The sequence below is a fragment of the Clarias gariepinus genome, chromosome 26 (genome assembly GCF_024256425.1).
Source record: "Clarias gariepinus isolate MV-2021 ecotype Netherlands chromosome 26, CGAR_prim_01v2, whole genome shotgun sequence".
NCBI lineage: Eukaryota > Metazoa > Chordata > Actinopteri > Siluriformes > Clariidae > Clarias > Clarias gariepinus.
This window is the reverse complement of record NC_071125.1, coordinates 3,119,758-3,236,158: the sequence shown is the minus strand read 5'-3', so window position 1 is coordinate 3,236,158 and position 116,401 is coordinate 3,119,758. Positions and strand designations below refer to the sequence as shown.

General features: G+C 37.9%; 2 protein-coding genes and 1 long non-coding RNA gene across 3 annotated transcripts; all 3 read left to right on the top strand.

The window, feature by feature from the left end:
- Nucleotides 1-9,800: 9,800 nt before the first annotated feature.
- rad21a (RAD21 cohesin complex component a) lies at nucleotides 9,801-20,981 on the top strand. Its single transcript, XM_053488280.1, has 14 exons — nucleotides 9,801-9,958; nucleotides 10,781-10,967; nucleotides 13,325-13,454; nucleotides 13,603-13,702; nucleotides 16,145-16,251; nucleotides 16,459-16,659; nucleotides 16,746-16,871; nucleotides 16,966-17,097; nucleotides 17,425-17,648; nucleotides 18,332-18,485; nucleotides 19,096-19,238; nucleotides 19,345-19,527; nucleotides 19,684-19,767; nucleotides 20,343-20,981. Exons 2-14 carry the CDS (start codon nucleotides 10,824-10,826, stop codon nucleotides 20,532-20,534), a joined length of 1,920 nt encoding a protein of 639 aa, XP_053344255.1. The 5' UTR covers nucleotides 9,801-9,958; nucleotides 10,781-10,823; the 3' UTR covers nucleotides 20,535-20,981.
- Nucleotides 20,982-26,302: 5,321 nt separating this feature from the next.
- LOC128514496 (uncharacterized) lies at nucleotides 26,303-29,796 on the top strand. Its single transcript, XR_008356463.1, has 5 exons — nucleotides 26,303-26,371; nucleotides 27,790-27,892; nucleotides 28,477-28,528; nucleotides 29,039-29,145; nucleotides 29,288-29,796. It is a non-coding gene; the product is annotated as an uncharacterized LOC128514496 (long non-coding RNA).
- Nucleotides 29,797-39,758: 9,962 nt separating this feature from the next.
- Nucleotides 39,759-77,026, top strand: eif3ha (eukaryotic translation initiation factor 3, subunit H, a). Its single transcript, XM_053488027.1, is given in 9 exon segments — nucleotides 39,759-39,897; nucleotides 60,256-60,423; nucleotides 65,420-65,519; nucleotides 68,263-68,289; nucleotides 68,291-68,401; nucleotides 72,188-72,308; nucleotides 74,723-74,750; nucleotides 75,809-75,913; nucleotides 76,929-77,026. Coding segments are annotated over 8 exon segments (747 nt in total). The 5' UTR covers nucleotides 39,759-39,897; nucleotides 60,256-60,266.
- Nucleotides 77,027-116,401: the final 39,375 nt, after the last annotated feature.

Here is a 116,401-nt window from a genome sequence, read left to right as displayed (position 1 = left end):
AATTAGTTAGCGTCTCCAATATTGAACCTTTTTACAATATTCGAATTTTTTGAGAAACTGAATTTGGGGTTTTCATTAGATCTAAGCACTTAAAATATATCAGTCTGTGTGTAATAAATCTATATAATACATGATTTTTTTTACGAATTGAATTACTGAAATGAATAAACCTTTTCAATGATATTCTGATTTATTGAGGTGCACCTGTATAACATGGGGTACAGTATGACCTGATAAAACAGTGTATAACCTATTAATAGCTTAATTAATAGCCATAACCTGATTATAGAGCACATAACCTAAAGAAATTGTTCTGTATATTCTCAAGTATAACTAATAATAATATGACCCAATCAACAGCATTAAATTTTAACTATTATACAATGAGATGCATTTAGTGAGTGTGATCAAGAGCATAACATTACTGGGACGTTTAACTATAGGTACAGTATAACTCCATGTCACAGTTGTTATAACATCAGTTTAAAAAAAAAATGTTGGTCGCAGCATGGGTGAAAATAGGTCAGTACGGTCCGCAGTACTGAGGAGAGAGCAGCCGCCTGCCAAAACCCGAATTCATAACCAGTCTCAGAAGCACTTTCAGCAGGAACACAAATCCTTAGTAACTGCTTCTAAGTTGATCTGAATCACATCTGAGCCATCTGTGTTGTTCTGATCACAGCTAACGTGAGCTGCAAAGCTAACTAGTTAGGCCGAATCCCAAATCTATATCTAACCCCTGATCGAAGGCACTACTTGGTACAGTAAGTGGAACAAGGGATTGTACACCCTATATATTTAAATCTGTTTGGAACTGTTACCTGGAGTGGAATAAGTGGAAATATAAGGAGGAACTTAAGAGGTTTGTAGGATTGTCCACCACCTCCATGGTTTATTCTCCTCATCTTTTGGCTACATAATACTGTGAAGAATTTAAAGCTACTTTCATCCCTGTTACTTACACTAACTGTTGCCAACTCCACCAGTCATGGGCAGATATGTCTTGGCCGAGCTAAATAACTTGTTAAACAAAAAATCATAAATCATAATTTGTTGGTAATAAATGGTGTTTGTGGATCTGTTGACTAAAAGCAATATCACACTCAAGATCGTGCTGTTGTGCTGAATATCAGCATGTTTGTGATGCATGTGTAAGCATTTGGGTGTAACCCAAGAATACATCCTGTATCAATAATATAGCAATTTCAACTCGATGCTAATTAGTATGAGGGTGACACTTTGTTCGTCTGTCAACAAACTTTCATATTCCCTGATTAAAACAAATGTTTCAGGCTGAGCTGCGAACCATGGATGCACCACTGTCTTCATCAGAAGTGAATGTTCCAATACCGGCCCTTGAGAATCCTGTAAGCATTTATGAATTTTCCAGCTGATGGTCCGTGTCTCGTCACCAGTCATGACTCTCTTTAAGGATGAAAAGTGCTGATATGAAAGTGCAGCCAACAGAAGTTAATATAACCGGAGTGCGGATCATTTTTGACTCACCCTTTATCCGACTGTTTTACGTTATCTTGGCATTTTTAGCAAGACTGGACAAAGGAGCACAATACTGGATTGTCAAAAGTGAAGGAACCAGTCTTGAGTCCTGCTGTGTTGAATAAGACTGGCTAACTGTGCCGAAGAAACCAATACCATCTCATGGGGGCAAAGAGGTTCCAGTGGACAGCTAGACGGAAAACTGTCCTGGCTGGATAGAAAACGTTTGTAATTGAAAATTTTGTTTGCCTCCAATTTCGCATGTGAAACAACATCACGTGTTGTCCGCCGTTCTATCATAAACAAGATGGCGGAACAATCAAAGTCAATGGGGTGGTGCGTGAGTCCAGGAAAAGGTCTAACATCGATTTCTATGGATTACTGTGTATAATACGGACTGGGGATGTGAAGTAGGTCTGCGGGATTTGTGTCAAAAAGGAAGTACCTCATCAAATAGATCCCTGGTCAAATAAACCTGACAGGGAATCATTAGCATAGCCTTGAGGCAGAAAGAGTTTCAGCCAAGGGCAAGTCAACAAGATTATGTGGTAAAAAAAAAAAAAAGAACGAAAGAATATATACACAGAGACCGGCTTTTCATTGCGTCATGTAAAGCCGAACTAATTCATATCCCTGCACGTCCACAATGACCCCAATCTCATGCAAATCTCCCAGCAATTGGTTTACACGCACAAGCTGTCCATAAATAAGTAAATCATGGCTGGCTGGCCGCTCTGCAGCGTTTGAACATGACAGCTGAGGCGTAATGTAATCTCGCTGGGAATCACAGGGTTTCACTTGTTTCAGGGTTTATTTTGTTGTTGGTGTTTGTTTTTTAATGAAAAAGTCCCGATGCTGTTGAGTTTGGAGATGGTGACAACAAAAGAGTGGTTCGCAGTTCGGCACAAAATAACACAACAGGAATCCTTATTAAATCTATTCTGACTAAATGTATCAGTCGAGTGTTGTAAAAGTTAGTAAAATGAGAGTACTATATCATGTACTTGTTAATCTTATACGGCGCCTTGCAAAAGCATTTACCCCCTTGGCATTTTCATGTTTTGTTACATTATAACTTTTAAATTAAATGATTTTTTAATTCATTTGAAATTAGAAAAAAAATATATAAAAGATACACAGTGGAACTTTCGATTACGAGCATAATTCGTTTTGGAAGTGGGCTTGTATTCCAAAAACACTTGTAAACCAAATTTCATTTTCCCATAAGGAATAATGGAAACTCAAATTATTCGTTCTACAGCCCCCAAAAATAATTACATAAAAAAGTAATTAATACAAAATATAAAGTAAAAATAAAACAAATTAACCTGCACCACACCTGCTCTCAAAACAAGAAGCGCATGCGTGATACATGATACTTCAAGACAATGCTCGTTTTTCAAGTCAAAATTTATTACAAATCTTTGCTCGTCTTGCAGAACACTCTTAAACCGTATTACTCGTAATCCAAGGTTCCACTGTATATGCTAATTTTATAAATTTAAAATATGTGCATATGTTTTCCCCCCCTTTTGCTATGAAGCCCCATAAAAGTTCTAATGTAACCACTTACCTTCAGAAGTCACATAATTACTGAAATAAAGTCACATGATTTGTCAGTATAAACACCATTTTTGAATGGCCCCAGAGGCATCACACCATGAAGGATCTGGAGCTGTTTTGCCTTGAGGAATGAACTAAGATCCCAGTGGCAAGATGTGAAAAGCTCATAGAAACTTATCTAAAGTGACTTGTAGGTGGAATTGCCTGAATGGTGGCTCTACAAAGTACAGTTGAACCTCGGATTGCAAATAACGCGGTTTGCGAGTGTTCCGCAAGACGAGCAAAGATTTGTTTTTATAAATTTTGACTTGAAAAACGAGCAGTTTACGAGTGCTAAGTATCATGTATCACGCATGCGCTTCTTGTTTTAACGACGAATGTCACGTGATTACAACTGAGCCGATGTTTTTTCTTTCTCTCTTGCGCTGCAGAATCCCCTGCTGGGTCTTAGTGCGCATCTTACTGGTATAATCAACATCCGTGCGCGCGTGTACTGTTTACTTTATCACTGTGACCACGTGTGTGTGTAAAACATATTTTATTTCGTGTTTGTAAGTGCATGTGTACAGCACGCATGTACTGTTTCTTATAACACACATGTGTACAGCGAGCGTGTTAAGCCAAAGAAAGTCTCGTTAGAGAGGTTAAAGATCCATTTTCTTCCTCTTTGTCGTTATGTGTGTGCGCACGTAATTTGACACTGTGCCCCTTCACACACACACACACACACTCTCTGTTTGCTTTACAATGAAAAAGAAATCACATCTTTACAAGTTGTAGGCTGCCAGAAAGGTTGCCAGCTAAATGCCCAATTGTATCCGAACACATTAGGGTGAAGGACCTTGCTCAAGAATCCAACAGTGGCAGCCCAGCAGCATTGGGCACGTTCTGATCAGCAGTTCAACACCTTAACCACCGAGCTACCCCTGCCCCATGGTAGCAAGTACAAGATAGTGTATTTTACTATTTGGTCTTGCTTTCCTGGGAAGGTCTTCATAAGAGACATGGAGTTTGATAGGTTTTGCAAATGCACTTGACAGTAATTGTTCATGCAAGAGCTGTTCCAGAAAAGCTGACAACTTTAAGACAACTGCATGTCTTAAAAGAACAACTGCCTGTCATTGATGTTGTTGTTGCTTAATTACCTAATGACATATGTGTTATTTCATAGTTTTAAATTTTCAATATTGTTCTAAAATATTGGAAAACAATCAGCCAAAGACATTGTGAATCAGGAGGTGTGTCCAAACTTTTGACTGGTAACCAAATAAAGCCAATTTCTAAAAAAAACAAGAAACCAGACATTAACACTAACATTCTTTTCTGTTCATTCTTTTCATTTTCATTTGCATAATGCTAATTTCTCACAGATTAGCTTTCATCCAGCTTGGCTGCGTAATACTGAGCCAGAGAAGCTGAAGGACAAGTCGCGGGACCAAAGCGATGCCAACTCGAGTCATGATTCATTCTGGGAAACTGTGAAATCTAACCGCAAAATCTCAGCATGATTTATGGAGCTGTGATCAAAGAATCATGCCGGGATGCGAAAAAGCGAAAACCGATCCAAGATTATCACTCAACCTCAAAGACGTTTTTTTATACAGTACCACCACCCCCACCTCCGCAGTCCTTTCTTTAGCACGTATTAACTGATTGTAAGATTTGTAGAGCTGGGAGCTTGAGCTGATCCTATTCTTCCTCTCCCTTCCCTGCCTCCCCCTTTTTTCCCTTAAGACTGCAATCTTTAGTTGGAAATTTGAGATGGATTGAGCTGACAAAGAGATTTGTATAACATTTCCTAAGAAGCTGACGAACATAAATCATCGGAATCGTGCCGAGGATTCGTGGTAATTTAATATTTGGGCTGGTATCAACATGCATACAGTAAATTGATCTGAAATTGTTTAAGCTTTAATGCTGGATGTATATTTACTTGATATGGTGGATTTTTTATATTTTGGAAGGAGTCTCCAGTATCAGTGTTTTAAATCAATGTGCCAATCCATCACAGGGCACACACACTTATTCACACACCACGGGCAATTTAGGAACAGCCTAATCTGCATGTCTTTGGACTGTGGGAGGAAACAGGAGTACCCAGAGGAAACCCACCAAGCATGGGGAGAACATGCAAACTCCATGCACACAGACCCCAAGGTGGGAATTACTGTGGTTGAAAGGAATCAAACACCTAAGCATGCATTGTTATAGGAAAATAATCACCCACCATGTAGAATCAGTAACTCCGCTTCATCGCACCAGCCTGTTTTTAATTATTTTCCCAACATGCCCTGTCATGTTTTATTGTTTACTCATAAAAATGCTTATTAAAAAGGTAATTGCTACCAGTTTACAAAGAATTATAGCTGCAATTAGAATAATATAAGAATATGGCTTCATAAGTGTCTCAAAAAATTTCCCTCAAGTATTGCAACAACAACAAGCTACTGTATATTTCTTGTTTAGATTTTTTTTTAAGGTAGTAATCTTGGATCGGCTTCGGCTTGTTTTTCACATCGCAACACAAACCTTTTGAACACAGCTCCATAAATCATGCTGGGATTTTTGTGGTTAGATTTCACAGTTTCGCGGAATAAATCATGACGCAAATTGCCGTGGCTTTTGTCCTGGGTCTTTAGGACGGTTTCTTTGTGTATTTTTCAGTAATGGTGGATGAAAGCTAATCGCTGATAATTATCCTTCAGAAAAAGAGATCAAGCTGGTCTCTGTTGAGACAGAGCTTACTGTATAGCGGGAGACACCTGTACTTTTCATTCCATATTTAGGAATTCGCACTACCGTTTAAAGGTGACGAGTGTTCACGGGTTTTCTCAAATTCATAGAAGTAAAATGCTCTTTTGGATTAAAATTAGAAAGTCAGAACACCTATTTTATTTTCATCATAGACTCACTCTATTTTTAAATGCAGCAGAAATGTTCATTTGGTTGAACTGCCTTAAATATTTCATGCTATCATGTTTTTTTTTACATTAAAACAATTATATCGTATTAGACTATTAATTCAATTAAAATAAATGGTTGTGCGGGACAGGACGGTGGTGTGTTGGTTACTACTGTGGCCTCGCACCTCAATAGGGTCGACGGTTCGAATCACAGGGTCTGTGTGTATAAACTTTTGCATGTTCTCCCCGTGCTTGGTGGGTTTCTTCACACAGTCCAAAAACATACAGATGAGGCTCATTGGCGTTTCCAAAATGCCTGTAGTTTGGGTGAGTGCATGCTTGTGCCCTGTGTAGAACCTTCCAGGGTGTACCCCGCAGAGTGCCTCAAGTCCCCAGGGATAAACTCCAGGCTTGCTGTGATAAGCGGTATAAAAAAATAAGTGAACGGGTAATTGGGTTTAGGATCCATTCAAATAAAGGAAAACAAGGACTGAATTTTTTTAGGACATTCCTCAATATTAAATAGATAAACAGCGGTGTTGTTTCAGAGCTACTGTCAAGCTGATGCGGTATAAGAGGAATAAAACACTTTGCAACTTTACAGGAAAAAGTTCAACCTCGGAGTGGCTCAGTGAATGGGGTTTGAATAAGTGTAGCCTTGGAAGCCACCACCTTCTCATCATATCACCTCTAACAAGAACAAGTCCTTGTAACTGCAGTATGCATGAAAGATCCGTCTTTGTTTTTTACACTTTATGATCAAACCCCGAAGTGAGAACGGCTCAGACGCTTGATTCTTTCAGTGTCATTTTGAACAACGGCGTGTGAGATCCATGCTTTACCTCCTCCACAAAACCTCATAAGAAGGCAGAACAGAAATATATGATTGATGACAATAAGGGTTTAAATATGTGCAAATGGGCTGGCAGTGCGGTTGACTGCTACAGTAGTGCCGTTGTCCTCTTGAGCAATGCATGTCACCATGATGGATCAGCTGCTACATGGTTTTATTTAAGAAATGTGAACAAAGAAATACATATACACAAATGAAAAAATAAATAGAATTGAACTGTAAAATGTTGCAGTCAAGTATATTAAATGTTCTTATTTCCAGTTAGTAGGATCCACAAGGGTGATGGGATCCAGGGGTGTCATGGTAGAAGGAGAACCCTCGTATGTACGGGAATCCATCACAGTTTGGTGATTTCCCCTGATAAATTATTTGTGTTTGAGCAAAAAATCTCTAAGCTGCACTAATCAGATTTTGGCTCTTCTCTAGAACTGTGCATGAGAGTTTCTGCTTAAATCCCACGTCCGCCCGCCCGCTCCTGCAGCTATTTCTGTTGCTGCCAACCCACAGTGTTTTCCAGTAAAATCAGTTGGTGCATTTGGCCAGAATCTTACAAAATAGATCATTGTAGGATGATTAACTGTTTTAATTAACAGAAGTAACTGTAACACTATAAGAAGACTCAAGAACCTTATAACACAGCTGTGTTGACTTTATGACCAGCTTATATTATTTTTTCCTATTAACTTAAAGACAAAGGAACAGAGAAACAAATAAATGAACAATCGTTGTTATACACAATATGGCCTAACATGGACCGATCACACCCATGTGTGCCTTTTGATTATTCCCTTCCAGGATTAATCTCCGCTTTGCTCTTGTAATAAATTCTACTCACCTAGAAGTTCCTGTGTTCAGTCTTTATGAATCTGACATTGTGCAAACAGGCATTGTTATGATGAAACTGGTTTTTGGATCAGCCGTTTAGCTCCCATGAAAGAGAAATTTTCTTTTTACAGTATACAAAGACATTCTAGACAGCCATGTGCTTCCAACCACATAGGGGTGTTTATGGGCAGGTGTCCATATAAGCTATGGAGGTGTCTAGACGACATCACATTGTAAGCGTTAGAGGGCTAACACCAAAGGAAAGTTTTGTGCTTACTTATGGGAATATCTTTGCAAAAATGTTAACTTACCAAATGCTTATATTATTATTATTATTATTATTAATATTATTAATTTTGGTCATAAAAACAACTCGAAAACAACCATAAAAAACATGATCAGATGCTTCTGTGCTATTTCTTTGTCTGTGTGAAAGATTTCTTTTTCTCGGTCATGCTTATATATTTGGAATAACTAAAATAAAATTCAGTTCATTATATATATTTGTTAACACATAATACTGCAAAAATGGCTAAAAATGCTCTGGAATTTAAGGCCTGCTAATAACAAGTGTTTTATTCTCCTTGCACCTCCAGGGTCCAGGTTTAATTCCTGTCTCAGGAGTTTGCATGTTCTCCCCGTGCTTGTTTGATTTCCTCAGGGTACCCCGGTTTCCTCCCACAGTCCGAAGACATCAGGTTATGTAAACTGGCATTCTCAAATTGCCCGAAGTGTGTGTGCCATGCAATGTATTGGCACCCTGTCCAGGGTGAACCCTGCCTCGTGCCCTAAGTCTCCTGGGATAGGCTCCAGGCCCTTTGTTTTATTTAGCATACATTCAATTATTATAGATTTTATAGTAATACTAAAGGGTACCTGTGGCTTCGCCGCATGCAGATCCTGACGCCTGCGTGCTACCATTATCTGCAGGAGAGTGTGCGATCTAATGATCCAGTGTTTCAGCAGCTGTTGTGTGTGCAAACATGCAAACAGCCTTCTAAAGTCAGTGGTAGCTTAAATGGTTGAGGCTGTTGGCTCCTGGGTTTCTGATTGAAAGATCGAGGGTCGTGCCCCAGCACCGCCAAGTAGTTGAGGACAATTATTTTTCTTTTTTTTTTTACATACCCACTCACTATACTGCTTTATCCTGTATTTAGGATCACAAGGTGCCTGGAGTCTATCCCAGGAGACTTGGGGCACGAGGCAGGGTACACCCTGGACAAGATGCCAATCACATCACACACACACTCATTACGGGTAATTTGGAAACACCAATTAACCTAATCTGCAGTCTTTGGACTGTGTAAGGAAACTGGAGTACCCGAGGAAAATCCACCGAGCACAGGCAGAACATGCAAACTCCATGCACACAGAGACAGGAATTGAACCTGGCCAGGAATCGAACCCGATTTAATTATTTATTAATGAAAATGAAAAAGTGAAAATGATGGAGGCGGATGATTCGCTGTGGCGAAGCTTAAAAAGGACCCACCGGAAAGACAAAGAAGAAGAAGAAAAAGTGAAAATTCAGGTCTGCGTGCATAGAGTTTGTATGTTCTCCCCGTGCTTGATGGGTTTCCTCAGGGTACTTCCCCACCAGACCAAAGACATGCAGATTAGGCTAATTGCCGTTCTCAAATTACCTGTAGTGTTTGAATGGATGTGTGAATGTTCTTATTACAGTTGTAAAATGGGAATAAATGCAATAGTAATCACCCCTGGCGTCCACAGACCCTAGATTACCCTACATATACAGTATCTATAGATATCTATTTAGATCTATATAGACCCCCCCCCCCCAAAAAAAAAAAAAAAAAAACAATATCATAGTCTTACAAACATTATTAATGCCTAACAAGACATAAACGACATACTTTTTAACAAGAAATAAACGACAACGAGATGTGATTTTTTTTAGTGGTTTTAATTTGTAAGACAACACTGCCATCTTGCCTCAACACTTCTCTGGAGTTTAAAACAAAAATGGCGGCCGTACAGTTCACAAGGAGGGGGGGGCGGGAAAACAGTCAATCATCCGTTGCCCTCAGCCAATCATCACACGGCGCTCGAGTGCCAATCGGGCGCAGTGCTGTCAGTCAAGGCACGTTAGTCCCGCCCACGGGCGAATTTTGACCGTAAACATCCCGCTGATTTTGAAAGCGTCGCTGAAGCGGGAGGAAGAAAAGCGGCCGCCATTTTGGTTCGTTTCAATGAGAGGGACGAGGAAGGAGGGAAACAAGTTGTAAACTTCTCTTTGGGCTGGGAAGGGAGAGCTTCTCCCACTCCGGACTGGAACGGGAAAAAATATTATTTGATGGTGAGTCTGATTTCGCGTTAATATCAACAATAAGATTAATAATAACGCGAATAATATCGGAGCCGTTTTTTTTCTGCAACCACTTGCTAGTTGTACAGCAGCTTACGCGGCTAATATCTTCGCTAGCTAGCAGCTAACCGCTTGTTTGTTTGTTTTACGTTAACCTAGTTTGATGTTTTGTTAATAAAGAAGCGAATGTATTATATCTCTAGCATGTATAGGATTAGTAAAACATTTTAGCGTGTTTGTTTAAAAAAAAAAAAATAAGAAGAAATACGTGAATATTAACGAATGTTATTGGATGCTAAGCTAGCTAGTTAGCTAGCTAATATGCTAAACCTGTCGATTTGTTAATCTAGCTGGTTTTATTGACTTGTTGTTCCTGGTGGGCTGTTTTTGAAGGATTATTTTAAAAGCTAGTTAGTTTTCAGAAGAAAATAATCTGGTTTGAGTTGTTTTTAGGGCGATTTGTGTTTAACTTGGGTTGCCAGATATTTTGCCTGCAGTAACGTTATTTTGCATATCGAGCTCAGTTGAGTTAAGCTGTTGTTAGCTCTAGTTTCTTTTTTTTTTTTTATTATTGTTATTATTAACTTTGTTTTTAGTATGTATTATATCTTTATTAGTTATAGTTATTTATTTTTTATTATATGTATTTAAAAAAAATATAAAAATCTGTTATGTATTTGTGTAAATTCTATAAATGGTTCATAATACACTTCTCAGCCTAAATGATTATTCTTTTTATGTTGAAGAGAAAAAAAAATAGGGGAGTCACATTGTTATGATCATGATTTGAGCGGTGTGTTCTAATCCCCCTAGGTTTAGCAGACCCTTACATTTTTTTTGAGTGAACTCCGGGGCAATGTTTTACGCCCACTTCGTCCTCAGCAAGCGAGGGCCGCTGGCCAAGATCTGGCTGGCGGCCCATTGGGACAAGAAGCTGACCAAAGCCCACGTCTTCGAGTGCAACCTGGAGAGCAGTGTGGAGAGCATCATTTCACCCAAGGTAAACTATTATCACTGCTTTTATCGAACAAGTTCAGTAGATGTGTGCGAGACTGTCAGTTAAAAAACAACTCAGGGTTGTTTACTTTATTTATTTTAGTAGATATTTTTTTCTCACAAGATAGTACCCCCCCCTCCCCCCCGTTAAAAAAAAACGAAGAGTCTAGAGTTTACAAGTTGATTTTGAGGTTCACTGACCGAAATACCTCCGCCCCCCCCCCCCAAAAAAAATAACGTCCAGTTTGTGTGTTAAGATGACGTGCGTAAAGGACAACCAGATGAACTGTTTCTTAATAAAATGCCATCGATTCAATTCATTTCTATTTATATACAATGGAACCTCGGCATACAAATTTTATCTGTTCAAGAGGCGAGTTCTTAATGCGATATCTCGTATATCAGAACACATTGCGTTATAGGAAATAATATAAACGCATATAATCCGTTTCAGCCACCCTAAAAATATTACCAATATTATCAATTTCCAACACTATAAGAATTTTTTTGCATATAAAAACAATCAAAACATTTAGAAAAATGTAAATGAAATAAAATAGAAATAAATAGACTTTAAACTCTCCTTAAACTTAATTTATGATTTCTCCTGTCACTGGCCCCTTTAAAAACTAAACTAAAAGTGGCTCCATTTACTTCTTCCTACCGTCCTTGCTAACATTCTTGGGACCCATGGGGCTATGCCTTCACTAAATATTGCACAAAATGCAAAAAAAACACACAAAAAAAATTCATTTGGCTTTCCACTGGCGCAAACAGGTTTTGAACGGCTCCTGGGCGTACGCACAACATTAAAGCAACAGTGCTTTTAATAATGGTCACTGTTGCAAAACAACTTTACAGACTCTTAAAGAAAATTATGAAAATGAGTATGAAATGTGTGAGAAAATGTGTGTAAATCAAAACAATCACATCGTCCCTGGTGAGCAAGCAGTAGGCGACAGTGACGAGGGGAAAAACTTCCTGAGATGGCAATAGGAAGAAACCTTGAGAGGAACCAGACTCAACTGGGAACGTTAAAGTTAATTTGGAGTGCACTTGCATTATTGGAGACTTGGGTACAAAATTTTTGTGAAAATTTCATTCCTGAACTATAGAGCGACTGCAGTCACAAGTTAAGTCTGGTTCCATCCCCGGTCTCTCACACCCCATACAGACCACACAGGGCCTCCATGGGATGAGATCTTCAACTCAGTCGATGCGCGTGCTCTTAAAAATAAAAGCTAATAATTCAGTTTATACAGTACCCATCAAAAGTTTGGACATACCTTATTTCATACGTTCTATAACAAAACTGCGAAACTTTGAAATAACGCATGGATTTAGATAATTAAGTAAAAACAATACAGCAACAGTCGGTGTTTATTTTAAGACGTGAAGGTCAGCTGTTCTGAAACAGTTTTTGCAAGTACAGTATTGTCAACTGCATTTGCAAAACCCATCAAGCACCATGATAAAACTGGTTCTCATTAAGACCTTCCTGGGAAAGCAAGACCAAACTTTAAGGAGAAGTTAATTTAGTTACCAGCCTCAGAGATCCCTAATTCACAAACAGCACATCAGATTAGAGCCGTATAAAGGCTTTAAAGAGCGTAAGTAGCAGGCAGTTGATCTCAGTGTCAACTCTTCAAAGAAGATTATTGTGTATTTTGGACGCCATCAGGATTCTTTGACAGTGTAGAAAGAAATAAAAATCGGGAAAGACCTTGAAATTAAAAGGCTGCGTCCAAACTTTCGACTGGTAGTGTAAATAGTTTAATGTTTTAATTTTATAATCGCTGAGGTCTCTCACAGCAAAGTATAATAGCTTAAAAACTGTAAACAAGCATTACTGATTGCAAATAAAGTTTAAAATGTGTCAAATTACCTGATTTCAGTTGCCTGTGTGTACTTTTAACAGAATGAATAATTTATCTATTTTTAAATAACGGTTCTGTTTCTTTGTGTAGTTTGAATAAAAGTCACATTTGGAGAAACCTATTTCAGGCTTGTTTATGGTGGTGGTTAGTAGTTTGGGTTGCTTACTCTGTCTAAAGAATTGTGGAATTTATTGACTTAATAAGCCACACAAGCTGTTGGTGCAGGTCAAAGGGGGGAAAAATTGATTTTTTTTAGTCTTAACCAAAGGAAGCAAAAAGAATGAATCCTCTAATTATTGTTTGTTCCTAGAGTTATTTCCAGGACTCAATTTTCTATTAAGCGACGATCTGATATTGTTAGTTTTGCCTTTGTCAAAGTTACAAATTGTCAGGATAGTGTAATGTCCAGTAGGAATAATCCTTGCACATTGCATGTTGAATTATAAAGAAAGTCTCTAATCGGGCCCCCCCCCCTCCTTTTCAGGTGAAAATGGCTCTTCGTACATCTGGTCACCTGCTCCTGGGGGTGGTGAGGATCTACCACAGGAAGGCCAAGTATCTGCTTGCCGACTGTAACGAGGCGTTTATAAAAATCAAAATGGCCTTCCGACCAGGTAACACATGCAGCTTGCTCACGCAGCATTCGAAATTCTGTGACATCTATTCAAAGCATAGTCTGAGCTTGTGTATATTAAAATTTAAATGAATATGATGCGCTGAAAAGCCCGCATTTAAATCAATTACGAAATGTGTGTGCCTCAGGGGTCGTGGATCTGCCTGAAGATAATCGCGAGGCTGCCTACAACGCCATCACCCTGCCCGAGGAATTTCACGACTTTGATCAGCCGCTTCCTGATCTCGAGTAAGTTTGAGTTGTTGTTGCTGTTTTTTTCCACCATAGGTTGCTTTAAAAAAAAAAAACAAAGCACACAGACAAGGCATGATGGAGAAGTTAAACAGGAATCTCCTTTGGGTAGTAGTAATCTTCACCATAAAAATTTTCAAAGTGAGCCAACAGAGGGTTTTTTCTCCCCCTTTCTTTTTCCCCAACTTTCCTTTCTATTTGTAGTTGTCTTCTCTCATCACGTACAATGCGCTGGTAGGAACATGCGGTTCTGTGATGAACAAAATACAGCAACCAGCTCAACAGATCTGCTGAACTAAACAGTTGGGCTGATGGGAGGTGTTTCCTAGATGTCTCCTGTGTTTAGTTAAATGATTAACTAATGTAGGTTAATACCGTATTAGTGATCACACTGTTGACGGATTAGTGTTGTGTGGAAAAATCGTGAAAAAGGTGGAGCAATTTTTTTTTTTTTTTTTTTTTATTATAATTTTTTTTTTATTGGTATAATGAATATTTGTCATTTTGGTCACTAAGCATAACTTTCTCAGTTTCTTTGGAGAGCCGTGTTCACATTGGGTCAATTTTGAATTTATTTTAGTGCTGCACAATTAAGCACATAAAATTCTGATTGCATAATTGGTTCACGAACAGATTGGTTAAGGGGGAAAAAAAAATCACCTAAAATTTGCCAGTGTTATTATGGAAGGGACCTCTCCTTCCAAACACCAACCTCCTTCCCACCCATCTTCTCCTCCTCCATTCCTTAACATAACCAAGTCTCCCTAGGAAGGGTGCGTTAACAATACGTGTAAAAATTAAGTGTTGTGAAGTTTTTTTTTTGTTTTTTTATTTATATATTTTGTGAGGGTGCAACAAATCGCAGTTTATCTGTGATCTGTGCGGATCACGACCCACGGTACGGCATGCAGGTTAGTCTTACATTTTTAAAGATTGCAGAGTGATTCCGCCGATATTGCTTTTTAAGTAATGAATTGGATGGAGCAGAATAACCCGACAAGCCTCCCGTGTCATTCATATTGCATGCATGGGAGCGTTTTAGCTTCCCTGTAAAATATAATGTTAACGGAGGAAGGCGTGATGGACAAAACAGTTACTGCGGTACGAGAAAGCGAGCAATACATGGCCACGCTGAAGTGCAGTCACATCACCCTGGTGTGCCGTCAGGGTGCAAACCGCAACAGCCTCAGCAAGCTTACCGCTGCATTTAAGCAGCCCTTTGCACCGTAATCGGAGTGGCTAAAGCGATTCCCAAATCTATCAGGATGTTTATCGCAGCAGACATGAGGCCGTACTCCGTTGTGGAAAACAAAGGGATTTAAAAACATATTGAATGTGCTCGAGCCACGCTACTAAATACCCACTTCAACGTGAACTTTACTAACAGGATAAAAACAAAATCCTTGCGGACTTATCAGATGCATCCTCTTTTGTGATCGAGTGGACATCAAGGTCTACGGAAAGCTTTGTAACTGTGACTGCTCACTATATCGCAGTGGAGTGGGAGATGCACTACAGACAGGTGTCCTCCCCCCCCCCCCCCAAATCTAACACAAGTGGAAGTTAAAGGGGCCTAATGCATGTATCAATAGTCCAGTCACCACAGATAAAGACAGACACCAAGTAAATGCAGTAACAGAAGCTGGACTGGGGCCACAGATATCTTGCTTTGCACATTTGCTAAATTTAGCATGCCAGTGTAAATACCCTCACATTGCAAAGATGGCAAGACTCCACTTTGTTGTGCCTGCCACTTCAGTTCCTAGTGACTGCTAAGAGGTACACTCTTTCCCCAGAGATTGTAAACATCCTCTCTTTAAAAAAAGAAGAAAAAAAATATTATATTTTGTCGGTTTTTAGGTCTCTCTCTCTTTTTTTTTTTTTTTTTTTTTTTTTTTTACATGCTGCAATTTAACAACTGAGTATTACATATTTTATTTATTCAGCTGGTTGTTTCTTGACTTTATCTTTGTGAAAACCAAAAGTTGCTTGCCTTTTTTTTTTTTTTTTTTTTTTTTCCGATCCAAAAAATGTTCTGAACTCTGATTTTTGTGATCAGTTGCGCCAGTTATATTTAGTACTGTTATTTTGTTCATAATTAAGTTTTTTTTACTTTGTTTAATTTAATTTGTTTATATCTTCAAATATAAAAGTTAAATATAGTTCATAGTGATGAGAAATAGATTAATTCTGTTTACACGTATTCATATGGAGGGGAAAAAAAATAAATTAGCCTACAAACAAATCGGGTCACGAACATAGGAAGGAATTGCGCTTGTAAACTTGACCTTCCACTGTGTTTATTATATATTTAATATATTTTATGTTAATATGGTGATTTTTTTTTTCCCCCTCTTTTATTTAGATTATCCCTAATTTCTTTAAAATGTTCTGTGAAGTAACTTGACTTTTTTTTCCCCTTCTTTTTTCTTCCTCTAGCGATATAGACGTAGCACAGCAGTTCACACTGAACCAGAGCCGAGTGGAGGAGATCACGATGAGGGAGGAAGTGGGTAACATAAGCCTCATGAACGACGACCACTTTGGTGAGAATATGAATTTCAGCAAAAAGTTAAAACCCATTATACTTTTTTTTTAATAAAAATAAATAATAAATCAGTTTAGCAGCACTTTAAGCGTTGTTTTTCCTGACAGATGTATATGATGGATATATAATGTATACATTTTTAGATTATTTTAAAGTCACCCTGTTAAGTGATGATTATATGTTTTCCCCTTTCCTCGTCCTGCAGGTGATTTTGGCATTGAGGACCGGGAGATCCTTAGGGAGGAGGCCCCCTTTGATGAGACCGCCTTCATTCATGGATCCTCTGCCTCCAACCTCCTGCTGGAGGCGGAGCCCGGCCCCGCCCACATCCCCGACAAATCCGCCAACCTCGAGTACGACGACTTTGGTGATAACAACCTGGAGAACAGCGACGGTGGGATTCTTGGTAAGGACGGGCGGAGAAGACGTTGCCGATATCCGAACACGTTTTAATCTCGAGTACTTACATTTATTTTCCTGCCAATTTATTAGTGGATAAGCTCTTGAGTGGCGATGACGGCGGCGGGATATTCGACGATCCTCCGGTCATCACAGACAGCGTCATGATGCCTCCAGACCACGGAGATGACGACGATGACGACTACGACCACCTTTCACGTGAGCTAATTAATTTGAGCAATTTCTACATAGAACAATCGCTGTGTATCCTATTCAATCTCTCTAATCCTGCTGTGTGTAATGTTTCCATCAGCGGCCGGAGCTCCAGACAGCCCCGATTCAGGTCCAGTTGAAGCTCTACCCAACACTACAGATCAGACGGAGCAGACCACGCTCGTGCCCAACGAGGAAGAGGCCTTCGCTCTCGAGCCCATCGACATCACAGGTAAAGGAACAAACTAAACAAACAGAAGTTCAACATATCTAATACCAACCTCCTGCTTATGGCAAGTGATTTCATAGAAAGTGAAGAAAAAAAAAACGTGGTTTGGGAAATATTTTGTTAGTGACAGTTTCTGAGAATGCTGTTAAACTGGTAATATTTTCCCCTAAAATATTTCTCTTACCATATTTAAAACTATACTTACTAATTAGAAGCGATTAATTATAAGATCATTTGTGCACTTAAGCTAGACTGGAGTGAAATGAGATGGAAATAGTAATAAAGATAAAATAAAATGTTCCATAAATCGTAAGTAATTTCTGTCCTTAGTGAAAGAGACAAAGGCGAAGAGGAAGAGGAAGCTGATTGTGGACAGCCTGAAAGAGCTCGACAGCAAGACCATCCGTGCTCAGCTGAGCGACTACTCCGACATCGTGACTACACTGGATCTGGCCCCACCCACCAAGAAGCTGATGATGTGGAAGGAGACTGGAGGTGTGGAGAAGCTCTTCTCTCTGCCTGCGCAGCCACTCTGGAACAGCAGGCTGCTCAAGGTATGACGCTAACAGGGGATTAGGGTATAAATGACACCTCTAACGTTATCGGGTCAGGAGAGACACGTGACTGAAATAGGTTTTGGGGCATTTTACTTCTCTTATTAAATTATCACTAAAAATAGTGTGTTAAATGTATAAATGTTGTAAAGACTCAATGATTCAGTCTTCCCAACATTTTTGCAGATTTATAAAAAGCCCTATCCTCTTGTAGGCCAACAGGGTGCCAGTCTTTGAATAAATAAGGTCTGAACACAGCGTCCCACACTCTCGTTACATGTAACTTTCCATCTGTTTGATTTAGTAATTTTTTTGAGGGGTCCTATTTGATCTTTTTTTCCACCAATCCGAAACCTTAAATATGTGTGAGATTAACTGGTTGTAAAATGATACAAGTCATCAGGTAAACATTACCCCGAGCTTCCTGTACAAGATGATTTTATCGGCTGTTCTACAAAGCCAAAAAACTGCAAAACAGACGGGATGGGAGATTCTGTTCTCTGCATATCGATAGCCCGTGTTTGAAACAAATCATGGTAGAATGTGATTGTCTGTTGAATGTCTGTCTTTGTCAAAGTTTTATTAAAAGTCACACAGGCATAAATCAGTATCAGTCATGTACGAGTACTGTGTTAGAGGCGAAATGGTAAAAAAAAAAAAAAAAATAACTGCTTGTGTTGTAGATGTTCACACGCTGCCTGACCCCATTGGTGCCAGACGAGCTGAGGAAGAGAAGGAAGGGTGGTGAGGCTGATAGCCTGGAGGAGTTCCTGAAGGAGCTCGAGAACCCAGAGGTTCCCCGTGAGGAACAGCTTGGCCTCAGGCCTGACATTATCGGTAAGGAGGAAAAAAACGGAAGCTTTATTAAAAAAAAAAAAAAAAAGCTTTAATCTTGTGTCCTAAATTGTTTGTTTTTGTCCACTGAATATTGTACATTAATGCTCAGAACATTTCCGTTAGTGTTGCGTTGCAGATCGAAAGGTAAAGCAGGTAGAAAAGTCACATTTCACTGGTGCAACAAATCATTTGACACAAAGTGAAAGCTTTGAAAAATGTAAACAGCAAAGGTTTTTTTTGGCTTCAGGCTTTTGGTTTGAGCTTTTCCTTTTAAACATGGGTTTGCTTCGTAACCACTGCAGAGTCCAGCATGTAGATTTTTAAATCCTGGCATGTTATGAAAAGGAGTTTCTAAAATCTGTTTATACTGTAAATGGGTTCTAATATTATTATACCAAGGATAAAATGAAGCTTTCTAAATAAACATTGCCATGAGGACTTTTATCATGAGGCAGGGTTACTTCAATGTTTTTCAGCATTTAACACAACATTTTTATTCTAAAGTTTATTTTCTTGGTCACCTTTTGTTTGTTTCTGAGACTGTGTGGATGTTTAAGTATAAGTGTTAGTGCAGTGGTTAATTTAAGTGATATTTTTTTTCTTTGTGTAGATCAAACCATCGTGGAGGAGCCCAGCATGCTGCAGACGACTATGGAGGGCAGCAGAACCGCACTGGACGAGACCCTGATGCCTCCACCTTCACGGCAGCGTGGAGTCAAACGCAAGTCCCAGGAGCCCGAGGCTGCTCTGCCTGTGAGTCTCGAGCATGGCTAGACCTTTTTTTAAATTTATTTTTTTATCACTTATCATCATGATTGTTCTTCACGAGCAGAAAGTGAAAATTACGTTTATCTTTTAGACGATGAGCATACTGGATCAGTCCGTGCCCCCGCCCATCGAGCCGTCGGTGTTGTCCCAGCAGCTGGACATGCCGCAGGTTGACCTTCCTCCAGAGGAGAGCGCCAACCTGTCGCGAATCGTGCCAGAGCTCGACCTGCTGGGAGAGAAGAGCAAGGACAAGGAGGACAGCGAGGAGGAGGAGGTGAGCGCCGCATTTCTAGTTCTAACACTAGGATTCGGCTATAAGATCATGGCTTTATTTAGTAGAATTGATGATTCAGAAATGGCCACAAGATGGAGCACTTGCTTTACCTGAGATGCAGTGATGATTTGAAATGTAATGATTTGATTCGTACAGGAGGGCGAAGGACAAGGTGGAGACCAGGATCAAGAGGAGAGACGGTGGAACAAGAGAACCCAGCAGATGCTGCATGGACTTCAGGTATTAATTTGAACACTTAAAGTGCTGCTAAACTGAGATTGAGGAACAGTTCATCTGGTTCTAGTTTTGCCTTGCAATTCCAGTGCATTCATTATTTAATAGCAGTAAATTATCTTAAAATAATTAATAATCATAAAAATAAAATTGTGTAAAACATAGGCATTTTGCAGAGATATACTGTTTGCATTTCTTCATTTATTTTCCTGAAGCCTTTTGCAGAAAGTAATTTTTTTTTCCATACAAAGATTTCGGTCCGACCTTCACCATTAGCCTTTCTAGCAGCTACACTGAACGTTCCATAGTCGTTTTAATTTTATATTTAAAAAATATATATATAAAAAAAGAGAAGTTCATCTCAATTAAAAGGACCAAAACAAGTGATGACGATTAGCCTCGTGGAAGCAGCAATTCTTCCAAAGCTGGACGAGCCTGAATGAGGAATCTTCTGTGCAGACGTGTTAGAGTCTACTGAGGCTTTTTCAGCCAAATGTTTTCCAATAGCTGAGAAATTTTACTCAAATCAAAACTTTGTTCATCTGTGTGTCTGATGGGAAATACTTTGTTTTGTTTTCCAGCGTGTGGTGGCTAAGACCGGAATCCAGTCCATCAGCCTGCTGGAGCTTTGCAGAAACAACAACAGAAAACAAGCAGCCGCCAAGTTCTACAGCTTCCTCGTCCTGAAGAAACAGCAAGCCGTGGATCTGTCCCAAACCGAGCCTTACAGCGACATCATCGCCACGCCAGGACCGCGATTTCACATTGTATAGATGCATGTTCTTTTGTTTTTAGCTTGTATTTAACACTTTTTACTGTTTCTCAGTCTTTTGTACCTATATCTCGGGCTTGTTCTGGACCAATTTTGTATTTTTGTTTTAATTTTATTTTTTTTCTCCTCCATTCTGAGCAGTTGATTGATCATGTTCACATTTTACTTCACGCACAGTTTGCATGTCAGTTCCTTTTATACTTCCCATAACTCAGTACCAGTTCTGTTTTGTTTTCTTGTCAAATTGTTTTATCCGTATGCTTTTACCTGACTAGGTTTTACATCAAGATACTTCGTAGAGTAGCTGTATACATTTTTACCGTATTGGTAAGATCATATTCGAGAGACAGGTTTATTTTTGGAAGTCTGGTGTATTTGTTGAATAATGGAAAAGCTCAGCATTTTGTATCTCTTTTAATTATGGTTATTAAAGGTTTATTAAAACAGATATTGGTGCCAATTTTTTTTATGGATCTTCCTTTTTTATTCTAACTGCTGTATAGTGAAAGCTTACTGGTGTTATGTCCACGCCCCCTAAAGTGTGACAAGCACGTCTATAGTTCAGGACAATTTCACACATCATTACAAAAAAACAATACAGGATTGTAGTTCTGTCACTACTACTACACAAGATGACAATACAGTTAAGCTTTTTTTTCCGTCCAGCTTGTTTTTTAATCAGTTCCTCCGTTATTGTCTTTTTTTTTTTTTCATGAATACGTTTCTTGACAATATTTTTAACACAATTCATTGCATCTGTAGTGGCCATTTTGGTATTTATAAATCCATATAAAGCTTGTATTGTGACAGCTTCATGTATCATGATGTGCCATGTTTATCCCTCAGTTCGGAGTGTGTGATTTATGATCTGGCCTTCCTGATAATCCTGTATAAATCCAAACGCGTCCTCACACATCAGCTAGCATAAAGATAAACAGTGGAGCTTCTCAGCTTAAATCAGTGGTTCTCAAACTGTGTGGCGCGCCCCCCTAGTGGGGAATACAGATATGACAGGTGGGGGGCAATGAACGGGAGAGAATTAGTGGAAAATAATAGGAAAGTACCTATTCTAATTCATGCTTTTCTTAATTGATTTATTTAATCTTTATTTTCTTTATCGGACACTCGAAACTAAATAATGACACCCATAATGAACTTTTCATTATGCAACAAAGTTGCTTTTTGATCCTTCAGGTGCTGAACAGAAGGGAAGATCAAGATCGTTCTACGCTTTTTGTTGGTGTGCGGCTTTTTGCGATGATCCCTAAATCATTCGTTGCGTCGTAGAGAATAATGGTGTTTATGCTTTTTAACATGTATAATTTAAGGCGAATGTAGCTTAAAGACAGTGTAGAAAGGAAATATATATATATATATGTGGGTATCTTATTTGCGGGTTTATTTACGCAGCTATTGAATTCGGAGATGTGAATATCAAACTAACTTTACCGCGGACACAAACACGTGTTATGCGCTAAAATGCCCCCCTGCCACGGATTGCCCCCCTACATAATCTCTATCAATTATTATATTAGGACATGCATTCAAAGGTTTATTATTATCAAATATATTATTACTATTATAATTAACCCTCAGGCACGTGACACTCATCGAGACGATTAATACAAATCCCCAAAAATGATTATTTTATGGCACATTTATTTTGCAGGGGTTTGTCAATGTACAAATAACAAATTATTTATCACAAATAACACTAAATAAATATTGTTTGTGGTGAAAAATTACAGGAAATGATTTTTATTATAAAATAAGCAATATAAAAATATACATGTGGTATATGGAAAAATATATAATTTATATATTTTCCCCGTATACAACCTTTTTTTTTATATTGCTCACGTTATAATTTAATTCATTTGTTATAATTTGTAATTTGTAAACCATAAACCTATGAATTTAGGTGGGCAATCCGTGGCCTAGGTCGGGGGCATTTTAGACCATAACACAGTAGCGTACTGTATGTAGTGAGCATAATAACATCAATGGATACATTTGTTACATGGACCACAAAAAAGCAGTTGATTCAGCATCATCAGCCTAATCAACCAAAAATCCAGCCGAAAGGAAAACATGATGAAGCCTATGTTGCGCTTGGATTCATGGTGGGGATGTGAGGGCAGAGGAGAGACCTCTGTGTGTTTTGTGTCTTAAACCGCTGGCAGCAGACAGCACGAGACAAAGTAGGAAGACACTTATCGACAACACACCCCAGTCACGTTAATAAGCCACTTAACTTTTTTGAAAGAAAGCTCTAAATAAGTGACAAAGTAAGACTGTTATAACAATTGCACGTGTATTTTATCTGTTTTGAACTTGGTGTTATTTGATCTTACTGGTTTAGAAATTTATTTTTCAATAAATAGTACACTTGGCCGTTTTCGTTATCATTTTGTTGACAAGTGGGGCTAGAAAATTCGCCCACCCCCTTAAGTGGGGAATGACAGAAAATGTTTGAGAACCACTGGCTTAAATGATGTAGACATAAATAATCAGATTAATGTTTTGCTTCCATCTGATACCACAGACATCTTAAACACTGACTATGCAGCTGCATAAACAAGTCAACAGCAGTTGTTTTTATTAAATTAAATGTATATACTACTATTTGCTTTTATCTACACTGCATGTTCATATGAAGTTCGTTTAATTGTAACATTTTACAGTAATATAATTATAATATATGTATTCATATATAATTATATTACTGTAAAATGTTACAATTAGGTGAACTTTTCATTTTGCTTGTCACAATTAAACCTAAATATTCTAATGGAATGTATTAATTAAATAAGGACAATTATGCTATTTTTTTTTTTTTAGAATATAAAAAAAATATATAGTTCATTAGGCTACATTTTGCCCATGGTTACAAAAAAATTAACATGTATTTTAAGTCCGGATGTAAAAATTATTTCTGCTGGTAAAGAGACCTTAATGCTAAATAATAGCAGTCCAACATCAGTAACCAGATTAGTAATTGTTTTTGGGAGAAATTATATTTCTTCATGGTAGTGAAGGAAAAGAAAACCAACAACCCAACAGTCATGATTGGATACACTTGATTCTGTGAAATGTAATCATTAATTGAAAAGGGGCGTGTTCCAAATAATAGCAGTGTGGAGTTCAATTAGAAAGGTAAATTTTTCTGTGAAAAACAGGTGTCAAACAAGTTCCCCTTATTTAAGGATAAATGCAGAAAAGGTTGTCCTGTGCATTACTCTCAGAGTAAAACGAGTCGTTTCAGACATTGTTCAGAACAACAGCGTACTTTTTGCTTCAAAAGTTGATTAGAGATGGAAAAAAACATACAAAGAAGTGCAGAAAATGATGGGCTGCTCTGCTAAAATTATATCAAATGCTTTAAAATGGAGATCAAAACCAGAAAGAGGTGGAAGAAAACAGAAAACTACCATTTGAATAGATCGAAGAATAACAAAATTGCCAAAGACTTCGCCAATGATCAAAAGAACTAATCTAAAGTTACCTGTGAGTGCTGTTACTATTAGAAGACGGCTATGTGAAGCCAAGCTAGCAGCAAGAAGTCCCTGCAAAGTCCCATTGTTGGAAAAAAGACAGAGGTTACAGTTCCCCAATGAACACATTGACTGGCCTAAAGAGAAATGGCGCAATATTTTGTGGACTGATGAAAGCAAGATTGTTCTTTTTGGGTCTAGAGGCCGCAGACAGTTTGTCAGGCCCCCAAACACTGAATGTAAGCCACAGTACACTGTGAAGACAGTGAAGCATGGAGGCATCGTGATATGGGGAAGCTTTTCGTACTGTGGTGTTGGGCCTATTTATCACATTTTAGGGATCATAGATCAATTTGAGTCCATCAGAATACTTAAAGAGGTCATGTTGTCTTATGCCCTTGAAATGGGTGTTTTAACAAGAGAACGACCCCGAACACACCAGTAAGCGAGCAGCATCTTGGTTCCAGACCAACAAGATTGACGTTATGAAGTGGCAGCCCAATCCCCAGACAAAACCAAGAAATGTGGAATTGTGGCGTGTAGTACAATTGTCACAGATATGAAGCAGTTCTTAGTAAGCATGGTTATACAACTAAATATTAGTTCAAAGATGCACAAGAAAGATTAAACTTTAAGCATTTTTGTTTAAACGGTAAATTCATCACTTTGTAAAGATGTCCGATGCATTTGTGTGATTTAAATTAAAAGTTATTATATGGATATGAAGCTTTACTCGCTTTTTCCAACAGGCTATTATTTTGAACACAACTGTATAATATATATATATATATATATATATATATATATATATATATATATATATATATATATATATATATATACTATACAAATGCAGAATTTAAACTAAAAATAATTACAGTAACTTTATTTTCAGAAATATATATTTTTTACATGACCAACTAGCAAAACAAAAATGCTAACTCTTATCCGAGGTGCTGTTTGTTAATTGGTGATTTCTGAGGCTGGTGACTCTTAATGAACGTCTCCTCTGCAGCAGAGAGAACGTTTTGGGTCTGCTTTCCAGGGAAGGTCTTTATGAGAGAAAAAAAAAATCCAGAAATGCAGAAAAAAAATCTAAACTTTTGACGGTAATATAGTCATGGATGGAGATGGTCAATCACACAGTACAGTACATGTAATTATCAGTTTGGTTTTCTTTAACATGAAAAATGAAAAAGAACTTAATTTAGTTCATGTCAAAAATACCATAAATACCAAAAAATACCAATACCACATACCATGACAAAAAATATCACCCTGACAGTACAATCCACAGTTTGTGGAGGCCAATATATTATGTTTCCAATTTGCTCATGAATTTTAATGATCAATCCCCAACCACCATCTCCCCCTTGCATAGAAGGTATCAAATAGTTACGAGACTAGTTTTGTAGTACAAGGCTGTACACACAGACACAGGTGCTTTTCCGACCATGTGTGTTACCACGTCTGCTATTTCATTATGGACAGCAAGTTAGAACATGACATTTTGCTTGAAACCCTGCAAATCTGCCACAGAGACATTCGACATGACTCAGCAGGTTTACGGCGGCGCTGCAGCGAGGCGTTCGAGGTGTTTTGAGCGGCACACCCCCTTCAAGAGCAGAAGAACATCACTGGAAGACGATGAGAGATCAGAAAAACCTTCATAAAGCTCAAAACGTGGTATATAGGCGATGAGTGAGTGAGAGAACTTCCTAAATATTGTATTTTTCAACTGTACAGTTGCAGTGACTGTACATTAAAGATATTTGTGAAAAAATTATTTGGGGGGACGTACTAGAACACATCGAGATGGTTTTTGGTTTTGGTCTGTTTGTTTGTGCACACATCACGTAAAAACTACTGAACTAATTTTAATGGGGTTTTTACAGGTGTATTTGGCTGAACTTCTGGTAACATATAGGCTTTTATCACAATAGGTCATGGGAAGAGAAGATATGCTACTTTGAAATTTAATTGAAAAAATCGACCATGAAAAAATCACTAGTTCATCTAAAAATTCAACAGATGGCGCTGTACATTAAAAAAAAAAGTCGTCATATTTAAATTTAAACACTATCACTCACTCACTCATCTTCAACCGCTACACTACCTTGCCGCCAAATTTAAACCCATCATTTAAATAAAAAAAAAAATTGCCCAACGACTGTCTCAGTAAAACAGAAACAGCAGCCGATTGGTTCATTTTCTAGTCTGACAGTCAGATGGACCAATCACATCTTTACTCGCAACAACCCCCCCCCCCCCCCCCGCCCGTTATTTCTTTATCACCTGAAACACAGAAACCTCCTGACAGATCCAACTGAGTGAGCAGAAGGAGGTAAGAAGCTAGGTAGTGTTTGTGTGTGTCTTTTATAATAAGATAGCGTAATTCTTATAAAGTGAGAGCATCAGTCAGTCAGTATGAACTATTTAGCATTGATATTGTAGTTAGCATAGCTCGCCAAAGCAGTTTGCTAACTGTTGCTAGCTAATGATATTTTAGTTAACGGAAATTAACGGCATGGCGCTGCTATGAGTGACCTCGGTCCATAAAATATCATCATTAAATTATTATTAAAATGATTTGACTTAGCATTCTCTTGATATGTATGCATAAATAAAAGCAGTATAATGTATAATATTTGCAGGGTTATAACATCTCTACCATGCAAACATGCCAAATCATGCTTATGTATTAGCCTACAGGGAAAATATTTGTCCTGTCTTTCAAAACCAAATTTTAATATATACTTGACCTATTTTTTGTGGGGTTTTTTTGTTCGTTTTGTTTTAATATTTTATAGATTTTTATTTATTTTCTTAAATAGTATTTTCGCGCACGTGCTCATTTCCCCCCCTCGACGCTAGCTTCAATTAACTTGTTGCAGCATTCCAACTATACCCTAATACCAGCCAATCAGAGACTGCGGCAGAGACCAAACCAACCAATCAGAGACTGGAGGCGGGTACTATCCGGCTGTCTTTGCCCTGATAGTTTTGGCTCGTTTTTTTGCGCGGGTTCCTTTTCTGCGCGCATGCGCAAAAGCATTTGCAGCGTTCGGCGGAATGTGTATATGTCGTCATCGCGCGTTTATAGTGTTCTTTTTTCTTTTTTATTTTTTTGTTCAGCATAAGCCCAGCAAATACACAGTATGGGGGTGGGTTTATTTGTTGTGGTGCAGCATGGGCAGGGCAACTCAGGGTTGTTAAATTTGAAAAATGTAAATATAGGCCAGGGAAAAATTGAAGCATGAAGGTTGAATGGAAGGGAATCGGACTATCTCCATCTTACTCACTCACTCATCTTTTATACCGCTTTATCCTGTTTTCCGTGTCGCGGGGATCTAGAATCTATCCCAGGCGGGGTACACCCTGGACAGGGTGCCAATCCATCACAGAGCACACACACACACACAAGGGGGAATATTTAGTTAAGTGGATTGGTATGCTTTACATTGTATATTTGTGTCAAAGGCGTGTAAGACTCACTTTGTCGGACTTGAGAACAAATCAGATTTACGAACGTGCTACCGGAACACAGTCGGGGACTACCTGTTTATTGATCAACTGCTAAGATTTTAAATAATCTTCGAGTATTAATTTTTTCACCTGTACAATTATGTATAAAAGGAGGAGGATTTGTCAACATCACATCAACCAATAATAGACACCAGAGTTGATGTTCCAGGTTAATTTTGTACACAATAAATAAAGATTTCAGCTAAATCACAACCATTTTGATCTTCTGTTCCACAGAGGGCTGGGACCCATACCATTTAAATAAAGATTTCAGCTAAATCACATTAATTTGATCAACTCTTCTAAAGTCTCCGGGACCACGACCTGACTCGCTGAGGAGGTAATCACGAAACAGCGAGACAACAAGCATCACTTCAACCAGTAAAGATTGTCTCGTCTGTGTTTCCATAATTTTTCTGTTCCTAATGTTGGCATGTTGTTTTAGAGAACCAATATTTTACCCATATGTGGTATTGTGGCTGGTAAATTATTAATTCATAAATATCATATTGATCAACTGCTTAGCGTCCACGCCACCTGAATTAGTTTTTCTAAATTTCAGCACGGCTCTATGTTTTACCTGAAATGTTTAGTGCACTTGTAACATATGCAAGTCAGGCGCTGTATCCTAGCAACACTTTAAAGTGTGTGAGGTAACTATGTAAATATTTATATAGAGATATTACTGAGCGAATAGGACATGGCTTCATTATTTAGCTAGAACTCATTTTTTATCTCCACACACACTTACCAGTATTATCCTGATTTTTTTTTTTGTCAATAACTTGTAATATTACTGATTTTTTGTTAGCTAAGTTTGATCAAATTTTCAGTTCCATAGTTTTCAACTGGATGTCATTTACAGAAATACCTAGTTTATTTACATTTTCCATTATTAAGTTGTGTCTAATTTCTTCTTACCAGCTTTTCATCACATGGGAGTCGGCTCGTCCCGGGGCACCGGTCATCTATAAAGGTACTTTGTGAACCTTGTGGTCTTGTGCTTATCTTATCTGCTGTTGTGTTTACCTTACCTGCATTTGTTCCTGTAGTTCAGTATGATACTCCTACCTTGTGATGAGGGTTTAAATCACAAAGTACACACAAATGTGTCACAAATGCATCACAAATGCGGCGAAGATGGTGGAATTCACCAGGAGTTTTATTATCCTTGAGCGAGTTTGGATGGAAACTGTCTAATAATAATAATAGTAAAACCATAAAATTTTAAGATGTTAATCTGCACATTTCTGTTCTTTACATGACAAAAAACTTTAATATGTTGATTGATAAGATTTTAAATAATCTGGAAGAATTCCCTTTTACACCTCGAATCGTTATATCCATTTACACTTTCACACCAATAATAAAGTCATTAGAGTTGATTGTGCAGGTGACTTTTTTTCTTCTTTCTTTCTTTCTTACTTTCTTACATTAAATAAAGATTTCAGCTAAATCACAACCATTTCGATCCTTTCTTCCACAGAGGGCCGGGACCCCTGCCAGTTAAATAATGATTTCAGCTAAATCACTTTAGTTTGATCGACTGTTCCACAGAGGGTCAAGATCACGACCAGACTCGCTGAGGAGGAGGTAATCATGAAGCGGGCAAATTAAAAATCGTCCTATTTGTCTCTTATACATCATGATAAAGTCAACAAAGTTGATGTTTTAGATTAAATTTACTGTACACAAAGATTTCAGCTCAATCAACTGATTTGATCCTCTTCCACAGATGAGGAGGTTTTGAGTTCTGGCCCCAGGGAAGTGGATGGTAATTCTGAAACAGCAGAACACCTAACACTTCACCTCATCATGCACAGGGTCATCATGCAACAGGGGGCCTTTGGAATGACCCAGCTGGATTAATGTTGTTGTTGTTGTTGTTATTATTATTATTATTATTATTATTTTGCAGTTATCTTTTACTATAATTACAAGTTTTTTTTCTATAATTAAAAAAGTGTTATTTTAATTATTTATAATTTTTATATCATTTAATATGTTCATATTGTTCTTTTTCTGTATACAGTAAATTGTTCTTTTTGTTCTTATCATTTTTTTCCTTTTATTATAAGTTGTTCTTTTAAGGGCACAAGCACTATAGGGTGTGCAGGACCCTCTTGTTTCATTTTGTTCTTATTATTAATAATTTTATAGTTATAAATTAGTTAATAAAAAACATTTATAAACACTTTATTCCTGTTAGTGTTGTACTTGTATTTGGTGTCCTTTTTACCAGTTTGTTTTCCAGTTGTAAAAAACGAAGAGAAAAGTTTTACTTTCTTATCTTTCAATAAAAAAAAGGAAAACACATTGTATATTCTACATTCATTACACAACTTGAATATTTCAAGGTCTTTTTTTGTTTTACCTTTAATTATTACAGCTTTCGGCTTATGAAAATCAAAACTCTGGTGTCTCAAAATACAATTTAAAATATTATCCATTTTGAACATTTATGCATTCTATGCTTGGTTTGTGCTCTTCTGCTATGAAATGAGGCATCAATGCAGCATCGCTAAGGCGTTTCTAAAGACCAAGTGGCTTTAAAAGCAGCCTACAAATTATCTGTATTTCTTCTCATCTTTCTTAAAAATAGACCACATATCCTCTATGGGGTTTGAGGTCAGGTGAGTTGGCTGGCCAATCAAGCACAGTTATGTCGGGGTCAGCAAACCAGTTATCGGTAGAGTGGGCAGGAGCCAAGTCTGGCAAAAAAAAAAAAAAAGGATATCCATAAATCTCGTCAGCAGACAGAAGCATGAAGTGCTCTAAAGTCTTCTGCATGCAGTTGTTAACGTACTTGCTCTTTCCTGAAAGGTTAATCTGCCATAAAATAGTGTCTATTTCATCCTTGCTTTAGTGCATGGCCTTGGGATGATATCAATATTTGTGATAAATTAGGACACGTTTACCTTTTTTTTAAATATCATAAATATTTACATTCATTTCAGGTAAATAAAAAAATATTAAATGTCCAAAATAATTACAAAATGACTAAAAGCAGCTTTTTTTTCCCTACATATAAAAATGATACTAATGTATGTTTGTAGGGATAAGTCTCCACTGCAGTGCTGGTTTCCTGCCATTTTGATTGCAAATCTATGAATAGTAATGCGTATGCCTCGCACCTCCAGGATTGCATGAGGTTTGCATGTTCTCCATGTGCTTGGTGGGTTTCCATCACGTACTCTGGTTTCCTTACCAAATACATGCAGGTTAAATTCATTTCTAAAAATAAAATATGAAGTGTTGTTGAAATGCGTTTGAAGATCATTGTGATGTTTTAATCACTTCTTTCTCGCCTAGTATCCAGGTCACATTTTAGGTATAAAATTCCTGAATGAGTAAATCAGGATCTTAAAGACGGCACCCCAGAGGGGGCTCATCCCAGACAGGATCGGCGGTGAGGGTCACAGCATGCGCAACATTGAGCGACTTCAAGAGAATTATCCTGTTTCACCATTTCAACAGCTGCAGTTTCTGTAACCCAAACCCTGAAGCGTAGCCTCTACTGAAGTCAACGGACCGACCCTGCTGGATGTTTGCTGTCTCAGGGCAAGTCAGGGCTCGGGTTCTTTTAGTCTGGGTTTTTTGTAGTTCTGGTGTTGGTTGTCTGGTCCATACGTTGCTGTATATTAATATACAATATATTGTTATTGTCTTTGTATTGAATTTATTTAATTTACTTGGTGCTTTACAGCCATCTAGTGGTCACACTTTGCACTTTCACTGTTTTTCTTCCCAACCTTTTCCAATTGTTTAATATCTATCCAAGTGGAAACCGTGTGTGCTAAGGGCCTCACCCTGGGCTTGTTACCCAGCTTCATTTTTATATTTACTACTATTATCACATGAGCTGGTTTAGTTATTTAAGATACTGCTGATCTCTTGGGATTTATACACCGTGAGATCATGGTGGCATAGTGGTTACCAATGTGGACTCCTACCAGGGTCTCCGTGCTTGGTAGATTTCCTCTGGGAATTCCGGTTTCCTCCTACAGTTGAGAGCTAATTGGTTGTTGTTTTTGGTCTTTCAGCTGCTGGATGGTCCACAGAGGGGTCACCACAGCGGACCATCCAATCTGCAAAATAACTTGGCACAGGTTTTATGCCAGATGCCCTTCCTGAAACAACCCTCCTGTTGTACCCAGGCTTGGGAACAGCACTACATCCAGTGGCTGAGGGTTGAGCATTAGGTGGGGATTTAACCCGAGGCTTCCACATGGCGGGTGAAAAACCCACCACTGAGCCGCCCATGCTCACTATTTAGCTAACTGGAAATTCTAAACAATTTCATAGTATGAGTGATTGTCTGCACTTGTGTGACCTGCAATGGATATTATTTTTGAATAAACACTATGTATTTATTATTGTTTATATTGTTTAACATTTTATTTAATGTATTTTACATTAATATTATGAAATATTATCATTTTTAATAACCACAATTGTACTTGGTTTATAGAAAAATGTGCTTCTTTTTTGTTGATATCTATTCTGATGTACGTTTTTTTTTATTTCTCTCTAACAATTTAAAAAAATTAACTAAATAAAAAAACTATAATAAAAATATATAAATATATACAGAATTAGCCAAAAAAAAATGTATACACACTTCAGGAAAGAGAAAACTGAATTAAACTAAATTGCTATACCTTATATATTGCTATACTTGATAATATTATGATGATAATATTATTTATAATACATTCATAATATATACATCATACATTTTTTCTTTTCCTGAAGTATGTATAATTTTTTTGCCTGACTGTATATTAAAAAAAGGAAAGAACAAAGTTGCTGAAACCGGAAGCGGAAGTAGTGTGTACTTCCTGTCCGTGTTCAACAACAAAGGCGGCGAGCAAGGAATCATCCTCCGGAGCTCCTACGTCACTCGACTCTCAGGTTAAACTCGTTCAGTTTGATGACGTTTACGCTTTAACTCGGTTAGCCACAGCGGCTAACGGTGCACGAGCGCCGGCACGAGCTGCGGGTGTAACGGTCTGTTAACGCCTGCAGGTTTGAATATATTAATATAACTGTCAGATATACGGGAGTACAACACCACTGACACTAATAATAATATTAATAATGCAAATAGTCGTAAAAACCTCAAAAAACAAAATATTTTTCATGATTCATCCAATTAAATTGGCCCCGCCCCCTGTCAGCTTGCTCTACACTAACAGCTGGATTTCATTTATAATGAATTTGTTCTACATGTTTATGTCTCAGACACTTGTCTCAGATGTATGTCGGTCTTGAACATTAATGTAATCAGTGATATTATTATTTCAGGTTGAAGCCTACGTAAATGTTTTGCTGTCTTTCTGTACAGCAGGGGGGTAAAATAACAGACAGAGTAAATGCGTGAATAGATTTCCTATTAACATAGTCTCCCTCATTTATTGAAGGAGCTTTAATAGGAATGTGGGTGCCATAAATGCACCCAATTACATTTGGAAACCCTGACATAGAAAGTCATATATGGAAGGATCAAGTGTGTGTGTGCGCAGGATGAATACATGTATACAGTAGATAAAAATAATATGACTACATATTAAATATGCGTCATCGATTTTACTACAAAGGACAAACCTGCCACTCTGTGGAATTCCTCTAATAACACACAGAGGTTTATGGCCAAGGAACTGTACACGTGTGTCAGAAGTGTTTAAGTGCCAGACATACAGTTGCCTTTCCCACATGCTCTGCATCGCCCACATTGTACAAAAAATGTCCTGATGCAAAAAAAATTAAGTGCTATGTACAGAATGTTTTCTAAGCGCAGGTTTGTGACATTTGCAATATGCAGTTTCAAGAGATGTGTTAAGTAATTTAACAATTCCATTGAAAACCAATAATGCTCTTTCAAATAATCATTAGGAAATAAAAAAAACCTTGTATAATTTGTGCCTCCACGTCCACAGGATCATCATTAAAAGGGCGCGCCATGCTGAATAACCTTCTGAAACAAACTTACCAGGGAACATAACCTGCTACCGAGCTTAAACTGCTAACTTATTGATACAAAGAAATACAATATTGTAAGGTTGCGTATCTTAAACCTTGTTGTACTTCTTTCGTTTTCAGCCAAATGAATACAATCCCTGTTCGGTAATCAGAGCGTGAATCATGGTGAATGATGAGAAATTTAAAAAGTAGATCTGATAAAGATTTTTCCTAAACGTTTTGTTAAAATGACTCCAGCATGTTAAAATTCACTTATACCACTTTAGCGCTGTTATTTCAGCAAATGCAAAAATACTGTATAAACCAATCCCAGTAAAAACATTCAGTTTAGCTTTTCTAATTAATATCTCTTGGTGCAGTTGTTTGTTTACATTGAGACAGTAGGTTATTAGTGTCTTATTTTAAACTAGATTATATTATTAAACCCTGTTCATAACATCGCTTTTACTCAACAGTTTGATTTATTCACTTAGGTTGCTGGTTAAACTTCAGGCAGATATATAAGTACTGCAAAATTTTGATTAAATTTGTATGGACAATGATATGAGACTGGTTTTGGGTCCTCCAATGTTTGAAACATGAAGATATCATTGAAACAAAGAGTTCTGACCAATGTATAGACAAAACCCTTCTTTCATAGTTATGTCTCAGGCACATTTACCTGCTCAGACGGTTTACTGCAGCTACCATTATCGGGTTTAGTGGACAGTGGAAGCTCAGTGATTAAAGTGTTGATCGGATGGTCTCAGGTTCAATCCCCTGCAGTTTTAACCCTCACCTGCTCAGATGTATAATGAGATAAAATGTAAGTCGCTCTGGATAAGGGCATCTGCCAAAAGCTGTAAATGTGATAAATGTGGTATTAAGGCAGAGAGTCTCTATCAGTATATAAAATTATCTAGTACTTGTAATTTAACTAATGCTTGCACACAATATTTTAACCCTGATCCTGTGGCTTTCTGTCACTGCAGACGCCGCTGACGTGTGACTCGAGCGTTACGTACCAGAGTTAACGTATAAAACCTCAACCAAAGTTCACAATGACTCAATGACACCAAACTCCAGGATTTACTGGCAGACACAATAGCACACCCCAGAGGAGCTGTGGAGCCACACACACACACACACACACACACACACACACAAAGAAGGACCGAAGTCGGCCTGGTGACACTAAGGGAACCCAAAACCTAGTTAATTTTGTTAATGTTATGGCTGATCGGTGTATGCATTTTTTTCCCCCCAAGACAAGACAACATCTGCGCATCTGGACTAAAACTTAAAAAAAAAAAAGCTAATGAAGTGTGTTATTTTCTCAAAGGAGCAATAAAAAAAAAAAGAAGAAAAAAAGAAAGTCTGTAAATCAGGAAATTACCTCAAGACCATGTTTGATTGTGTTGTCTGCTAATGAACCTTCAGATTGGATTACAGAAGACGATATGAAAGATAGCTGCTTTTATCTCTGCCACTGGAACGGATTAGCAAAAGAATTATCTCAGAGTGCACTCACACTGAGGTTATTTTTTGTCTAGAGCAATTGTCCAGTCAGTTAGGTGGACATGACAGTAGTTGCTGTCCGGGATGCGGCGGGACACTTTTGCATTGACACTAGAGATTATTAACTTGTCATGTAGAACACTCAGAGTCCCAGACCATGTGTAAAGGTCGACTCAATGATCCAATCGACACTAAGAAACATTCAGACTTGTACTTAATGATATATAATCATTTATGAGGCGTGTTAATGACCTAATGCTAATAATAAGAAGATTAAACCTTTTACTTAAACAAATTTTTTTACTTAAACTATTTTAACCTGGGAAATACTTTACTACAGAAAGTTTTGGTGCAAATTGCTTTCTGTTTTTGTTGTGTTTTTGTTTTTTTCATTAAAATAGTGAGGCAAAAGCAAGTTTCTTTGTCAATACACTGATGATTAGATAAACTGGTTTGTTTTTCCTCATCACCCACAGGGGGCAGACTTGTATTAAAATTAATGGGCACTTTTTAAAAAACATTTCTCTTTTAAAGTACATGTCATCTGAGAATACAGTCTCTGCTTCTTTTAGAAATGGCCCAGCCTACAGACTTGTTGAAATTAATTATACCATGGATGACTACGGGAGCAGCAGCACCCGGGCGTTTGAGCATCTGGGTTGATGATTGGGGGGTCCGTGGTTCGAACCCCGTCACTGCCAGGTGGCTGCTGTTGGGTCCTCGGGCCAGAACTTATACAATCTAGCCACTGGTCCCGGTCCCAGGCCTGGGTAGCTGGGTAGTATTTAGAGCTCACAGCAGTTTTAGGTTTTGTGTGTGTTTTTTTTTGCATTACTATGTTTAAATGATTATATAAAGGGTTAGAGAACCAACTAAATAAACATGACTGAGCGAAAAGTATATAAAAAATTCAAATCTTGACTTTTTAAAAAAATAAATTGTCTTACACACATACACATTCAAACACTAAACATTATTTACAGATTAAAATGATAAAAAAACACAAAAAAATACAAACAGGAAGAACAGATCTTTTTGATTATTAGGATAAAAAAAGATGACTAGAGCAGTACAGTCTGCTGTACGGGAATGTGGAGAAAGAGATTAATGAATAATTTACTCCTCCATTGTAGCACAGTCTATTCTGTGCGTTGCCTCCATCTGTTGCCGAGCTTAAATCATAACCACAAATCATTTTTATTTGATTTGGGGTACAATTGATTGTTGTAGTGGTTAGCACTGTCGCCTTGCATCTCCAGGGTCCGGGTTTGTTTCCCGGCCAGAGTCGTTCCTTACTTTGTGTGCATGGAGTTTGCATGTTCTCCCCATACTTGATGTGTTTCCTCCCACAGTCCAAAGACATGTAGATTAGGCTAATTGGCATTCCCAAAATTGCCCGTAGTGTGTGAATGAGTGTATGTATGTGTGTGCCCTGTGATGGATTTGCACCCTGTCCAGGGTGTACCCGGCCTCGTGTCCTAAGCCTCCTGGGAAAGGCTTCAGCGACTCTGAATACAGGATAAAGCGGTATAGATGATGAGTAAGTAAGTGAGTGATTGTTGAGGACTGTTTGAAGTCGAGACGGCGTCTGCACGGCGCTTACAGGCATCGTTAGGCGACGTGTGAGACTCTGAGAGTCGTCTCGATTGTGACGGCGCATCTGGGAAGAAAAGATTCTCTGCAAGAACAAACGCTGTCTGCTTCCACTAAATCTCTTTCCATCAATCAGCACAAGATGAGAGCGGAGGAGGAAGTAGACTCGGCGTTTGGGTGTTAACGCGTAAAGCACACTTCACTACTCTTCTGTCTCAGGCTCGGTTAAGGAATCCATGAAACGACCGCTTCCCTCTCTCACCATGACAACGGATCTCTACTTGCCCCCATGGTGACCTCTTGAAGACTCGTTTAAAAAAAAAAAAAAACGTTTGATGTTCCTGGAAAAAATCTTACCCTTTGGATCACTTCACTGACACGTAGTAGATAACGACGATCTTCAATCAGTGACGCAGAAAGTTCTTCAGCTGTCACACGCAACGTATCCCAGCACATTCAGTTCTAATCTTGTATCATCTATCTATTAGTTGTGAGGTCATTATGTGAACACAATATAGAGTTGCTTCATTTAAAAGTTAGTCGGCAGTCCCGTGTTAGACCCAAGTGGTTTCAAGTTCATGATGAGAACAACAGCGAAAAAGGAACACAACGCTATTCATGTGCATCTCAATGAATTCGAATATCGACTTGCAGAAGAGACGCATCCGGCAAGGACATGTTTGGGCCATTAAAGGAGTTCCTGGGAGGCCGGGTTTCAGATGTAAAGCAGGCAGTCTGATCATTGAGAAAACTTTCTACCTTGATGGTACCCAAGCACTAGTGAAACACTGGGATAAGTGCATTGGTGTAGTAGGGGATTACATGGAGAAATAAAGGGAGTTTTTACTCAAATAATTATTGTGTTCTGCTGGACAAAAGTCCCAGTTTGACATGAACATCCCTCGTAAAAACCAAGACTTTTACTCCACATTCTTTTTAGCTCCCAGTGTATGGAACGACTCAAGTCACACGACCTTAAAAGCGATTTTCAGCTGTTTAAAGGTTGACGTCATTGAGGCCACATCAGAACCAGCGTCTATCTTAGCCGGTTCATGCACTGTGTTCAAGTACTCTGCTCTGAGTGCTGGATCTGACACACAGTATGGAAGAATTAGCTGGTGTGAAACACACAGAGAGAGAGAGAGAGAGAGAGAGAGCAAAATGAATTGGCAAATCACTGCCTAATTGGTCTAATCTTTAGCGTGAACAATGGCTTGGAAGCGAATGACATGTTGTTTTTTAATAAGCAGAAAAATTGGCTTTTCTTTACTTTTATATCCCGCTCTTTTTCTGTTTTCCAAAAGGCCGCTTGAAGATGATACGCTTGTAAATTATGAACAGATGCAGGCGCACCGGTCAGACTGTGTGATCTCGGTGTGTGTTTTGCGCCGCCATCCGCTACATTTAGCGAAACAGGTGTTGGACTAATGTTGCGAACTCTTTACGCTAGCCAACAGACCCTCGTTCCTCCGAATCTGCAGCTCTGTTCCGACTGGCCTGCTCTCTCCGAGGGGGGTTGACCTTTCGGCCCGTTTCAGGATTGCAGAGAGAAAAGCGCAAGCTTTGAGAACAATCTTTGATCCCAGGGATTGTGTTAAGCTTCTTTTGTTAAGCGTCATAGATCAGGGCATGTTGTCTGTTTGAAGGGAAGTGCGATCCTGCAGGGAGGCTAGTATTCACACTGAAATAATCTCATGACTAATAACCTTTTTCTTCTTGTTTTTAATCACTAATTGCTACTCGGTAGGTAATTTATGAACATGTGTGGCCTTCACGTCTGATCAAAACGCAGTTTGTTGTTAGTACGGGAAAGACTTATGGTCTGGTTTGAACTGATCACCGAATGACAGATGCTTTGTGTTGCACGTTGCTTTTAGATAAATATTCAGTAATGCTAATAGAGACGAGGGAAAAATCTGTTCAGTCATGAATTACGTGATTCTTTTGTGTGCTGATTCATGTCTCGCCAAATTGACTTCAAAATCTATTTTTTAAAAATAAATTATTACATTTAAAATAGTCAAACGGCAAACAACCAGAATTGTTTTTCAGCTAGTTCCGAGTAATGCAACAGAAACCCATTTTTTTGTTACATTATCAAAAGACGCTCGATGCAATGTCCTATTCTGGTCACCGCCTAAACTGAAAGTATGCCCTCTTGTGGAGTACAAGTCAATATATATAAGCTACAGGGAAATACCATGCAAAACAAACATTATCAGTTCAAACAGTATAGATAAGCTACAGGGAAATACCATGCAAAACAAAATGTATCAATTCATACAGTATAGACCGTACGTATAAGCTACAGGAAAGTATCATGCAAAACAAACCTTATCGGTTCATACAGTATATATAAGCTACAGGGAAATATCATGCAAAACAAACATTTATTGGTTCATACAGTATACATAATTTACATGAAAATATCATGCAAAACAAATGTTATCCATTCATACAGTAGGCCTATATATAAGCTACTGGCAAAACAAACATTATTGGTTATAAGCTACAGGGAAATATCATGCAAGACAAAAATTATTGATTCATATGTTTTTAATCTGTTAAATGTTTCACACAAAGAATCTATTAAGGATTAATATTTAAAATCTAGTCGGGTTTATGGTGGTTAGAGAGATAATGAGGTAGCATTAGATAGATACTAGGTGGATTGATATCCAGATTTTATGTTTTAAGTAGAAGGGAAATTGAAAAAATATACTATATTAATACAAGAAACCCCAAAACTGTAGGCAGTGTCCGGGCAATTCAGCTGCACCCTGTTGGATTCGATCGCATGTTAAAAGGTCTGAAGATTATAAGAGCCGGAGGCCCCAGCATCAATTTTTCAGAGGGCAGCTACACCACAGAGAGGGTAATGACATGGTGTGGATAGTTGTGCTTCCATTAACCTCATGCCTTCCCTCTCCGTGGGTCCGATAGTTAAATCTTTTTTTTTAAACACAAATATGATTATAAAACCACTAACATTCTTCTTCTTCTTCTTTTTTTTTACCAGAACCTTTTTAAATATGTGAACCGTACACAGGTTTTTTACTAACACTCTCGTATATGGATCTTCCATTGCTCTGCGAGGGTCTGAGCATCTTTGGCGTTTATGCCTGCAGGTGGTTTTAAAGCTCATAAATCATTACCAGGCGGAAGGGCAGGGCAGCGAGGTGGTGCAGGGGGTCTTACTGGGACTGGTGGTCGATGGCCGCTTGGAAAAACTGTTTTCCCAGCACACAGAGGACGATCCCGAGATCGACGGAGGTAACCCTGATCTCAGATGTTATAGGGCAAATGTGGTTAGGTCTGAGCTCAGATTGGATGCTTACATTCAAATCATGTGTACTTTAAACAGTAAAAGCTCTTTATAGAAAGCATCTCAAATGCCAACCACATTTAAAATCCATCACAAACATTTCTTTCTTTTCTGTATGGGGATTTTCTCTTAAGGTAAGATCATCTGTGGATACTCTGCTACAAGGACGTATGAATCCTTGTATTTTTCTCTTTGTTACTTCATATGTATTTCTGTTGCATCATACCTCTTCTATTTTACCCATGTATTATAAACACTGCAATTTCTCAGGATTTTTATTTTTTTATATAGCTTTATGTAGGTTTCTCTTAAAATTTCCATCTGTGCTAAAATATTTGTATGGTCCTATCTTGTTATATCTCCAAATATCATGTGAAAAAAAACATAGTTTATTATTTTTTTTTAAATCAAAGTCTTTTTTTAATGGAAATTTAAACAAGATACGTACACCCGTTTCACCAAAATGAGGATGGGTTCCCTGTTGAGTCTGGTTCCTCTCAAGGTTTCTTCCTATTACCATCTCAGGGAGTTTTTCCTGGCCACAGTCGCCGTCGTCCTCGGCTTGCTCATCAGGGACAGTCTTATCATTTTGATTCATTCACGTTCACATCTCATACAAATTTAAATAATTCCATTGATTATGTAAAGCTACTTTGCGCCAATTGTTAAAAGCGCTATACAAATAAAATTTAATTTAATTGATACATATACAGTGCATATGTAATTGATGCACTATTTTTTTCCCTAACTCATTCTCCTCCCCCTTGGCGCCCTGTCCAGGGTGTACACCTCCTCGTGCCCTAAGCCTTCTGGGATGGGCTCCAGGTCCCCGCGGCCCTGAATACAGGATAAAGCGGTATAAAAGATGATTGAGTAAGTGAGTGAGCGATATAAATAAACAAATACACATCAAACAAAATAATGATAATAATAATAATAATAAAAATAATAATACAAAAAAACATTAAAAATGAAAACCAAAAAGGAATAATTTATCTATGATTCCTCATCTATATCTTCAAAATGGCTCAAATGGTTGCCAGACATCATAAAATTCCTACTGTAAATGGATCTCTTAATGAAATAACAAGTTGAATATTCCACACCGTCTGAATCCCGAGAGGGTGGTTGGTCTCAGTTGTCACCAAATTCGATGCAGTTCCCATTCCATCTATAACATTCTGAAAAATTGCGTGACACATCCTCCTGGTTGTGATGAAGCGGCGTTCTTCATCCCATAGGCGACGACACACACCTTTAAAACTCTGGTTATCTGTGATATTGAGTGGTAACTTATTCGTCCCTCCGGGGATTATAGCAGGTGTGGACTTGCAGGTTGAGAGTGATATCTGGAGTCGCATGCTATCAATCAGAAGTAGGGCTTTGTGTGCTTCAAAGAATCCATCAAGTCGTTTGGAATAGCTTTTTCTTATCTATCTATCTATCTATCTATCTATCTATCTATCTATCTATCTATCTATCTATCTAGAATAATAAGGAGTTTAATTAAACAAGGAGTTTTTCCCATAAAAACATATATAATTATATATAAATTTATTCTATGCGTTCATGTTTTACTTTAGCTGCACAGATTTTGCATTTCACTGTCCTGATGTAGTTCTTATCCGTTCATAAACATAATATCAGTCCCTGAATCTTTGGGTATTATGTAGAGCCGAATAATGTGTTTCCTTTCCCTTTAATAATGTCTCTACGCATTTGGTTATTCAGGCGCTATTCCTTTTGAGACTTGTTGTGTCCAGATTATGATTCAGTATCACACTGAAATCTTCCCCAGTAATGACAGTGAGTTCTGATGTCAAGGCAGTGATAATCAATAGGGATTTAAAATAGTTCATGAGGTAGTGGTATCTGGTAGGGCTTATATATATTTATCCTTAATAGTAACGTATTTACTGATCAAGAATCACTGATTTTTTTTGAGACATTCAAAACTGAATAAAAAATTTGGCTTTGACTGTACACAAGCTTTGTCAGGTTTTTTTTTTTATTGTAAGGATTCCTTTGCTTTTTTTCATTGGGTTCATTACCCAATTTCTTTCAGGGGGGCCTTGTTTAAGGGCCCAACAATGGCAACTTGGTGGAGGTGGGGCTTGAACCACACAGACCCATGCGCAACAAACTGTGAGCTCTGCATGCTCTAAATCCCTTTGCAGCAATGTGAGCTACAGCAGTTCTTTTATTGGATTGGTTCACACCGTCCAGCCTTTGCTCCCCACGGGCATCGGTGAGCCTCGGCTGCCCGTCACCCTGTCACTGGTTCACAGCTTGTCCTTCCTTGGACAGTTTTTGCAGGTCATGAGCACTGCATACCCGGGATATTACACAAAATCTGCTCTGAATGAGTCGTCTAGACACCACAAGCTGTCTATTGTCAAAGTCACTCAAATTTTGCCCATTTTTTCTGCTTCCACCACGTCAACTTCAGGGACAAAAAGTTTACAAGTTGCCTAAAAAAAACTGCTGGGTTTTGAATAGATGACCCTGTAGATTGTAGATTATAAATTTACAGATTATATACAGATTCAGTAAAATAGTCTTGAATATACAGTATATGTACATATGTACTATAAAAACCGCAATTATATAAAGGTATATAAAAGATATACAGAATACCAGAGTTGTGGAATTGTTGAACGTTCCTCTTTCGTTTCTTTTTTTTTTGAGTTCGTCCTTGAACGCAGCAAGGTCGGATTTAAAATCCTCAATTTCTTTAAACATGCTTTTTAGACTTAAGCGGATCATGGGTGCTGTTTCTGTTTCCATCTGCTCGCCCTCAGTGCCACTTTCATCTGCTCCTGACAAGTCGTTCCCGTCATCTTTATCAGCCAGCTTAGGTTGTTTTCCCCAAACTTTTGACTTTTTGGTCTCCGTCGCCTTTTCGTCACGGAGTAAAAGAAGTATCTTGGCGTTGTTGGTATATTTTTGGAGGACATGTTTTTTTCTATGAATGGGAGCTATTCACGTATGCCGCCATCATCATCATCATCATACACTGCCTGGCCAAAAAAAAAAAAAAAAAGACGCACGCTCCAAAATTTTAGCTTTAGCTTTGATTGCATCTTTCACAATCCTGAAATATTCCTACAATAGATGTGATAATCTGGTCATTCAGTACATTCTGAATGTTGCTAAGTCTACTGTAGACCTGAGCAACTGAAACAACCCCAGATCATAGCACTGTCTCCAGAGGCTTGTACAGTGGACACTATGCATGATGCAGTCTTTAAGTGATTTCCGTTCATGTTTTTTTCCTCCCCTTTTTGGCCACCTTGAAGGTTCAGCACTATCTTTCCAGGTTTTACTGATGTGGTAGGCAGTTCTCAACCCAATTCCATTCATTTCAAATCTCCAAAGTTCTCCAGCACTTGATTCAGGCCAATAATTTGACCTTTTTGAAGCGATGCCCGGCAGTGTGTCACAACCAGAAGTTAAGCACAATCATTTCATCACAGTATGTGGCTCAGATAAAAGTGAAGTGTCTTCTTCGTCTGGCTTTAAAGGGAAAAGCTCAAATCTGTCTGACACTGTAACAAAGCTTGCTTATTGACTTCTCTTGTCAATTGTAAAAATATCGACAGTTATTGCAGTTTTATTGTTTTGCTTGTTATGTTGTTTCGTTACTTAAACATCATTATACCCAAAAAAAGGTGAGCCAGCACTCTGCGTCATTAAGAAAGCTTTAGGAATTAAAAATCTGGTACAGTATTTACTTCATTATTTTAATACTTTAAGCAGGCTTTCATTCACAACTAAGCTGTGTTATTAGCCACCACTGTTTAGTTCAAGCTTTTTGACAGACCAATCCTCTAAAGGAGGTCAAGTTCCCAGCTCTCTGTTGGCAAAAAAAATAACAACAACCTTGTTGATCCAGCCTGCCTGTTAGAGCTTGTCTAAATGTGCAGCAGTCAGTATCACTAATGAGCACTAGTCTGGAAGTCGTGTCAAGAACTGAAAGGCCAAGATGAAAAATGTGTGCCCAGGGACAAATCTTTGCAAATCCATAGCATTATCTCATGGCTTTGGTGGCGGACTAGTGAGTGTTTGTTGTTTACTCTACGGGAGCAGTTTCTGCTCAGTTCTTGGCCATTTACTAAAGTGTTAATGGCAGAGATTAATATCTAATCAGGACCCAAAAGCACTCGTACCACATACAAAAGACTTCTAGTAATCTATTAATGGAACATCTAGTAATGTTCTGGTTAAGGAGGTGGGCTAAAAACCTCAACTCTCGACTTGATTTTGAAGTCATAATTTATAGCCTGGCAGAATGCAGTCTGCCCGAGCTCTATTTTTAGCAGTCCATCGCACTTAAAAATCAGTCTCGCTGGCTGCTTTTTGCTGAGGCAGTCATCTTGGCTCAATGACAGATTTCACAGAAGCTCATAATTTTGTCCCTCTCCCTCCCCACTTCCTGTGCTCCCTGTGAGCATGATAGCAGATGTAAAGGCAGTAAGAGGACTACGTTATTGCTGTGATCATTCTCCCACCCTGAGAGAAATGCCTCAGTGCCCGCTGCTGTGGCAGGTTTTCATTCTTTTTAATCCTTTCACGGCAGCTGTTTTTCTCGCCTCTCACAAGGTGGCAGTGTTGCACTTCCGGGTTCAGCGCTTCCATCGGTTTTAATATGAAGCCCCAACGGACAAGCCTGAACAGCAGAGCTCGAACCAATCCAGAGTTTTTGCCTGGTAGAAGAAGAAGAAGAGTGTTAAATGGGCAGTTGGCTGACAAGAACCCGTGTGTACATTAGCCTGATCATCGACCCTTAACGCAAATCAAAACCTCCACAATCTTTCGCAGCCCTAACCGATTGAGTGAGTTTATCGCTCCCCTGTGTCGGTGCGTTATGATTGGGGCAAAAAGAACTTTGTTATATGAGCTGAGAGAACCCTTGGTTATGGGCCACAGATGCTGGAAGTTTGATTCCTTTAGTTGGACGCAACTTGTTTATCAGGAGTTCAGGAGTTGGCCAGATTTGTTGTGCCACGAGACTATTTTAATTCAACCTCATCTTAAGGAAGCGTTTAGATGCAAAACATGATAGTTAATTTGTTACCTTTCAAAAACTGATTTATCCTGGCCTTTGCAGGTTTACATTTTAAATGAGATGTCAGTCTCTCACAGGGTACCCTTGACACATTTTCCTATTCGGGAGCAATGACCAAAGCCAGTTTGTCTACTGAATTGTTTTTGGGAGGTCCGAGGAAACCAATGAAGCCGGAGCAAACACAAACAGAGAACATGTCAAGCTCTACATGGACTATAACTCAAGATGATGATCAAGCCAAATTACGGAGCTAAGGTGCAGCAACTCCAATCCAATACAGCACTGTTTAAATGATTTTAATTGTCTGTCTCAAATATGGCAACGCTTATCTGGTATGTCGTTGACGTTGCTGTGAGAACATTCCGAGAACTGGATTAGCTTCGGCTGACCTATAACCCTTGGATCTCTTCAAACAGACTCTTCAGGAAACCATACGATATTTTATGACGATATCCATCTCCAGCTTGGAGTTAGTTTTGGAAAATAGTGGTTGTTGGAGCTTTAGGCTTTGAATCCGGGCCAATCTTTCCCCTGAACAGCTTGGTTTATTAAAGGCTTTCGTTATCTTCCTGGAGTTTGTCCTACACAAAGTTTTGGCAGGTTGCTTCTACACCCTTCTTTTCTCCTCCTCCTCCTCACTTGAGCTGTAATTAATTGAGTATCTCTGGACAACCGAAGATACCAAAGCCTTCAACTGGACTGACAAGTGCTTTCCTTCTGAGAGTTAAACCACACTTGTTCACTGGAGAGATACTGAATGTTTCTGATAGACATTCGTGTTCCTTATTTGGAGCTTCTGCCTTGTAGCGGCAATCGAGGTTGGATTAAACCTTGATCGTAACACGGCTAACGTTCGAAATAAAACCTCGCAGTAACGAATCGTGCCAACACGCCTCCTCAAGCTGCACGTTGAATTTCCGCTTCGAGGAAATAGTGGGCCGGTTTCCAACAACAGAAGCTTGTATTTTCTCCAATATTCCAGGCCAGCTCTAAACAGTGAGGGTAGTGGAAACACAATTATCCATATGTCATCTTTTTGAGGGGAAACACCTTTAGCAAACCTTTAGCATTTAAGTGTTATAATAAAAAATAATCCACTTGGGTATACTGTAGAACACTGAAAACATGTTCAGTGTGGATGGCGAGTGCAATTTATTAAATCATTTTGTGCAAATTTCTTGCTTGTGTGTTTGTGTGCGTGTGTTCTGAAGATGCTTGGGAAATGAAATGATTTAATCTTTCTCAGTAGTGAAATTGATGTAAAACCAATCATAACAGAGTCGCTTTTTCGCTTTCGTGTTCCAACGCAAACAACCAAAAGCAACCTCATATACGTTTTTTTTATTTGTAAATTGCGGAACGGCAAATCTTCGCCGTCTTTTTAAATTTCTCATGAATTGTATGAACTTAAAATTTAAAAGAGGTAAGTCAATGAATCATAAAATATGTCTCAATTTAGCAGCATCCAGAGAACTTGTAGCATGATGTGCCAATGTAAAAAAAACCCCACTTATTACATTTACATGCACAGTTAATAACCAGAGCTCGACTAGGTCGTTTAATTATACTTCTGTCCATGTCCCATTATACAAGCACAGGAGGAGAATCGATTTATTGACCGATGTACACTACCAGTGAAGAGTTTGGGCACATCCTCTAATTCTATTGGCTTTCCTGATTTTTTCTTTCTTTCTCACTGTAAAACAATCCTGAAGGCATCAAAAATGTTCAGTAATCTCCTTTGAACACTTGATATTGAGATGTATCTGCTACTTATGCTCGGTAAAGCCTGTTGAGCTGTTAACTCTAAATGAACTTCTCTTCTGCGACAGAGGTACGTTTTGGTCTTGCTTTCCTGGGAAGGTCTTCATGAGAGACAGTTTCATCATGGAGCTTGATGGGTTTTGCAAATGCACTTGACATAATACTGTTCTTGCAAGAACTGATCCAGAACAGCTGACCCTCATGTCATAAAATAACAACTGAATTACAAATGTTGTTGGTGGTGGTGTTACTTGGTTACATAATGCTATATGTGTTATTTTATAGTTTTGACCACTAACAAAAACACTGAACTGGACGGTGTGTCCAAACGATATCCCTTTCAGTCAGCTGTGAAGGTAAGAACCGTTTAGTTATGGGTTACAAATTTTTCTTTCAGAGGACGTAGCATTAGCAGCTTCTTCTTCGGTTCAACGTCCAGGTCGATGCCCAGGATAGGAACCTGGTGCGTAGACTGGTTTCTGTGTCTAATTGAGGTATACGTTCAAGAGTAGTTCGACTCCCATCTGCATTGTCTGGGTGTGCCATAAATCTGACATTTAACCGATCCCAGGGCAACTGCACACACACTCACAAAAATTGAGCAATTTGCGAACAGCATCTGCATGTCTTTGGGCTGTGGGATGAAACCGGAGAACGCAGAGGAAACCCACCATGAATGGGGATAACATGCAAACTCCATGTATATGGATCAAGGGGAATTGAACCTGGAACCTGGAGAAGCAAGGCAACAGTGCTTACCAGTCCGCCATAGTACTAACATGTTCACGTCATGTAAACATTACTGACTGAAAAGCTTTTGAAAGAGTGCGGATGAGCTTTAAACGTTTTTGACAGATACAGTACAGATGTTTCCCTTCTGTATCACAGCTGCTTACCAGAGTCAGAGGTCCTTTGTTTCATGATGCAGGAGCAAATACAAGCCTTTATAGAAGCAAATAAATTGTGCTGTCCAGGAAAGAATGCATTAGACTGGACTAGAACTGCCATTTTGAGTTCACTATCCAAACTTCCTCGCAAGCGCAGGATGTAACCCAATAAATTGTCATGAAGACATAGTACGAGAAAGAAGTCGGACAGCTCATCTCGCTTGTGTGACACACTGAATTGTCCACCTGACCACAAAACATGATATCCTAGTTTTATCCACCTTTTCTCCTTCATAGGAAGCTGAAGCAGTTGATGATATTCGAAGGAGCAGAGTAGCACTCGGCATCATCCAGGACAGAAAAAAAAGAGGTTCTTTTGTGTGTGTGTGTGTGTGTGTGTGTGTGTGTGCTTGTTATTCTGATATTGTGCCACTATAAATCCTGTTGATCTTTCTGTCCAGTGTGCTGGTTATTGGAGCTTCACCAGAAGTGCTCGGTACAGATTGGATGAGAAATATGAAATAGTCCACCATTTGCAGATATGCACCGGGACACCGTTCACTGATAGAATGAACATCCCCTCCACTTTCCTTTGCTTTCCATCCATCTATCTCACTTGTCTGTCTGTTTTCCCATCACCTGTTTTAGGAGAAGGTTGAAAAAATTGGTAAGGGCTAACTAAAGGGCTGGAGTAGTAACACACACCTAATACATAAGGACACGTTTCTCCAGCTTCATATAAAAAAAAAAAAATCTTCATGTGCCTGGAATTGAACTAGTTTTCAGCTCCTGACTACTGACTAATTTTTCCCTGTTTAAGGCAGCGTAGCGAGATCCCCACCCTGCCTTGTCGAGTGTTTCACTAGACGTCGCAGATTAGTGTTAATTAGCGTTCGTCAAGAGGGACCTGCGTGCGGTCGACACCTGTCTTTGCTAGCGGGTTTAAGTGCAGTGTAGTGCAGGGGTGACGCGCCATTTGCAGATCGAAGTCAAATCAGATGTCACGAAAATAGTCACGACAGCACGTCCTCCTGCAGTCCCTGAAATATTTCCTTTCAGAGCCAGCTGCTGTCTATTTTCCCCCCCATTTCTCATGCCTCCCCGCTGCCTGATGCGTTCCTGCTCACGTCTACGTTACCGGATGCTCGCTAAGGATGAGTCACGTCATTAAGGCAAAGCCAGGGTCACGCAATTAACAATTAAACAGCTCCCTTCCTTCATCTTGTCGCATGACGGTAATTATTTCGAATTAACAGAGGTAAACCGGAGGTCTGCTAGCAAGATTGTGGCTATGCGAATGCAATAACGCTAATCGCGCTCCAAATTATCATAGTGATTAATCTTTGATTAATTGAACTTCCCTAATATGGAGGTATTCCTGATGATGGACTGGTATAGCTTGGTTTTCGCGTTTGTCTTTAACCTGGTAATATAGATATCAGGATCCTAAAACAGCGTACCTAAAAAAGTACCATGTACCAGCGTATCCTAAAAAAGTACCATGCATGCCTAAGTTGTGTTTTGGTTGCTTGGAAACTTTATGGGTTCAGGCCAAAAAAAGTATTGATTGTTTTAGTATTCATGTTTGTTGTAATCAGAAATCACGTATCTGCTGGTGTCTTTAAAGCAAATAAAACACTTTGTACAAATTTGTTAATTAATAATTTATAGCCCATTTTCATTAAATGCAAATGAAACCCAAATCCCAGATTTGCAATTGTAATTTTTTTTTGCCACAGCAACAAATAAGTCAATTTCATGGAAAATACACAAGCCTGTTTAAGAGTACGGATAGGATTCACCAGGGACCACCTGATACGATATTATCACGATACCTAGGCTTTTTTTTTTTCATACTCAGGTATGCTTGCATATTTTCACTCTCCGATACAGCAGGTGGCAGTATACTTACTTGGTTTGTGAGCGAAAAATATCAGGAGCGAAGTATATATATATATATATATATATATATATATATATATATATATATATAGACTTTGTTTACATGGAATTTAATTACACACTTATAAGCATGTTTTTTAAAATGTACAGCGCCAACTGTTGATTTTTGGAATGAACAAAAATTTTTTCATGTTACTGTGAAGTGTGCGGAATGAACGTGTGAGATCGCGTTTATTAAACAGATTCCAATCGCACACTAAAAAGCGCATATAAAAATATGTACAGCACCATATGTTGAATTTTGAGAAGAACTAATGACTTTTAGGGACTTTTTTTTTATGATGTATGATATGTATTTTTCAGTTCAATTTCAAAATAGCATATCTTCTCTTCCCGTGGGCCAACTGCGATAAACCAAAGCCTATATGTTATCTTAAGCTCCGCCAAATACTCACGTGTAAACTCCATTAAAATTCGTTCAGTAGTTTTTATGTGATGCGTGCACAAACAAACAGACAAACTATATTTCCAAAAACCATCTTGACATCTTGACTATTACTCATCTTACATCCCCCAATTAATTTTCAATGTACAGACATACCCACTTTACAATTTTATTATGTGTATAGATTAAAAAAAATAATGTAAAAAAAAAAGTTATTGTTGTTTTACATGAAATGCCACACAATACAGTTGATACAGATGATTTCTCCCAGTCTCAGTTTAAGAGTGCTAAATATTTCCTTTTTTTTTTTTTTTTTTTTTTACAAAATTTTGATCATAAACACAATCTGAAGTCGACAACATAACAAATAAATAATTAACTGCCTTCTGGGTTCTCTTTCCTTTCCAGACAAAAGAGCAGAAAAAATAAAGCTTTGACCATCTACTCTTGCACACCACAACAGCCCGGAGCTTCTTCCAGGGTATCCCATGCTGTGTACACTGAACGCCATCATCGCTTGCAGTCTGTCTCTGATACAGCCTGTCATTTAAATCTCATCCCCTGTCTTTCACTCAACGCTGCTGTTTTATTCCATGGTGTGATGACAACGCAGGCCTGGCCCGCTCGTCTATTAAATTAGAGAATTGTTGTTTTGCGAACACAGAAGGGGCCATGCATAATTTATCATTCCTTTTATTTTGCTTCTCGTGCTCAAGGTCGCATGTTCCTGGCCTTTCTGCTTGGATTGCTCTCCTGATAATAAGGGCTGAATTGATGTTCAGATTCACCTAAACGAATATGGTTCTACCCAGACAAAATCACATGTATTGCGTCTGTAGTACTGTTTGATATTTATAGCTGTAGTGCGAGCCCTGTGATTTAGTGGTGCGGCTTATGCATTTTCTTGTGTTACCCAGATATTGAGCTGGTTTTATGTTTTATTGCTGCTGTTGTATAGGAAGTGGGGTTGCTTTCTTAATGTATGTTTATTTTTTAAACAATTTATGAGAAAATAAATGGCAATTTTTTTCCTCCCGATTTTGACGGTTAATTTTGTTTGGGTTTAATGGAAAAGTCTTACATGGTGTTTGTGTGTGTGTTGAAATATAAAGCGGTAAACAGTGGAACCTTGGATAACGAGTATAACTCGTTCTGGAAGCAGGCTTGTATTTCAAAACACTCGTAGACCAAATTTTAATTTCCCATAAGAAATAATGGAAACTCAAATTATTGGTTTTACAGCCCAAAACAATAAATACATAAAAATAATTAATACAAAATAAAAAGTAAAAATAAAACTAACCTGCACTTTACCTCAAATTACACACACACACACACACACTCTTGCCTTTACAGCCCCCCTCCCACCTCCTCCTCCTCTCGGCTTCGCACACCCATACAGACACACACACTCTCTGCCTTACACAGAAACTCCACAGTGCTCCGTCACGATTCTTCTCAAAGGTAAAGTGAGGCTGATACAGAGAGGGAGATAAAAAATGGATTTTTAAAACAATACATGCGCGCTGTACACACGCGCTTACAAACATAAAATAAAAATGTTTTACGCACACACACGTGGTCACAGTGTTATAGTTAACAGTACACATGTGCACGGATGTTGATTATACCAGTAGAGACGCGCACTAACACCCAGCAGGCGAGACGATTACCCACAATTCCGCAGCAAGAGAGAGAAAAACCGTTGGCTTAGTTGTGATCACGTGATGCTTGGCATCAAAACAAGAAGCGCATGCGTGACACATGATACTCGGTGCTCGTAAACCAAGACAATGCTTGTTTTTTTTTAAGTCAAAATTTATTAAAAATCTTTGCTTGTCTTGCGGAAAACTCGTAAACCGCGATACATGTAATCCGAGGTTCCACTGTATATAACTAATACGCTCACTGATGTCATCAGTTAGCACCACCAGAGCGAGAATTTTATAGCAGTGCTAGCAATATCAGATAAAACAGCTAAAGTAAAGCGTCTGGCTATCTTCCTTCTAATGGACCTCAACAAATAAAGACAGCTACCTGCTTGCTGTCCTCCACAGCAAAATCCCAAGCATATTTTTGTTAAAACGCATCCATTGTTTGAAATGATAGAGCAGTTGAACAAATATGACATGTTTTCAGGGGATTATAATCTTTTAATTGTAATTATAAATGCAAACAATGTTTGTATGTATCATGACATACAAAAAAAAACGACGGATTTGAACAACGAGGCTTGTAGCCAAAAGTCGTCATCTGTATTATTGATGATACATGAACAAATTACTTTCCTGAACGTCCACCTAATTTTCTTTAATCTGTCATTTGTGATGTACAAATGTCTCAGTTGGGATTGATTATCCTTGACTTAGTTTGATGTCGACTCTGGTAGATCTACTGGGCTTTCAAAAGTTTTTTTTTTTCCAGTATATTTATCAATAAAAAATCCCCTTTTGGCTTTTACTACTTAAAATATATCCAAGCTGAATTAACAAGTTTGCAACTTAATTGCAAAAATTAAGTTATTGCAATTTAATCAATTTAGTGAGGCAAGACACCTTAAAGTTATGAATGTAGTTAAATTCTAGGGATGTGCCTGTTTTTGCACTAAAGTAATAAAACACTTGGGAGACTGACCATCCTGACCAAAGTTTGCCTTGCTAGTTTGCAGCTTTGTGAGTTTTTGTCAATTAGAAAAGTTGGACATCTTGTCTATTCTACCGTTAAGTGTAATATAAGTGTACAAACAAAAACACATAAACCTATTTCCAACGACTGGTAAGGATTTCTATATTTGATACATACCTAAGTGCGCCATTCAATAACCTCAATTATTGTCACACTTGACACAATGCTTCTTACCCGGCGTCTCTGTGTCTCTTGGCTAAGAACACAGTACCGAGTTCAGCAACGAATCAAAAGGCAGCACTTGTCTGAGTTTAACATTTTCTTTTTTTACTTCCTACTCGGAGCCCAGTGTATCATGAAATGAATGTATTTCCCATGGTAGTCCTACACAGTCGAAGTAATTTGGGGTGGGTCAAGTCGTCCCTAGGCCACTTGTTGTACACAAAGGCTGGCGAATCACAGAGCCTCGATGGATATTCTTTGGAGGTGGCACGCAGTAGCGAATTACAATAGAGGTGCAGTCTCGGCGCAGTCCTAGCTTGGCTATAACTACCAAATGAGCCTGCTGCTTTGAATGAAGATCAAGGAAATAAATCACCCTACTGCTGACCAGCTCACAATGTGTTTGTTCAGTTTGTAGTGACGTTGCAATGGGTTCATTTGGGAGTTTGCATCTTTAGCAATAGCAATGACTACCCCAGGTTAGTTTTTAGTCTCTGATTTTTATTGCCTTTGAGCTATGAGAGCACCGCCATCTTTTGAGCATTTATAAAATTTTAATGTCTATATACTATATGCACTGAAAGTTTGGTACATCAAACATGAAAGGCATTTTTGGTGTTTACAGCCCTGTCTTCGTGTGCAATCTTTATGCGCAGATTCCTTTCATGCTTATATGGTTTATGTCCAAAATGACCATAATTTATTACACGAGGTGTTTATTACAAGATTTAAACAAGTTTATCCAATTCCATTCAATATCTAGATCACTTAGTGAAGTTCAGGATTTTGGTGACAGTACTAGAAGCAGATACATCCAGACATCCTTGTTTTCAGCAACTTCTTCCATCTTCTTCTGGGGGATTTCTAACTGCTCCCAGCCCAGCTAAGCTTTATAATCCCTACATCTTGTCCTGGGTTGGCCCTGGGTCCTCTGCGAAGGTGGCTGTGCCAACGGAAGGGACCAGGTTACATCCTTATCAGGTGTCCGAGCCACCTCGACTGTCTCCTCTCGATGTGAAGAGGCAGGTCTGTACTCTGACACATTGCAGATTTCTAAACTTCTCACCCGATCTCGGAGACTAAAAACAACCACCCTATGAAGAAAACTCATTTCAACTCACTTCAACCCATTTCAGCTGCATTACCCAAAGTTTATGACTATAGGGGAGGTAAGGAAAGTAAACTGGTTTGTAAATCTAGAGCTTTGCATTATGGCTCAACTACCTCTTCACTACAAGGTTCAGGACGAAAGGTGAGGATATTAGGGTCAATAATTAGGGACGTAGACTGACAATTAATTCAAGAGCTTTGCTTTAGGTAGGGACAATAGGTAGGGACATAGACCAGCTGATGAATTAAGAGCTTCAGCCAGGGAAGTTAAGGAAGATAGGTATGGATGTATACTGACTGATTGATTGATATACTGTTGATTGTTTATTATCTCTGATCGGTTAAAACTGTAGCCCACCATTTTGGTGGATCATTCTTGCACTTACTGCAAAATACACCACTTTTAAGTCTATTACAGCTTGGCATTTTACCTTTACACCATCACACGAAAAGTTATTAGCCTCTTTTAAACATCTATAACCTTTTTGCCATGAAAAACGTTCCAATACTAGATGCACTATATAACCAAATGTACTGTATATGGACAATATGTTTTCGTGGAACATATCATTTTCAGATTTAGTTCTCTTATGTTTGTTATAGTATTCTCCCCTTTTTTTGGGAAGACTTTCCTCTACATTTTGGAGCGTGACCGTGGGGATTTGTGCTTACAAGAGCATTATTGAGCTCATGCAGTGATGTTAGGAATTCGAGAAAGCTCCAATTCATCCCAAAGGTGTTTTTTGAGCTTGAGTTCAGGCAGGGCATGATGCATGACTCGTACTCAACCCATAACATCTTCACGAAGCTATATTTGGACATATAGTGTATCAGACACAAAGAAGGCATTCAGATTGTCAAGGTACTGTAAAGATCCACACAATGTAACAATAAGTGTTTTGCAAAATTAAAAAAAGCACATGGAAAGAGATAATGATGCCCTATCCTATATAAATCAAGAGTACGTGAAGAAACCCTAAATAGTTCACCCTGAAATAGTACCCATGCAGATGATTAATGGAAGCTGGTGAACGTTATGCAAATGTGATTTTACTACTTGCGTCCCTGTAGTTTTTTTTTTTTTTTTTCGAGTATTGTTCTTTTAAAAGCTCATTAAACACAATCCCTTTAGGTGGTCATGATCTCAGGGTATGATTGCTTATTACCTCCAATCTGGTTGCTTTAAATTAGGAAGGAGGCTCAGCAATAAGGCCATATGTGCTAAATTCTGGTGACACGTTCACCTTATTTGCTGTAGAGCTAAAGATTGCATGCTGTCACACTCAGCGCAAGAAGTTTCGGTTTACTGATTTAACACATAAAGAATACGGGAGTGTTTTTTTTTTTGTTGCAGCATTTTGGCAATATAGCTTACATTTGAAAGCAGATGGTACTTTTCTTTTCCCTTTGCCTGTCAAGGCTGGGCAATTGGCATCACTTGTTCAGCTTCTACCGCATGACTTAAGTCATCACTTCCTCACATTCCACTCGTGAAAAAGCAGCCAAGACATTCATGACAAATTGCCTCTCTCTTCCTCGTTCCTATTCCTGCACTGCCATGTCCTGGGTGATGGTGATGGGCAAGCAGGAAATCACTAAAACAAAAACCACGGTGATGAAAGTTCATTCCGTGCACCGTATTAATGGTAATCTGGCAAGATGAGACGATTGGAAAAAAAAAAATATATATTTTTTTTCTATCACGTTATTTGCATGATTATGCTAAACAGTGGCTTTCCTGGCAAAATAAGATATCCAGCTGTCTGCACACGAGGCATGTCAAACTGAAAGAACGTTCTAAAACCTGCTGTGGTGCGGATTCCGAGCTTGGACGTATTAATCCTGATGTCTTCAGCGTTGATCTGGTCTGAACATATATGACGGCAAATATGACTTCCTTTGTGACCGTGGCAGCTGTTCGTTTTTATATAATGCTTCAATTTTTATGCTTTCATCCCTTTACGCAAGACAGAATACTGCTGGGTCTCGCCTGACTGCCTTTTATCGAGCCTGGACCAATTTTGGCAGCTCGGTAAACCTTTATAAACAGACGAGCCCACATTAGTTTTCTGTAATATTGGTGAATTATTTCTTTGGCAAAACGCTTCTGTTTTAAATTAAAAAATTTTACAAAGATTGTTTGGTTTTGACCTCGCAGTCGTCAGCAGTTTAAGTTGCACATGAAGTGTAATTGCCCTAGAATTGGTTTTCATCTTTCCTTTCCCCGCTATTTGGCTTTGTTTTTTGCCTACTTGCATATTCCACGGCTTAATCTTTCAATTTCTTCTCAGATTTAATCTTTTTTTGCTTTAAGGATTTCCATTTCTTTTTGTCATTTGCCTGAAAACTTTTCTGCAATGAACTGCATGCACTCGATTTGAAATTTAATAAAGGCATCATGATAAATAATGTGCATTGTGACAAAACAAAAACAAAAAAATTATGTCAGGATACTCCACAACTTAACTGGGGAGATTATTCATGTCAGAGGCCAGTTGTCAAGCATCCTGTTGCACCCGTCAGGTTGCACAATGGGAGTAGTTAGTTTAAAAACGAAAAAGCTGTAGTAATTTTGGTTGCACCATGTACTCTTAAGGTACAGTATAATCAGTAGTACATAAAACGATAGATCGAATTGATCAAAAACTCATTGCACAGTGATCTTTTTACCATCACAAGCCTGACAATTTCAATTCAATTCTCTTCAAAGAACTTCATTAGGGAAATTGCTTACTCTTGGTTACAGTTGTTATCCAGTAGAAAGAAAAAAGTAATAAATAATGAGACAGAATGAACCAGTTAATGTCTATTTTAGCTTAACATTTACTTCAAGAGAGGTCAGTCTCTCCAAATAGACTGTGACTCACAATTTCACATTATCCATCCAGAGTAGTTCTTATTTAATATCAACACACTTTTCCGAAGCTCAAAAATGTGGAGGAAAACTCTCTCATGGTTTCATGCTATTTTGTCACATACTGGACATTTAATTTGTATAGGGACATTATGAAGAAAAATAAAGCTTAAAGAAATGAAAGATTGTTGGTGTCTCCAATGAGAGTATGTAACTAGTCCAGTTATTTTGCTTTTCATAAGTCATATAATCAATTTTTTTAAGTCACTTATTCGGCTTATCTTATTTTTACCCTTTAAGCTTTTCTGGTATACTTTACATAAGATAAGACTTAATATGATATGCCTTTTGGGACTGTAAAGGTAAAAAATAATTGCAAATGATACATTCAAATATAAAATTCTATATAATAACTGCTTATTATTTTTAGAACTGCTATTGCAATTCAGTATAATAAATGTTTAGTGCTACTTTACCTCCTTTTTCCCCAGCTCTAGCTCTGTATATACAATACAGAGGAGGATCAGTAGGCTCTTCTTCTTAGGTCACTGTAAAAAAAAAAAAAAAAGGTTGAGTTCTTAGCTTTAATTCTGACTTCTTTTCTTTTTCATGTCAGAATGCTGAATTTAAAGTTGGAATTCCGCGGAAACAATTCTAAAGAAAAAAGTCAGAACTATTTTAAAAACAAAAGTTAGAATTTTGAGAAAAACAGTTAGAATTATGTAAACAAAAGTGAGAATTCTACAAAGTCAGAATTCCAAGACGAATGTAAAGAATTCAGAACTCAAGTATTCGTTTTATGGTCAGCCTGATCCTTTTTTTTGAAATACAAATTTAACAAACTAAATATTTAAATTTCTGTTTCAGCCATTCAAAATTATTATTCATGATTCGTTTTTATTTTGAAGTAAATACATACAACAGCTGAACACATCTTTAGTGTGCGTTAAACTTAAAGTAGCTTTTATTTTGGCTATCAATTTTATCCAGAAAATTAAGAATGAAAAAGGAAGGAGAGGAAAAAAAGATCAGAAAGCCACAGCTATAATTAAGGACAGTAGTGGTTGCAAGACTGAAATGAGCTGCTGTGAACATTGTGTTCTCTCTTCATCCACTCCACCGTATCACCTTCACTCTAATCTCGACATGGGCTTAGAATGAGCCTAGTTGCCCTTTACTGGGGAGCTGATGGCATTCCTTCCCACTCTCATCTATTGTGTGAGTGTGTGTGTGTTTTGTAATGCGAGAGCATTTTCTGATGCCCTTCCTACTAGAATCAGGATGCATTGGGCACAGTCTGTACGCTTGTATGCTTCAGTGAAAGCGGAGTGTAAAAAACATCCACTGCGTCCTGCAGGTCCTCATTGCTCTCGCCTCAGGCTCCTCTTCTTATTCCCCTTCATTACGGTGGCCCATAAACTCCAGACACAGCCAATTAAGCAGGACTCTGATTACGGCCTGAAAGATGCCTCTGTAACAGCAAGATTCTCCATCCACACCGTTCAGCCGCTGCTGTTCGAAATCAGATGCTCTTTTAGGGAGATGTGTTATTGCAGCATGGACGGATGGTGCTGCAATTGTTTGCCATCTCATTTCTTCTCTCTCTCTCTTTTTTTTTGTGCTGTCCTTTGCTCTGGTATGTCCTTGTCACCTTGTCACGGTCTCTCTTTTGTTTGTATGCCCTCACTACCTTGCTTATTGTTTTTCACCTCACATCTCTACAGGGTCCGTCTGCCTTTAATCAAGTCACTGTTCGCATGCGTTGTAATGACCTTATTGATCTTTTGCAGCCACGTGACTACCGTGATGACAGTCGCAACAGCAGATGGCAGAGGCATCGTTAACTGACATTAGGCTATGATGTAGAGTATTTCTATTGATTGTTAGACTCGGGTGGGGTGTAGGAGAATTACCTGATGACCTACTGGATTACCCAGCGACTGTAACCTCAGGGTAATCTAGCAGCTGGTAGCTTCTGTTCTACTTATTCTTTTTCATATCCAGTATGTTTAAAAACTTTGTACCTTATTCAGAAGTGAGGGAAAATAGATGAAGAATGTAATACAGAGATTCATTTGCAGAAGTTTGATTGATCAACATAACCTCAGATGGTGTATAAATATTTGATTCATCCTGGATCTGGTGGCTTTTGCTCGTGTTAATTCATTCAGCGCTTCTGTTGAAAATGGTAAATCGATGCTATAAGAATATCCTGCGCTTTACTCTTGCACAGGTAATGTTAAGTACAGTCGTGTTCAAAAGTTAGGACTTTTAATTCCCTTTTTTTTTTTTTAAACAATCAGCTGATTGTAGCGTGTCTCAGTGTTAAGCAAATCCAACATCAGATATATCTCACAACATATAACTCTTTTTACCGTGCTGTTATTTATTTAACAAAAATGAAGCCAAAAAGACAAAACATATAGGCAATAAATAAGTTTTTTTTTTGGCTCCATTAAAATAGATAATAGTCACGGTGAAAAAAGTTATATCATGATGATGTTTACATGAGGTTGTATTTGCTTAATACGGAGACCCACTACAATCAGATGATTTTTTAAAATTATGTTTTAATATCAAAAACATTTAATTAAAAGCTTTTTTAAACTTTTGATCCGGAGTGTAGTACTGACGTTTCAAGCTTTCTAATTAATAGCTAACTAACTGTTCCATGGTTAAACACTCACTCACTCATCTTCTATACCAGTTTATTCTGTATTCAGAGTCATGGGAACCTGAAGCTCATCCCAGGAGACTTAGGGCACGAGGCAGGGTAAACCCTGGACAGGGTGGCAATCCATTGCAGGACACACACATACACACACTACAGGCAATTTGGGAACGCCAATTAGCTTAACCTGCATATCTTTGGAGTGTGGGAGGAATCCGGAGTACCCGAGGAAACTCACGAAGCATGGGGAGAACATACAAACTCCATGCACACAGAGACAGGAATTGAGCCTGGCCGGGAATCGAACCCGTACCCTGGAGGTGCAAGGCGACAGTGCTAACCAATACACCACCATGCCGGGTTAAATACGAAAATATAAAACAGCGTAAAAATGGAAAGACTTAGAATCAATTACTAAGGAGACTATGTGTTGTTTGCTCAGTGTGCTTCTGTGACGGGTTTTCTATGTGGGTTTTGGCACTGGCATTTGGTAAGTAATGTCCCTTTTGCCAACCAGAAGTGGCTGGCCTGTAGCGAACAGATTTCATGATGTCAAGTGCAATATCAGTTTTATTACTGATTTTAATAACCAAGGTATCCAAATCCATTTTCATGCATTCGAACATATTTAACTCGATCCCCGTAGTAAAGGTCGGCTACCACATGACATGATGTATGGATACTTGCACACTTAGATATCAAATTCTGTTTGATCTCTGCCTGTATTCGTCTTCTTATATGTTTTCTCATTTTCTCAGTTCAATATCAGATGGAGATGATGAGGAGTCTCCGTCACATCACCATCGACCACCTCCACGTCGGCTGGTACCGGTCCACCTACTACGGCTCCTTCGTCAGCTGAGCTCTGCTGGACTCCTAGTTCAGCTACCAGCACGCCATCGAGGAGTCCGTGGTGCTAATTTACGGTAAGACTTCAGAAGGCTCTGTGATCATCGAGTCCCCCTGCTGAGGTAACTTCCTGCTTCCAGGGTGTGTGATTTATTGGATGGGTCTGCAAACAGCAGCACCTGCACGTTGAATTCCCATATTAACAACTTATGAGCTGTTGCCTTAAGCAGATTATAAAAAGACTCAGCATCACACATTTTCACAGGTCTCCGTGGCGGCCGAAGTGTTTGTGAACACACTCTAGAGCAGGTGTTCTCGACTTTTTTTTTTTTTTTTTAAACTGCCTGCTGCACTCATTATAAGGAAGATTAAGTTCTCACGATCCATCCCTCGACCTCCATCTTGGATTATAGTAATAATAAAATAGTGAGTAATAAACAGAATGTTGGCTGTCTTGTTTAATTACTTAGATTGATCTTAAACTTAAAGCCGTATAAAATAGGGATCTGCAGCTTAATGTTTTTTCCCCAGATTTTTTTTATTTTTTTATAATATCCTGAATCTACAGTAGGATACCCTAGAATATTTAGGATAAGTTCGAAAAACTTAGTGTTACTGAGTGTCTAAACTCTGTTTAGTTCATAGTCTGGTTTGAAAAGCAGTTTCAAAAAAGATCTGTTTTTCATAGCATAGTGTTGATTGTCTAGCCTTACATTAGAACTAATGTATAAAAGCAAAAAGTCACTTTATTAATTAGATAGGAAATTGTGACACAAACTTATTAGATATTATTAAATGTGTGTCAGTCTGGAAACTCTTTACACAGTAAGAACTTGTACAATATACATAGAGCATAGACACCTCATTGACATACTAGAAGCATGGTGGAGATGGGAAAGACTGGTTCTTAAGGTGAAATTTCATATTACGCATAATGAATTAGATGATCCATTCCAATGCTACCAATATTACCAATTACGAACACTATGGTATTTTTATACTATAGTCTATATACTGTATACTGTATACTGTAGTCATTATATGCATTTATATACTATAGTCGTTTTTATAGTAATTTTTGCATATAAAAACAATCAAGACATTTAGAAAAGACATGTAAATTAAGTAAAATATGAAATAATTCTCACTTAACCTTAATTTATGATTCCTCTTGGCACCGGCTGCTTTAAAAATAAAACTGTAAGCGGCTCACTTTGCTATTTCCTTGCTTCTTGCACAAAATGCAAAAAATCTTCAAAAAAATACGTAAAACTTCGGTTCGGCTCGGTTCGGTCGCTCGTATGGCAAAAATGCTTCGTATTCCAAGGGAAATTATTGCAAAATTTCTGAATTGAAAATTCATTTATATGCCAAGATATCACTGTAGATCTCACAATAACCGCTTCAGTCTCGTGCTATAACCAGGGTAGGGTCATGCCTCGTTGCAGAAGACCGCATTAAGGTCATATTACATTCTTCTTGTGCTTACAACGTTTATGGCGCACATGCCGCAGGCTATCGGTGCGTCTATGTCACGTTCAGAGAATTTAGTATAAATACTTGATCCAATTTCTTACAACATCACTTCCTGATAAAAAAAAGTGTGTTGCGGTATTTATACCAACTGATACCAGCTGATTGGAAATAGGAAAATGTCCAATATTGTCTGGTGTGATGAGAGGAAGCTAGTGACAACATGATAGAAGCATTGAGGACCTGACGTGGCTAGGAAGCAGTATGCGCATTTTTCCATTTTGACCCCGTTCCCACTGCGTTCTTCTGTATTTTTAGGACACAGTGGGAACCTAATGTTTTTTTTCAGAGTGTGTTGAGTCCCTTATATAGCCCTTCTGGCTCTCCCTTTTAGTTATGCTGTCATAGTTAGTCCTGCCGGAGTCCCTGCTTGCACTCTGCATGAAATATACATTCACATTATACATTGTTTGACTGTGACCATACAGTACCTAACTGCCATCTCTCCTTCTTTTCTGCTGTCTCCTCTTCTTTCTTTTCTCCTACCTGGGTGCCAGTGATCCAGACCTCCTCTGCTCCCTGGAGCTGTCAGACTCGTCCTGGTGTCCTGCTTCTTGTTGGATATCTCATCCATGGATGCCCCGTGTGGTCTTCCTGGGATGCGTTTGGTGACTGTGGACGGTTCCACTTTTCCACGAAGACGGTCCTGTCCTCGGCTGATGCAGACAGCTTTTCTCTGAGTACTTGTGACTTCAGGTCGCTCGATAGTTCAGGACTGGAGTTTTCTTCAGTCTACCCGAGCGTCCAATAACGAACTGGACTCAATTTTAACTTAAACACAACTTCTGTTATACTGAACTTCCAGTCTCACACAGTATGATGCAGATCAATCGCTGATATCCGTTTCACCCAAATGAGGATGGGTTTCTGGTTGCGTCCTGTTCCTCTCAAGGCTTCTTCCTTTTGCCTTCTCAGGGAGTTTTTCCTGGCCACTGTCGCCGTTGTCCTCCGCTTGCTCGTCAGGGACAATCTTATCATCGTGATTTATACACGTTTACATCTCATACAAACTTAAATAATTCTGTTTATATGTAAATAATTGTGTAAAGCTGCTTTGCGACAATGCCAATTGTTAAAGACGCTATACAAAGAAAATTTTATTGAATTGAATTTGTTAATGAAAGAAAAGATTTTATTCAGCCCGCTGCGCAGAAACATCTGAGTTTGTTTTAAAAGCATGTTATTGCCCGAAAAATAACAAATTTCAGCCAAACTGTAATTTTGTTTTGGCTGAGGTTTTTTTTTTCTTTCTTTTGGCTGAATTCAGCCACAGAGACATCTGATGGGTTTTTCCCCAGACGTTAGCCATTTTTGATCGAGCAATCCCTTTTAACGTTTTAGCAGTCGTTTATTAATATTTAATCTTATTCCAAATTGCTCTAGGTTTCACACTTTCTTTAGAGTTCATTAGGCAGGAGTGGTGTGCTCAGGCCTTTAGGGACATTTAGTCCCTTTTTGTTAATCTCTCAGTCTTTTCCAGAGAGGAAGCCGCTATGTGAATGATGCAGTTAATCACAACACATTTAAAACGCATCAATAATGCAGCCTGTTATATTAAAGGAGCAAATAAACGAGCCTTTCAGCATCCAGCGTGAGAGAAGCCAAAGACAGATTTTAGTGCGCTATTTACGTCGTTTTACACACGTATCGCATTAATGGCTACATTCTGTGATGTATATTTTGGATATGATTTTTTCTTTTTTTTAAAAACAAAACAAAAACAAAAACAGAGCTGAAGCCAGCGAATGAGTGGCAAAGCTGACGAGGACTTTAAAACACATCTCAAGTTTTTGAACAACCCTGACAAACGAAATTAATTCAGCGCAACTCAATTACCGAAGCTGTTGCTGAGCTGGCCTTTGTGCCACCCCATCGCAATATCTAGAAGCCGTCCCTCACTTCTCAAGCAGGAGAAAAAGCTTTGCTGCTTGACCTTTACTACACACACTCAAGATTGGATTGTCAAACACGAATTAAAGTACGGGTGGGGTGGAGGGATGGGGGAATAGAAACATGTTTGCTTCAGTAATGTTTGACTAACCCACATCACATCTCATATCTTTTACCCTGCAGCGCTGTTTCTCTCAAATCTGATAAGGCAGAAACGGATCGGTAGAGCTGAGAATCACAGCCAGACAGTTGATTTGGTTCCGTTCGATTTTTTGGGCATTGCGATTTGAAATTTCTATCATCTAATTAAAAAAATAAAATAAATTCTCAATGCCTAACAGTCGAATCAGATCAACAGTCTACCTGTGATCTTTAACTTGGGAATTGCTGTTTATTTACCTAATAAAGTTTATTTACTCACCTGACATTATTTCATTCTTTATCTGTCATTTTCATTATTATTATTATTATTATTATTATTATTATTATTATTATTATCAGTTAGTGCATCTAAGTAAATGTAGCTTTTTTTTAAAGAAAATTTAACTTTCTTGTAAAAAACTTTCTTGAAAATTAAATTTCTGAACTTAGATGCATTAACTGATAATAATAATAATAATAATAATAATAATAATAATAATAATAAATAATAATTATAGTGATAATAATGATATAATAATATTCATCAGAGACACATCCTGATACGATATTACAATACTGTTGCGATTCTGTTAGTATCACGGTTTTAGAAAAAAAAAATCCCAATTTTCTATACTTTTTGATAAGATTTTGTTAAAGTTTTAAACAAACTTAACTTCAAACCATCACTCCTACCACACTAAACACTGTGCTGCTTGCCAACAGTTTAGAATCCCACCTGTAAGATTATAGAGAAGGATTGTAGGATTATAGAGGAACGGCAACATTTTATAATGGAATTTAGGATTTTTTGGAATTTTGGATTTTAGTAATATAGTTTAGTATATTTTAATACATGTTTTTAAATGATAAGCAGGAAGACTTGTTATTAATTTTTGTTCAGTTTTTTTTTACTTTTATTTTGTCTTATATAACTAATTTATTGTGATTGTGGCACTAGAGCTCTCTAGTTAATCTTGTTACCATTAAATAATAATGATTTATTGATTAGCAATTGAGAAACTCCAACATTTCCAACCATATCTGTGGCACAAGAGAAATAAAACACTTCAGTAATCATCAACGAAAATCTCATCGTTTATTATTTTTCTACAACAACTCAGCGCCGAGTGTTTTATTCTTTATTTTACAGCAAGTAAGCAGCTGTTCATATATTCTGGAGAGTTCTCAACCAAGGATCATGAACAAGGCAGCTCTTTTTTTCATTGCAAGCCAGTTTTATTGATTTTTGAAAGAGAAACCTGTGATTACAATGAGAGTCAGAGTAAATATCTGATAGCTGAAAGCATTTTGGAACTAGTTTTGAAACACTGTTGAGATTTACTCCAGCGACTTGCAGGCTGCCGCATCGCTATTAACAGCAGTTTGTTCACCCGGTTCACAGACATGTTAAGAGCCGTTGGTTAAAAGAGTGAGAAAGAGCGATGTAACAGTTACTGCTGTAGAAAGGCATGAACAGGGCTCTACTTCGCAGTGTCTTCTCTGTTTTAGATCCCATCAAGACAGCGCAAGGCTCTCTGTCCCTCAATGCTTACAGGTTAACTCCTAAACTGATGGAGATCTATATAGAGAAAGACTTTTCTCCAGAAGGGTATGGGCATCACATATGCACACACACATACACACACACATGCACACACATACACAATGAAAATATTTTTAACACTACATATAGAAATTGCATGACTTAGCAGTTTTTTTTTAAAGGTACCATATTATCCCTTTTTTGATAAAGTGGTATCTTTAAAGAGGAGGCAGGGCTATGCAAATTGCCCTTCCCCATTTCTTGTTATACAAGACAGGAATTATTGTGATATTACACAATGTGTTGTTATTTTATTTTTAATTTTTAAAATAACCATTACACAATAGGGATGGGGATCACCAGTCACCTCCTGTTTTAATATTATCACGATACCTCAATGCTGATTCGATTAAAATTGCGCTTCTATAAGTATCATGATTATATATATATATAATATATAATATATTTCAAAAAAGTTGGAAAAAAGTTTAATGAGTAATTAAATGGAGCCCGATCATTATAACATTAGTTTTTCTTACTTAAAAACCAAGCGCAGCATTTACAGTAAACACTACAAACTAACTTTAAATGTATGTTTGTAAGATTAAACAAAAAAATTTAAATTAAACAAAAAGCTAAATTTTTAGCAGACAATTTTCTCCACATGGGATGAAAATGTGTAAATAGTTCAGGGTGTGCCACCTGTAGGATTATAAAGAAACTGCATGAAATGCGTTTCTGTTGCAGCACTCGGAAGCTTCCGCGCCCCGTACAGAATCGTTGCTGATCGGCTAATAATTGAGTCTTCACACAAAAGAATCGCCGTTCATAACTTAATCGATTTTCACACTATCTCTATTAAACAATATGGAATTCTTAAAATTTATTTTGTTTAAAAACCTTTTTTTCCGACATATTAATAAATTTGAAACATTCTAAATTTATGCAAGTCTTTACATCAAATATTTGTAATATATTTTCTATGTTTACAATATTTTATTATGGTGCTAGTGATTTTTCAGCACTGTTTTCAGAGGTATATAATCCATGTCACTCTAGGAGCAGCAACTTGGTGTTATGACGTACGCAACTTTATGCATACATTTAAGAAAAAATGAACATGATTTACATCATATGATTAAAAACACACTGCTTGTAACAACAAATATCTGCAGTTAACAGACTGACTAAATAGTTATATTTATTGTTTTTAAAAAACGACCCTATACACTCCTTGTCTTTTTAAGTCATACTTCAAAAGTTAAAGGTTAGGATTATTCCTACTTTGGATTTGTCTTACTTTGTAAGCAAAGTAAAAAGGCACACACTTTCCCTCCTGCGGTGTCGGTCATCAAGAAGGAACTTTAAAAAAAAAAAGCTCTCTGTGACTTTGCTGGATTAGTCATCAATCTCTCGGCCACACAGTTCACGCCTTCGCCTGGCCTCGCTGGCAGATGGTGATTGCTTTTTAAATTGCGCAAGCGTATTAGGATGAAATAACAGCAAAAGAGTGACAGCCAGGTTCGAAATCAGTCGCAGGAAGGACATAAACTTTTTTTGCGTTTAAGCAGCGTCTTTCTTTTTTCTATTGAGCTGTCAGAATGTACATCTGCTTCCATTAAACATTTGAGCATTTAAACATTTGAACATTAATATTGACCATTATTATTGACACCGCTTTCACTTGACTCTTTTTGACTTTTTTCCCCCCTCACCTTGTATAAAATTAAAATTAAAATCAGTCTCATTCATCAACCAGTGAGAGGGATTTGCAGAATATCATATACCAAGGGTTCTCAAACCTAATACAGGTAGTCCCCAACTTACGAACATTCGAGTTATGAATTCACGCAGATACCAATAGACCGCGGTTCTACCGACATTTGTAGATGCAAAAAAATCATGAAAGTAGCTAATGTGTATTGTGTATTGTATAAAAAATAGACACCGCAGTGCACCAGATACCAATATTTGCAATATTTTTAGTGTGTAAGTAAATGTATAACATTTCCAAAGTCCAGTATATTGTCCATGCGGGGGAGAGGGTGTCGGCCTCACCAGTTTCAATAAATCAGCCTGAGAGCATGATAATAAAAAGGCTGTCCTGTGAAGCTGTCCTGATGTGTATAATCCTAATTTTGGGAAATCCTAAACAAGAGTTCACAGTCCAATACAGTGGAAAACTGCTCTGATATTTCAAATGTGTGAGATTTATTTCCTTAGGTGTGATTACGGTTTTTGGCCACATGATGGCAGTGTGGGGATTTAGTCAAGTGGATTGCTATGCTTTACATTGTATATTCATGTCAAAGACGTATAAAAGTCACTTTGTTGAACTTAAGAACAAATCCGACTTATGAATGTGCTCCTGGAATGGAATTTGTTCTTATGTCAGGGACTAACTGTAGAGGACGTGATGTACATCAATGTACTAACATAAGACTGCAAAGGTTTGCTTTTCCATTCCTGCAGGACAGAAAGTTAGTTGATAACTGACTGCTAACAGCTAGCTGATTGCAAATTTTTGAACCGGCACCTGTGAGCCGACCCTGAACTCTCTCTTACTGGCCATTAACGTTGCCATGAAATGATTATGTTCAACTTTAATCTCAGGCCAGTATCTCTGTAATGCTCTTTAGATAGACTAGATAACTAACAACTTATCAATATGTAATATTAATATGTAAGTTTTAATTTCAAAGTAGAAAACATACACTTCATAACATTTTATTACTGTATTCCTAATTTAAAACAGGCTGGGTCCGGATTTATTTGCCGTGCTGTCTGTCTCATTTGAATTTCTTTTCAGGCTGAGGAAAGCGAACATCATCTACGAAAGAGGTGCTGATCGTCATCAAGAACTCTCATCTGATGAACGTGCTGATGTGGGAGCTGGAGGACAAGAGCATCGTCGCTGAAAAACACAAACTCCTCAGTTTATCCAGCAGGTCAGAGATAAATATTAACTCTTCTTCTGGTAACCTTCAACAAAAAATTATGCCACTAAAAGAAGCAGCAGAAAGATTACTTTTTTATTTTTAATTTGCGTAGTGCTTTTAAAGGTGCACATTTTTCCAGTGCAACTTTACAGAATCGTTAGAGAGCCCTAATAAACGAGCCAGATGTGATGTCTGTATTTTAACACAGAAATTTCTATAAGGCTGATAATAAGCCTCCCTCTGTATTGTGCTTTTGTCAAATTTACACAGAACCCATAAATTTGGTGGTCAGTGTGTGTTTTTAAGCAGTGTGCAGCATTCCACTGTCAATGTAGGCGTGGCGTTTAACACAACAGCCTCCACTGTAGGTTCATGTGTACAACAAGGGCAGGTGTACTTAGTGTTGAGGTGCTAGCAGTGCACATTTACATCACTCAGAGATTGCAGTCCTCCGTACTGCTTTTAGGTTCTACCTATTCTTGTAACGCAGAATTTGTCTGTAAAAAAAATTTTTTTTTTCTTCTCTTTACTGTCTACAATGCTAGAACGATGCTATTGTCCTCCAGCCCCCATATTAGCACGTTCATCAGATGATCGTTCTTGATGACGATCGGCACTTCCTCAAACATGTGTTCATTTCTGATGTTCACTTTCCTCAGCCTGAAAAGAAATCCAAATGCAAATTTTATATATATTATATAATAAGATGCCAAATTGCAGCTTGTCATGTTATTATAACCCCCCTAAAGCCTTCTGTTCTAAAGGCTTTCTAATTGAAACCTACAGGCAGTGGTGGGTAGTAACGAGTTACATTTACTTTAGTAACTTTTTGGAAAAGATGTACTTCTATGAGTAGTTTTACTGCACTATACTTTTACTTAAGTAATTTGTTTGGGCTACTCTACCCACCTCTGCTTACAGGTCTACATTTCACTGTTACCAGTAGCTGACACTGGAGACTCCTTCCATAACTAGTAAATCAACATCTCCTTACAGAAAGAATCAGCAGTTCGTTTTTTTTTTTAATTAAAGAAGTCAATATAAAGCGTCCACCGTCCAAGTTGTTCTGTAAAAAGTCAGTTTCTCAAGATGATAACTGATAATATATTACAACTACCTCATCAATATAAACCTGTGGCTTGCTTCGCGGCATGAATTGTTATTAGGGCTTATATTATAGGAATGAATCAACACTCGGGCGCTTATTAGACAGAACAAATCCAAGCCGTAAAAAAACAAATCCTGGAGGCATGCATCAGACAGTGTTATTTATCTCCGAGCCCAAACTTTAACAAGGTGCTCTCAGAGAAGTGTATTCATCCTGAGAGACAAGCCTGACTGAACAGGCGGATATTCTGACTGATTAATTTTTCTATAACAGGAGCTCCGACAATAGTTTCATCTTCGAGGCAAATCGCTGGTTCATATTAATGCGCTTGTTCTCGTGTCATCGTTTCTATAGCAACAGGTTACCAAAGGACTCGACTTAGACTTGGGCATAGAGAGAATAAGAGAAAACTGACGTTTTTTGGAAGGACATGTTGATTTAACTTTCAGTTTTATTTATTGCGAAGTCTCCAGTGTCAGCGTAACCAAGTTTTCCCACACAGCAGTTTTTTTAATATATATTTTTTTACGAATAATCGACCTAATATTCGATTAAAATTGATGACTGAAGTAGTTGCAAACAAATTTTATCGCTGGATTAGTTAGAAACAACAACACGTCAGTCAAATTGCACTTTTTAAAATTTTTATTTTACACAACCACACACACACACACACACACACACACACACGAGTACAAGATACAAATCAAGACAAAGTAATTAAGAGGAAATGAGTAAATAAATAAATCAAATAAAGCATATAAATGAATAAATAAATACAGAATAAAAATGAACAATATGTCTGGGGAATATTGACATTACAATACAATTCTAATTTGGATAAACCCTCAGATTTGGTTATAAAATTCAGCTATTTAAACAAATGTATCTTAAAAGTCTCCTGCTTTGCTCTTGGATCTTCTCATTATTTCATTTCAGCTCTCACACACACTAATCACCTGACCTGACTCTCTCCGATTTAGGGTGCTTGACCACGCCCCTTGCCACGCCTCAGTTTTATTCATATTTCAATTAGGGCTGTCAATATTAATGCATTAACGTATGTGAAACTCTAACAGGTTACTTTTTTTTTAAACGCAATTGAATCATATGACCAAGTTTGATCCTAATGGCTAACTTACCCGGGTGTGTGTTGGTGATACGGTTAACATGCATAATAAGACGACTGAGGAAACATCACCTGTGCTAAACTATTTTTACAAGAATACATGAACTGCATGCCACTGAAAAGGCTGTGAAAGTGAGGCAGTTGGCAGAAGCTACATTTCTTGCACTTACCGGAGACCACTGGACATCAGTAAGTAACCGTAACTACCTCGGTGTTGGCAACGGCAGTCGTTCACTCTAATCACGGTAAAAACAGAAGAAAGACATTTGGCCGTTGAAAAGGAGATCACAGACTTGGTCACCACTCTAGGAGCAGGCAGAGCTCACGATATGATTGCCACTGCAAGGAGTTTAACATTCGAGAGATTTGAATTTAACACTTGGTAGATGTTCATGTTTGAGATTTTACAGTATAAAACAGCATAATGTGTTTCTTCCAACCAATTTGTTGTACATTTTTTTTTATTACAAAGTTGCATATTTATAATAGAAGTTAATTTCAGTATAAAAAAAAAAATCATGATTAATCGCAGTCTATGACTGATTAACTAGATTAAATTTTTTAATCGATTGACAGCATTAATTTTAACTTAATTGCCTTCTGCCTTCTTTGAACTTTAAGCAACTGTTCGACTTTATCGCTGCTACTTTGCTTGGTTTTTGCTTGATTTTAGATTTGGACTGAAAAGCCTTTCTTCTTCTCTATCAGCATAAACGTTCAATAAAAAAAACCTTCAACGTATTTAAAGTATTTTGAATGAAGTCTTCATCTTTCTTGCTGGTTAACACACCTCAATCATCACCATGCTATATTCTAAAGCTGAGCCACTGACTAAATACACGATTAATAATCTCAATAGTTGATTGATTGTTTCATTAATTGTTAGATTATTCAGTTATCAAAAAAAATTGTTCAGTTCCTGCCCTAGTTTCTTGCTAACTTGTCAGTCTTCATGTTTTTTTATCTTATTAAATTCAGGATAAGCCGGTAAGGGAACAGCTATTTATAGCATCTATAATGTAATACCAGGAACTAATTTATTTAGCTAAATTCCATATCATTAAAAGGAACTAGGGTACTATGGTAACAGTAACTCTACATCACATCTTATCTGTGATGCAGCCTAAAATAATAATGTGGAGGTGAAAATAGAGCTCCTTTCTTTCTTTCCAGGTGAGTCTTTCATTAGGATTGTAATTTCACTCACGCCGTGTACAGCAATGCCCTTTTGTTGTCTGGGTAAATGCGAAAAAGTGTCTGAAAGCATACAATGAATGTGCACAGTGTGTGACCCAAGACGGAAACTACTTGAGAAAAGCACAGGGAGGAACAGACGCCGAGAGAGGCTGATGTCTGACATTTTACACATTAGTTCTGTAGATGAGAAACGGTTGGATATTCAGCCCTCGGAGTTAATTCCATGTACCCAAGCTTTTGATTCACCGTGCGTTCATTGTGCATTTCATCGGAACACGGGTCCATTATTCTTGAACGGTCAGTCGACCGTTTATCAGACTCCATTCGTTTTGCTTAATTGGGTGTCGATCTGTGCCTGCAGTAACCATCTGGAGAAGAGTCTGCAGCTGCTGATGGATCGAGTCGATGGCATGAGCCAAGAAATCGTCAAGTACAACACGTACTGCCGCAACCTGAGCAAGCAGCAGCAGCAGAAGCATCACGTATTCACTCTCGCCCATCATTCGGCAGGCTTTAAACAGAACGGCTTTTCCGTTTACCCACCTCCGGCATATGGCTGTATATACTGTACATGCCCTGGAAAATCTATAAAGTGACTTACCTGGAAAAGCGCTTTATCGCGGATATTTAATGTCTCTTGGTTTGGGTCTTAACCTCGCTCACACACTGAGGTTTTGAAAAAAAAAAAAAAACACTTTTGCCGAAAACCACTTTTTTCCCCTCTGTAATTTGACATCATTGTCTGCAGATTGCTCTGTCGTTTTAGTTATTCCTCAGCTTCATCTCTTTGGTAAGAAATGAATAAAATGATCAGGCGTGCAGTCATAAGACAACGTCGTGTCACAATTTAGATTGATGCATCCGTTTAAAAGGCAAGATTAAAATGCATCGATGCAGCACACAGTTAGTCTATTGATTCTTATCAAGAAAGGACGGTCAATAAGATAAACATGTAAATAACCAGAAAGGTGATTTGCCTGTAAGTCTGATGCTTTTTAAAATAGTCCTTAGTAGTACGGAGTCAGTCCTGTATCGACCAGAGACTGTAGGTCCAGGATTCCAGAACTCTGACAACGTCATCGCAGTTTACGCAGTTAACCTCCTGTGGTGCCTTTTATAAACTAATTTTACATATTTATATGAATATGAATAAGAAATATAAAGAAATAATGATCAAATATGGATAATGAAAAGTGCAATGAATGTTAGCGGTGTAAGTAAAGGTAAAATCAAAAGCAATAGTTCAACAATTATACTGTATTTTGGAGTGTTTAATGTATGCATGTACTGTATGGTTGATAGAAATACTGCATATTATATAACACTTAGTGTAAACCGAGTAATCTGATTGGTTGAGAGGAATCCCATGAGTGGTGATATAGAGCATACCAGCACTGGGACATTTAACTACATTTATCATTCCGTGTCACAAGTGCTCTAACAACCGTTAATTACACTGTTGATCGTGACATGGGTGAAAGTACTATAGGGCCTCAGTACCGAGGAGAGATCAACTGCCTGCCAAATCCTACATTCAAAAAGAGTCACAAGACACCTTTAAAAAAAATGCATTTTAAGTGACACTTTGTCTACTTAATAACTAGCTTCTAACACAAGGCTGAATCGTAATCCCTCTCTAACCTCTGATCCAGGGCACTAGATTGAGTGGAACAACAGATCATATACACTACATAACGCACTAGCGTTCAATTTAACGCTATTTAGGATTCAACCCCTGAATGTAGATAACTTTCAAAAGCATAACTAGTGGAAATTTTAAGTAAATTTTGTCATTTCTCAGGACTGTTCACCATCTCCATGATTTATTCTCCTCACCTTTTAATTAAATAGTAACAACAGTGGTCAAATTGTAAAAAAAAAAACCCTTAAAAAACAACAATCAGGGTGGGGTGGGGTGTGGGGACAGGATGGGATGGGACAGGACGGGATGAGAGGAGACAGGACAACAACCTACAACTGACCATACAAAATGATTGCGAAATATGCCACATTTTAAAGAACTGTTTTAAAAAATAAAAAAATAAAATTGAAAAAAATATAGGTTCCATCGAAATAAAACATTGTTAAAACTATCATTTGATCCTTTCCATGACTTTCATCTGGTGAGGATTACAAAAGAAGAATCGAAATCTACATAAACATTAATAATTAAATCATTTAATTTAATAGTACTGTAGTTTTGTATGACTACACACCAGTCTCTCTCTCTCCTCCTCTTTTTCTCTCTCTCTCTCTCTCTCTCTCTCTCTTACACACACACACACACACACACACACACATGCACACAAATCATCAAATTACTCTTATGGCCTTTAAAAATCTATTTTTGACCCTTTTGTACACAGGCATGTAGGTGAAGCCACAAAGTCTAATGAAAAACAAAACCTCTTCTTTAAATTGAAAATGAAATTACACAAATTGGGTAAAGATTTATAATCAAAGCTGTCAGTCATTTAGAAAACTTTCATGTTAAACTGATACTTTTGTTTTCATAGCGTCTCCGCTGAGAGGATTTGTGCGTATGTATCATACCTTCAGTTCTCTTCTTTTTAAAACATGAATCAAAAGCTGTGCTTGAACTGTCTCTACTCTTGGCCGTTGCAAAAATGCAAACAGCGTGAAAAAAACTTTTTTGGGACGGCCCCTTCCTATTCCAACATGACTGCGCACCAGTGCTCAAAGCAACGTCCATGAAGACATGGATGAGCGAGTTTGGTGTGGAAGAACTTGACTGGCCTGCACAAGTCCATGAGTCCTGACCTCAACCCGATAGAAGACCTTTGGGATGAATTAGAGTGGAGCCAGGCCTTCTCGTCCAACATCAGTGTCAAAAATTTCCGTAAACATATCTCTAAAACTTGTGGAAAGCTAACAGCTGCAAAGGAGGCGGGGCCAACATCATTATATTAAACCCTATGGACTAAGATCTGTAAGGTTATTTAAGTTCATATGCATGTGAACTTTAAGCGAATACTTTTGGTTAATATAATGTAGATGGATACTTCATTAATCCCAAAGGAAATTTAAAGACAGTTACATTATCGCACCTATAAACATTTGTTTTTTCACAAATCTTAAATTTTTTCCTCTTTTTAAAATTAACACCAAATTACCAACAATTGTTTAAAAAAAGTATAAATAATTGCACCTTTTTTGCAAATAAAAGTATAAATACATATAATTTGTAGTTAAGTTTATAGTTCTGGAGCGTCCATGAAACACGTTTGTTAATGTCCTCCTGTCTTACTCTAGAACTTGGTGCTGTCGATTGAATATGAAACATTTCCCCAGGACATAAGCTCTTCCTGTGCATACGACAAGAAGAATTCACACGTTCGCTCAACAAGCACCTAACGAGGCTCAAGCCGAACAGCCTTCATATCAATACGCGGCGAGATCCGTAGTAATTACCTCACACATCAGTCACTCCTGCCTTCCCCCTGCCTCGTGTACAGTACACACCACATCCATCACCATTTACCTTCATGCACTTTTAATCATATCTCCTTATTTGAGAGGAAATTACCAATATCCTCAACGGTGATATAAATCACACACACACACACACAACCTGGGAATAAAATCGACTTTCCCTGTGTGACAGTTGTTCATTACAGTTACAAAGCGTCGCCTGTAATCTAGCACTTTAATAGTCTGTCTGTTTGATCAACAAAGGCGAAGGAGGCTTAAATGAACTTTGACACTTTGGCTAATGTCTGACAAGTAAAAGTATTAAACTCCAGCGCTGTTGAATGGATTGACCTTCGAATGCACGTACCTTATTTCGTGTAAATTTTTCAGTTTACGCCCCGAATACCAGTTTATAAATTCGCTTCTCGTTCCCTCTCGGTAAATTATTTACTCTCAGCTCGCTCGTTCGTTGGACTTGACATCAACTTTTTTTTATCCAGAATCAATTAATTGATTCCCTCACCTTTTTTATTTTTTCTTTGTGTAGTACCTGCAGAGTCGACAGCAGGAGAACGTCCACTGCCGGAAGTGGACATCAGCAAGATGTTCAAACCGCCACCACCTCCTCCGCGAATGGACACACTCCTCATCGCATGTGCCAGAAGGGGCAATCACAGCCATTAACAACCAATTACACTCCCTTTATTCTTTTATAGTCGTTCATTTCCCCATCTGTACAGTGCAGGGGTGCGAGAGCGGGAATGGGCAGTTTTCCATGGCTTCTACAGTAGACAAAAAGCCAGGCAGGCTGTAAAGCAGAAGTTCTGCAACGATTCTCTAAAGTTGTTCTATAAACTAAAGTTTTGGTTAATTAAAATGCAAAAGTATCAGCGCAGGAGGTTGCTACTCTGGTGGGATAAATAATAATAATCCCAGTCCTCTGCGTTTAGACTTCAGCTCTTCAATAAGCGTCTCACTGTAACGAGCACTGTTGATTATTGAACCTTTTCCCGTGATTAGGTTCCGATACTTTTGGCCCTTAAGAATCCCAAAAACCTGTAAGCATTAATGAATTTTCCAGCTGATGGTCGACTCTTGAAGTTTTTCTCGGTCGGCGATTGATGAGATTTCCGTTCCGTACTCTGCCGTTTACTCTCAGACTCGTAGTGATGGATCCGTGTCTCGTCACCCGTAATTACTCATTTTAAGAAACTTTCACCTTCCCTAGGAGTAAAAGTAAAAAACATGAACATTTTGTCTATGCTCTTCTATGAGTTGTTTCAGCACCAGGTATCCAATCGCTGCACGATGCTCTTCTTTTGTCCAAATCACAATCAGGGCATCCATTTTTGTTTGCACAGCAGTTACAAATAAACTGATATAAGTTGTTCACACCTGACTGGGGAGACAGTAGCCTTGAGTGGAAAGCGCTTATAAGACAGCATCATTTTTGACTCACCCTTATATTTCTAAATAAAAGACACAGGTAGCACCATGAGCTTGAATTCATCACCAATCTAAGGTCCAAACGGCACGTTATTACTTAAAGCCTTTCCCGTGATGTTCCAGTTGAGTCATAATCTAATAATCTAATCATTAATGATGATCCTGCTGATTTGCGTATGTTGTGCATATCATTTACATATGCTTGTATACTTTCACTCCTCAAGGACAAATCAGCAACTACCGTCAGAACGTGAAGAAGTTTACCTCTCAGAACCTCGGCAAGCTTTTCATGGCAGAGGCGCTGCAACAGCACAGCAGCTGAAGATCAGACCGAAGGAATGACTGAGTGCACTCGACAAACAGCTCACAAGACCATTAGGTTTACCAAACACTAGTTAGAATCATGTCGCTCTGACCTTGAAGGAATCACTATATCTAATAGATTGCATTGAAAATAAAGTGTGTGCATTTCACTGCTGGGCTTCAGCGTCTGGTGTTTTTGAAGAGTGATTGTAATTGGTTGTGTGCAATGGATTAGGTTCAGAACCAGATAGAAAAGCATTCATGTTTAAGGCAGTACATTTATTTTACATTTATGACAGAATGTGCTAGATTAAAAAAGTGAAACTTACTTTGATAAACTTAAGGAAATTTCCAATGCTGACCTAAGGTCAGTGCCAGACCGTGCCTTTTATACTTTCCAAAGAACCTCTCTAGTGATCTAGGGATAAATAAATACCGTACATGTTATGAGTCCTGTGCAAACCGTGAACATGCACCTACTATAGGCGAGACTACCCAAAACATGACCTAGTAAACCACCAAACAAATCAAAAGAACCCAAAGGTAAAACAGTCTCAGAGTACTTTTTGTTCCGCAGCAATAACAGAAACGCATTAACCATAAAAAGCTCTCCATTGCTGTTCGTTAAACAAAATCCGATTGTCTGCTTAGTCAATCAACCTTCTTTTTAGTAATATGGTAGAAGCCTGCAGGCCAAGTTCAGCGCGTGTACGGGTAAGCCTGTGGGGAAAGTCAGTAACCATTAGCATGGTGGGAATTTTGGCTCGCACCTCCAGGGTCCTTAAGGCACAGCCTTGGCATTGAAGAAAGGATTGTATGAACAGGAGTGATTGTATGTTGAGGGGAGCAGCCGAAAGAAAATGAATTGTGTTTAAAACTTTGCATATCCTAAAAGAAATTGTTGAACCACCCAAATATCCCTGATCAAAAATGAACATATCCTTGGATGTTTGGCCACTTAACACACAGGTTAACGCACACATACTTCAAATAGGTGTAAATAGCTATTTAAGAAGACAGCAGTACAGTACCTCAGTGGTTAAAGTACTTGATTGTGGTCTGGGTTAGGGGTTACCCAGGTTCAAACCCCACCTTCACCTTCATGTTACCCCTGTTGGGCCCTTGTGCAAGGCACTTAACCCTCAATTGCTCAGAGGTACTGTATAATGTAAGTAAACGATAAAAATGTAAGTCGCTCAGGGACAACGGCATCTGCCAAACGCTCTAAATGTAAATATTAGGGAAGTCTAAGGGAAGTTTAGGGAACTAGGGGACATTTCCACATCTGTGGAAATAATTAGTGTAATTAGTGTCTGTGCATAAACAGTCAGTAAGATTCTCAGCTCATGAGGTGACGCACTAACTTGGCCGGATGCCGCACCATGGGGAAGATAAAAGAAAGAACTGCCAATGGATCTGCGTAATAAGGTAATCATGTAAATCATGATGGGGGATCTCTTATGTTTTGGGGCTGTGTGAGCTCCAGTGGCATCAGGAAAGTTAATGGCAAGATGAAGGCAGCATGTTATCAGAAAATACCGGCACACAATTTGCATTCTACGGCACGAAAGCGACGCTCTAATGTTACAACATGACAATGATCCCAAGCACGAGGCCAAGTTGAACCTCCAATAGCTACAGTTGAAAATGGAGAAAGGTTCTGGAGCGGCCGTTAGAGTCTCCTGACTTCGACATCAAGCCAATTCGGGGGGATCTCAAACATGCAGTTCATGCGAGACAACCAAAACTTAGAGGAACTGGAGGCATTTTGCCAAGAAGAATGGGCAGCTAAGAAAACCACTTGAGAGAATGAAGGACATCACGTACAATTATTACAAAGACTGCAGGTCATCATTCATGCTAAAGGGCGCAAAACACAAAATTAAGAACTAAAGGAATGTCAACTTTTGAACAGAGATTATTAACAAATGGTCATGTTTTTTGATGATTGTGCCATTCTGTTACGCCTTACATATAAACTTGAGTCCTATAAGAAATAAAAGAAATGTTAGTTATTATTTGCCTTCTCATGTTTTCTTTAAATAATGGTACACATCTTGCAAATTCTCCCATGGTATGCAAACCTTCGAGCACAACTATGTATGTATGTCTTAATGTACAGTACGTATGTAGCCTGACTAGATGCTTTCTGAATAAACCCCAGAATAATTGATGCCATTTAGAAAATAAGCAAATAGTGGCCAAACCTAACATACGCCATGTGTTCTAGGTGATGTCACTAATTAGTTCTCACCTATCTGGGTGAAGAGTTGTGCTAATTAAAATCAGCTGGTTTAGTTAATGACCGGAAGAAATACACAGTAGAACTTTTACTTTCTAAAGCCGGGGTGTCCACCTCTGCAGAAAAATAGCTCAAATTTGGAATTCTCAATTGCGAACTTCTGTGGTGAATTTCTGCACATGATGCAATCAGGCAGGCATGAATCGAGTGAGTGAGTACTGAAGACTTTTTTTTTTTTTGACTTAGCCGGTTCCAGCAGGTTTGGAAGAATAAGGGACTACATACTAAATACTGATGTTTGTACGACAATTTCATTGTATAAAAGAACGAATTGTTCTTATTAGCGTGATACATTAAAGTTCACTTGTCTCAATACTTCTGGCCACCACTTTGTGATGAATATTTTAAGCTTAGGGTATTGTATTGTTTTCTACAAACTACTGTTTTGGCATTATTTTTTCCTCCCCTTGATTTAAAATAAATTACATTATATTGTCCTGCTCGGTAATTCCCAGTTTTCATAAAGCCACAGTGCTTTTTAACCATTCCTGAACAATGTTTGCAGTGTAGCAGGGCACATGATTCTTCTAACAGAGGCCCAGGGGCGATTCAAGGGTCAGACTTTTAGGGGGAATGTAACGTGTATTACGTCTAGCCATTTGCTTTGCTTATTATTATATTGGTGCTTTGATATTAATAGTAATCATTATTTTATCATTAACATTATTACAATATTATTGTAAGTTATAATATATAACACCAACATTAGAATTACTAGTAGGTAACATGATTTTCATGCCAATATATTTATATATTATTATTATTATTATTTATTTATTTTTATTTAAATAAAATAAGAAATGGAATATGCTAGACATTAGGCCTATAACTGTGGGGTCTTCACACCTGATTCTTCTTGCTTGTTTTCTGCCATGTTCATCCTGCTCTCTCTTTTTCTCCTGACTGGTCTCTTTCTCAGTGCTGTTAATTAAATGTTTTTATAATTAATAAAAGCTATAAATGCAATTAGTCAATATTGTTTAATAACATTTTTCTAGCTTGATTTATATTTTTGTGGGCAATGCAGGGAGAAGGCCACATTATTTAAATCTTATACACTACATTAACTATAGTATAAAAACTATAAATAGCGAGTATAAATATATACTATAAATAGACTTATAAACCTAATAAACTACTTTGGTGTATCCATATATAGAATAAAGGCATCTTTAAATTGAATCAGGGTTTGTTCCAATCGGTCAGTTCACTGTCCAGAGATCTACTATAAATGTACATTTATGGCATATGCCCTTATCCAGAGCAACTTTTTATCCCATTATACCTACAGTATAGCAGGAGCTTATTTAAGGTTCCACCAGTTTGAATGCATGTTGGTGGTGGGGTTTGAACCAGGGACCTTCTAATCCATAGTCTAACACCTTAACTACTGAGCTACCCCTGCAAATATATTATAAAGCCCAAATTCAAGAAACTGACTATTATGGCATTAACTATGCTGATTTAGTTCGCCGTCATGTTAGCGAGGTCTAGCCTATTGACGAGACGTTCCTGTCTTTTCATGTCCAACCAAGCCGCTTGCCTTAAGGTATACAGCTACTTAACCCCATATAGAGCAAGCTGTAAGCACTATGTTCTAACGCACACTTGTACTTCAGTAGCTCTTCTGCGTGATGGGACCAGACAAGCTAGCCTTTGTTCTCTGCACCCAGTAATGAGCTGTGTATACCCCATGACCCTGTCGCTGAGTGGTTCACCAGTTGTTCTTCCTTGGATCACTTTTGGAGGGAACACCTGCTGTTTTGGAGATGATCTGACCCAGTTGTCTAACTATCGGAACTTTTAGAAGTAACTCGTATCTTTAAACCTGCCTGTTTTTTCTGACTGTTTACATAAACTATAATCAATACGATTAATGTCAGCTGTCCGTGGTTTAATGGTTATGACTGATTTGTGTTTTTGCTTTTGGCATATCGATATTTTACCACACATTTTAAAGAGAATTCACTGTTATTTTAAAAAAGGAAAATTAGTTTTCTCATGTAATAAAATGATCATTTATCAAATTAATTTGGTCCAGGAATTCTGGAGTTTATTGGATCCAACGACCCCGAAAACCTCTTAACGGTAAAATCTAGAGTGATGATACTGCGACACAGCAAGACTGCTGTCGGATCAGTATTAATTACAATTACTTCCCCTGTCTTTGTCACTTTGTGTTGCTTTGATTGCTTGGGTTGTTTTACACTCTTTTAACTGGCGGCTGGCGTTCCAGTAACCGCAGCTCTTGCGTTAAATGTCATCTTCTGTACTGAATAAAATTTTTTCGTTCTCATCTCGCAGGAAAGCGGGACTAATTATACGTCTATAGCAGGTGCTGAATACTTTAACACCGTGCTAGTGACTCTTTCCTTATAGATTATTGGGCAGCTTGGGGCAGACTGGATGTTTTAATGCTGCCATATGGTCATGAGCAGTGCAATGGATATAATGTTTTAGGGTAGAGATGCCCTCAACATGGCATCTGGTGTGCTGGAGATTAAATCCAATCCTGCACCTTGATCTTCTATTCGGATGTCTCTGAAGCTGTTCATTAGTTGGAACAGCTGTGTGAAATGAGGTATGACATGGGATTTCATGCAAAGCTAGCATTTGAGGAGTAGCTACAGTGGCTAAATATTTTTTACAGTCAGTAGATCAGCTGGTGTATCTGATCTCTTTTCTCCTTGAGGAGAAAGTGGTATAGTCACTGGCACACTGGTACCTGAATTTGAGCCTGAGTACTCTGGTTACTCTGGTTTGTCAGCATTCATATCAACTCCTCAGGTCCATGTGGTTTTCCTCCAAGCTCTCCAGTGTCTTCTCACCTCCTCAATACTGGCAGGTAGGTGTTATTGCTACTCCAAAAATGGCTCAGGGTGTGAATGTGTATGCTCGATAGACTGGGATCCCATTCAAGATGTGTTCCTGGCTTCAACCCTCATTGTTTCTAGAACTGTCACCATCCTAACCAGGATAAAATGCATGTACTGAAGAATACAAAGTGTTTAAATAGTCCTTGAGGATAAATATAATCACTTTTTTGCCTTTTAGGTTTTATTACTGTATTTAGCAAGTCATTGCACATGAATCTGTTCAGTCATATTTGCATCATTTGTTTGTTTGGGCCAATAATATAAAGCATCTAAATGAGCAGTTGAACAGTTTTAGACGAGAAATGAAAGTCAATGATGAAATAAATAGCAAGTTTTAAAATACCGTCGTTATCCCTCCCCACAGCTTTTGTATGTGTGTTACTCCACATTGTCCTTACATCAGCATCAAGCTCCTATGTCTTCTCCCAGAAACATGCTAGTAGTTAGACAGACTGTGCTAAATGCCCCTTGGTGTGACTGTGAGTCCACTGTCACCCTGTCCAGATTAAATCATATGGAACACATTCATCATCATTCATTTTATTTCGGGGGGACTTTTTCTGATTTTCTCCCTAATTTAGTCATAGCCAATTCCCACCTGTCATCTGTGCACTCCTGCATAAAGGTTACGACTACCAACAAGGGCGGGCAAAGGCTGGCATGTGCTTCCTCCAAGCCATGTGACGCTTCATTTTGAATTGCTTGACAGAGCTATCTGCTCCTTCTGGTTGCGTGACCTCACAGACGCCCCTGATTGGGTGACGAGTGCCTCCCATCCCTCCCCTCTGAGAGAATCATTCAGCTCTCTCTAGGTCCCCAACTGCAAGATTCTACAGCATTACCCAGACTTCGAACTTGCAATCCGCTAATGATACTGCAAGCACTTTACCACTGTGCCACTCAAAATAATAATAAGATAGGACTCAGGATCGGACCTTGTGGCACGTTTGATTCTTTTGACCCATCCACAACCAGATTTATGAAGTGATTAAACCATTTGTTTCAAATCTATGCAAATAACTAAATAACTAATAAGTTAAAACAAAGACCTCCGACCATGACTCGAAATTTTGGACCTCCAGACTGGTGTCTCACATCTTTACAATATTCCCGAACAGCTACAATGATGTAGACACTACAAATCTCTAAAACAGTTCGCGAGATTTTTCCCTCAGTTGGTGTTTTAATGGAGGTGGTAGAGAGTGCTGTCTTGCACATCACTCTAAAATCCTCCATCGCTATTCAGAAGGTCACAGCATAGGATTTTCATATGAACATAAATTGTTATTGAGCAGTGAGTGGTTGTAACTGATGACTGTGAATGAGACCATATTCATCAAGATAAAAGTGAGTCAGAAGAGCTTTGGATTGATTTGCAGTAACTGGTCCATGCAGGAGGACAAGCAGAGCCACCACATGCCAGCAAAATAAACAAGTTGTCCAAATGTATGTGGTGCAATGATTCAAGTTGGTTTCCTAAGGAAGTCTAATTTAAAAAATGTCACATGTCTTGGCAGTGATGTTGAGATTGGCTGGTTGGATATGATTAAATATACGTCTAAAAAAAAAATCATACCACTCCTTGGCTAAATTTCCATAGCAACCGCGGATATAGAACGTGCCGTACATCCGTACACTGCAACCCATAAATCCTTAAAACCTGCAAAAATATTGATTCATGAAAAGGTGAACCTGATAACGGTCGTAGATGGGTGCACATTATATATAAATGTTACCTAAAGCAATCTCTGCTCGTTTGCTGCTCATCAATCAAGAGATTAATTCCTCTAATCGTTTCCTAATTACATAAAACACTATCACCAGGTTTTCACACCCACATGCGTGTGAAGAGCAGGATCTGAGAATCCTCCTGTGAGCTTTTCCGTAAATGCCTATCTTCGCAGCATCTCAATTTACGACTGGTTGGAACAGGTGTTTGTGTCCTGTCAAGATGCGTGAGACAATTTATGAAACGCGACACCCCTGAAGTGTGCATCGTAATAAAAAATAAAGGCCTGTGACATGGACTGGCTCATGCTGCTTAGAAAATTCCATAGAGAGGCAGGAATTGGGATTGGACAAACTGCTCCTGCTTTGTTTATACTAATACTAAATAATTCTTGCAGTTAATTGTAACATCTTATCACATGAACGAGTAAGTACTCGAGGTACGAGATTTAAATCAAGCAGTTAACTCTCGAATTTGTCAAAGCGTTAAGTGGCAGGGGTATGGCGGACAATCTAATGAGACACTAGCAATAAGCAGATGAGGTGGTTATATTATTAAACATTGCAAAACCTAGTCAGTGAACCTTTCTTTTTTGGGGAAGTATTTTAGTTTCTCCACATGCTATCCGGCGTATCAGGTGACGGAAACTCTCCACCCTGGAGATATAGCCGTCGTCTTTGTGGCAGTTACTTAAGGGGTCGAGTTGCCATTTCAAGACCTGATTGTCAATCTCACACTATGGGAACGCCAATTAGCCTAATCTACATGTCTTTGGGCTGTGGGAGGAAACCAGGGTAACCGAAGGAAACCCACCAAGCATGAGGAGAACATGCAAACCCGAGGTGGGAATCGAACCCACGACCCTGAAGGTGTAAGGTGACATTGCTAACTAGTAAGATATGTGTCACCCTGTATAGAAGGAGTCATCAGTGTTGGGACTTTCTAATAATCTGGGATTTACCTGTAAATTTAAGGTTTCCATTATTGGAAAGTCTTCGGAATGAAAGATCCTGCACAATGTCCATCACATTCAGAAGTGGATTAAGACTTCCATTAAAAAGAATGAGATCTGACTTTTCTTTTCAGAATTTCAATATTTTTATTTAGATTTTTTTTAACCTGGGATAAAACTTTCTGAAATTAAAGCCAGAATTCTGAGATTATTTTGAGAAATCAAATACGTTTCTCATTTTGGACATAATGTTCTTCTGTAATCACAAGCAAATGTTTTGTGATCTATTTATTTTAAAAGAAAGTAAAAAAGGTGGATATTTGTAGCTGTTATAACATGAAGTGATGTGAAGAAACGTTGTTACATTACTGTAAATGCAGCTACAAATGGACAAAAAACTCCAGTGCATCGACACACAAGGTTGATAGCATTAACTCCACCTTGTGTTTTTCTATATAACCACCTGATCATTGTCTCTACATCAGTTGAACACATTAGTTACACCCACTGTCATGATTTTCCTTCTGACAAATCGCACCTGTCATTGACCAGACGTCATAACTGACGACAATTCTCCGTCCTTGGCTCAACCCAAACGCAAATCAATCAGTTAAAGCTTAGGGAAGGTGACCGCCATTATGGCCACACAAACTTGTAGTTATCACTCACCTTCATGCTGGTATTTCACACCAACACTGGATGTTTAAGTCCTTCTTTACTGAACCTTTATCATAAACATAACCATTATGATGCATCAACTCGTACCATCAACAAGCTATTCAAAATATGAATATTTTTTTTGAAGCAGGGAATAAAAAAAAACAAAACTCTATAATGTGCAATGAAGGGAAACTCTAGACACAGGTTTGAGAAGCACATGTTTAGACAAAACGCTTCCCATTTTAATCTCGGGGTCTAAAAAAGAACTTTTTCAAGGTCGACGAGGCCAATAAATTCCCTCCAAGTGTCAGCGGTTTCACATTGCTTACCGCAGGGACAGGGGAAATAAATTCTCCCCCAATTTTCAGAGCAGAAATTGCTTGTTCCTGCCACGGCCTTCACCCAGACCTCTTCAGCTCCACGCTCGCTGTTTTGTGATAGGAAGTTGCGGAGTCATGGTCCAAAAGGGAGAAGAAACCGGTTATCACACAGTGAAACTAAGTATTCATGAACATGCATTATTTGAGTGATGCAGCGTATTAACATAACGCATATAATGTAGATTAACAATTGATGTTGATAAAGGGATGTTTTGTTAGGGGAATTTATACTGTAGATCATTTATTTTCTTTGGAAGGAGGCCTAAATTTGTCTGTCCTGAAGACACTTTCGTCATGAGGGATTTACTTTTAAAATCTGACACTGGAGACTCCTTCCATATTGTAGGACATATGATTACGCAACATATGTTTTGCTTTGCTAAAAAATAATGCACTCATTATATTTTGTACAAGTCTCGCAAATGAGATGATGTTGATGAGACTCTGTACTTTTGTGTAAACCTGTGTTTTAACCTTGTAGCTAGATTTAACATCTGGAATTGCTGCTTTAGAAAACTTATCAAGACGTTCTGTCCAATCAGAATAGAGAATTCAACAACATTAGATCTTTTTATTCGAGATCCCCAACATTTCAAGCACGTCAGCTTTAAAGAAAAATAGACCATGCTCCCTCAAGAGGGCGCTATAACCATTCAGGGCAAAACCTCTAAGACCTGGAGGACAGCAAGAGCATACCTATGTGAACCGCTGGCCAAGAATGACGTCTATATCACTGAGTCTGCGTTCCCCGCAAGTGACAAAGAGGAACCTTTCGAACGACGCAGTCACGCTTTTGAAGACACTCCATCAGGCCTCAATAATGCACACACACATGACTTATGGTGATAGGAGACAGCCATTTCCACCTCAGGCCCATGTGAATTACGGGTCGTGCACTCCGTAGCCCTGCTATGATTAGTGTTATTGCACAGAACTGGACGGCTGATGAACGACGGCGAGGATTCCGTTCAGGCAAGAATGATCCAATTCCCTTTTGAGTGGTAGACTTCGCTCCAGAGGGGGAAAAAGAAAATCAGCGATATCGAGGACCTGCTTCTTTAAGGAACAAAGAGAACTGCTATTTGTATGAGACAGATAAAAATTCAGTGCGAGAATGTTCTCTGATTGAGGTGAAAGAGTTCATTGTGGCATATATATATATATATATATATATATATATATATATATATAATATATTAACAGCGGGAACAGACGGTCAGTACAAACTTTCGAAAGAGGAAATGATGAGAAAATGTACAGCCATTAAAATATGTTAAAGTGCAGACCAATCAGTGCAGTCTTTACAGATCATTAAGCTCGTGTCAAGTGCCAGTAAAATTACAGAAGCAGGGAGAACAGTCTCGGTGGGGAAATTTAGAATTAAAATATTTTAGAAGTCCATTTTGTAACGTAATCTTCACTTTACACTTAGTTTTTTGTATAACTGGAAATAATTTTATCTGTATACATTAAAAAAAAGGTTTGTCTGTACATCAGTCAGAACTCGCTCAGTATTTCAGTGATATCTTTACATCTCATACATAGGAAAACCCGAAACCAGTCTCAGAAAATGTTCTGTCTGTTTGTATATCTGTATGTCTGTTCAGACGATTTTGTCGCAGCATCATGCAAAACTGTCTAAACAGAATTTAAACAAACTTTGCCACTCCTTCAGGATTTCCCTGAAGTTAAATCTGCAACATAAATTAAATCAAAATGTTGAGTAGAAGGGACGTTATGAGCGATTATGTGCCAGATTACCCCACAGTATCTAGCACACTTTTGGACAAATATACAGGGTTAGGGTTAACCCTAGCACTTTTGCGCTCAAGGTTGGCGTGGCTATATGCGTCACTGAACAGAGCCAATCAACACGATAGTTTACTGTAAATACAGAGTATGCAGAACACGCAGAACTGACCGCAATGCCGCTAAAAATTACCCAAATCCTCACAAAACAGAAACAAACACGTGACACAGCATGGCTTACTCTAAAAAAGGAAAGTCGACTATGAAAAGTGAACCTTTAAAGATGTATGTCCAGATCAATTCATGTTTATTCTTCCTGCAGGAAGTTTAAAACCAGTTATTAAGGGTTATGTGCTAAAATCAAAATGTTGGGTCAAAGCGATGCTTTGTGTTGGATTTAATAATCTGCTTTAAACAGGGAGTCTATTTGCAGTATGTAAAGCAGTAGAGCAAGATTTGTACACACTCCTTACTTTTAAATGTGTTATTTCTTTAGTCATAATGTTTTATCCATAGTAGATGGATGATACATTCCTTTTTTTTCTTTTATGTCTCACTAACACATGTTGATGGCATTGCAATTAATTACCCGAGCATAGTTTGTGTGAAACCTTTAAAGTACAAGCAGTTACCTGATCTCATTGTGTCAAATCCGAGTTTATTACAAGTGCTTGGCTGAGAGGAACAACGTGACCTTCATGAGACTTTACAATACTGAGATTTATAGTACATGTTTGCAAGTTGCATCACTGTTACATAGCGTGATAAAAAGAATTTCTTAATATCATTTTCTATAATATAATAGATTTATATAATTAAATAAATTAAAATCACAGCTCTACATTAATGCCCTTGTTCTAACATTATCATTTCTATATGACCAATGGGATAAATCAGGGATATTTGTGGGGATAAAGGGATATCAGGGATAAAGTTGTGACTTCAACGTTTCTGGCACTGGAAAGCCTTCAGGACAGAGGGGACGTTTTTCGGTTTTGCAATACGAGGGGCGTTCAAGTCAAACTGGGACTTGTGATGAAATTTATCGAGAATGAAGGTGTAAAGTAAAAATTACATTTATAGAAGACTCAAAGCACAGTACGGTAATGAGAGTCTTAGCTGCAGTAAAACATTAGAATGCAAACGTTTTAAGGAAGGCCGTACTGTACGTCCTTAAATGACGATTCTGGCTGACGTGGCTCGAAGCCCACTGCAGTTGTTCCCATGAACATTCAGTGAGTGGGCTGTCTGATCCTTGAAAATTGATGAATAATTTGTTGCTAACTTGCGGAAGAGACGCATCTGTCTGTAGGACCTGTACACACAATTATTCATCAACACCGCTTGCACAATACAGGAACTCAGCTGGGCGTTATTACTGTACAACATCCCTCGTACAGTCCTGACCTTGCAACCAGCCATTTCTACATGTTTGGGGGGAAAAAGGAGTTCCTGGGAGGCCAGCGTTTCAGACGTGAAGCAGGCAGCCTAATCATGGCTTCGGCGTATAGAGAAAATGTTTTACCTTGATGGTATCCAAGCACTAGTGAGACTCTGGGATAAGTGCATTAGTGTAGCAGGGGATTATACTGTATAGAGGAATAAAGGGAGTTTTTACTCTTATACTTGTGTTCTGTTATTCTGCACTATCAAAAGTTTGACTTGATAATAACAACTAGTAAAATAAGCAACACTTGGGCTGGTAACAGTAATTCATCCCACTATACTGTCATTGGTTATTTTCCTTCCTTCATACTTAGTAATATCTAGGAGTCTACTTCTGTTATTATACAGTATAATATGAAAGTGAAATACACTATTATTTAGTACACAATTAATCAGTAAAGGACAAATTTTTCATTGATTTACATTTTTTAATTCCTTTTTTTTTTCTAGCTAGTTAATGTACTACAATTAACATTTGATTTAAAACGATAAAAATATAGTGTGTTAAACATGCTAATGTTCATTAGATGTGGAAAGAACATTGTGTGTATTATGTGTGACCTTTAATGCTGCTGTGCCATTTGCAGTCATATGATGTTTTTTTTTTTTTTTTTTTTTTAAACTGAGTTCCATTTTAATAACTGGTTGATGACAATTGTGCTTTTTTTTTAATCATTTGGTATCTCTTTATTAAAACGATCTTTTTATGAGGAACGCAGTGTGGGCGCGATTCAGCGCGCTAATTAAATCCGGAGGTGTAGCGCAGCGCCGGCCATTTATAATATGGACTGTGTAGGAAATACGGCTCGCGATATTACAGTAGATTGCTCTCCGAGAAAAAACAACACGACTGTAATGTTGTTTGCGTTGGATTAATTTGGGATGTGAGCATTAAAGCTAGTTTATTACCCATAATCCTTCACTCCCAGCCAGTGTCAGCGTGTGCTCTGCTGCAGAGTCACTGCCTCTAAAGCAACACTTATAAACACTGAAGTGTGATACATTGCGGAATTTAAAATTGGATATATTTTAATGATTAGGTGCTTAAATGATAAATGTACAGAGTTTAAGTTCTGTACATGAAGAATAGCTCTTCACTGCTATCAATATAAGTGTAATAAACTAGCAACTTACTGTACCATTGAGCATAAAAAAGTTTTTAGTAATAGTTTTAAGAAGATTAAAAAAACATTAGTTATACCAGGAGGTTTTAAACGATTTATTCAAATTTTATGTAAATTAAAATATTCCAAACATTAAAAATATTCAAGTCTTTACTGACCCTACAGATTTATTATATGGGAGTACTGGTACATTTGAAAACTCTATTACGTTTCAATATGCATACAGTAAGTGTGTTATTTGTATATGTATGTACGTCTCACATCATGGTCATTAAATCATAATCAATAAATGTTTACTTTTTTTTTTTTATCTTCAGTTTCTTGACATGTGACTTCCATTGATTTAGGATAACTTGATGTAGATGGATGAATAACTGAGTCTATTTGCATCACTGAACCCCTACAATACTGTAGCGCAGCACATCAGGGCGGCAAACAAAACATAAAATAATATCGTGTGTATTTTTACAAGGCATGAATTTGACTTAAATTTTAAAACAGTAGCGTACAAATCCTATGTTTGTAATGTTAATCATGTTACCTCATGGCTTCCACTTTGGGAACCAGTAACCTACTAAATAAATAGTTATGTATCACAGTAACCACATGCTACAAACAAAACAACAAAAAAACAAAAACAAAAAATTGTTAAATCTTTGATAGTCTGGGAAAACCCAACAGATTTCGAATTGCTTGAATAAACTCACTGCACAAACACTCCTGCGCTCTAGTTAGTATTGATTTTGTGTATCTAATGCTTTCGCTACAAACACAATAGTGATATTTTACACTCAATGGAGCTTGTAAAGGTGTACTTCAATACAGAGTCGGTCCCCCTTTTGCAGCTTCCACTCTTCTTGGAAGGCCGTTCTAAATATTTTGGAGTGTTCCTGTGGGAATTCATGCTGTAGAGCATTTATGATGTCGGGCACTAATGTTGGACGAGAAGGTCTGGCTCGCTATCTCTATTCCAATGGAGTTGAGGTCAGGGCTCTGTGTTTGGGCCGGTCAAGTTCTTCCACAACAAACTCATCAGATCATGTCTTTATAGTCCTTGTTTGTGCACTGGGGCTCAGTCATGTTGAAATAGGAAAGGGCCTTCCACAAACTATTTCCACAAAGTTGCATAAAAGCATAGCATTGTCCATGATGTCTTGGTATGTTGAAGCATTAAGATTGCCCTTCGCTGGGGATAAGGGGCCTGATTGATTAAAACACCTGAATTTAATAATTAACAGGTTTGGCCAAATACTTTTGTCCATGTAGTGTATATGAAAAACTTAAAGAGCTTAAAAAACTATTTTGTTCTGATTTTCCCACGATTTTCCATTTGAATTTCTTCCTATCCGATTCCCACCCGTCCTGTTGGAGCACTCCCCATTCAGCGACAGCTACCAACCAGGGAAGGGCGTAGAATATTTTCTTTGATGCATATGAAACTGGCCACCACATCTTTTTTGTACTTCTGTTCACACATTATTAGGGAGTGAAGTAACACAGTTGGAGAAAAGCACCATCCGTCCACTTCTGCTTATGTGAACTCAATGATTGGTTAGTGTCGCTGTGATTGATGTGGGACTGCGGGATTTTCATCCATAACCCTAAGCCAGTATGGCCAATCTCCTGGAGAATGGCTTCAGACTCTATCTCTTTATATATATATATATATATATATATATAATATATATATATATATATATAATATATATATATATATATATATATATATATATATATATATATATAATATATATGTATATATATATATATATATATATATATATTGCTTTCTTTATACTGTATAATCCCCTTCTACACTAATGCACTTGTCCCAGTGTTTCACAAGTGCTTAGATACCATCAAGGTAGAAAGTTTTCTCAGTACAACAGAGCCATGATCTGACTGCCTACCTCACGTCTGAAACGCCGGCCTCCCAGGAGCTCCTTTAACGTCCCAAACATGTGGAAATGGCTTGGCATGAGACCAGGACCGTACGGGGACGTGGCAATAACTCCCAGCCGAGTTCCTGTAATGTTCAAGTCGTGTTGCTGAGTGATTCCTACAGACAGAAGCATCTCTTCCGAAGCTGGAGGAACAGGATTTCCACTCGCTGAATGTTCACAGAAACGACTACAGTGGGCTCCGAGCCACCTCGGCCAGGATCATCATTCACGGACGTCTTTTTAATAATGTTTTCACCATTCAAATGTTTTACTGCGGCTAAGAGTCTCATCACCGTACTGTGCTTGAAGTCTTTTGTAAATGTCAGTTGCTTTTACGCCTTCATTATATAAATACTGTGTATAAGAAGTAATGCTCAAGAGAATTTTAAAGGAAAAGTTGCTGTTTGACTCGGCTGATAAATTAAACAATGTTATCAGGAATGCAGGAGCTGCACACAGTGATTCATTCTGAAAACAAATAAGAAACTGCAGTTTCCACTTCACATTTTCAACAAGACATATTACCACATGCATCTAAATATTTATTTTGGAGATTTTTTCCATCCTTTTATTGTTGCCGTATCTTATTTAGATTTTGTAGGTCTAATTTTTAAAGGTAAGCTGTGTTTGTTTGTACAGCATATCAAATAGAAATGTACAAAAAATGAAATAATATAGGTAAATTAAAATAGATTTTACTGTATGTATGTTTTATTGTAAATAGCTATTATGGAATTTATTATAAATCAAATACTAGAATATTTAGAATTTATTAAATGGCATAATCATATAACCTAATTTGGGTCATTTTGTTCTGCATGATTTTTTTTTTCCTATAGCGTAAATATTAGGGCAGATTGCTTTATAATTTTATAACTAGTGCTGTCAATATTATTGGATAAAACCCAACCTGTGTGCTCAATCCACCTGTACCTTCAAAAGGGGAGCCATTTTTACAATACAATAAATGGTTAGAAGTGGGAGTGGTGGCTCAGGCGGCTAGGGCTCTGGGTTGTTGATTTGATTGACTGGATCTTATTGCCACACCTTATAATACCCATTTTTTAAATGTTAATGTTTGAGAGATTATAAAACTTTAGAAACTGTTTCCTCTAACCAGTTTGCATTTCTTTATTCCAGTATTGCAAGTTTATAATAGAAGTACATCTGAGTATTTTAAAATTGTGATTAATTGCGATTAATCACACACTGACCGTGATATTAACTAGATTAAAATGGACTGTTTTGATCTATGGGACATAAAATTTTAGCAGGATGTACTGTAATAATAAAAGCATTACGTCACTGCAGCACAGAGCACAATGTACAGTAATAAGAGGTTTACAGCTAATCGTTTTAGCCTCTGCAGCACAAGAGGATTATTATTTTTTTTAATGTGCTGAGATAAACTGCCTTAAAGAGTATGTATTCAAAATAAATATTTCAAACATAATGTTCATCTAAGGGCCGAGGCTGAGCGCGTTGGGTCATGGCAATTAAAACAAATGCTTTGAGAACGTTAAATTAAGGCGATGATTTTCATATGTTGTCAGTTTAAATTAACTAAACATATTTTTCATCTCCTGCAAACCTTTTTAAGGTTTCTGAGCAATGCTGCATTAGACTGCCTTCAAACTTTGTAACCCGAGTGTTGCTTTACGGCTGACCACTGCTTCTTGGAAAGCACTGAGATCCCAGGGGGAAATAATATAGAATGTTCTGAGGCTCTAATTAGTCATATCTGGCCCAGGGCATTCTCTGCATTAAGGATGCTGGGGTTCACTTCAGCTTGTGGTTGATGTTCTTATAGATTTGTGTGAATTGCTGCTGAACCTGTTACCTTGTGGCCTCAACTGGATCAAAGTCTCCACATCTGGATCCAGCTGTTTAGCTCCTGTATTATTTGCATATAGACTTTTGATCAATCAAAACATTTATTCAATAAATCACTGAGGATTTTTGCTTGAAAATGAATTTTTGTAGTGTAGGGTTCGGCATACAACATTTACAAGATTCACCTGAGGTGCAAAACACAAGCCCCATAAAACTCCTAGTTTCAACCCTTTTCTTTATCGGTCCTTCAGATAGCTCAACATTCTTATTTTCCTTAGTAAAAGTAACCTTTAAATAAAACCTTTAAAGTTTTTATAAAGGGATAATCAGAAGTTCTCACATCTGCAATGACCCTTCTGGTTCTGCAGGACCCACACACCTTCTGAACCCTCTTTAAAGTTTAATCAAAGGTTAAAGGTGTACAGCTTCAAAACCCTGTGTTAAAGGGAAGGCTTTGTGAAATGAAGTTCTACATAAAACATTTAAAGGTTTCACGAAAACTTCTAAATTCAAGGTTTTTGTCTATAAGGGCTTCTCAAATGTTAATTTTATGTTTTGTCGACCCTACGGAGCTGCATTTCAGAGTTTGTGGCCTCAGCCATTCGTTGAATGTTCCTTAGAACCTAACTAATAATTGTTTTGCTAAAAAAAATGCAATTTCGCAAAAAAAATTTTTTGCCTTTTTTTGTGCCAATACATAATTTTTATCTATTAAGAACACACTTGCATGAATTACAGTACATACTGTATAAAAGTAACATCTGTATTTTACATTCTAGCACTGCAGGAGACCCAGCAGAACAGTACTATATAGTATACTGTATGGGTTTACCCTTATATTATTATTTTTTTAAAGGCTAATGCATTTTTTTAACCACATCCAAAATTTACGTTAATTTGCAGATGCTCTAGGAACGTAACCCCCGCTAATTTCAGGGATAGACTTTATTGTTAATTTGTTATTGGAAACCTGTTCTTATAGGAAAAACCACCGGGTTAAAGAGAACCTTTAATGGTTGCCCCAAGGGAAGACTTAAAAAAAGGGTACAGTCTTTAAAGGTATAGTACATTTGGCTGTTAAAATGTATTTTTAACCAATTGCAGCCCTCTTGGATACTGGAGCTGTCATAGGGATGTACATAAAACCTTCAGTGGTTTTCCCAAAGGGACAAACAGAAGAATCATGGACTGAAGAGGTCTTTAAGTGCAAGGATTTAAGATAAATCCTTGGTTATTGCTTGTCTATAGACATTTTAAGTATTTTTTTAAAGTGACAAACAAAAAGTTCAAAGCCTTAAAAGTTGAACGTTTTGTCTAAGAGTGTACAAGCGTAAGGAGCATACTTGGCTTTCTAAAGTCTGTATTTTGCACTTTACAACTAAGTTTAAGTGTTTTAAGTGTTTTTGAGAAGAACGAGCAAACAAAAAGTCAAGGATGCTAAATGTCCTTAATATTGAACTTCAATTATATTGTAAGAAGAAGAAAAAAAACAGGAGTCATAGAATAACTGGTTTGCTTCAACAGTAAAGTGTACCATTTTCTCAACTGTCACAAATTCAAGGGAAATAATTTTGACTCTAATAGGCATCATTAGTCCTCCCATTCAAAAGTGGGTGGAAATAAAACTGATAAAATGGCAGCAGAATGTGGTTCCAGTAAAGTGATCATCATGTCTGCCATTCAGATGTGACTTTCGCCTTGCTGTCAGAAAATTAAAAAAAGGAAAAACACTCAGAGTTCAGTTGAGGGGAAGGAGGGAAGGGAAAGTGGGCAAACCTCAAAACACATTACAGCTAAAAAGCAAACGGAGAAGCGATAAATCTAGAATAGCTGAGATATGACTGCAATCATTTCACCTCCCACAGAGCAAACCCAATACAGAGCCACTAAATAACTGACTTTGTGAGAAAGTTCGTGGAGGAGTTCATGCAAAAGGAGCGATTGACTATCTTTAAATCTTACAAAATGTGTAAGAACGGTTAGGTTGCATTAAAAAAAAAAAGCAGACTTTAAAAGTTGAAATTGCTTCACATTCCATCTTTGATTCCCGTTTCTGTGTGCATGGAGTTTGCATGTTCTCCGGTTTCCTCGCCCGGTCCAAAGACATGCAGGTTAGGTTGAGTGGCGTTCCCAAATGTGTGAATGAGTGTGGCACTCTGTCCAGGGTGTACTCTGCCTTAGGCCCTACTGTAAGTCTCCTGGGATAGGCTTCAGGCCCCCGCGACCCTGAATACAGGATAAAGCGGTATAGAAGATGAGTGAGTGAGTGAGTGAGATTAAATCTTTGACATAAAATTAGTACAGTATTTTAGTACAGAGCAGTTATGGGCCAGATTATCCACGTTTTGTTGGACAGATATAACGCTTTTTCAACAGAGCCGATCAATGCGATAGTTTACTGTAAATAGACAGAATATGCAAAAGATACACAAACGACCATAATGCACCTATAAGGTCCCCAAATCCTCATGAAACACAAACAAATGCGTGACACAGCATGGCTTAATAAAAAAAAAAAAGGCAAGTAAACTACGAAAACTGAAAGATGTGTGGACAGATGTATGTTTATTTTTCCTTTGGGAAGTTTAAAACCAGTTTGTTAAATTTGTTTTAAAACCGTGGTGCTTATAACTATCAAGTATTGTAAAGTGTCAGCATGAGATAAAACGAGTGTCATTACAGCAGTCCGACGTGAGTGTTTGTAAAATACCTGAACTGAGAGCCCAGTGTTATGTGCTAAAATCAAAATGTTGATTAAAAGTGATGTTATGAATAGTAATGTGCTGGACTTAATAGGAAGTGTACAGTATGTGCTTTAAACAGGGAGTGTATTTATCTGACGACGAAAGAAGTACAACTTGGCATAAACGAGACGCAAGATACTCTACCTTACAAAATTTGATTTCTTTGTATTAATAAGTTAGGTGGAGTTTTGCTGTTCAGAAAGACAGGTGGACATGTACGTGGGTTTCTACATAATAATATCACTGAATTATTTCAATTCTTATTTTTTGATTCATATAATCACTGTATTAGTTTTGTATTTTAGGTTGTCTTGCAGTTCACATCACACATCACATATCCTTCCTCTTCACTGTTTTCTTTATCTTTTCTTTACCCAATTTTTTTTTAAGGGATTAAAGGACACCTTTTTAGTCATTTTCAGATATTGAGACTGGATCTTGTGTGTATGTGTGTGTCCTCTTGCTTTTTGTATTGGCTGTCACTTTGTAACTTTATTTACAAGTCACTTTGATTTTCCACGTAATGTGACCTCATATAAATTCGATCCCTCCCTGGCTTGTTGCTCACCTCTGCAGTTCTCTGGTGGGGGCGTGGCTTAGCAGCAGCTCATTTAAATAGACACTAAAACAGTATGTTTGGAGAAAGAGTAAAAAAGGAGGAGATTAAAGTATAAAAATGCATTTGAGTGGGATTTCAGCTGGAATATTAACACACACTGTGTATGTATAGTATTTTAGACCTATAATAGCTTTTTAAAGAAATAGTTAAATATGGGACCTTTAAAGGTTTAAGTTTGTTGGTTTAGGTACAAGTACTGGTTTAAGGGTGTTGAAAAGTCGTGTTGAAAAATCCTTCTCACGAAATACCTGACGAGCACCAAGGCCTAGACCACACACCGATGACTTAAATGAAAAGCCCAGATAATTTTCTTGATTAGCTGTACAGTATGGTTTTTCTCTGCGTAATCGGGGAGGATAACTTTTGAACTCTGAATACGGCCCTTCGTGTGTAAGGTCGTGAGTTTGAAGGCAAATTGATTGTAAGGTTTCTTCGCTCAGAGATCTATGTTTCAATTCTGGCCAGTGGCACATGTCTTTGTTTCACTTTCTGCCGTGGCTCTGTAACGGCTGCATGCTGATGCACAAACAGCAGAAGATATGGCTTATTGATTTTGACTTGGGGGAGTGAGATTGTGTGTGAATGTGTGTTTACAGTGAAGGAATTGTAGAATTGATCTAGAATAAGACATAAGCCAACTAATATAATACCTGTATGTACTGTAAGGAATAAAATACCTAAGGGGACACGATTACAGAAAACGAATCAGTGATGGGGTGCAGAAGAGTTTAATTCATTTATAACTATTTTTAGTTTTTTATTTTATTCAGAGTTTAGTTTTTTCTGTTTATTCAAAGTTCATTTCAGTTTGTGGATTGTCCATGAAACCAGTTACCATAGTCATTACAGTCTCTCTGGAGTGTACTGTTAGCAGATTAAAATATAACTCCAATTGTTGTGCTAAGTGCCTGAAACCTCATATGCTGGAGAAATACATCGTACTGTGTGACAGATGTTCCCTGTCACTCCATATGATCATTTCACACCCCATATAATAGGAACTATTTTTTTCTATCAACTTAACTTGCAAAAATAGTTGTAAGGTTGAGTATTGTACGCCTTGTGTACACCAAGTTGTACTTCTTTTACCATCAGACAAATACACACCCTGTTCAGTAATCAGAGCGAGAATGACAGATGAGAAATCGGAAAAGTAGATCGGATAAAGATGAAGTTTTGTCTGAAAATGTCTCCAGTGTATTCAAATTCACTTATACCACTTCAGCGCTGTGAAAATATGGACTAATCCCAGCAAAAATATTTAGTTCAGCTTTTTCTAATTAATATCTATTGGTGCAGGTGTTTATGTATCTTATTGGAAACTTATTTTAAGGTAAATTATCTTACCTTCTTACATTTTCCTACAACTTCCCGCAAAAACCTAAGGACAAAACTGGCAAAGATTTATTAAATTCTGTTCAGCAGGTTTTGCTTAATGCTGTGACAAAATCTGGCTGGACAAACGTACAGACATAATTTTTCAGAGACGAGTTCTCCAATGTAGGAAACGTAAAGATATCATTGAAAGAGCGAGTACAATGTACAGACAAATCCTTTCTTTTGTTCAAATAAATAGCTACATTTAATTTGTTACTTTGAAGCACAAAAAGGTTACTTTATGTCAAGAATAAGTATATAGGCTATTGTAAACTGCCTGTATGATGGACATCATGTATATACCGGCATAATGATCTATTGTCAGTTTTTATATTTATTCTTTTTTAGGATTGAAAAATAAATAACTTGTTTTGTAAGTTTAAATTTAGAAGATAAAACTGTAGAATATAATGCAGTTATACTGATAAAGTTTCACGTAACTTATCGTTACAATTTCTCTGTCTTTTCATGTATAAAAAAAAAAGATACACATTGCTACACATTTCCTTCACCCTTACACCAGTACTTGTCGCTTTGTTGGTGTTGGATCCGCCTGCTGAAAACATCTCCGAGAGCAGAACTCCACAGAGAGGCGGGATGAGCAGCAATGGAAGAGAACGCACTAATGCAATTATGCATTAAATTCCCACAGTCTCCATCACTGCTTTGTAGCTCAGGGCGCTGAAGTCTCACTGCAACTGTGTAGAGATTTTATTTATTTATTATATATATATCTTTTTTTTGTCTGAGAGGAGAGCGATGATGAAACATTCAGCGGCCACAGGAGTCGTGTGATTTAAGGTCTGGAGTTGTTACACTTTTAAACTTACAGAAAGTTTTTTATGGAAGTCCAGAAAGGCCATGTAGTATTTATATAGTTTTTTTGTGAACTCAAGACAACAAAAGTTGATTTCATGTCTTATTTTTCTCATATGTCGAAATGCATCGATGGGAATACACACTATACATCATGAATGAGCACATAGGCTTCGACTTCAATCAGAGCAAACCTTTCACAGAAATAGCTGGATCTTTTTTTTTTATAAACTAAATAAGATCACATGCAAAAATAGCACAAAAAAAACTGTTTAAAATTTACTCTGGGTTTATTACGACTGCAAAACAAACAAACAAACAAATAAAAAAAACCTTGGGAAGTGACAACATCTAGATCAGAGGAAATTGTTCTATAAATAATTTTTTTTAAAATATTTTTATATAGCAAATATAAGACATCTAAGCCTTTTTTTTTTTTACCTGATTCCAAGCTTAAAATGGTCAAAATTTTTTAACATAATTATTGTTCAGTTTAAAAATATATTCCAGTAGAATAAAATGATTTCAAGTTTGAAATTAGTAGAAACATCTGAAAATGTTTAAAAAAAACAAAAACAAAAAACTTTTAGATAAACAGAAGCTGCATTTTAAAACGCCAATTAGGCTAATCTGCATGTCCTTTGTCTGTGGGAGGAAACTAGAGTACCCAGAGGAAACCCACCAAGCGCAGGGAGAACTCTGAGGAGGGAATCGAACCCTTGACCCTGGAGGTGCAAAATGTAATAAAAATGTAAGAATATTTTTAAACCTATTTTTATAACACTGGAAATTGCAGTTTCGCCATGTACTGTAATTCTTCTTTTGAGAAGTTTCAAGTTTTTTATCGGTTCTGGAAATAATCGCCTCGCCCAGATGAACCTTACTTACTCAGCTCTACCTCTCTATTCCTTCTTCCTTTTTCAAATGCAACTCTCTAATGTCTATGGAGGTTGCTTTTGGGAAGTACAAGTTTCACCTCTAAAAATTTAAGAGTGTCAGTATGGCTCTTTTGTGGTGCATTGTTCCCAATCTTACTCTGACTAGCCTCAGTGAACAGCACAAAGGTGCCATTTGAGGATTGAATTGGCACACCCTCGGCTCCCGTCTCCATTCTCAGTCTCTTCTTCTATGGTACGTCAGCTAGAAACCCACAACTCCTCCATTAAACCTGGCCACCATGGACTGTGCTCATAGTGATTCATGCTGCTTGGTTTCATCAATACTGATCCTGGCAGATTTTTTTAAACCAAGGATCATTTGCGATATGTGAACATCTCCATCATGGTTAACCTTTTAATATATTGTATATCATATTGACATAAGGGATGGTTTGCTAATGCACTTTAAATGTTAATCACACATTTTCTAGCGCATGAACGACACTGCGGATCCATCACGTACTCTGACTCTTGATGGAATAATGCATCAGTGAGCAACAAGGGCTGAAGTGTGCATCTGCTGAGCTCATGCTGGCTACACATGGCACTCTATTCGCCACGGTTTGAGATTTTTATGTCACGGCGGCTGCATGCAGGTAAATTAGCGCAGTAGAAACCCGATGGTCTGCTAATGCTGACAGCCCAGGGGAAGCACAGAGCTTGGCCCTTAATTATCTCGCTTTAACCATGCATTGCAGATGGTTCTTTAAGACAACCGGGCTGACTGTGGTGCACTCCAGGGTTCGCCCTTTGGCTTGTGTCTGGCTGAGGTTGTGGTTTTGTCTTTGGAAAGCTGTGCGTGTCAACTTTGTAAAAAGAATGCCAGGAGATTTTCGCTGTGATTGAGTCAATAAGTCTTAGCAAATGCTGATGGTGAATACATTACAGTGCCGAGGCTGTAATTATGGATGGAGAGTCACTATGGGCCACTTACTGCTTGGCTGCCTCCTTAATGAAGACCGTTGTTAGAGTATGCTGCATATAACATAACATATTATTAAAAAGTCAGGTTTATTAAACACATAGCCACACCAATAACAGAACTAAATTGACTGTTACGGAAAAATATATACATTTTTATTAGATTAAGTAGATAATAAGTAATCTTACGTAGATTTCTACAGTACATTTATTAAAAATGATTGAAGGCAACGAACCTTTTACTGTTTCCCTTTAGAGGCACAAAACAAAGAATCCTTAAGAATGTTTGATGGAACTTTTTCTGTTGAATTGATTAATGCATGATGTGTCATATTTTCATCCAATAGAAGTTCAATGTTTAATTTTGTCCCTGAAACAAGTTAGTTACTGTTATCCAACTTTGAAGGTTTGAGTCCCACCTCTGGGTCTGTGTGTGGACTGTATGTTCTCCTCGTGCTTGTTGGGTGTCTCTCTGGTACTCTAGTTTCCTCCTACACTCCAAAGACATGCAGATTAGGCTTATTGGTATTCTCAAGTTGCCCATAGTGCGTGAGTGTGCCCTTGTTGTGCCCTGCGATAGACTGGCACCCCATCCAGGGTGTACCCTGCCTTGTGCCTCTGAAATAGGCTCAATGACTCCTGCAACCCTGTACTGACCCTGTACTCTCTCATTGGTATACTTCTTTCTTGAGTCCACTGGTTGCCCATTTACACAGTGATTTGTTTATCTATTTACTGTATATTTGTCTAGTTGAGAGCCCTTGTTCATATCTCACATACATTCCTTGTTCAAAAGTATGTACGTAAGCACCTCACCACTTCAACCACATGTGATGGTTGAAAATCTTCTTACAAAGCCATGGCCAAGTCAGTTCCAGGTTGGCTACATTCCGCCAGACTTTTGGGAATTTGGGATCATTCAGACACTAAATCATTAGTGAGATGATGTGAAGCAGTGATGTTGGGCCAACAGGCTTGAGGTGTAGTCAGAATTGCAATTCATCCCAAAGGTGTTCATTGGGCTTAGGTTCTTCCAATCCAGTCTTGACACCCTGTGTCTTCATTGGCTTTGCTTTGAACAGGTAAAAGGGTTAGGTTACACCCTTGGCTTTAGTAAATGGAAATCATAATGCTGTAAAGTAAAAAACGTTATTTGCAATTGTGTGACTACAATAACAGTTATAACAGTTTAGGAAAGAAATACATGCAGTATGATGTTCATATACAGTACTTTATCCTCCAGCTCTCATGTTTCTAATGTATTGTAGATCTGTTGTCTATAAATTCTAATACGTTAAAGTAAAGGACTTTTCTTTTCTTCTGAATGACTTTACGAAATAATCTGTATAAAATTGAACTCAAATGAATTTTGGTAATGTAGAAATTTTTCAACATTGCATTATATATTATTATTATTATTATTATTGGGTATTTCTTTAATATATTTTGTACGCTAGATAGCAGGATATATATAATCTGCAAAATATACCACAATTACAGAAAAACAGGCCAGTTATGATAGTAAAAAGTGCAATCGAAAAGCTGCTATAAGCAATCACATTAAAGGCGTCTGAAACGACACCAGAAATGATGTCTCGTTTAAACATTTTAATGTGAAAAAGAAGAGAGAATTCAGATCTGGTTTCCTTGGTGGTGGAAATAACCTGGATTCAACCCCTGTGCTGTATGTTTGGACAAGCCTCATTAGCAAGAACCGTCACTTCGCACTGTCATACCACCTTGTGTTGAATTTAGACGGGGGTCATAATTAGTCTTGATGGAAGGTTAAACCTGCACCGCTTTCCTCTTCCCGGTAACATCACATCACTCGCTGTGTGTCGTCTGGAGAATTAATGGCTTGTGCACTTATCTGGGCGAGTCATTTGCACTAAGCTGCTTGGTTTCCCCATTACTGAGAAGATCTTTTCCTGTCCCAAGCACTAATACTCATGGTTATAAAAGTGTCTAAAGTCATAAAGATCGCTTTCGGGCCATTTTGGTCATCTTCAAGCAAACTCTACCCATGAGGTAACTTTTATTTTCACATTATGACGATCCATTTGTCAAAACACTAAATAAACTGAGTTTTGTGTGGACAGCCTTCCATTTCTACAGGCAAATGTGAAAAAATGTTTTATAGGAAAAACATGGAAATAAGAATCTTTCCATTAAGGAAATTAAATAAATAAACAAGCAAAATAAACATTTAAATAAATACCAGGATAATTCGCTCACAAATTCACAATCTAGTTATAGGATCAGTCAAAAGTATTTATCCAAATCTGTTAATTATTGAATTCAGGTGTTTCCATCAGGTCTATAATCCCACGGTTAGGGGCAATCTGAATGCTTCAGCATACCAAGACATCTTGGACAATGCTATGCTTTTATGCAACTTTGTGGCAACAGTTTGGGAAAGGTGCTTTTCTATTTCTAACATGACTGCCCCGAAGCAAAGAATAGAAAGACCTGGTTTGACGAGTTCGGTGTGGAAGAACTCGACTGGCCCGCAAACAGAATTAATACACTTTCATGATTGATGCAGAAAATAAATGCAATTTATTTTATTGGACCAAAAAAATGAACCTGGTTTTCAGGAAATTAATAATTAAAAAAAAATCTCCATAGTAGCTGAATGATCTTATTAAATTGTAGTAAAATTATATGAAGTAAAATTCATTACAATTATTATTTTTTTTTATTTTTATAAATACCTCTAATTAACCTTAAAATATTCCTTTGGATGTAAAAAAAAAAAATACTAACCGATCTTTTGTCACATCTTTCTTTATATTTCACTATTTGAATACATTCTGCACAAGATAAGTCATGATTTGGCATAAAATACAACGGTTGCAAGGTACTAGACTACAGAGAGCTGTAAAAAACCCTTTCAAGCAAGCTTTTATTGTCTGGGGTATTGTAAAACTTGACAATAATTCATTCTCCATGGTTAAAAAAAAATCTGCAGCGTTGTGCAAACAAGAGTAAAAAGTGAAGAACTCATACATGTGACACTGGAGACAAATGAAACCCTATCATGAGAGATTTTACAGCTCTGAATGTACAAAGCATTTCACCCATGAAGAAAGCAGCACTTCAGCAGATTATTATTAAATGAGATGGAAATCTGCCATGAAATGAAAAGCCAGAGGGATTGTGACAATCTGCTGCTTCCTGTTTGGAACAATTCTTAACACAGACGCTTTACGAGACGTTCGCGCTTGCCGAGGCTCAACGAGGTCTTTCGTTTTAGACGGAAGCTTAAAAACCACGTGCTCTACATTCTACAGTTATTTCCATGGATCTTGGACCTCGATGAGAAAAATCCTGCTTGTTTGGGTATCGTATTTGCTCTTGTTTATACGTAAACATCAGCCAAAATCGATTGGTCAAAAGATTGCGCATAGACAACTATACAATTGCATGACTCCACCTAAAAAGGGTTAAATTACAGTACTTAATTAATCCCAACAAGGATTTTTTAATTTTTTTGCTAATCCCAGTTAGGAGGCTAGGGTCAGAGCACAAGGTCAGCCAGGATACAGGGCCCCTGGAGCAAATGGGGTCAAAGGCCATGTACAAGGGCAGAACAGTGGCAACTTAGCAGCGCTGGGACTCGAACCTCCGACCTTCCGATTCATAGCCCAGTAACATGTACAACCTTAATTGAGTGACCACTGCCCCATGTTGAAAGCGTCTGCGATAGTTGAGGAAACAAGTGTGTTTCCTTGTTTTATGAATGTGTGTTGAAGCCCGCTTATGTCTTGTCTCATGATATGAAGTCTTCCTCACATTGACATACTGTACAGTGCAGTGAAATATATATATATTTTTTAATATATACAAAAAAGAAAGCTTGGGTCAGGTCCTGAAGTATACAGGGTTAAAGGGCTCATTTAAGGGCCCATTAGTGGCAACTTTGTGAAGCTGGGGCTTAAACCACCAGCCTTCTTACATTACATACATTTAGGCATTTGGCTGACACCCTTATCCATAGCGACTTACATTTTTCTCTCTCTATACATCTGAGCATGAGGTAGTCCATTGCTTTAACCACTGATCTACCCCTGACCCCAGCCTTCTGATGAGTAACTATATACTGTGTGTGTATGTGTGTGTATACACTGTGTACTGTATATATTATTAGCATTTTAGTTTACAATCTTTTCAAAGTGGAAGGCCCTGGTTCAATTTCACCCCAATACCCAAACACCAGCCAGTGGAAGCAGTGCCGGTCCACTGTGGTGACCCTGCAACATGAGCCGCAGGAAGAATATTAACATTATATATACCTTCTGCACCTTCTGTACTTTGCACAATGACAATTAAGTATTTAATCGAATCGAACCTATTGAATGATGACTGCCACAAATGTTTGTATTGCGCTGATCGAAACACAGCTTTAAAAGACTTTAAAGCTTAAAGAATTACAAATGTAAAAAATTGAACAAAAAGAAACTGAGTAGCTAGCTAATTTAGCTACACCTAACCTACATAAACAATTTCAAGATACACCAGTTGGTCTAAAACCAGTAAATTGTTTACTTAAAACAGTCGACTATTCATTTTCGACTTAACTTGGAGGAAAATAAAACATGCCCATTGCGCTTGGTGGGTTGTGGTTAATGGTGTGATCGATCATTTGGTTAATCCTGCCTTGCCGAGCTGTAAATGTAAATGTCAGTGTTTTCGAATTTCCCCAGCTGAAATCTCAATCCTTCAAGGTCCCATGTCTCATGACAGCTCTTCACCCGAAAGGAACCAAATAATACCCAGCTCCCAGGTTGGCACTGTACTATGATGGTATTGAGATCTTTCAGGATGTGTGTTATATAAAAGCACAGATGGTAGTCTCTGCAGAAACACAGGTGTCTTATCATGCAGTGTTCCCTGGCAAAAGCTCTTCAAGGTGTATTTGTCTTCGCCTCTCTAAGGACCGCTCACAGTATCTGCATACAAATTGGGCTTTTGTTTCAAATTTGTTAATTAAAACCAGAAAGAAAAAAAAAGAAAAAAAGACATCTGCATCACAGTGTTAAAGCAGCGCGTAGTGGGCGACTGGATTTCCAACAGAGGCATTCAATCAGGCTCGCAATCAATATGAACTCATCCTGAAACGTTTCAATCAGAAGCAATTTATCCCATTGTGTGCTTTTATACCTGTACCAATCCTAAACGTGAGGGCCCAGGTTTGCAGCGGCATTCATCACAGGCCCATATGATGTGATGAAGGGAAAAGAAGCAGCCACGGCTGGGTCAATGAGGTGAAAGGAAGAGTGTGAGAGGGAAATGCCTCCTGCTCGAGAGAGATAAAAAATGGCTGTGGCAACGACAATAGGACTTTTATGCCTTTGAGCGAGTCGTTTAACCAGCAATCTGCTCGGGTGAATATCAGGGACAAATGAACAAGAATAATAAAATTATCTTGCCGTGTAAATATGGTAAAAAAAGAACAAAGCTGTTCAGCAAATGTGAAGGAAATTGAGCACCATATAAACAAGCGTTTACTCTGCTGACAGGAGGCGTGAGAAGGAGAAGCTATTATACCTGAAGAGAGGCAAAGTGGGACTGAAAAACAATAATCACTGCCTTTGTTGTAAATAAGTACTTCTTTTTTTCTCCGTGCGATATAGAAAGACTCTGTAGCTCTGTTCAACAAACGTTTTGGCTAAGGCAACATTTAACCAACTTCTCTTTGCTAGAGCTCTATTTGGTGTTGTGTCAGCGCTGAAACACAATAGTATTACCACAATATTTTAGACATACACTATACGAACAAAAATATTTGGCCAAATCTATTAATTATTGAATTCCAGTGTTTCAATCAATCAGGCCCCTAATCCCCAGTGTAGGACAACCTTAATGCTTCAGCATACCAGGAAATTTTGGACAATGCTCAACTTCTATGCAACTTTGTGGCAACAGTTTGTAAAGGACATGATTTGATGAGTTTGGTGTGGAACTTGGATTGTGGGTCGGACATTCTCATCCAAAATCAGTGCCTGGTCACTTAAATGCTCTACAGAATGACTGGACACGAATTCCCACAGAAACACTCCAACATCTTGTGGACAGCCTTCCAATAACAGTGGAAGTTCTTATAGTTGCAAAAGGAAAAGGTGACCGACTCCATATTTAAGTATATGTATTTGGATGATTTACAATGTCATTGTACAAAAGTTTGGGCCAAATACTGTTACAGATTACAAAAAAAAAAAGGCAGGAATATGCTACATTTAGTTTGCATTTATCCCAGTAGGGATGTTTTAGCCATGTTGGATAAGATTAGGTACTGTATATAATGTTTGCTGCATTGACAATTCAAGTTCTGTATTTATGACAACTTGAATTGCATGTACATCTGGGAACCATTTAAAACTTGTCTATATACTTTTTTGTGCGAATCTTTAGTGAAGATATAGCATCATGAGTCCCAAGAATGTTTGCAAGAACGATAGCAACAAGAAAAGTGAACCACTTTCAGTTTGGTTTTTGTAAAGCAGCTGCTGCCAAGGGAAAATCATAAATTAAGTTTAAATTCAAATTTTATTTGTTACATACAGTACACAGTCATACACAGTACGATATGCAGTGAAATGCTTATACGACCGCCAGTGACCTTAAAAAGAGAATTAAAACTTAATAATAAGAAGAAATAAATATGAATAAAAGAAATAAAAGAAATATGAAAATGTATAGGATAAAAATAGAAATTAAAATAGAAATATACTGTACATAAAAATAAAAATAGAAATATATACTGTACATAATTTTTTTTTTTTTTATTGAAATTTGGCGAAGAAAGATGGTGTGCAAATGTGCATAAAAAGTGACTTTGTGCAGTGGTCCAGAATGTAAACATAAACATGTAAGTGTAGATGTGTGTAAATTAGGGTTAAATATTTATTTATTTCATATTTTACTTTATAATGTCTCTTCATGTCTCTTCTAAAGGTTTAAATTGTTTTTACATTTTGCAAAATTATGATTATATCCTTGGAAATAAATATAAAAGAAAAGATTTGTAATATTTTTGGGTGGCTGGAACAGATTATCTGCATTTACATTATTTCCTATAAAGCAATGTGTTTTACAATACAAACTTTAGCCTTGGAAAATCGCCTCTGAAATAGATTCAGTTGTATGCCGAGGTACTGCTGTATCACATTAGCTACATAACTAAAATTCTAGTTACTTTAATCTAGTAACAAATCAAATTGTGAAATGTAGTGTGACGATTTAAGGTTTCACAGAAACAAATGGACTTCAGGGTGCTAACAGTAACTAATCCCAGCACCCTGATGTTGACTCTTTTCCTATAAAAGTACAGCATGTTGTTTTATTCCTTACATAATGTCCATTAACTAAATTATTCTATATCACATAAAAGTACGCAGATAATAGCTTTACAAAAATGCCACTAGTTTAGTATCTTATCATATTAATTAGCCTTACAATGCGTCCCATAAAGCGCACTTAAGTGCACATTCATACTCCCTACAGCCGAGCCCGCTCTGAGGTGAGCTGAGGTGATGTATTGCCACTTTAACATGGAAAATGGATTAATTTCATGGTGTTCATTGCTAGGACCCAGCAGAGCTAAGTAGGGGGGTTGAAAAGTCTGACTAAGCCATTTTCACAGAATGGTTATGGCCCAGAAAGCATTCATGTCATGGTGAAAGTATTGTAATCACTAGTTTCCAACTCTGAGTCAAAATTTGGAAAACTTTCTGAAGGCCGCAGGATCTCTGACCAAGTAGGAAAAACATGGACGTGGAATTGTCACGTCTGCTGACAACTTGGACAACTGAAATTACTAGCTAAAAATTACAATTCTCAAGAAATGTCATGTTTCTTCTGACTGTACAGCATTATAAAAAAAAAGTTCAGGAAATTGAATTTTTGACAGAATGTACTGTGGCTGTTTAATAGTGTGCAGTGTTCAACTTTCTGTCACTGCCTCATTGAAAAACATTGAATTTTCCGGGTTTTCCAACTGAGACCCTGCTGTTAAAATGGGTAATGCGTTGTTACTAAACTTTATTTAAAAAAATCCTAATTTATGCTAATATCCTGTTTTTAGTGCACTGAAAAAATAAAGTGTTACGATGTTGAGATGTGTGAGGTGATGATTAAATTAGGTAAGCCTTCACTTAATGCAAGACCTTTAAACTAAAGCCAGGCTTGAAATTCTTTCCTACAGACAAAGAATTTTGCTTATTCCGAGCAATTATTTCTTAAAAGAAGCAAAATTGGTTCACAACAGCAGTGCAAGACAATTTTGTAGATTACATAACTAAAGTAGCACTCTTTGAAGCACCCCTTAACTGTCATTGAAAAAGCTTTCTGTGGGTGGTAGAGCAATTTCTACTTAAACTATGTGTTCTTCTCACAGAGGCTACTTTTGAATAAGAACCTTTAACGGCTCAACCAGAGGAACAAACCATGAAATTATGTACATATTGGATATAATTGTTTTTTTTTCTACTTAAAACATCTAAATTCTATAAAGGGCATTTTCAGGTCTGAATGTTTTATTTCTATTTTTAAAATGATTAGAATTGATCAAACCCGTGACTTACTGGTTAGTTGATTTGTAATCTGCATACAAAATATAAAGTAGATACTGTATGTACTGTACAATACCTCCCAGCCATACAGTAGGTCTATTGTAGCACCTGTTAACAAAACAGAAGCTTTGTTAAACAAGGTTTTCTTTGTTGACTTATAAAAAGGTTCTTTCTATAACTGTTCTACATGAAATCGGACAAGGAAACCATAAAAAAACATGTAAGGTATAAATAGCACATCTGCATTACTTAACTGTCTCATAATTTAACCCATAACTATAAAAAATGTGTTTACACTTTGAGTTACCCTTCGAGTTTCTTGGCTAAACAACTGTTATAGGTTTAGAGAGAAAATCTACACCAGAGTTTCCCTATCAGAAAAAGTTTTAATTGAAACTATTTTACAAAGTCAAAGAACGTTGTCAATGTAAATGAACACTGCTGCTATATGAACTATATGAACACCTATAGAGTCCACTAGCCATAGATTTAGGGTCATTTAGGAAACCTCTGTTGTGTTAATGGGATTATCTGGAGGGACACTCTGGTGGACATCATAAAGCTGTTTTAGATGTAAATTGTAAAAATAAACAGACAAAGTAATTAATTTAAAAGTAATTTTTACTTGAATCTAAAGAATAACTGCTCCATCTTTGCACTTGCCATAATTTACTATTATTTACAGAAGATTGAAAAATTCTTCACGTTGGAATGCTCAAGGATTTCTAGTTTATTGAATAGATAAACTTCAATACATGTGATGTAGAATCTTAAAAACAGAGTGTTCAAGTAAAGCTAATTTAAGATCCTAAGAACTCAAGAACCCTAAAGTTGAATGACGATTGTAATTCACCGTTGAGATGACGTAGTGTTTGAAAGTTAAAATTACTTTGACAAAATGACATTGAAAGAATGCAGAATTACCAAACATGTCAACCTTTATTCGGAGCTGCCGATTAAAATCCAGTATCTCAAAATCAGACCGCATCCAACCAGTTTGATACGGATAAAACAGCTTCCCACTCACCATTTGTGTCTCATGTCACAAATAAGAGTGTTGTGCAGTCTCACGGAATCGTAAAACGTACTTTATTACGATAGAAAGGATCCTACGTATTTAAGCTCTTTGCTAAGTGGATTCTTCCTAGAATTCCTAGTAGTGTACTGCAAAACAGTAGCTCTACATAATCCTCGCTGTACTGTGAAAATTTGTTTGCCTTTAAAAGCCTTTAACTGTAATGATATAAGCCAGAGAGACGTCTGATGGTCTTGCGTCTCACTCACCGCTCTTGTGGGACCGAGACAAAAACCTCTGCATGATTGCACAGCTGCTACATATACCATTAGCTTTCATAATCAAAATCCATTAACATGCCAGACAGGTGCTCATCTTACCTTGCACTTCAATGTGGGATGAAAAGCGCATCACATTTAGCAAAAATATTTGATTAAGCTCATTGTCAGACAGAGGAGACAATGCTTAGACTGGCATAAAAAAAATGAATAAAGAACAAAAAGTTCTGATTACGGCATGCTGATGGCTTTTAGTGCTTTTGATTACAAGTTCTGTTCTTGGTTCAAAATGCGACAACTGTACTGAATGTCCCTTGCATATATCTTATAAACTTTTAAACTGAATTATTAGATATATACAGTATTAAACAAGTGAATGAATGAAAAAGCAATAATTCTAACCCTAGAAAAAGAGGATAATTAGACCTTTAGTGTATTATTACTGTAATAACTGTGCTCTATGTGTGTTTGTCATTCTGGTACACAAGGAACATACACTAACCTCACCACAAGCTTTTTAATACATGCCATATACACCGATCAGCCATAACATTATGACCACCTGCTTAATATTGACTAGATCCTCCCTTATGCCACCAAAACATTAATGACCTGTGTGTTTTGGGTTAATCTAAAGTAAAAAAAAAAAAAAAAAAAAAAAAAAGAATTAGCCATTTCAGCAATTAGAGTTACAGTAGCGCTTATATTGGATCAGAGTACATGGACCAGCCTTCACTTCCCATGTGCATCAGTGAGCCTTGGCCACCCATGACCCTGTCGCCAGTTCACCGCTTTTGATTCCTTTCTGGTATGTCCTGACCACTGCAGATGAGGAACATGCCACAAGTCCTGCAGTTTTGAAGTTTTTCTGACCCCGTCCTCTAGCCAAAACAATCTGGCCCTTGTCAAATTACACTTAATTGACTTAAATCCTTATGTTCAGCCATTCCTTCTGTTTCCAACATATCAACTTCAGGGACAAAATGATCACTTGCCGCCTAATACTGTACATCCCACCCACTTCCAGGTGCCATTGGCACAAGATATTGCAACTGTAGCTACTGTGACAAGGGCCAAATTGTGACTAGACTGCTGGAACAGAGTAACTCCAATACTACAGCTTTTGTGGGCTGCAATGGTCAGGACATACCAAAAGTGATCCAGATAGGAAAGATCCTGTGAAATGGCGACAGGGTCATGGGCGGCTAAAGACATTCAGTCTTCAGTTTTCAGAAAGGTGGCAAAAGGGGACCTACTCATTTTTAAACAGGTGGTCATAATGTTATAGGTGATTAGCATCCGAGCATACAGGTGAAACTCGAAAAATTTGAATATTGTGCAAAAGTTCATTTATTTCAGTAATGCAACTTAAAAGGTGAAACTAATACATGAGATAGACTCATTACATGCAAAGCAAGATAGTTCAAGCCTTGATTTGTCTTAACTGAGATGATTATGACTTACAGCTCATGAAAACCCCAAATCCACAATCTCAGAAAATTAGAATATTATATTTATTATAAATATTAATATATTTATTCTAGGCTCAAAGTTTCCCACTCTAATCAGCTAATTAAGCCATAAAACATGCCAAGGTTTACTGAGCCTTTAAATGGTCTCTTAGTCTGGTTCAGTAGGAAGCACAATCATGGGAAAGACTGCTGACTTGACAGTTGTGCAGAAAACCATCATTGACATCCTCCATAAGGAGGGAAAGCCTCAAAAGGTAATTACAAAAGAAGTTGGATGTCCCCAAAGTGCTGTATCAAAGCACATTAATACAAAGTTATGTGAAAGGGAAAAGTGTGGAAAAAAAAGTGTGCACAAGCAGCAGGGATGACCGCAGCATGGAGAGGTTTGTCAGGAAAAGGCCATTAAAAAATGTTGGGGACTTTTACAAGGAATTTCACTAGGCTGAAGTCAGTGCATCAAGAGCCACCACACACATACGGATCCTGGACATGAGCTTCAAATCTCGTGTTCCTCTTGTTAAGCCACTCCTGGACAACAAACAATGTAGAAGCGTCTTATCTGGGCTAAAGGGAAAAAAGAACTAGACTGTCGCTCAGTGGTCCAAAGTCTTCATTTATGATGAGAGCAACTTTTGCATCTCATTTCGAAACAAAGCACCCAGAGTCTAGAGGAAGAATGGAGAGGCACACACTGCAAGATGCTTGTAGTCCAGTGTGAAGTTTCCACAGTCAGTGTTGATTTGGGGAGCCATGTCATCTGCTGGTGTTGGTCCACTTCATTAAGTCCAGGTCAACCAGAAGATTTTGGAGCACTTCATGCTTCCTTCTGCAGATGAGCTTCATGGGGATGCTGTCTTCATTTTCCAGCAGGACTTGGCTCCTGCCCACACTGCCAAAAGCACCAAAACCTGGTGTACCATGGGATTACTGTGCTTGATTGGCCAGCAAACTCGCCTGATCTGAACCCCATAGAGAATGAACCCTCCTGCAGGGCTGTAATTGGTTGAATGGTGAGGTCGCATCTGATTGGCTAAAGAGTACGAGTGACCCACGTTGCTGCCAGCAAATTCTCAAAAATACACACCAGTATACTGTAATACTGTACCTATGGACCTGACTGAATATGGGGTAACCATGGAGCAGATGGACTATTAAAAGACCATATTAGGTGTCCCTCCGAGAAGCCAAGAACGAGCTACAGCAGGGATATGCTTACTCAAACTTGACTGCTGAAAAATATAAAACCAGTGTCTGGTCTTTATCCAGTCTAATTCCAGTTGCAACCAATCCGCCTGATCAGCAGTTTCTGAAAAATACCCAAACCAGCCCATCTGGCATTAACAACAATGCGGCAATCACATTCGGTCATCAGCTTACATTTTCCCCCTTTCTGATGTTTGATGTGAACACTAATTGAAACTCTTGACATGATTGTACACTTTGCACTGCTGCCACATGATCACGTGATTTGATAATTGATGATCATTAATGAGCAGGTGTACAGGTGTTTACAGGTTTCTATAAATAATTTATGCAGGTCATTTGCGCTAGACTTCTATTATCGTCGTCACTCTTGCATTCAAACCACTCTCAAGGCATTTAAAACCAACCTGGGTACATTCATTTATTAAGGATTTCGCCTCATGTATGCAGGTAATGGTTAATTGCATCACCAGCTTCCAGTTTAGCCCTAATGCTCTCTCATTAAAATATCAAAACCCTGCTGTAAATTCAGCTTATTTGCATCTGGCTTGATTAATTCGGCACCACGGACCACTCTTAAGAGCCTCCCGCTCTCTCCTAAACCGGTTTGCTCATTAGTCTTTTAGGAAACAGTGTATTAGGATAACATATGTACATGAGTTGTCTAATGAGCTGAGGAACGTGAACTGGCAGGCACACGTTACTGTGCTTTGGTTATCGGTGTTTCGCGTTCATTCGGGAAAATTGTCAAGCACAGCAGCAGATGATTCTCTTTTTGACTTAATTAAGACAGTATTCTTAGAAAATGTCCAAGTTAATGCCCATAATATTTACACTGACCAAAATGGACTATGACATTCTTAGAAACGTATTACAGATTAATTTCTCTATTTAATCCGCTGCTATGCTGAACTTCTCAGCATTTCACTAGTGCTCGGAAACCATCAAGGTAAAAAGTTCTCATCACGCCGGAGCCATGATTGCACTCCCTTCTTCACGTCTGAAACACTGGCCTCCCAGGAACTCCAGTCCAAAAATATGGTATTGGTTGTTGTGAGGTCAGGATCTTACGAGATATTTTGCAATAACTCCCAGCAGAGTTCCTGTCACATGCAAGTGGTAAGGAAGCTGCAAATTGGCGAGTGGAAGGATCAGACGTTCTACTCGCCGAATGTTCACGTGAACGACGTGAAAAAGACGAAAAAGTTTGCACCATTCAAATGTTTTACTTCAGCAAAGAGTCTCATCACCGTACTGGCCTGAAGTCTTCTGTTAATGTTTTACTCCTTCATTCACAAGAAATTTCCCAGAAAAGTTGACTTGAAATTTTCTTCTCGTATATAACAATAGATTATATCAGTTATAATGTACTGAATTAGGAATGTTGTATTCAGCATGTACACAAAACATTTGCTTAAATGTATACTCTTATATTTAAAATGTGGCTATGGATTCAGACCTTTAAAATAATCAGTTTAAACGTCTTTTTTTTAAAAAAAAAAAAGAGAAACACAATAAGGACTACTTCATCACATTTAATCTAATATTAAAAACTAGAGGACACTTTCCCAGCATTTTTCTTACCATTAGTGCACCAAGTTCTCCCATACTCACTCTCTCTCTCTTTCTCTCTCTCTCTCTCTCTGTCTCTCTCTTGTACACATCCACTCACTTTTATTTCTACACATTATGCCCCCAAACTCATGTACAACACAGATGATATACTGAATGTAATCATGTGACGAATTGCAGGGACCCCCACAGTTACCCACACCTCATTTTTCCACACCCAGCACCCTTGTGGTCAATTTGAAGGGCATATTAGGCCACTTCATCACCTTGTCTCCACTGCAAGGCCACCCTTGAGAGCACTTTGTCACATTTCATCTACTGTAATGGTGCCATACGTGTCCATTTCACATTGTGTCCATGTTTTGACTCGTAGATCAACATTATGGGTCGAAACTGCACACGTGAGCTCCAGGGATGATGTGAAAAGTTTCAAGTGAAAAAGTTACGACTTATGAAAGTTACGTGCAAAGTAGGAAATTTCAGACGTGTGCAAAGTGTGTAAATGGCGTAAAGTGTTTAAAAAGTGTGTTGTGGTAAATCATGTGATTAATGCTAGAATGCTGATGTAATTCATGTGTCATGAGACAGAAGGAGGTCCGAGTTGCTTTTCAAACCTATAGGTGGCAGAAGACCCCCTTCCAAATTCTGCCTTTCATACCAGCCCTGACTTGATTTGGGGTTATCGGGAAAAAAACAAAAAAAAGTTTACCAAACACATAAGCGGCTGCATGCTGCAGACACAGATCAGACTTTTTTTTTTAAGGCTCCGGATGCATGCCCACTCCTCTCTGTTTATTGATGGATGAGTCCTCTCTCTTCGTCTCGTGCATGCAGCAAATCACCGCTTTCTCTCTGGACGCTCAGTTGTTTTC

Excerpts from the sequence above, each read along its gene's own strand:
- rad21a (XM_053488280.1), top strand. The coding sequence starts at position 10,824 with ATGTTTTACGCCCACTTCGTCCTCAGCAAGCGAGGGCCGCTGGCCAAG. Across the intron at positions 13,455-13,602 it reads CAAAATGGCCTTCCGACCAG|GGGTCGTGGATCTGCCTGAA; the intron begins GTAACACATGCA and ends TGTGTGCCTCAG. Across the intron at positions 17,098-17,424 it reads CGAGCCCATCGACATCACAG|TGAAAGAGACAAAGGCGAAG; the intron begins GTAAAGGAACAA and ends TTCTGTCCTTAG.